This window comes from Schistocerca piceifrons, chromosome 2, assembly GCF_021461385.2.
Source record: "Schistocerca piceifrons isolate TAMUIC-IGC-003096 chromosome 2, iqSchPice1.1, whole genome shotgun sequence".
Taxonomy (NCBI): Eukaryota; Metazoa; Arthropoda; class Insecta; order Orthoptera; family Acrididae; genus Schistocerca; species Schistocerca piceifrons.
In genome coordinates, this window is record NC_060139.1 from 571980959 (window position 1) to 572125137 (window position 144179).

The window sequence follows — 144179 nt, forward strand, 5'->3', positions numbered from 1 at the left end:
AGAGGGAGAATATTTCGTGGTTTCGGGAATATGATTCGTTGTCGGAATTACGATGGCGGGGAGCTTAGCCTTGCTGGGAGGCCAGCCGTGGAGAGAGACGATACTTCCATTGCGAGCGTCCTTGTGTGATGGTCACTCAATATCATCTCTGTTGGTACGGACGGACTTGCTATCTTTCCTCTCAGGAGAGTTTATAGTTAGAACAGTTAGGCACTGTACTCTTGCGAACCTATACGATTATGGACTTCACGTCCAATTTGGAAGTCATCGTTGAGTATGCTGCGTTCAGTAATTGAGAGTACTTCCTCTGCCTGCACTTACGTTGAGACGTTATCTGACCTCCGTCCTTGTGGCTGGGAGTTCGCCTTTCTCGTCTGTACAACATAGAAAGGAGTAGACAGTATTAGAGTATATTAGTCAGAGGACCGCCTTCTGCCGTCCTAGTGTGTGAAAGAGTTTATTTGTCACTGGAGTTCTTCCATCGTCGCAAACGAGTACGAGAACCATCACTTCGATGCACTGGACACAGTACATACAGTGATATAGCAAATTGCTTCGGGTTATTAGGGCTATAAAAGCTAAACAGCTGTGATCACATTAGTTTATTTCCACTGAGGTTCCACACCACCGTAGACCATCTTTGAAAGTAGTGTCTTCTATTGTTTGGTACGTAGATGATGTCAATCATTTCGCGTTATTGATATTAGACAGCGCAGTCATAATAAGGGACAGAGTTGGGCAATTGATTAGTAATTTAGTTAGTAAATGTAAACGTTGTAATGTATAGGTTTTTTTAATCTACAATAAATATGTAAGCAGGAACAACGTTTATCATTTAGTAAGATTAGTTGCCTTCATCATTCATTTATGTTTAGATTGTAATTTATAGAATTAAGAGATCCTAAGATCTGCTTCAGGGTGTAGTCAGACAGGGCAAAATCTTCATTTTAGCGTTAATTTTCTCCGTTGCGCACATTCATTTTACACCCGCCGGGAGTAGAATCTTGGAAAGGGGCTGTTCACGCTGCTGTATACCCTACCAAGCCTGGTATCAACACTAAACATTAACAACACTAATACGATTCTGTGGCCGCTCATAACGTTCGTATACTTTACGATGTGTATAATGTTTTATTGTGATACGTGTACATAAGGCTCTGCTATTAGTGGAAACAGGGCGTGGAATACGAAAGTCATTGCTTAGCTGTAGAATGTAGATAGTTACAACCTGACTGCTATAGCACGATTCTTTGTGACTACGTACGACAACGGTCGAAATGTAAAGAATGGTAATATATTAAAATCTCACTGCAGTTAACCTTAAGTCTGAATGCCAGAATTTAGTTTAAATGAATTTAGATTGCAGAATTAGAGTGTCGCCAACTCCAAAACCGAGCAAAAGTTAACTTAGTAACTGACTGGAATGAGTTAGAAATTACGTAAATATCGCGTGAAAAAGATAAATCAGCAACTTTACAAAACGCACATGCACTAGTTTACATGTAAAAGAGATGTATACGATGAATACAAAATACATTAATTTGGAGAGCAATGATATTAGTTACGATAACGATGGCCAATAACAATGATCGACTAGCAACACTTCAGGGAGCTCTACTGTATTATGTAAGTCACGAAATTGCCGGCGGATTGAAAAAAAATTATTATTATTATTCAGTTATTACTCTGCAAGTGAATGATTTTTGGATAGATGCAGTAAAAACTTAGTCATTGCAACAACTATTTTTAATACTAATTTACGAAGACTTATACACATAATATCATTTATAAAATACAACATAAAATTATGCTTATCCATTACGGATATTTTAGAACCGTGACTATATATTGAATGTAAATAAGTTACACAAAACTCCAACCAGTCACTTTTTTTAATAATTATGTTTTATTCCATGAACCGGTTTTCGAACCTTTTCAGGTTCATCTTCAGATGGTTTCAGGAAGTTACATCATTATTGCTAGCAAAATGCTGGGTGCTGGCTTGCGACAGTATACTGTATACTTATTCAAAAAAGTGACTGCTTGCAATTTTGTATAACTTATTTACAAACAACATAAAATTCTAAAACTACTCAGACTACATGAAAGCCACCATGTTTTTGTCATAAAATACGAATTTCACTTTGTATACTGTATACTTATTCAAAAAAGTGACTGGTTGCAATTTTGTATAACTTAAATTACAAACAACATAAAATTCTAAAACTACTCAGACTACATGAAAGCCACCATGTTTTTGTTATAGAATACGAATTTCACTTTAAATCACTTTGAATTTGAAATGATTGTCTGCAGTAGTAGTGCAATACTACATGAGCAACTACAGCTACTACTGCTTTAATTACAATAGTCACTCGATTGAAAATGAACTGTAAATTTAATTAGATTTGTCTTCTTTTGACTATTTTTTTCATTTGCGATTTTCTCGGGATTTATGATGAAAGGATAGCACACTGCTAATGGGTAACGGCTTGGGTCCATGAAGTTTCAAAATGGTTCAAATGGCTCTGAGCACTATGGGACTTAACAGCTGAGGTCATCAGTCCCCTAGAACTTAGAACTACTTAAACCTAACTAACATAAGGACATTACACACATGAAGGTTCTCTCCACAAGTCTTCTCCTTTGACTGAACACAGTGACATGCCAATTACACAGGTACAGAATACTGGCTAGATCTTACTCTGCGATGTGTTGCTTGTGGTGGAAGTTGTCTGTATTATGGGATACATTATAGGCAACAGGTTCTTCTGGATTCGCTAGCAGCTTGAGTAAATTTGGGCCACACAGTATTTTTCATTGCTTCCAAAATCTTCTTGCAACCATATATTGTGGCAACATACTTGGTCGCTCGATTATGATCTATCTGACCACACCACACTACAACGTTTTCGACGCAATCCGTTCTGGCATTTGCGAGGCAACACACACATCTGTTCTACGCTACAGATGCTTCGTAACTCTACCTCTGCCTTCGCCTCTACGACTGCGCGCAATCGTGCAGACGATGTAAAAATGATTCAAATCGCTCTGAGCACTATGGGACTTAACTTCTGAGGTCATCAGTCCCGTAGAACTTATAACTACTTAAACCTAACTAAACTAAGGACATCACACACACCCATGCCCGAGGCATGATTCGAACCTGCGACCGTAGCGGTCGCGCACTTCCAGACTGTAGTGCCTAGAACCGCTCGGCCACACAAGCCGGCCAGACGATGTATTGTAGCACGTTTCATTCTCTGCGATTATACACTTATTTAAAAAGGCAGCTAAAAAGTACCTGTTATGCAATACATTTTATACATTGAAGGATTATTTAGCTAAAACAGAGTAGGGGTTTGATAAAAAGTTATACAAATAAGTAATAATAATAATGATCATAAAATATTCAACATTCCACATAACACCTTCACTTTATGTTTTTTTTTCGTTTCTAGAAATACTTACCCCTAAGCTATGCATGGCACATTACTAACACATCTTCCTCTTTCTGAGCTCAACATCTCACTCATTATGGAGGGATGCTGACTCAGTTTTTCAGGATAGCAAATGGGAAGTTGTGGTACAGAAAATGGCCCAGAGATCACCAGTGTGTGTGTGTGTGTGTGTGTGTGTGTGTGTGTGTGTGTGTAGTGGATAAAGTGTATGAAACAATGTGTGTATAGTGTGTGCAGATATGAGTGAGAAATGTGGCATTACGTTATTTAAAAAATTATTTGTAAAAAAAAGTACTGTATACCAGGAGTAAATCTAATGATTGTCTCTAACTAGAAGTCTATAAATATGTGTGTATACGTATTAGCTTATTTTAAATTGATCTAAATTTCCAGAATGACATTTTCACTCTGCAGCGGAGTGTGCGCTGATATGAAACTTTCTGGAAGATTAAAACTGTGTCCTGGATCGAGACTCGAACCAGGGTCCTTTGCCTTTCGCGGGCAAGTGCTATACCAACTGAGCTACCCAAGCACGACTCACGCCCCGTCCTCACAGCTTTACTTCTGCCAGTTCCTCGTCTCCTACCTTCCTTCCAAACTTTACAGAAGCTCTCCTGCGAACCTGCAGAACTAGCACTCCTGAAAGAAAGGATATTGCGGAGACATGGCTTAGCCACAGCCTGGGGGATGTTTCCAGAATGAGATTTTCACTCTGCAGCGGAGTGTGCGCTGATATGAAACTTCTTGGCAGATTAAAACTGTGTGCCGGACCGGGACTCGAACTCTGGACCTTTGCCTTTCGTGGGCAAGTGTTCTACTCTAATCTAAATTTGTAAATACTTTGACATGTCCTATATCCTTGTAAAAAGCGATCTACGGATGAATAAAGCTACTACTATCACAACTACTACTACTACTTATACAAGAAAACTTCCCTGACATGCCCAGCGTGTTTACCACGATGAGTTGACATTAATACTTCAACATATTCTATCAACATACATTACTTTTTCATAAACTCTAATAACACACAGAATTCATTAATCCATATATTTACAAAAACGATTATAAACTCGAGAAATCAAATGGCGAAAAAATACATGAGGCACTGGGTTGTAGTGTTATAGTTCTACCTGTCGCAGAGAATTGCAACTTTAATCACTTCCATACCGGACGATGGTGTGTGCATGTACGAAGTTACATTGAAATGTGACCGTGTCTTCTGGGTGCTTCTCTCCTTTTATAAGGGAGCGTAAATTGGATTGAGAGGAGGAGGAGTAGGAGGATGAAGGGATAGTACTGGGTTGAGAGAGGAAATCTGTTGTGACCGTAGAAAATTTTAATTTTTATTCTTGCTTTTGTGACCATAATAAGAGTCCAGGCTCCATAGGCAAACAGCCAGCCGACATTAATAAATAGTCCACCAGGACGTAGGGACAAGATAAGCGGCGGAGGCTGCCAAGTATGGCTTGTTGATCAAATAACTTAGTGTTTGACTTCCTGCCAGAGGAAGCAGCATGAATCAAAGTTGCGCAATGGAAGACGCAAACACCAGGGCGATAATACAGCAAGAGAGAGTGTCAGTCACGTGCGAAAATGACTCATGAGGAACGAAATTAAGTTTTGTGCAGCTAGAAACGAACCTGTCGTGTGGAACCAAAGGTATTCTTGTGCAAGCTGACCAATTAGAAACGGGATTGTCATGTGGAACCATAGACATTCTTGTGCAATCCAATCACTTAGAAACGAAAGGGTCGTGTGAAACAAATTAACTCGTGTGCACCCAAGTACATGAGAAACGAAATAAAAGGCCAGGCAGCGGAATAGCCAGAAGCAGAGATTCAGATGCAGATTCAGAGCCAGTGCCGGCAGTTTGGAGATTCCGCAGAGAGACGCCGGTGGGGCCGAGTAGGCTCATCGCAGCCGATACAGCTGATAAAAAGACTTCAACTACGGGAAGACGGTGATAGAATCTGGTGGACACTCAGGAACTGCAGGTCAAGTAGGATTTTTAGAGTTTCATTGGAATAGTGCTGAACAGAGGCTGTCAGACTTTGTCTCAATTACTTAGAGACACTTCAGTGCTAACCAAGAACAAGTGATTGCTTTGTGGTTGTTTCTTATATGTACCGGCAGTTAGCTTTGAAGTAGCAAGTCCGAATAAATAGACTGAATCTTACTAAGGGGTTTGTGGTCCAACACCTCACTTAAGTATATGCGAGAATAAACTTGACAGAAACTAACCAATCTTTTCTGCCTATTGCAATTATGTAACCTATTTTCAGGAAACTTATTTGCTTCAAACCAAGGAGATTCTCTCCCTCTCATCTCCGATATAAAGGTTGGCAGCAACTTATAACTAACCCATTGTCGTTAACGTCCCGATTGCGCTACGCAGTTCGCACTTACTTCATTCCGGTATAGTGAGGCTGTGCCGGGACGCGACCAATGTTCTGTTGCCTGAGTGCTCCTCCCAGATTGGAATGTGTTGACCTGTGCCCGGCGTGGTTCGGTGTGAGTGACCTGGAGGGGAGCTGACACTGCTACAGCAGTAGGGCGGTGCGGCGCCCCCAGCCCCGCTGCCCAGCTGGCGGCCGCAGCAGGTAGGTGGGGGCAGCGGGCGCGGCTCGGCTCGGCTGGCAGTGGGCCACACGCGCCCACAGAACGGCACCTGCGGGGCGCCGCGCGGGGAAAGGAATTCGTGGCCCTGCCCGGCCTGCGCTCCGTTAGCGAATAGCCGAGCGTCCGCGTCCGGCGATCCACGGCTAGCCACCGGTCCGCAGGCCGGGTAAACGTCCTCGCGGCACCACGCCTGCTTCCTCGGCCGCATAAAGGCCGAGTCACACTGCATGTCAATCGAACTGAGCGGCACCGTCGAATGGTGGCGTGTTTGAACTAGACAGAACCACAACGTGACGTCACGTCGCCCCGCCCAGTACCGAACGGTGAGAGTCAAGATGTGGGAGACCCCCGTCTTACACACTTTCGGAAAATAGTATTAGCATTACGGAACTAAAAGTAGAGTTTATCAGAAGTGAAAGCAGGATTCGTAATAGACATGTTTGACAAACGTTATACGAGGGATAGTCGTGAAGTTTGTGGCAGCTCTTGTAGTTAATGGTCTGAACAGACTGGATATAACTAACAAGCATCGCAACCTCTCGTTCACGAGCGCTCAAGTTCTATAACCACGTAGTTCATACAGTTTTGATTCGGGTGAACTGTCAATCAAAAGAAGGCCTAACACAAAAATCCTCTGCCGAGCGGTTCTAGGCGCTTCAGTCTGCAACCGCGCGACCGCTACGGTCGCTGGTTCCAATCCTGCCTCGGGCATGGATGTGTGTGATGTCCTCAGGTTAGTTAGGTTTAAGTAGTTCTAAGTTCTAGGGGACTGATCACCTCCGATGTTAAGTCCCATAGTGCTCAGAGTCATTTGAACCATTTGAACGAAAATCCTCTATTACTCGCAACATGTGAGTATTTATAGTCGCTTTGGGGCCATAAATTTGCAGCCTACTGCATAAAGACTCGTAATTCCTGCAATAGCAAAAGTTTTCCCCCACCACGCGGTTAAGGAGAATCCTCATCTCACTCGATTTTCTGCAAGCGTGCCATCATTTTGACGTCACGCGCAATGTAAACAATCCAGATGGCAGACGCCATATTGATTTCGACATATTCAGATGTTTTGCATTGCATATTTATCGCAAACAAGTTACCATTATCATTAATTGCCAGTTAACAAAGCATCAGTTATATAAGCCTACAAGAGACACTGCCAACTGCCTTGCCGCAGTGGTAACACCGGTTCCCATCAGATCACAGAAGTTAGGTGCTGTCGGGCTGGGCTAGAACTTGGATGGGTGACCATCCCGTCTGCCGAACACTGTTGGAAAGCGGGGTGCACTCAGCCCTTGTGATGCAAACTGAGGAACTACCTGATTGAGAAGTAGCGGCTACGGTTTCGGAAACTGACATACGGCCTGGAGAGCGGAGTGCTGACCACATGCCCCTCCATATCCGCAACTGCTGACGCCTGTGGGCTGAGGATGACACGGCGGCCGGTCGGTCCCGTTTGGTCTTTATGACCTGAACGTAATACAAGTATATTCTGCAATATTCCATGCTATTTTCATTTCCGACTGATTAGAGAATAAAAGATCAAATAAATATTTGGCGTTTTGCGATTGTGTGTTTAGGCTGGAACCTAAAAGGACAGGTTAAATTGCTGCGAATGAAACGACTTCCTTGTCACAAAGTCGCCAGCGATTCCTGCAGTTGTCGCTATTGCGTGTGACGTAAAAATGACGTCACGTTTGCGGAAAATCTTGTGAGGTGAGCGTTACCTGTATAGTCATCGAGGTAAAAGAAGAAGGGGATGACACTATACACTTACGCCGCACGTTGTTTTGAAGCAAGAGTTGGAGGGGCCTGCTGCCATTTTAAGTAGCCGAAAACATTATCAGACTATTGTTTCCAATAGTTCTTTATTTCTGTCGCGTGCATGTAATCGCTGTTTCAAATACTAAAAATTACAGTGCTTGGAGGACTAACATGAATAACATGAAGGAAGACAATTTCGAACGTCTTTCTGCTCTTGAATGCGTATTTGCTCTACTAATATGACACATTTGACCTCGTTAATGTAACTTGCTTTGTTCGTGCATTACGAATAACCAAGAAGAGAAGGCTGTGACGTGAAAGGGATGCTTTCCTAATGCATTTTATTCGACTTTTACTGTATTTGTATCGATAGCAAATAAAGCTGGAAATCCGAAACTAATGCTTGTTTGCTTACAAGTACTGCTTGTTGTAAGTAATACTTTCAGCTTTCAACTCGTATGCACAACATTTTTAATGTTCATGTTTGCAAAAACTTACCTACGTGTTCTTTGTTAGCTCATAAACGTGTGCTAGAAGGAAAGAAGTAAGGGATACTATTGTATCTTGTTGCATGTCGACAAAGTGAACGATTATTGAAATGTCAAATAAACAGAACTGCTTAGGGATATACCTCCATGCAGAATAGAGTTCCTGTTTTATTAGATTGTCCGTGCATTAGTTTCACTGTAGTACACATCTTCTCACTTTCAAATCTTGTCTATGATGCGTCATTCAGTTTATGGCCATTAATAGCAATTTACAAAGAAAATAAAGGATATAATTTTTTGAACATCTTCCAGCTTAATAGCCATTAATAGCAATTTACAAAGAAAATAAAGGATATAATTTTTTGAACATCTTCCAGCTTAGTGGAATGCTATAAATGTGATCAAGGGAATGCTCTCAAACGCATCAGACCCCTTAAATGGACATTTTGCTTTAATGTGTATGTAAGTAATTTTTTTTTTGTAATGATTTGATAATCTGTGTAAGATGTAGGCCTACCTTTCCAACAGTAGCTAATTTGATTCTTTTCCCAGAAAATTTATCGCCAGTAACTCTGTTAGTTTTTCAGGAGTAACCAAACATAGCACAATTGGAATGTACATCCAGTTCGATCATCCGTTTCAGTTTACTTTTGAATTTCATTTTGAAGCTCTCAAAGTATACAACTCTGTATACCACGTTTTGTGCTATACCAACAGTTAGTTATTTACTTAGGTTACTTAGTTAGTTTCATGTTCCATGTAGCATTTGCAGCATAAATCGTAACAATGTGGGACGAGACATTATATACTGACATCGATTTTTTTTGTAAATATGCCTCCACGCTGATCATTATTAGTTTCTACGTTTTTTAATTAAAGACAGAGAGATGTTAGTCAATAATTCCTACCCGTCACCATTTACACATTGCAGTGAGATCTTCTGCGGAATAGGTCGAATTGCCAAAGAAAAAGTATTCAGTTTAATTTCAAATTTTACTTTGCTGTCTGTCAAGCATTTTATGTCAATGGGTTAGTGATCTAAACTTTTGGTTGCAGCGTTATGAGCCCCTGTTTGTGCTACAAACAACCTTAATGTGGGGTATTGAATGTCTTTTTTTCTTCTGGTTCTGTAATTATGTCCAACATTGTTCCTGCTGAAGTGAAGTGGATTATTTACAACAAACGTCGTGAGGGAATAACTATACTGTGAAATGGATAGACGGCTATTTGCATGCCGAGCAGCAGATACGCACGAGGAAAAGTTTTCAGCTGAAGCCTTCTTCAGAAAGGAATCAAAGCACACAGACACATTCATACCATCATACACACAACACTTACCGTCACACGGGGGGAGGAAACGCGAACAACGAGTTATAATTATCTATGAGAGGAACTTAGGGCATGAGACGCTGTCCCAACAACCAGCGCGGTTACGTAGCCGTGTTTTGTGCAGAGACGAGACCGTTGGTACAGTGTGCCTCGGACGTCGGAACATTTGCGTTTTGGGAGGCAAAGGAAAACACAGGAAAGGAGAGAAAGAACGGACACTGAGTAAAGTAAGGCAAATCCAAATTCAAATGAAAGAAGTAAAACCACTACGATAAAAGAAAACAGTGCAACCGTAATTGATGCATACGAAAGAAAATATGCTTGATAGCTCCACTTATGAATGAAATGTGATTCGTTTAAACTTTAGACTACGATCAGGTTGATTAGTGCATTAGTAAACAACGCAAGCTGACGTATTTGGGGAAACAAATACGTCTTCATACAATCAAAGCACCCAACACAGTCGAAACTGGGCTCGGCACGCCAGAGTTACTTCACACGGAAGTATCTCCGCGGTGAACCATGGAGGTATGAATGCGATGAACCTAGCGTTTTGGGCTGCTTAAGATAGCGGGCGTCGGCTTCAAATCTGTGACATCTCTTCTTTTTTTTTACCTCCATGCTTATGGTTTACGTAACAAAAGCATAGAATTTACTTCCAGCAATTAATTTCAACGACGACAGTAAATCTTTAGCTTTGTTTATATTTGTATAAGCATACAGAATAATATCTACCAGTAATGCTAGACAATGGGATAATAAACCGAAACCTAGGCCCAAAAATAAGCAATTTGTGAAACAACTGTGAAAAAAGTTATGAACTGTTGCATTACCTCTGGCAAAGCACCTACATACGTACAAACATCTACTTTGCAATTCACAATTAAGTCCCTATCAGATGGTTTACAGGGCCACTTTCAGACTACTTCCCGACTATTCTACTCTCGAATAGCAGTGGGAAAAATCAACACCTAAACTGTATTAACTAAACAAAACACTCTCTTAGTCTTTATTACTACCGTGCGATCTATGTTTCTGGTTATAGGCCCATTTTTCTAGTATGTAGTCGATCCCAAAGACGAAAACTAAGCAAAGATAAGCATGGCAATTTTTAGAACTATCGATTCTTGACTTAAACTATAAGCAAAGCAGCAGATCCATTCTGTACAACAGTTAATCATATCTCACCAACCATTACCAAATACTGTACCATAATTTCTTCATTAAATGAATATATTAATCTTAAAACTAATTATGTAATTTTTATGTAAGTAAAACCTTCTTTTGTAAAATCTCAAAACACTGACAGATGACTGTGAGGCATACAGGCCAAGTTAAAAAAAAAAGTACTGATTCTTCTTACTGCTTACATGGAGGATCTGACGTACTTTATTTTGTAACTTTCATCACCATGCAGATATCTTGTCTAAATCATTCTGTAATTTGTAATGTTCTTCTGATATCTTTATTAGAATTAAACGACAGCATCCTCTGAAAACAATGTCTCCAAAATTGTTATATGGATTAGAAACAGCGGAAGATCTGTAACAGTTAGTTGGGAAACGCCAGATATCACTTATGTTTCAGTGGATGACTTCCTGTCAGTTACTACTAACTGATGACACCACAAAAAACAGGCTAAGTCCATTTAATTGCGAAATGAGTTTACGGCACATTCTGATAGTCAGTAGCTGAAATGATTTTGGAATAATGTGTCGTCTCACTGAGATACAAAGCGTTTCACTTTTGGAGACAACGGAAAGAACCTTCTAAGTTGATTTTCTCACAGAAAGAGTGAGGTAAGTCCAGTGCTTGCTTCCACTGCTTACATTACACCTGTTAGATCAGCTAGGTTGCGACTACAAACGTGATCGGTTTAGTTCGTTACACTGTGTTCTTTCCTTATGGTGTTTAGTTTGAAGTGTGATAATATTGTAGTCCTCTTAGGATCTTTAAAATGTGTGGATAATTACAAGATGAAAATGAGAAGCCATCTGTTAATCAGCCAGTTAAAAAGGGGAAAAGTTATGGCAGAATGAGTAATGTTTGTGGGGACCTTGGTGCAATGGCTCATGTGTTAGATCGCTTTTTGTAAAATGAAACCTTTTGCAGTGTAAATCAAGATTTTTTTTTGTAAGTAACTAATTGTCGGGGTTTATATTCAGTTCTTCTGCCAGTATCTTATGAAAAATATGCAGCTTTCAAGGAGTTTGTGGTTAAGACGCAAGAAATTTCTATTCCAATCTAACACATAACGAACCAAAATCTTAGCCCAACAAAAAGAAACTACCGAAGTTAAACAACACAAAGAAGGGAGGAAAGTCTACCGGAAAATCATTGAGTTAGCACGTTCTTTCCGTGGCAAAAACGCACTTTCTCTAAGTGTTTTGCGTTCCTTATCACATAATCTTAACTGTTAATTTTTGCTAATTTACTGCAAGCATTAAATTTGGCGTCATTTTTACAAAGGGCACACTCGACTGGAGTATTTTTTTGTAATCTTGGAAGCTTAAATTTCCGATCGTGAAAATTGGACAAAATGTGACTTACCTCGTTTCTTGTGTGGGCTCTTCAATTGTGTTCTTCATAACAGGAAATCATGAATACAGTGACATAACTCAGGCGACACTTCACACGCAGGCAATTTGATTAGAAGGCGCTTGTGAGACTAAATTGTCACTGCTCGTATCACTTATTGTAGTATTGTAGTAAAGAGAGAGAGAGAGAGAGAAAGATGAACGGTACACACCAGTTAATGAAAAAGTTTTAGTCATTTTTGGGTTACTTTCATTTTATGCCACATGTGGGCCACTAGTCCGCTACATTTTGATGCGTGTATTACGATTTCTATAGAATTTATAATGAAAGATTTTTGATTTCCAAAGTGCATGTCATGAGACATGGTTATCACAAGTGATGGCGGAATTGAAGGCTAAACAGTAATAATAATAATAATACTTATTGTTATAATAATGGTAATAAAGGCATTTCTGGTACAGGTGGAATTCAGACATGGCCAGCTAACAATTTTGTTAAGCTACAGGACGACTCTCTCCGCTAAATGGCTATCAACTGGTTCATACTGTAGACGTTAACAATGGCCCACAACATATTCAGCTATCCACATTCTCGACGAATAACAGTGGCATCTCGGGTTACGGAAAGAAGGAGAAGCTAGCGAGTGTTAAGCAAAATTTCCAAATTAGTTCACCATCCTTTGGACTTTATTCCAGGTAATAGACTTTGAAGTGGACTTAATAATTTATTTTTATATAAAACCATTATCGTGTAATTTATTACTCGGCCAGATAACCGTTCATAAGCAGATGTGTGTACTGAATATTTTTTTGGTGATCACTGCTGTTATCCACGAATCAACGTCAACAGCATCCCATTACGTTTCAAAGGCGCGAAATATGTCATGTGCGTCTGTTGCGTCACGGTATGCTGAAGAGCATCGTGGGCTTGGATCATTGCGTCAGCTGCGTCTCACTGCGTCGCTTCCTCCAGTATCAACAGCGTGAGCCGTCAGTACAGTCACTCGCATCGCTAACATCATTACCTAGAACTTCATTTCTAAACAAGCTACGTAGTAACGGTCATTATTGCCTGCCGCTCACCTATTTCGAATTCCCCTTTAAAATGTACGTGTTTGCCTGAAGGCCTTGCAAACACTCTAGTCCAGGCCCAATGAACTTGCCAGTGTTTAACGTAACATAGTCGTCGCCAGTAGGAGGGCTATGCTTGACTATACTTCTAGGGATGCACACGAACTGTTACCCCTGGAGCGTATTTCTAGTTGTCGCGACTTCCGGAAGACATGGTGCGTTTCCCTACAGTTCAGTGCCGCCAGCAATCTGAAACGCTCTAACTGTAGCATACGCCAGAAATGAAACTGGGCCAAGCGTTAACCTACATTGGCCAAACAACAGGTGAAGCTCAAAGCGGGAAGCTCAGTGTCCAGAGAAAGTGCAGTGGGGTGCACGTCCGTCTTCCGATCGAGCCGAGGAAACGAGATTTGGGTTCAGCGCACTGCCGGCAACAGCCTTATCGGACACGGAGAAAAACTTAATGCACTGACTACCGATAAAACACACAAACCTGTCGAGAATCTCAAACTCAGATTTTTTTCCTGGAAAGGGAATTCGGCCGATGGTACACGATGTCACAGCCGATGACCTATGTTCCTAAGGCACATTGAACACAAGACTAAAGTTAGTCACACGATCTTTATGATTCTGAGAAAGCAGTGCTAGATGAAATAAGAGATGATTTTTAATTCTATCCCGATAAAATTAAAACTCTTACTGAAATTGTTTCTGATTTATGGTGCATGGCTGCTCAGCTATAATTTTGATCCGATAGATATATAGTTATCCTGTCTCCATTGCACTTATTTCTCTGCTTCCGTTACATGCTGTTGCGTATCAGATTATGCAAACGTCATAATGTAATGCTGCTGGCTGTTGCTTTCTTCCCTACTAGAATAGACTTCAACACACTGTGTGTCCTCATCCAATCATCTCCTGGGGTTTGAAAGCCTAAAAACTGTAGTTTCTTGTAAACAAAACCTAACGACAATCTTAAGTTTTTGTGTTGAAGAAACCAACAGCTGAAGATTATCATGTGGGACACTACATACATAAATAATCGATTGAAATATGAAAGTTAATGAAACATGTAACTTTTCAATCTATAGCGATATTTGTTTGTTTTCTATTCACGAATATACGAGTAACACATTTAGAGATTCCTTGCTCAACAAAACACAATTTCTTCTCGTTCAGCATTTCCCACATATCTATCGTTGTTGTATTATCTTCAACGGGTTTCTCTTCATTTTACCGCAAAAGATAAGTAATGCTGGACAAACAGCACATAAAGAAGGAGCTATGGACATCTGTTTCACCGTAATTTTAACAAAACAATTTGTTGGCACACATTGCTGTCTGCCTTGACTCAGAAACAAGAGTGCAACATAAGCAACCAAAAGTACTGTTGAGGAATATGTTTTGTAAAATAAGTCAAACTGATGTCCATAGTCCCTGCGTGATGTATTCTTGCCGGCCGCTGTCGTCGAGCGATTCTAGGTGCTTCAGTCCGGAATCACGCGGCTGCTGCTGTCGCACGTTCGAATAGTGCCTCGGGCATGGATGTGTGTGATGTCCTTAGGTTAGTTAGGTTTAAGTAGTTCTAAGTCTAGGAACTGATGACCTCAGATGTTAAATCCCATAGTGCTTAGAGCCATTTGAACCATTTTGATGTATTCTTGTGCAGTATTATTATTTTTGGCAGTAAAATAAAGAGAACTCCTGGCGAATGTGTGTTGTCGCTGTTGTGGTCTTCAGTCCAAAGACCGGTTTGATGTGGCTCTCCATGCTACTCTATCCTGTGCAAGCCTCTTCATCTCCGAGTAACTACTGCAACCTACATCCTTCTGAATCTGCTTGTTGTATTCATCTCTTGGTCTCCCTGTAGAATTTTTGCCCTCCAAGCTTCCCTCCAATACTAAATTGGTGGTCTCTTGATGCCTCAAACGTGTCCTAGCAACCGAGCCCTTCTTCTAGTCAAGTTGTACCACGAATTCTTCTTCTCCACAGTTCTATTCAGTATTTCTTCATTAGTTACATGATCTACCCATCTAATTTTCAGCATTCTTCTGTAGCACCATATTTCAAAAGCTTCTACCCTCTTCTTGTCTAAACTGTTTATCGTCCATGTTCCACTTCTATACATGGCTACACTCCATACAAATACTTTCAGAAGAGACTTCCTGATACTTAAATCCACACTCGATATTAACAAATTTCTCTTCTTCAAAAACGCTTTCCTTGCTATCGCCAGTCTAAATTTCATATCATACCAGCATCAGTTAGTTTGCTGTATGAATAGTAAAACTCATCTACTTCTTTAAGTGTCTCATTTCCTAATTTAATTCTATCAGCTTCACCTGATTTAATACGACTACATTCCATGATCCTCGTTTTGCCTTTGTTGATGTTCATCTTATGTCCTCCTTTCAAGACTCTGTCTATTCTGTTCAACTGCTCTTCCAAATTCTTTGCTGTCTCTGACAGAATTACAGTGTCACCGGGAAACTTCAAGGTTTTTATTTCTTCTCCATGGATTTTAATTCCTACTCCAAGTTTTTCTTTTGTTTCCTTTACTGCTTGCTCAACATACAGGTTGAATAACATCTGGGATAGGCTACAACACTGTCTCACTCCCTTCTCAACCACTGCTTCCCTTTAGTGCCTCTCGGCTCTTACAACTGCCATCTGGTTACTGTACAAACTGTAAATAGCCTTTCGCTTCCTGTATTTTCCCCTGTCACCTTCACAGTTTGAAAGAGAGTATTCTTATCAACATTGTCAAACGCTTTCTCTAAGTCTACAGATGCTATAAACGTAGATTTGTCTTTCCTTAACCTCCGTTCTAAGATAAGTCGTAGGGTTAGCATTGCCTCGCGTGTTCCTACTTTTCTACTGAATGCAACCTGATCCACCCCGAGGTCGGCTTCTAGCAGTTTTTCCATTCGTCTGTATTGAATTGGTGTTAGAATTTTGCAACCATGACTTATTAAACTGATAGTTCGGTAATTCTCACATCTGTCAGCACGTGCTTTCTTTGGAGCTGGAATTATTATATTCTTTTTAAAGTTTGATGGTATTTCGCCTGTCTCATATATCTTGCTCACTAGATGGAAGAGTTTCGTCATGGCTGGCTCTCCCAAGGCTATCAGAAGTTCTAACGGAATGTTGTCTACTCCCGGGGCCTTTTTTCGACTTAGGTCTTTCAGTGCTCTGTCAAACTCTTCACGCAGTATCATATCTCCCATCTCGTCTTCATCTATATCCTCTTCCATTTCCATAATATTGTCCCTAAGTACATGCCCCTGTATAAACCCTCTACATACTCCTTCCACCTTTCTGCTTTCCCTTCTTTGCTTAGGATTGGTTTTCCGTCTGACTCTTCATATTCATACAGGAGGTTCTCTTTTCTCGAAAGGTTCTCTTAATTTTGCTGTAGGCACCACCTATCTTACTCCAAGTGATATTTGCTTCTATATCCTAACGCTTGTCGTCTAGCCATTCCTAGTTAGCCATTTTGCACCTCCTGTCGATCTAATTTTTGAGACATTTGTATTCCTTCCCGCCTGCTTTGTTTACTGCATTTATTTCCTACTTTCATCAATTAAATTCAATATCTCTGGTGCTACTCAAGGATTTCTACTAGCCCTCGTCTTTTTACCAACTTGATCCTCTGCTGCCTTCACTATTTCAACTCTCAAAGCTACCCATTCCTCTTCAGCTGTATTCCTTTTCCCTGCTCCCTAAAGCTCTCTCTGAAACGCTCTACGACCACTGGTTTTTCAGTTTATCCCGGTACCATCTCCTTAAATTCCTATATTTTTTCAGTTTTAATCGGCAGTTCATAACCAATAAATTGTAGTCAGAGCCCTCATCTGCCCCTGGAAAAATCTTACAACTTAAAACCTGGTTCCTTAATCTCGGTCTTATCATTATATAATTAATTTGGAACCTTCTGATGTCTCCGCTCTCTTGCACGTATATAAACGTCTTTCATGTTTCTAAACCAAGTGTTAGCTATGATTTAGTTAGGCTCGGCGCAAAATTCTACCAGGCGAATTCCTGTTGCAATCCTTACCCCCATTCCATATTCACCTACTACTTTTGCTTCTCTTCCTTTTCCTGCTATCGAATACCAGTCCCCCGTGAATATTAAATGTTCATCTCCCTTAACTCTCTGAATAATTTCTTGTATCTCATCATGCATTTCTTCAACCTCTTCATCATCTGCGAAGCTAGTTGGCATATAAACTAGTTCTATTGTTGTAGGCGTGGACTTCGTGTCTACCTTGGCTGCAATAACGCGTTCACTATGCTGTTCGTAGTAGCTTATCCGCGTTCCTATTTTTTAATTCATTATTAAACCTACTCTTGCATTAACCCTATTTGATTTTGTATTTATAACCCTGTATCTACCTGAGCAGAAGTCCTGTTTCTCCTGCCACTGAACTTCACTAACTCCCTCTATATCTAACTTTAACCTATCCATTTCCCTTTTTAAATTTTCTAACCTGCCCGCCCGATTAAGAGATCTGACATTCCACGCTCCGATCCGTAGAATGCCTGTTTTCTTTCTCCTGATAACGACGTCCTCCTGAGTAGTCCCCGCCCGGAGATCCGAATGGGGGACTATTTTACCTCCGGAATATTTTACCCAAGAGGACACCCTCATCATTTAACCATACATTAAAGCTGCATGACCTCTGGAAAAATTACGGCTGTAGTTTCCCCTTGCTTTCAACCGTTCGCCGTACCAGCACAGCAATGCCGTTTTGGTTGATCTTACAAGACTAGTTCAGTCAGTAATCCAGAGTTTTGCCTCTGCAACTACTGAAGAGGCTGCTGCCCCTCTTGAGGAACCACACGTTTGTCTGGCCTCTCGACAGATACCCCTCCGTCGTGATTGCACCTATAGTACGGTTATGTGTGACGCTGTTGCACGCAGGCCTCCCCAACAAAGGCTAGGTCCATGGTTCATCGGGGAATGTGTAACAGCAATGAAATATGTATGGAAAAGAGAGAACGAGAGGCATTTGAATTTTTCTCAGTGCGGAATCCATGAGGCTATTTTATTTCTTGAGAAAATGATGACTTAATACTGTGCTTTCTGAGAAAGATACGTAGACGTGAATATCTCTTCCACACTTCAGGGTCATCGGTGCCTTACATGAACACTAAGTAACATTCCAGTCGGCGCTCGAGCTACACGTACCTGTCTCATATTACAATAGACTGACTGTTAAAAGTTGTTCACAGCAGCCGGCCGCGGTGGCCGAGCGGTTCTAGGCGCTACAGTCTGGAACCGCGCGACCGCTACAGTCGCAGGTTCGAATCCTGCCTCGGGCATGGATGTGTGTGATGTCCTTAGGTTAGTTAGGTTTAAGTAGTTCTAAGTTCTAGGGGACTGATGACCTAAGAAGTTAAGTCCCATAGTGCTCAGAGCCATTTGAACCATTTCGTTCACAGCAGATTCTGAAACCGGAGTGTTACTTCAAGAATTCTAAAACTACCAACATGAATTTATTTGGGGAGCGGGTAGGGGATATTTCATTACCATCGATATATTCGATATAATTGTGTACGTTAAAGGCTGCAGGCTGGTCGTCCCATAGTATTAGTATCGCTCTCTAAAATAAATCAAAAGTAAAACCAGAAGTTTCCACAGTTATTTCTAGTGTACACAGAAATAATAAGATCTTGAAATGAAGCAGTTGTTTGACAGATATTATTGTAAACGCAGTTTTTTTTTAACTTTTTAAATATAAAGGTTCTCTTCGAAGGCACCGACTAATGTAGACACAAGTTTTGTTGTTGTATTAGTTAGTCTCTGATACCTGCAGCTGAGGTATTGTCGCGTCAAGGTCAGATTTTTCTGACCAGCCCCTATATGAGAAAGGCTCCTGTTCTGTGGCTCTTGCGCGTGCTAACTCCCAAAGCAAGACTCAGTGTGTCTTGCGAGCTGCCACACGAGTGTGTCCGTAGAGCGCCGGGCCGTGCTGGATGAGCCGTAGAAACTTGGCGCGGCGCCCGCTGCACATTTCTCTGCTCTTGACTGCCAGCGCCAAGAATGCGAGCGTTTCGCCGGCGCGTGCCAGCTCCTTTCTTCCGATTTCATTTCCTTGCTACAGAAGGAGTGGGATATGCTAAACACGCCGTGAAAGGAAAACGAAACAAATTTCAAACGTCCAACGACGTCGTAATTACAGCACAGACGCTATGATACAGTTTAAACCCATTCATTTGTCACTGGAATCGCAAGTTAATCTAAGACAGAGAAATTAGTCGAGAAGGGCATAAATTATCTACATAAAATATGAAATACAAGAAAAACCAATAGGAGAAATATAGAAGGTGTCCTGTGTAATGTAGGGTTCCATTTCTCGTGGTGAATTCTTGGTTTAAAAGGAAATTAGCAAGTAAACAAATATTCCAGTTGGATCAGGAGGTTTTATTGAAGGAGAGTTAGCAGCCCTGCTCCGGGCGAGACGTGCTAGTTTTTGTACTCTCGAAAGACAAGGTGTTTATATTGTAGTAACAGTTAGTTTCGAACAGCTTGCTCAGTATATACGTGTATTAGTGTGTTTTTTAAGCTTGCTATTAAATGTTTTATTTTCCTTCGTATGTTATTTCTAAGAACGGGAAAAATCGTAAACTGGAACTGTAGTCATATTTCTGTTTACGTTTTGGCGCGGTAACCTCAGAGAATCTCCTTTAATTCTTCTTTTGTTCTTTCCAACACTTTAAGTAGAGTATACCTGTACACTCTACTTACATAAAGGTATACCTTCATTATTTAGTACATATTACCAGAAAGCAGCGTAGATTTTCGCTCGTTTGATTCAGAAACTTTGCACTAATAATTTGTTTAAAAGCAGTTGTGTATAGATCTAATTTTTGTAAATTTGTTTTCTGGTTTATCCGTAATTTAATTGTCTTACTCTTATTTTTATCACGAGTGAAAAATGCCTTACTTGTTGCAGAATTGTTGGTTCTGTCAATTGTTGTGACAGGTCCTGTAGTTTTTTTTTTTTTTTTCCAATGGCGTGAGTTCTGGGGTGCGGAAATCATGCAAGTATGTGAGGCTGTTCAGTGGTTTTGTAGGCTTTTGTAGCAGAGACAGGAAGATAGTGGAACTGCAGTGGACAATTGCTGAATTAGGTAAGGCTAGGAAAGTTCTGGACAGGTTAAGGAGGGAGAAGGGTAACCGGTAGGGCCGGCATATGGTTTGGGTATAGTGGATAGTTGTACCCATTCAAAAAATTCAAAGTTGGTATAATACCCACTCTGTATTTGAGGGAATATATATACAGTGTGTTTCAGCACAGTATTTGCAGGCTGTAAGGAAAGATAAGAGTACAGCTACACGATGGAAAAATCACATGGCAATGCACAGTCGGAAAATCTTTCCTGGTGTGATAGTGGCGACACAAAATACAAGATAGGTAGGACGTGAACATAGGGAGAATACATCTTTATTATGTTTAGTCAGGAGGGACCAGGAAATACGAACGATCGGCCTCAGGAAAGTGTTCGAAATCCCGACTCGTGATGCCGGCCTAGCATCAATGGCTGATGGAAGATCTGATGTTCTAGACAATAGCACGCGTGTCCCGGACTCCCCTAGCAGCTGCCACGATGCGTGCAACGGGTACCTCAGCACTGTTAACCGGTGGATTCGTACACCATTGTCTTGAAAAATCCGCAAAGGAAGAAGTCAAGACGAGTGATGTAGGCGATCTCCTTTGCCAATGCAACGGACCACCCTGGTCGATCAGACGTTGAATTTATGTTGCATTCGGTGGCGACGCAGATCAAGGCTATATTATGAGGGTATACACCATGGTGAAACCATACGGCACAACGCATCGCAGCGGATACGTGATCGCCGTCCAGTAGCTGCGGCAATACTTGCTGAAGAAAGATGAGACAGGTTGCACTGTTACATAACGAGTACAGTCCGTCACGACGGTCCCCGACAATGACGGCCCACACATTACCCGAAAAGCTTCTCTGGGCTGCACGAGCTTTTATTACATGTACTTTCTCCTCCGACCAGACATAGGTGTTACGTGGGTTGACACTCCTTCCCGCATGACGGCCATCTCCGCGGTGAACACAGTGGTGGCTAGGAAAGGGAGTCTGTAGCACGCTTCTATAAATACCTCCGCGAAAAGGCCACTCGTGGAGTAAAATCGTCTTCTTCCAGTAACTGCACGCGCTGGATGTGATCCGGGTGCACGGAGTTGTCATCCAGGATCCGCCAGGCGCTGCTGGGGGAAATCCCGACACGACAGGAGGTAGCTCGCGTACTGGCACGGGGATTGGTGTGTAGCATCTCAAACACAGTCTCCTGGTTCGCTCACGTTATTGTGTCTCCTCTCTCAAGGATCCCCTTTCGGGCGAACGTACAAAGACATCTACATCTACATTTATACTCCGCAAGCCACCCAACGGTCTGTGGCAGAGGGCACTTTACGTGTCACTGTCATTACCTCCCTTTCCTGTTCCAGTCGCGTATGGTTCGCGGGAAGAACGACTGCCGGAAAGCCTCCGTGCGCGCTCGAATCTCTCTCATTTTACATTCGTTATCTCCTCGGGAGGTATAAGTAGCGAGAAGCAATATATTCGATACCTCATCCAGAAACGCACCCTCTCGAAACCTGGCGAGCAAGCTACACCGCGATGCAGAGCGCCTCTCTTGCAGAGTCTGCCACTTGAGTTTGTTAAACATCTCCGTAACGCTATCACGGTTACCAAATAACCCTGTGACGAAACGCGCCGCTCTTCTTTGGATCTTCTCTATCTCCTCCGTCAACCCGATCTGGTACGGATCCCACACGGATAAGCAATACTCGAGTATAGGTCGAACGAGTGTTTTGTAAGCCACCTCCTTTGTTGATGGACTACATTTTCTAAGGACTCTCCCAATGAATCTCAACCTGGTACCCGCCTTACCAACAATTAATTTTATATGATCATTCCACTTCAAATCGTTCCGCACGCATACTCCCAGATATTTTACAGAAGTAACTGCTACCAGTGTTTGTTCCGCTATCATACAATCATACAATAAAGGATCCTTCTTTCTATGTATTCGCAATACATTACAGTTGTCTATGTTATGGGTCAGTTGCCACTCCCTGCACCAAGTGCCTATCCGCTGCAGATCTTCCTGCATTTCGCTACAATTTTCTAATGCTGCAACTTCTCTGTATACTACAGCATCATCCGCGAAAAGCCGCATGGAACTTCCGACACCATCTACTAGCTCATTTATATATATATTGTGAAAAGCAATGGTCCCATAACACTCCCCTGTGGCACGCCAGAGGTTACTTTAACGTCTGTAGACGTCTCTCCATTGATAACAACATGCTGTGTTCTGTTTGCTAAAAACTCTTCAATCCAGCCACACAGCTGGTCTGATATTCCGTAGGCTCTTACTTTGTTTATCAGGCGATAGTGCGGAACTGTATCGAACGCTTTCCGGAAGTCAAGGAAAATAGCATCTACCTGGAAGCCTCTATCTAATATTTTCTGGGTCTCACGAACAAATAAAGCGAGTTGGGTCTCACACGATCGCTGTTTCCGGAATCCATGTTGATTCCTACAGAGTAGATTCTGGGTTTCCAAAAACGACATGATACTCGAGCAAAAAACATGTTCTAAAATTCTACAACAGATCGACGTCAGAGATATAGGTCTATAGTTTTGCGCATCTGCTCGACGACCCTTCTTGAAAACTGGGACTACATGTGCCCTTTTCCAAACATTTGGAACCTTCCGTTCCTCTAGAGACTTGCGGTACACGGCTGTTAGAAGGAGGGCAAGTTCTTTCGCATACTCTGTGTAGAGTCGAATTGGTATCCCGTCAGGTCCAGTGGACTTTCCTCTGTTGAGTGATTCCAGTTGCTTGTGACAGGGAGTTTACCTCGTGGGGTAACGTTCAGCGTGCAACTGATCTGCACCTCGCCCACCGTAGTCAGTGGCCCCATGTGCCAGATGACATATCGTGAGCTGTGTGCCGGACCGAGACTCAAACTCGGGACCTTCTACCTTTCGCGGGCAAGTGCTCTACCATCTGTCCGGCACACAATTTTAATCTGCCAGTAAGTTTCATATCAGCGCACACTCCGCTGCAGAGTGAAAATCTCATTCTGCTTCCATCCTGCCGGCAGACGAAATGAAGCCCCGCCCAGTGAGCTTGGCCGCAACAACCGCGCACACGCTGCGCCGTGTACATAGCGCCACCTACAGCGTACGCCAGCCAAATCCGTCCGAGCATTGTAGCTGCACTAAGTGTAATAAACATGTTTTCTCACTCCTTTCTTGTGTTTTGTGTCGCCAGTAACGGACCAGGAAAGCGTTTCCGACCACATATTACCACGTGGTTTTCCATCATTTACGTCTCTCTTGAACAACTGTAACTGTTGTTCTGAAGTACCCTGTATACACTTGAAAGAACGTTCACGGAACAGCTGTGGTAGCAGCAGTTACAGTGACGTGCTTACGTATTAGCGAGAGATCTCTCCTCATTTTGGGAGAGCTACTCTCCCAAGTAGTAACCCGTCTGCTCCAGTACACCGGACAGCAGTCGTGTTCCATTAGTGTTGAATGTGAAAAATAAGTTTGACCTGTTGCTTTATTTAGAAACTGATGAGCCTCAGGCGGATGTAGGTGTAGTCAGCCTAATGGAACTTGTCAATGGCTCATTTTTCGCTTTGTGTTGGATTATTGAATAGATTCCATAAATTTAATAAACGATACAGATAATTTCAAAACTGAAATCTCGCGTTTCATATAGCGTTCAATAATGAAACTAACATAAATAATATAAATTTCATTATTTTTCAAAAAATTTAATTTTTTTCACATGTTGGCTTTATTTCAGAATGTGGTTATACAACTACAATTATACTCCAAATCATTGACATTAGAATTATTGTTAATTTTGGACTTTCAAAATAACTCCAGAAAAGATTATCGCTGAGTAACTCGTATGTTACATAAAACACCTTATTTGATGTATGTGTTATATATGTTTATCTCGGCTATTAGCTGGAAGCTATTGTGGCCAGCTGGTGGGAAGTAACTGTGCTGTATGTGTACTGTCATATTCAGAGTCTCAGACATATTTAAATTTTGAAATCGGGCTGTATCAGGTGAGGATTAGATACGCTATGCGAAAGATGAAGTGCCTGAAATATGTCGTTTCGTGTAGATATTTTGAACTAAACCCCGAATATCCTCCCGCAGCAGAATATACTACTAGCTGTGAGCCAGCAAAACTGTCAATATACGTAGAATAAAAAGAAGCTAAGTAATGAAAATTACTAAATTAATTCTTATCGCAGTCTGTGTTTTATGAATGATTGAACATTTGCTCGTACTTCTTCTCAGTGACAGAAAGTACACTACAAACATATGCAAACAAAATAATTTCTGAGGTTTGTTATAAAATTATATTATGACAGAGAAGTAGACACAAGTAAAGAGGTTTCGACAGGACACAAAAAAACTTTCAGTAGAAAATTTAAAAGTGAGAACTTAGGATAATCAGTAAAGTGAAAGTAAGTTAGGTAATTCTCATGCTAGAGGTCTAGCCCAATTTTTTCAGGATAGACTATAATCAGAGTACCAGGTCACCAATTAAACCTACTGCTGGTCTGGAGCAGGTGACAAAGCATTTAGCATCATTTTGCAAATATTTCTCCAAGGAAGGCACCACGGCTATAGTGGATAGGCCGGGCAATAGTATTGCATAAGATGGTGGGTACAGTATAGAGTGTGTACGGCAAGTTGAAAAAGAGAGAGTTAGAGAGAAATGATTTATACGTGTGTATCATAAACCCCTTCCCTCAAAAACATTTCTCCCCTTCATACCTCCTCTGTGTTACCACAGATGACGAGTCACTCATCTCATTTGTATAAAGATTCCAGTACACCCGAGGTGCCTATTTGCTTCCACCGCCCTGAGTGGAACGCATAAGTTCTAATAAATGTCCACCAACCTGCAGTGTTCTACAGTTGTTGTCCCCTGCGCAGAAAACAGCACATAGGTCGTGAATCGGTTATCTTGACGCTGTAAGAAACTTTTAGCGAGGAATGTTATTTAATAAATAATTAAATTTCTAATCAGTTTTGTTATACGGGATGCCACTCGCTTTTTATTAGCAGAACACGAGAAACTGCACAATTACATTCCACTTTACACTCACAACTAATTTTTGTTCTTCATCAAATTAATGAATTGCGTATTTGTGCAATTACAATCACACTGTTCTCAACTACACGCCCATATAACCATACTTGCTAATAAAGTCTTAATCTGAGACCGACCGCGGCGGACAACATACCTGTCCTCCAAGGCCTCCGAATCAACTCTTTTTTCACTAACCATGGATTACTAATGAAATCTTAACTGGCACTGACCGCGGCAGATATTCTACCCTCCGACACTGCCGAACCAGCTCCGATCTTACAGCCGAACCCCTTCGCCCGTCACCCAAGTAAGGCGCGATCCGAAGATCACCGAAGTGCTTCGTCTGCCTTTTCATTTAGCAGTTGTTTATTATTCTTCTCGTTATTAATACTTGTGAAATAATGGAATGATAGCACGCTTTTGAGAGATGCTATAAACTGAAATGCAAATAAATAAGCAGTTTAGTTTGTTTAATAGAAATAACAGAAGATTATCCTTTTGTCTCGCAACTTCCGAATGAAGCGTTGCAGTTTGTAACGCCGGAAATGCATGTCCTCCTATTTCCATCTATTGTACTATAAATTTTTTCCTTATTTTGTTACCTGAAGATATGACATTTCTGTGTCTTTATATATTGTAATTGTTTTACTATTTGTATATATATTTATGTATTTATGTTGGTTTGTTTCGTAAATACTATTTGTATTTTTACGCTGGGTCTTGCCTAGGGAAAACTATGCTATCGAACGAATACATCAATAGGTCGTGTGGAGAACCAAAGTGTTTAGGATCTTTGGTAGTGTGAACTCGGCCGCATGGAGCGCGGGCAGAACGGAGTCTGGCTGGAGTAGTGCAGTGGAGCAGGTGTGTTGTGTGACGCTCCCGCGAGTTGCCGCGCTTTCGGGGTTTGGCAGCATGTAATTGCGCTCGGATTGCTATGATAGTTTCTGACACGGTGTCGCGGACGGGAAGCATTAGCTGGCGCGCATCAAGAGCCCGTTTCGCCTGGAGACCGTGTCGTGAAGAAGGCGTGCCAACATCCAGCTTCTGCAACAGCGACGGCCAACAATGAGTGACTGTCGCCACCTCCTCGATCGACGACTTCTCTTATTTCTAAATTGCGTAGATTCAAGTAGCTTTTGAAATGATTGTTGAGGTAGCCCAAGACTAACCGTATTTTACTGAATTTCGATGTGCTTCAGAAACAAAGCTCACTATTAATTTCAGTCATTAAATTAACTTTCAATTTTCCGGTTTTATTAATTCTTTTGCAAACTTAAGTCAGCGTGTAGCGAAATTTATTACTTCTGACAAACATTGAGTTTTCACACAACACGAGTCAACTTTCAGTTGCCACGCTTTTAGTGCTAATTGTATGTGCAATAACCTTTCTTTTTCAGTTACTATAGTAATTGTCCATAGGACTGGCGACTTTAATTTTCCCAAAATCTCAAATATCTAATTACCGCTAGTTAATTGTTACCGTAACGGCCGCACATTTACTTTCTTTATTAACTTTACCCCTTTTCAAAGTTAATTTGCACCAGTTTCATTTGCATTTTTCCTTTCATTTATGTGTAACCCTTTCCTCCCACTTTACCGATAGATTAACTTCGGTGACGATTGCTTTTCCCAAATTTCCATTAGGTACAAGCGGTTTAATTTTTCACTGTCATTAAGGTCGATATCTGAGGGGGAGGTTACAAGTTCCTTCTGCTAAATGTCAATACTGAACTTGGTACAAAAGCTACTAAATCAGAGTTCAAGAGGGTGGTCACTAAGCCAAAAATTGTTTATTTTAGGACACTCCTAAATGACATGAACTTAAGTGACATATGTAAATACATCACTTTTATTAATTACAGTTCTTACCTTTTTTGAATACTGTTTTCCCCAGAACTAACCCATATTAGTCTACAACAATCCATGGATCGCTCAGAAAATAAAAGATCTTGTAAAAAAAAAGGGAACTGTATCTGTCAGTCACAAACAGCTCTGGTGTTGGTGCTTTAGTTCATTACGAGACATACTGCAAAAATTAAGGTTAATAGCACAGACATCAAAGCAAATGCATTACGAGAAATAGATAATTGCATCAGATGAAAAATAAAGACAATATGAGACACAGTGAAGGAGAAGACTGGTAGAACCTGCTATGAAGAGGATCAGATGGCATTAAAAATACTTGATGTGTTTTGACAAATGAGTGCATTGCTGCAAAACTTTTTCACAAGTATTTCATACCTGTTACTCAAAAAAATTGGAATTGTCAGGTGCAGTAGATGCTGCCGTGGAATATCTCAGACGAGTCATTACAAACAAGTTTGCAACACTCTGCTCCGAGCCAAGTGAAGGGAGAGGGATTTGGGGCGCCACTGGACTATCGTTGAATGGAGGCAGTGTCTGCGATCCCTGTCGAGTGAGTTCTGTCGGCATGCAGATCGCCTCCTCTGACTCGGATGTGATGTGGAAAACTGATCGCAACGGAAACGATTGGGAAATTAATGATCCTAACAAATGAGTCGTGTGTGTGGTTTTTCTCAAAATTAATAATAATAAATTAAGCTATTGGGGTTCATCTAACTAGAGGTTGTGAAGTCGAACATTTATTCTCATAAATTTAAAAGGAAAACCAAAACGTGATATGTAAAGCAAGTAGTAACTTCTCCAACCCAACAAATATGAGAGACAATTGAACATCAGAATCTGCACAATGCAAAGAGTTAACATAAAAACAGCAATGAGTGGCATAATCCGCAGGAAACTGAATGGGAATGCATCTTGCACTAAGCTCGCGTTACACGGAAAAAACTAAACACACGATTCCGAATTGGACCTGATGACTGCATCGATCATCGTGGGGTGAAGGGCAGCACATCCAGGAGCCCCGTATAACACATTCACGAGCGACGCATTGAGCACAACGTAATTCGTGACAGGATCCCTCCACCTTTGGAACAAAACGCGCCTGACACTGACTCGACGCTTTCTACCCTCAATCACACTAGCGGTGTGAACTCGCCACTGTGCTGCGGTCCAAGAAAGCTGACTGCCCCCTAAGTAGCTGCAGACGCATACATTGAAGTCATACAATGAAGAACCAAAGAAACTGGTACACCTGACTAATATCGTTTAGGGCCCCCAGGAGCACGCAGATATGTCACAACACGACATGGTATGGAGTCGACTAATGTCTAAAGTAGTGCTGGAGGGAACTGACGCCATGAATCCTGCAAGCTGTCCAAAAATCCGTAAGAGTACGAGAGGGTGGAGATAAACAGATAACAGCATGTTGCAAGGCATCCCAGATATGCTCAGTAATGTTCATGTCTAGGGAGTCTGGTGGTCAGCGGAAGTGTTTAAACTCAGAAGAGTGTTCCTGGAGCCATTCTGTAGCAATTTTGGACGTCAGGGCTGTCGCATTGCCCTGCTGGAATTTCCCAAGTACGTGTGAATGCACAGTAGACATGAATGGATGCAGGTGATCAGACACGTCGTGTGACCTGTCACAGTCGTATCTAGGCGTATCAGGAGTACCATACCACTCCAACTGCACACACCTCCATCAGCTTGAACAGTCCCCAGCTGACATGCAAGGTCCATGGATTCATGAGATTGTCTCCATACCCGCACACGTCCATCCACTCGATACAATTTGAAACGAGACTCGTCGGACCAAGCAACATGTTTCCATTCATTAAGAGTCCATTGTCGGAACTGACGGGCCCAGGAAAGGCGTAAAAGTAAGAGTGTCGTGCAGTCATCAAGAATACACCAGTGGCCTTCATCTCCGAAAGCCCATATCGACGATGTTTCGTTGAATGATTTGCACGCTGACACTTACTGATGGCTCAGCATTGAAATGTGAAGCAATCTGGGGAAGGGTTGCACTTCTGTGACGTTGACTGATTCTCTTCAGCCGTTGTTGCTCCCTTTCTTGCAGAATCTTTTTCCGACCGCAGCGGTTTCGGAGATTTGATGTTTTACCGGATTCCTAATGTTCACGGTACACTCGTGAAATGGTCGTACGGGAAAATCTCCACTTCACCGCTACCTCGGAGATGCTGTGTCCCCACGCTCGTGCGCCGACTATAGCACCACTTTCAAACTCACTTAAATCTTGATAACCTGCCATTGCAGTACCAGTAACCGATCTAACAACTGCGCCATACCCTTGTCTTATATAGGCGTTACCGACCTCGGCTTCGTGTTCTACCTGTTTACATATCGCTGTATTTGAATACGCATGCCAATACCAGTTTCTTTGGCGCTTCAGTGTACCTGAAGACGAAGTGCCTCAGTAGAAGTACCCGCAGGAAAGTCAGCCGAAGAATCAGCAGCGAAGTCCGGCGAAGAAGTCTCACAGAAGAGTGTGGGAAGAAAACTGCTCCTCAGAACTCTATGTAGAAAAGCCGCCAAAACTTGTGCATTGGCCAATCCACCGGTTGGTAAAACGATTGTGCAATGGGACGCTGTATAACTAAGTTAGCCTCTTCCCTATGAAACGTATGTTTATCCGCTAGCCAATCTCTAAATGTTGCAAGTTAGACAAAATATTAACTATTTCGTACTAGCTTCCCACTCTCGAAACAAGTTCCGGCTCAGGCAATTGTGAGCAAACCCACGCTTCGTTTTCTTGGAAAAAGACGTCCTAGCTTCCACTCTATCTGCTTTTTTAAGAACGACCATTCATAGTATTTCCCGTTCTGTACGGTTCAACAACATACCGCAAGTTTCACACTCCGATGGTCCTGGTCATGTTATCTACAGCGTCGTCTGCGCAGAATGTGTTCTTTTGTGACTATCCTCCGCCCTGTGGCAAGCAAGCGCTACAGGGGGCATTTTGGTTGAATAGGACAGAGCGTAAAGAAAACCACAGGTCCCCTGCAGTTCCACCTGTTCCTTTGTTTCACATCGCCGCGGCTATTTTGTGTGGACCGTCTGCCGGACGCCTGCCCAGTTTGCGTGAAACAAATCTCCCTGCCTCGCCAAAGTGGCGCCCTGCACAGAAAGCTTTACGTAATGGTGGCCGACTGCTGTCCCTGGCCCCAGCGAGTGAGGGAGGGAGCTGCCGCCTATCGATACGAAGTCTTTAGCATTCGAGAAAGTCGGTCGCCAGAGAAGGGATGGCAGTTTTTGAAACAACCATTTTTCGGTTATATCGTTTTTTTTACGCAGGTTAACCCTGATCTTTAAAATCTCTCATAAACCGATTTGTGACATGCCGATTTGCGGTTTTTCACTCGTATTATTTGGTTGGTTCAAATGGCTCTGAGCACAATGGGACTTAACTTCTAAGGTCATCAGTCCCCTATAACGTAGAACTACTTAAACCTAACTAACCTAAGGACATCACACACATCCATGCCCGAGGCAGGATTCGAACCTGCGACCGTTGCGGTCGCGCGGTTCCAGAACCGCTCGGCCACCCGGGCTGGCTCGTATTATTTCCTGTAATAAAAGTAGAAATTGAACAAAGATTGAAACACAGTAACTCACTTCGTATCAAGATACATAGAACCAAATTGCTAAAATTGAATATAGAAATAACAGAAAACTTAGTTTATCCACGGTTCGCTACTTTTCTCGAAAAGTGATAAGTAGTTGCGTGACACAAAAAATTACCATATTCTCCAACTGATTTTAATTTTTTCAAACGCTGCTAAAAATCATGTTACAATCCAGAATCATACAACTATTTAGGTATTAAGAATAATCAGTGCTAAAGGGAGTACACTGACGTTTTTGAACTATTTTTCGTATTCATTTGTCCGCTTGCAAAGGGTATATGCGGACAAAGGCATATTACGAAGACATAGGCAGCAAATCAGCTACTTTCTATTCTTATATCATGAATGATTTTTTCAATTTAATTTATTCCTGTTACCATAGTTTCCTTCCTCTTTTATTGGTTCAAATGGTTCAAATGGCTCTGAGCACTATGGGACTTAACATCTGAGGTCATCAGTCCCCTAGAACTTAGAACTACTTAAACCTAACTAACCTATGAACATCACACACATCCATGCCCAAGGCAGGATTCGAACCTGCAACTGTAGCAGTCGCGCGGTTCCGGACTGAAGCGCCTAGAGCCGATCGGTCACTGAGGTCGGCCCTCTTTTATTATTTCATAGAAAGGGCACACAAATATCTAATCTTTTAAAGGAAATGAAGCATTGTACTTTACCGCTATGTCACACATGGCAACAGGCACATTTTGTCTCAGCAACGTTGTACCAATTCTTATTTCATGTGTGTTTTGCTGGTTTCTGTCACTGGTGCTGTAAGCTGTGTATTTGTGAGTGGTTGTGGAATCGAACTTTTATTGTTATAAGATTCAAAAGACAAACGAAAACATGATTTTTAAACGAAATAGTAACTTCACCAACCCAACAAATACTGTATAAGACAATTGAGGCTGGATAATTCCAGAGGAAGTTAGTTTATGTGGATGTTAGGGGTTGTGCAGCTCCGTGAATGAGTGTTAGCAAATCTGCTAACCGACTCTGACGTGACAGTGTTCGAGCTGTTGAAATAGCGCTGATCGATTTTCCCATTTTCCATAGTAACGCAATGTTTCTTATCAATGCAAATTTTATGAATAAAAATTAACCTTTTTATAAAAAAAAGGTTTATTTAAAAATGGAAGTTTTACAACTGCTTCGTTACAGGATCATTTAGTAATCCAGAAATCGTTACGGAGATGATAGATAAACTCCAGTGGAAGACTCTGCAGGAGAGACGCTCAGTAGCTCGGTACGGGCTTTTGTTGAAGTTTCGAGAACATACCTTCACCGAGGAGTCAAGCAGTATATTGCTCCCTCCTATGTATATCTCGCGAAGAGACCATGAGGATAAAATCAGAGAGGTTAGAGCCCACACAGAGGCATACCGACAATCTTTCTTTCCACGAACAATACGAGACTGGAATAGAAGAGAGAACCGATAGAGGTACTCAAGGTACCTTCCGCCACACACCGTCAGGCAGCTTGCAGAATATGGATGTAGATGTAGATGCTGCTATGGCTAATTGATATTTCGTTTTTTATTCGCTTTTACTAAAAAATAACCGAGGCTGAACAAATACCGAAAAATACCGGTTATTCAGAACTAAAATACCGATATCGGTTTTAACCGGTCGGTTTTTTCCATTCCTACCCCACAGGAACTACATCTTGCGGTCAGTGGGCCAGCTGATACTGCGAAAGCCCGCTGACACTCTGTTAATTCAAATGTGTGCTATTCGAAGAAACCACCTCAGCATTTGCATTCAGCGATTTTGGGGAAACACGGAGAACGGAAGTGTAGATGGACGGACGTCGATTTGAACTGCTTTCTACTCGAACGCGAGTCTGAAATATATTAATGTTCAACTGGGCAGGTAAATGATATCTGCCTTCTGTCGAAATTCATCTCGCTAGCTAGAATAGCTTACGCTGTACCTCTACGTATGTAATGTTATTATTCACTAGATTATAAGAATGACACTCATCGCGCTTTTCTTTTACATACATATACGTAGCAAAATTAACATAATTTTTATACGCGATGCGCAATCACATCCAACCACTCAACCATTTTCACAGCGTCCAGTACGTAGCAAAAAGCTTACCGTTCTGTGATTAGTTCAGCTGAGATGGCTTTAAGCGATTGTTAGTGACTTCAAGAGTCAGTAACACCACTTAACACCCCTGGTTTACTTCTAAACACAAGGTACCAGTACTATCACTTTAAAACCTATACACGACGTATACGTAACAGCTTCAATTATGTAACGTATATTCAAAACTACTGCTTTAATGGTAATTCTATTACTTGTAAAGACTCTCAAAAACCCCTTTTAATTGCTGTGGCAAAGCTATTCTCAACAGAAAACACTGTAATTAATGCAAAGTCGTACCTTCACGCCACGATAATATGACGTAATTCAGTTTAAATAATCCTGCAAAATGTTAAGGGCTCGTCTGTTTATTCTCGTATACTATTACTGATTGCAGAATATATTGATACCCTTGTTAAAATAACTCGAATTTAATTGCTTTAATACCTTTTGTATGTAATTATTTCTTTAGTCTCGTTAATTAGCGTAAAAATTTCTTCTGTTGACTCAAAGGTATGATAAACTTTCTCAACCTGATGCAACTATTACGTAAATCGCGTATCAGATCTAGAATTCTTATTACTAAAATATTAACGATAACTTCATTTAACTTTACTCTTTGATCTCCACTTTGGAGTCTCTTGCTAGTAAATATGACCCCTTTTAATAACTTCAAGTTTTATCTGTTTAATTAACGCGAGTTCTTTTGAAGTAACACAATGAATAATTAATACGTTTGGTTAAAATACTGTTTTACATCACGCGTACTCGCAGACAGTTTCTCATACGTAAATCGCTTTCAGATAACTAGAAACTGCACGTGGGATTTGGTCGTACTGCTACATATTTCATCAATAACAAATTTTCCAAATGACACGACAAATATCCACACTATTTAAAATTTGTTGCTTCTCACAGCACATGTTAACACACTCACACTACGAAATTAGAAGATAATTTTTTAAGTTTTACTTCCTTAGCCATCTTTTTTTCTATTTATTGATAAAAGCTCAATTATCATTTACGCACTTCGTATGCACGTGTGATCGAGTGACAAGAACTATGTCCCCTCGAACGGAATAATAAAAAAAAAAAAACATTCTACGTGAAGTAGCAAAATAAGACATATTTCCCAATCCATGAACCTTTAGCGACTGCCAAACAAAATATAAGTTACATCGTGGCCTCCGCTCGGAAACCACAATAATCCTGCAACCAACAACCACCACATAATCATGAACTGTGTCACCTCAGAGTCGGCCAGCAGATGCTCTAACACCCTTTCACGGAACTGTAGGACCCCTAAAGTCCAAGTAAACTAACTTCCATTGGAATTATCCAGCCTCAAAAATACACCAACTAATAACTCAAATAGGCTACCTCCTTAATCCATGTAACTGCATTCGCAGCCTAATTAATCAAATCCTAACATGCGGGAACTCACTGTTAGGAACAGTACTAAACTTCCTAAACCGTACAAATTTCGGAACGAGTTAACCGCGACCCCTCTCAGCAGCAGTTAGACTTACCGACCCAAGCAAACTGTTACCAATATTATCTCCAGTCGGATGATCTGCTGCATCCTATGGCAAAACGGGGACTCAAGTGACTGCCTGACAGTGTCAGGGTCTCCAGGAGCCATATCACAGACAAAATGCAACGATCTTTTCGACTTCACAATAATGTTCAGATTGTAGAAAATAGCTCTCGTGGCGTCGTGTAACGGCCAGATATCTGCGACGGTGGACTATCTCTGGACTCGGCCGTCGCTGTTGGCCAATCTCTGGTTTGCTGCACAGTTAGTGGGTTTTACAGCCGTTCGGCGTCCTGGATATCTACAGCATATACACAAAAATGTTTAGGCAACACCACTATTATATTAAAACACTTAGTATTTATTCTCTATGTTGTTGTTGTTGTTGTGGTCTTCAGTCCTGAGACTGGTTTGATGCAGCTCTCCATGCTACTCTATCCTGTGCAAGCTTCTTCATCTCCCAGTACTTACTGCAACCTACATCCTTCTGAATCTGCTTAGTGTATTCATCTCTTGGTCTCCCTCTACGATTTTTACCCTCAACGCTGCCCTCCAATACTAAATTGGTGATCCCTTGATGCCGCAGAATATGCCCTACCAACCGATCCCTTCTTCTAGTTAAGTTGTGCCACAAATTTCTCTTCTCACCAATTCTGTTCAATACCTTCTCATTAGTTATGTGATCTACCCATCTAATCTTCAGCATTCTTCTGTAGCACCACATTTCGAAAGCTTCTATTCTCTTCTTGTCCAAACTATTTATCGTCCATGTTTCACTTCCATACATGGCTACACTCCATACAAATACTTTCAGAAAATACTTCCTGACACTTAAATATGTACTCGATGTTAACAAATTTCTCTTCTTCAGAAATGCTTTCCTTGCCGTTGCCAGTCTACATTTTATATCCTCTCTACTTCGACCATCATCCGTTATTTTGCTCCCCAAATAGCAAAACTACTTTACTACTTTAAGTGTCTCATTTTCTAATTTAATTCCCTCAGCATCACCCGACTTAATTTGACTACATTCCATTATCCTCGTTTTGCTTTTGTTGATGTTCATCTTGTATCCTCCTTTCAAGACACTGTCCATTCCGTTCAACTGCTCTTCCAAGTCCTTTGTTGACTCTGACAGAAATACAACGTCATCAAAGATTTTAGTTCTTCTCCATGGATTTTGATACCTACTCCGAATTTTTCCTTTGCTTCCTTTACCACTTGTTCAATATACAGATTGAATAACATCGGGGAGAGGCTACAACCCTGTCTCACCCCCTTCCGAACCACTGCTTCCCTTTCGTGCCCCTCGACTCTTACAACTGCCATCTGGTTTCTGTACAAATTGTAAGCAGCCTTTCGCTCCCTCTCTTTTACCCCTTCCACCTTCAGAATTTGAAAGAGAGTATTCTAGTCAACATTGTCAAAAGCTTTCTTTAAGTCTACAAATGCTAGAAACGTAGGTTTGCCTTTCCTTAATCTTTCTTCTAAGATAAGTCGTAGGGTCAGTATTGCCTCACGTGTTCCAACGTTTCTACGGAATCCAAACTGATCTTCCCCGAGGTCGGATTCTACCAGTTTTTCCATTCGTCTGTAAAGAATTCGCGTTAGTATTTTGCAGCTGTGACTTATTAAACTGATAGTTCGGTAATTTTCACATCTGTCAACACCTGCTTTCTTTGGGATTGGAATTATTATATTCTTCTTGAAGTCTGAGGGTATTTCGCCTGTCTCATGCATTTTGCTCACCAGATGGAAGAGTTTTGTCAGGACTGGCTCTCCCAAGGACGTCATTAATTCTATGGAATGCTGTCTACTCCCGGGGCCTTGTTTCGACTCGGGTCTTTCAGTGGTCTGTCAAACTCTTCACGCAGTATCGTATCTCCCATTTCATCTTCATCTACATCCTCTTCCATTTCCATAATATTGTCTTCAAGTACACCGTCATTGTATAGACCATCTATATACTCCTTCCACCTTACTGCTTTCCCTTCTTTGCTTAGAACTGGGTTTCCATCTGAGCTCTTGATATTCATACAAGTGGCTCTCTTTTCTCCAAAGGTCTCTTTAATTTTCCTGTAGGCAGTATCTATCTTGCCCCTAGTGAGATAAGCCTCTACATCCTTACATTTGTCCTCTAGCCATCCCTGCTTAGCCATTTTGCACTTCCTGTCGATCTTATTTTTGAGACGTTTGTGTTCCTTTTTGCCTGCTTCATTTACTGCATTTTTATATTTTCTCCTTTCAACAATTAAATTCAATATTTCTTTGTTACTCAAGGATTTCTACTAGCCCTCCTCTTTTTACCTACTTGATCCTCTACTGCCTTCACTACTTCATCCCTCAGAGCTAACCATTCTTCTTCTATGGTTTTTGTTTCCCCCATTCCTGTCAGTTGTTTCCTTATGCTCTCCCTGAAACTCTGTACAACTTCTGGTTTAGTCAGTTTATCCAGGTCCCATCTCCTTAAATTCCCACCTTTTTGCAGTTTCTTCAGTTTTAATCTACAGTTCTTAACCAACAGATTGTGGTCAGAGTCCACATCTGCCGCTGGGAATGTCTTACAATTTAAAACCTGGTTCCTAAATCCCTGTTTTACCATTATATAATCTATCTGATATCTTCTAGTATCTCCAGGATTCTTCCATATATACAACCTTCTTTTATGATTCTTGAACCAAGTGTTAGCTAGGATTAAGTTATGCTCTGTGCAAAATTCTACCAGGCGGCTTCCTCTTTCATTTCTTGCCACCAATCCATATTCACCTACTATGTTTCCTTCTCTCCCTTTTCCTACTCTCGAATTCCAGTCACCCATGACTAATAAAGCCGGCCGGAGTGGCCGAGCGGTTAAAGGCGCTATAGTCTGGAACCGCACGACCGCTACGGTCGCAGGTTCGAATCCTGCCTCGGCTATGGATGTGTAGGATGTCCTTAGGTTAGTTAGGTTCAAGTAGTTCTAAGTTCTAGGGGACTTATGACCACAGCAGTTGAGTCCCATAGTGCTCAGAGCCATTTGAACCATGACTAATAAATTTTCGTCTCCCTTCACTACCTGAATAATTTCTTTTATCTCATCATACATTTCATCAATTTCTTCATTATCTGCAGAGCTAGTTGGCATATAAACGTGTACTACTGTAGCAGGTATGAGCTTCGTGTCTATCTTGGCCACAATAATGCGTTTACTATGCTGTTTGTAGTAGCTTACCCGCACTCCTATTTTTTTATTCATTATTAAGCCTACTCCTGCATTACCCCTATTTGATTTTGTATTTATAGCCCTGTATTCACCTGACCAAAAGTCGTGTTTCTCCTGCTACCGAACTTCACTAATTCCCACTGTATCTAAGTTTAACCTATCCATTTCCCTTTTTGAATTTTCTAACCTACCTGCCCGATTAAGGGATCTGACATTCCACACTCCGATCCGTAGAACGCCATTTTCCTTTCTCCTGATAACGACGTCCTCTTGAGTAGTCCCCGCCCGGAGATCCGAATGGGGGACTGTTTTACCTCTGGAATATTTTACCCAAGAGGACGCCATCCTCATTTATTCATACAGTAACGCTGCATACCCTCGGGAAAAATTACGGCTGTAGTTTCCCCTTGCTTTGAGCCGTTCGCAGTACCATCACAGCAAGGCCATTTTGATTAGTGTTACAAGGCCAGATCAGTCAATCATCCAGACTGTTGCCCCTGCAACTACTGAAAAGGCTGCTGCCCCTCGTCAGGAACCACACGTTTGTCTGGCCTCTCAACAGATCTTTATTGCATTAAAATATTCGAGGACTGAGAAATAAAATTAATGAATTAATTATCTGCGTAGATGAATGAGAGTCTTCAAACCCAGCTGACATAATCTGCCTCCCTGAACATCATGTGACCACTGGTATAGAACTTTGTAGTGATACAGGGTTTAGGTTAGCATCTCACTTTTGTAGATCAGAAATGGAGAAAGGAGGAGTTGCCACATTCATCAGGAACTGTCATAAATTTAAGAACATAAACATTCATAAATTTTGCCTAGAACAGCATATGGAAGCAAGTGCACAGAAGTAGAATTTCACAAAAAATCCTTCATAATATTAAATGTTTATCGAGCACCTGCAGGTAACTTTACTCTGTTTGTAAACCACCTTGAAGCTGTACTGGCCCATTTAACAACCAAAAACAAAGAAATAGTGGTTGTTGGTGATTTCAATGTAGATTTCCTTAAAGACTCTCCCAATAAGAACTTATTTGAGTTAGTAACACTATCATTAAACTTAATTTCCACTGTAAAGTTTCTCCACTAAGGTAGCCAAGTGCTCACAAACAGCCATTGATAATACCTTTATAGAAAAGTCCAATGAACAAAATTATGTTAAAAAACCAATAGTCAATGGCCTCTCAGACCATGACATGCAGTTCCTTCTGTTAAATGTTAATACTGAATAGGATATAAAATCTGTTAAATCTGAGCTCAAGAGAGTAATCAATAAGCCAAAAATTGATTATTTTAGGACACTCCTCAGAGACATTCACTGGACTGATGTTTACAGTGCTCATGGCATGAATGAAAAATATAACACTTTTGCTAATAAAGTGCTTACCTTATTCGAACACTGTTTTTCCCCAAAACTTACCAAGGTTAGAGCAAAGTCTACAAAGAAGCCATGGATCACTCAGGGAATAGGGGTATCTTGTAAAACAAAAAGAAAACTGTATCTGTCAATCCGAAACAGTTCCGATGTTGATGCTATAGCACATTACAAGAAATACTGCAAAATATTAAAGACTGTAATACGGACATCAAAGCAAATATACTACAAGGAAAATATAGTCATATCAAATAACAAAATAAAGACTATATGGGATATAGTGAAAGCCATAAAAAGCTTAACAACCAATGAAATTCAGTTTAAGGTAAGCCTAAAAGATTTATTGGTGGCCAACTCCTACTCCATATATAAGTGCAATATAACTTCTCCACAATTTCAGTGCAGTAATGTGTAAATTGCAAATGTGTGTGTGTGTGTGTGTGTGTGTGTGTGTGTGTGTGTGTGTGTGTGTGTGTGTAAGTACAATGTAACTTCTGCACCAGTTCAGTGCAGTAATGTGTTCACTGTTAATAAGTATTAAGTAGTTGTGTTACACATTTATTACCTTATAAATAAATAAATAAACTTTTTTATTTTATATTCAGTGCACTAGTATTTGTAAAATGATTCTTTCATATAGCGTTCATTAAAAAATGACGACCATGCCAATTTGGACCTCTGGAATGGTACATTAGCTTATTTGTTTGAGTTGTAAATATTTGTCATGTATTGTTGTTTTTCTGACATGTTCTACATCCTGGAGGACCTCCTCACTACGGATCAATTGGAATGAAAGTAAATCTAATCTAATCTAACCGATAGGAAAGGTGAATGTCTTATTTTATGGTAGGCACTTCCAGGTGTCAGATCAAAGCCATCTTGCCGACAGAGACGCCATCGGCGATAGGATGAGGCTGCAGACGCAGAGGCGGCCGGAGTATGATGTTCGCACGATACAGCCACCCTGCGCGATAAGATTGGAGAGCGCAGACGCAACTTTCTCCACTCGCTCCCTCCCCCGCGCCCGAATAAGTGGCGGTGGCGAGAGCGGCGGCCACTGGGGGAGGGAGCGCATCTCCTGCTGCTCATTGTTCCACTCGCCATCTTTTATTCAGCAGCGTTACATTCGGTCCGTTCCAGACATTAGCTTCGTCTCGCTGGAAAGCATGTCGCCACGCGAAAGTGCCGCGAGCTAGCTCGCTGGCTGACTGCTGGCAACCAGTTCCGCCACTTCTTTCCGCAGCTTTCAGTTTGGTGCATCTTCTTCGAGGATAATCGATGTGCGACGCGTGACACTGATTAGACTTGGGAAACTGTTTCCAGGACGGGAGCGGGACGCGGAAGCTACAGCGCCGCTGGTGTTTTGCAGCTACAGCAGTAGTGCAATGGCACGCAGATGAGTTCTACTATCCTTTCGTCCTATCCACGTCGCAATGACCAGTAATTTTTTGTCTTACACAATGACATTATGTCGAATCTCAGTAACTTAGGAACAACATCCCTCAGAAATTCGACTTGCATGATACGTCGCCTGCTTTTGTATTCTAGATGTGGAAGTTCCTCCACTATGCTGGCAGATAGCATTGAAACGAATTCTACTCCTACACCTGCGAGTGCAGTGATGAACAACAGAATTTCCTCCGGCTGTTTGATCAGAGACAGCAGCTGTGGTCCACATGTTTCAGGAGAGGTGCGGTGCACGAAAGATCGCTATGTAGCGCAAGTACGACACATTGCTCGACAAATGCGTCCTAGTGTCATCCAACTACCACTGACCCGCAAGTTTAGGTTAAATAGTTGCAACTCCGGCTCTGCTCCATAGAACTCACATTGCTATACAAAAAGCTCCACAGGTCCCAACACTGCGACGTTAAAACGCTGGACATGTCTCCACTTAGCCGTTTCTTGTTGTGCAACAAAATGAACTTGAGCGATATAGAAGTTTAGAGTTAACAGTTAAAAGGTACGAGAGTCAAGCTGTCACGTGAAACAAAACGTCCAGAGGTCGTTGTCTAGAGGTAACAAGAATACTTTTTTTCGTTTAATACAAACAACGTTTCTTTTGACTTACCCAGAGAAAAATATTTTTGTTAATATTCTCCTATTATGTATGTATATACATGGTGACAATTATTGAACTATACGAAAAAAAAACGTAAATTAGTTACAAACTACGGCGTGCACACACGGTATTCAACATGTAAACGTCACTACAGATATTCGGATTTAGGTTATGAGATGATCAATATCCCTTCCATCATTGGCGATGATGTGGCGCAGACGAATAACGAAATTCTGCATGACCTGCTGAAGTGTCGGGACATCTATGCAGTCGATGAAATCCTGAATAGCTGTTTTCAGCTCAACAGTGGTTTTGGGGTTACTACTGTACACCTTGTCTTTAATATAACCCAACAAAAGGGAGTCGCATGTGCTCAGATCCGGAGAATATGGCGGCCAATCGAGGCCCACGGCAGTGGCCTCTGGGTAGCCCAGAGCAAAAATGCGGTCCCCGAAGTGAAGGACATCAAACACACTCCTGCTTCGACAGGGTCGAGCTCCGTCTTGCATTAACTACATCTTGTCGAAATCAGGGTCACTTTGGATAACGGGGACGAAATCATCTTCCAAACCTTCACGCAGCGTTCGGCAGTCACCGTGTCATCAAGGAATATCGCAACGATTATTCCGTGACTCGACATTGCACATCACACAGTCACCCGTTGAGGATGAAGAGACTTCTCGATCTCGAAATGTGGATTCTCAGTGCCCCAAATGCGCCAATTTTGCTAATTGACAAACCCATCTAAATGAAAGTGGGCTAAACCATACCATGGGTATACTAATTCCCATCATGTGCAGTGGCCAACTGCACAGTTTGAACGTCCTAACCCAAACCGTTGAGAAGTTATGACGATTTTATTTCATATAGTTCAATAATTGTCACCCTGTATATATTTCAATAATATGAGGGAATCGTTTATCTAAATGGTATGAAAGGATCAGTTTACAGGATACGTATACATGAATGGTATTAATATTAATCAATACATTATTATTTAGTCCTACTCATGCCACTACACTTAAAAACTAGTATTTGTATGTTTTATAGACTAACGGTTTTTTAAATTAGAAATTCGTCGACGGAATAAAAGGAGTTGTTCAGGATAAGTAATTTTAGGTTAGATTTAAAACTTGCTTTGCTACCTGTCAGACATTTTGTACATTGGACAAATGATAAACGTTACGACTCGGCGATCATTTGCCTAAATGTAGCAGAAGTAACTGTGCCACAAAAATTACCTCATATTTAAGCTGATGTTTGCTCATTGCTTGAATACTAGTCACGGCTAGTATATATTGTATCACGTACAACTGTTAAAGCTTAGTACGCATTCGCTAAGAGTCTGACAGACGCCATGCCTTCTTTCCAGGTTCTAGCAGTCCAAATGGTTTCCATATTTTTGTGAGTTTATTGTCAGCTGTTGCTGGCCGGCTGAGACTGAATCTTGGAAAATATGACAATAACTTGCACCCTTCACCTGTAATTAATAATGGCAAGGTACTCCGCTTAAAGTTTATTCCGTTAAATATCATATTATTGGCGGTAGTTGAACGATACCTGTATTTCAATAACCTCTTGCTAATTAACATGGTCGATACAACCCAAAAGTACTAGGCACGGACAAAGATACGGAAACACACAACAAATCATCATGTCTAATAGAGTGTAAGAAAACCGTTGTCATTCAAACAACTCACAAGTCGTCTCAAAATCTGTACCATTCCTCCTGTAGAATAATGACTATGATGGGGGTGGGTAGCGATCCCTCAGACCTTCTCTCCGAAGTAACCACCAACGCTCAAAAGTATTGAGATCTGGTTAGTGTGGTGACCAAGAGAGATTATGCAATTTATCCTCGTCTCCACAAAACCAGTTCTGGACTATCCGAACAGTGTGAAAAGGGGCCCTGCCGTCTTGGAAAACAGCATCACCATTGGGAAACAAACATTATACCATGGGATGGGCTTGATCAGCCAAAATGGCCACATCAGCCTTGGCGTACGCAGCCTTGCAGGGCAAACATGCAGCCCATGGAATACCACGATATGAGTGCCCAGAACATCATCGAACCCACGTCGTGTTTCTCTCTTGGGACGTAAACTCGGCGAGAAGTTGGAAACAGTGAGCAACGTGACTGATCGGACCAAATGACTTTCTTCCCTTGCTCCATAGTCTAGGTTTTGTGGTTTCGGCGCCACATTTTCCTGTTACAGCCGTTTGCATCACTGATGAGTGGCTTTGGGATTCCATCCCACCCTACAGTTCCCTGATTATGCAGCTTCCTTCTTGTTGTTTTGGTGCTGACATTCATTTATGCGACATTCATTTACGCGGTTTCTTGTGCAGCTGTCGTCCTATTTTTCAACGACCGTCCGTCACGATGACTCAACACACACTTTCGTCTGCGTTATTTCATTGCGAATGATGTTTTTGCGCTTTCCTTGTATGTGGTACAAATCTTCGATTCTGTGCCTCTTGAAACACCAAACTTCGGCTCTCTTGATTAGGGAAGCACACACCATATGATCTCAGATATTTTACCCACGTTCGAATTCACTTAACTTCGACGTAATACTCTCACAATTAAAAGAGCATTCATCTGGTCACGACTGACACGTGCAACGCATTGAGAAAATTTCACAGGTGCCGTTCGTAATCAAATACAAAAGCGCAACCTGCAGATCTCGCTAGCATCTCAATTTATGTTCGAGTATCCATTTTTCGTGATGTTTGCGTATTTTTGCCCAACCCCTGTGAGCCGTGCTGCGGCTCGCGTTTGCGCCGTTGACAGTTTGGCGTCGTGTATTCGGATTGTGACCTCTCATTTTCTTAGTCGGTTCACTGGCGCCACTACGTTTCCTCGCTTTGTCCGTTCCGGCCGCGCAGGCCGAGAGGTTCTAGGCGCTTCAGTCCGGAACCGCGTTGCTGGTACGGCCGCAGGTTCGAATGCTGCCTCGGGCATGGATGTGTGTGATGTGCTTAGGTTAGTTAGGTTTAAGTAGTTCTAGGGCTAGGGGACTGATGGCCTCAGATGTTAAGACCCATAGTGCTCAGAGCCATTTGAACCATTTTTTTGTCTGTCCGTGAGTGGCAGCAGCGGCGTTTGTCGATAGCGAGTACTGCGGTACTATCTTTGGAGCGACCTCTAGTATTTCCGGGTCTTCGTGTGTCGCAGTTCAGTGGGGGGACGGAGCAGCAGTGAGATCCGACAGCGCCAGTAGTCGCCGAGGGAGCTGGCGATACATGGACTGCCCGATGCAAGGATGTGGTCGCGAGAGTGCACGACCACGTCAAGCCCGGATTCAGCGAGTTTAAGTTGAATGGATCGTTATATTCGAGTAGTGCAACTTTCACTTGTGTGTGTGTGTGTCCGTCCGTCGACGTGACCTCATGCCATCAAGCTGTCGCATCTTAGGTGGATTCTGCGAGTGTACTGGTCGGAGTTTGAACTGTCCCTAGTTTGAGTTGCCATCCTGTTAAGTGAGCATAATTCTTGGCTGCCAGTCTCACCGCTTACGCGGATCACTCCCTTCTTTATTTGGTCTGATTGTGACAATTGTTTAAAAATATTTTGTTTAAATTATTCCTGTTGCTAGTGGCCTTCAGCTGACAAATAATTTGGAATTCTTTCGTAATAAGGCCTTCAGCCGTCAGTGTAGCTCGTGTTACAGTCAAGTTTTTTAAAATGATTGTTTTTAAAAAATTATTTCCTTACATAAAGTGTACATGTTTACTGTGCAACCAACGGTAACTGATTAGGTCCCGTCCACACCATTTCCTGCCTTCTGTAAGTCCCACGTTTCACCCTGTAATACTGATTAACTACAAACCTTCATGGGACTGCAGTCGGTACACAGAATACCGGCTGGAAACTTTACCTCTCACATTGTGGAACCAATGGTTCACTGGTGATTCGTAGTAAGCGACTTAGCGACTTTCACTCAGATACATCTACCCAGCCGTTTTAACTGCCTCATATTTTCATGTCACGGAGGCGCTGTTCCTAATATTTGTGCAACGTACATTATTTCCTTTCTTCGTCTATCTGAAGCAGTTACTTAAATCAGATTAAGGACGGGGCACAGGACAGTGCCCTGCAAGGAGTCGATACGTCGTAAGAAAAAAATGAAATGATCGTGTGGTACTGATGGCCCGGAGGCCCCATCCAGGGGAGGTCGGCCGCAGAATTGCAAGCTTTATTTCAGGTGTGCCGCAATAGGCGACTTGCTCGTCGGTGATGATGAGGACAACACAACATCCTGTCCACGAACGGAGAAAATCTCCAACCTGGCCAGAAATTTAGCCCGGGGCCGCTGCATGGTAGGCAAACATGTTAGACTCAGCTAATCAGGCGGACACGTCGTAATAGTAATATGCCGCAGTATTTGTCAGCAAGTATGTCCAATGTCTAATTCTGACGTTGTTGATCATGCGGTGACTATGAAGGCAGTTACTGTACCGTGTATGATCTTTGTACATTTTGTAATTGCGCTTTTTTCCAGTATGTAGATACCACTTAAAATTGTCTAAGGGCGGAACTAGTCATGGAAAACTGATAAATTACGACACAGTGTAGCTAAGCTTTTCACTATGTTTAGCAATAATGAAACACAGCATTAAATAAACATCCATATTTTTCTGAGACGTTTCTCTCTAGAAATTCTTGGACTTTGAAACCACTAGGCAGTTAACCGGAGTCTAATTAACCCAATCCTATGGGTCAAAGCAATACTGCAGGCTGTTATTGCCAATATTTAATGAGCATGATATTGGACGACGTAGTTCCGGGTACGCCAGTGAACTGTGTTCTTTCTGTCCGTGAGGTAATTACGTCGCGTAACAAACTCATGCGTCACAGCGGGTGGTTGCGACCAGTTCTGCTCCTCTTCAACACCGTGGACAAAAGGAAAATGTCAGCAGACGTTATCTTTCATCGTGGTAGCAAGTTGTAACTGAACACTTACTGCAGTTTGTATGTATGAAGGGCTCTAACATGATGTGTATGATGCTATGATTCACGACGTCCAGTCACATTAATGTGACGAACACCTACGTACGATGTCAGCGTACAGTAACCACTTACAGACGGCACGTGGCAGCACTAGCAGTGGAGGGTATAGAAAGCCTGTCAGAGGGACGCGGAAAACAGCGTTATTGTAAAGTGAAGACAGAGTGATTTATCCGGTGTCCAAGAGGGCATGATCTTGGCTTTCGGGCCAAGGGTGAAAGCATTACCGAAACGGCTCAGTCTGAAAACTGTTCGCGTGCCGCCGTGGTTAACGTATTCCGCGGATGGCAAGTGGCGCTATCCAAAACCGGCATCAAGGCATCTGTGGTGTACCACGGGCCATAGAAGACAGGGGTGAACGGTACCGGCGAAGATGTGTACGGGCGGATAGACGTGCAACTATCGAGCAACTGACCGCCCAGATGAACCAAGGGGCTACCAACAGTGTCTCCTCGAGAACCGTTCAGCGATTGTTGCTGCGTGTGTGCCTCTGCAACAGGCGCCTGATTCTTACAACCATGGTGACTGCTGTTCATCGGCGATGAAGGTTGCAATTTGCAGGCGAATATCGCTATTGGACGTCCACTGAGTGGCGATAGGTAGCGTTTTCGGATGAATCGTGTTTTATTCTCCAATGGGCCGATTTTCGTTGGCGTGTTCGGCCAAGCGTTTGAAAGCAAACGGTTCGTGCCGGACGAGGGAGCGTTGTGGTCTGGAGAATGTTTTTATGGAATTCCCCTGGGTGATCTCGTCATTCTGGAAGGCAGAACGATTGAAAGCAAGTACGCTGTTTCTTTTTGCTCGGCACGATGGCATCGACCAGCACGACAATGCAACGTGTCACACAGCTCGCAATGTACATTCGTGCATCGAAGAGCACCAATATGAGTTTATCATACTCCGTGGCCACCAGCTACCCGGATTTAGATCCAGTTGAGTATCTGTGGGACCACCTCAATCGGGTTTTGGGCGCCACGGATCCTCAACCGATAACTGTCCACGGCGCTGGAATCGACATGGTTCCACATCGCTGTTGATATCTTCCAGAACCTCATTGGTCTCTTCCAGCACGTCTCGCAGGGCTCCAAGCTGCAAAAGATGGTTACTCAGTCTTTTGACAGAGTGTCACGTTAGTGTGACTGGACAGTGTATACCAGTGACCTAAGTTAAGACATGACGACTTGTTTTTGTTGCATCAGCTTAGCTGTCAACTAAGTGAAATCGCAAAAAGATAGTGAGGTATCGTGCTCAATATTGGTTTTGATGATAATGAACCTAAGAACGCTAGATATATCTTGATTTGTTTCTCAGTATAATGATAGGCTTTAGAATCGTCTGAACGAACGTGCACTGCTGACCTCCATAACCAGTTTCCAGCATTTTCTGCTGTTTCTGTTGTTGTGAGACATAAGGCTGTGTTACGTGCAGCGTCAGTAAATATTCTCTGTTCTACTAATTTAAGTGCAGTATGATGCGTTTAAGTTATTTGGAATATAATTTTAATTTTTCAGTCACGTAATTCATTGGTGAGTAAAATTCGATATCTTTTTAAAACTGGTTATACAACGTGTGGACGGTTAAGCCATACTTCGTCGATCACGCTCCATTTTTGAAGCCCAGAACGGAAGGAGATCTTCCCCAATGGATGAGGTAATACTTCCAAGTCAACTGTGTTTCTGTAATATCGTAACAATCTTACCGGTCTATAAAATGGACATTTGTGTTAGTGTTCAGTCATATACATTAGTCCTCAAGTCAACGTTCCCTTTTCTCAACAGATACTTATCATACAGGGATGAATGAGGGATCGTTATAAAGGTTTTTTAAGCGGCTTCCGACATTGCACACCAATTTTCCGCTGAAACTTACTATTTGTGGAAAACTGCAACATGAAAGAAAATTTTAACTATCATAGCCGAATGAGTATCATGGATGCCCATTTTCACACCTATATTTTACGAAACTGACATATTAATTACGAATAACAGACTCCCTTTTCATATTATCCCATAACAAGTACCATTTTATTTATTTTAAAGTACCTATTAGCATGTTAATATGTATAAGCAATGTCACAGATAATGACCGTGACCACTGTGGCAGTCAGTTATCTCTTCCCGTCTTACAAGTTGACTTTTCTGAACGAATATACTTTCCGAAACGACGAACATATTTACCACTGTTGCCTTGAATTGTGATTTACCTATTACCCTTTTACTACCGAGGCCTAACGCGGTTACATAAAGCACGAAGTGCAGTTATAATCTCAAATATTGCAGTTAGAAGTTATTGTGGCCTTAGTGATACGCCAGGTAAGAAGCGAACACTACGTTCTAACGTATACGTTTCCCATTTATTTACGTCTTTGTATTTTATATTCATATTTCTCATTCACTTCAGCAACAGCTAAATGTAAATATTACGCGAGAAAGTTGGAAACAACTAGTGATGCATATAAATATATATCCAAGGAAGTATCATAGATCCAAGATTATTATCGCACGTCGTTCGATTCACTTTTAAGGATATTTTCTCTTCATTCCCACAACAACCCTTATCCCAAGGACTACACTTATTCCAAATACTGTCATTATTTAAGTCTGTAAAAGTGCGTAAGTTTTCGCTTAAGTCCCCTGGTAGTTGGTATTTCAAAATCTATTAAACTTTTAACTTGTTTTTGATCATACTTTTAAGCTGATTTCACTTACCGGTTATTGGTGTGCAGCAGAGTGATAATGATAACAGGTAGACAAATACATTACTGACAAGATTTTCTCGATTGAAAGAGCTTAAATTTTGAATAGAATATTTGCTTCTAGGAACATGACCAAAGTAGTACCCTGGAACACTTTTTCACATTCTGAAAAACCTTACCTTTGCAACTTTCGTAAGTTCAGGAAAAGACTGCAGCACACAAAAAGTGAATACTGTCATTTAAAAATGGAGTGAGAAATAATGTTCAATTCTATTACAGTGACGACTAGAGGTGAAAGTCTGAAAATTGTTCCTAGGTAGAACTCCCTCCTCTACCGTTTCAACAGACTTTTGGTTCTTGTCCTTCGGTTACCTGAACAGTTTTCGCTGCTGGTCCCTCGTTGCCCCAGCAGTCCAAACGCTGCACCCCAGATTTCCCGATCCGCGGACAACTGCGCTACACCAGCTGACACAGTGAGCACCTCATGCTGCGGCACCTGCACGGGCGTCAGCAGATGCTCACAAAGCCCTAGCGGAGACCAGCCTGACGCACGCCAGAAGCTGCGCCGTGTGTGTTCAGTGCCGAGTGGGCAACGCTGAAATCGGTCAGCGAGTTGCGCCCGAGGCACAGTTGCGAGAACACATTTACGTTAAGTTTCATAGCAGGAAAGTAATGCCTCCGAATTTCTTATGTAAGGTATCCTATTTCTTTTCTTCCTTAACATGATACAGTTACTACCACATTAAGGATGGTGCGTAGGACAGTGGACTGCGAGGAGTTGATACGTTGTAAGAGTAATACACCATACTGTTTGTACGCAAGTATGTTCAATGTCTCAAATTCTGACGTCGTAGATCATGCAGCGACTATGAAAGCAGTTACTGTACGAAATATGGTTGAACCGTGAATTTACTTTCAAAACTTTTTCTTAAAAATTTACTTTATTTACTAGCGATTAATCAAGAACATTAACACATTTAGTCACGCTATCTGAGCGTGGAAGCAGTTGCCAGGGAGTAACTGATGAAATCAAAATGAAATTGCTTTTAACAAATGTGAATTCTGTTCCTAAAGGCTTTCTTTTTTTTATTTTTAGAAACAGATTTAAAATTATAAGCAGAAAGCACCCTCTTAATATCAAGTTACAATTTATTCAGAGGCAGAAAGAAACAAATTTTTGAGTGTATGAGCTTTCAGGCTGAGAAACTTGCCGCTCTCTTTTGACACGGCCGTAGTCACGACCGCTCACAACAACCCCTGAAAGACTACTCAGGTGCAAATCTGCAACACACCAGATTACCTTAAAGTAAAAGTTTTAACAATTCACACAAGCACACAAACTATGCACCCCGTAGTAGGGATGGAAATGGTACAAAACACTAAAATTAAAAGATTAACTTGTCACCGAAGGTGCAACTTGGTTTTAACTTCTAAGAAAAGTCTTACGGTGGAAGGGTGCCAAATTTATATATTAAAATGACCATTTAAATAAAAGCCCATGAAATGCAATCTTACATAAAAATATACAAGGTTGGCCAAACATGCTCTACAGAACACATATACCGCCTCTCAAGATAATAGGCAAGATAAAAACATATTTCAGGAATTAGGCCGTTACACTTCAAGCAATAAATTCGTTAACACACCGAATCCGACAAACATGACAGAGGCAGCTATTAACGTACGGCAGACTGATAGGGAGATTACCGAACAACTCGAACCGCAGGTTGCTCTAACCCGCCCCTACTCCACAAGGGAAAAACGGACCACCCAACTCATAAACAACCACCTTCCCACGGGTGGGCAAACGGAGAAGAATGTTGGGACGACCCCAAAACAAAGTGGCTGGTGACCTCACCAAGAAAACAAGTAGAATTTAAGAAGTAAATGAAACAACATATCACCAATCACTTAACTTCTAATAAACTGCGATTTCTGGCGAAGAACTGGCGGAGCACCCCCAAAACGCTCTCCCGAACCGTCCGCTGCCAGCCGCTTCATCGGACGCAGGAAGGCGCGCCGATCTCCTGTCTCACGACGTCGGAGCTCGCACCGGCCAGACCGATGTCGTGGGTTGACTCCTGTTGCTCTCGTGTCGGCCGCGAAGCCACTACCCCTCGCTATACGGCGCGGCCCACAGGACTCACGTGGTGACCTCACATGCGCCGACGCTCAAGACGGACAAGTCATCTTGTGTCCCAGTGCGCGACCGACCAACCGATCAATCCAACTGTTGCCGGCACGGTAGCTCAGCGTGTTCGGTCGGAGAGCCGGTTGGCCTCTGTAATCAAAAATTGAGTGGAAGGATCAACCACTGAACTTGAACGGGATGTCTTGCGACGTCCGCAGCGACCAAACACATCGATCAATAACGAACGAAATAAAAAAAAAAGCGGGCAAGTCGTCATCTTGTGTCTCAGTGCGCGACCGGCCAACCGATCGATCCAACCGCCAATGACCGTTGCCTGAGCAACTCGAGCAGACTGGCGGCCTAACGCACAGACTCAGATACAGGAACTAAGCCCCCGACCGGGCGACCACTCGTTGAGTTCTCTCACTGCGCCACAAATTCGGACGAGAGACAGACTAGCAAGCTGGGGACGAGAGACTGACCCCAGACTGACTCCAGGCGCACTCAGGCTGACCAACTGGCGAGATCATAGCGCCCCTTAAATGCACGTGAACAGGCAACCTTTCCCCTTTCCCACCAGAGGAAGACACCAAAGCTGCGATTGCCACAGCGGCGCCACCGCCAGAAACGGAGGACGACTGCTTCACACAACGCGCTGCGGCGCGCTCTTCAAAACAGCAATTTTTACCACGGCTCAATGGTGTTTGTACTTTCTGTAACCCATGAGGAAACTCTTCAGTTTCGATTTGAAAGCGCTTGGATTACTCCTGCAGAGGAGCTGTTGGAGGTGCCATTCTTCCGAAACATGAGATGTACAGAGCAAATTTCTTAACTTCGTGTTCACGGGATCTTTACATTTTCATCTCTCATTGATGGCGTGTATGGCATCCTTAGTCTGAGAGCTCAAAGAAGAAAGTTGTAGCAGCCAAGAATACGACGCGCTAGAGCGTTCGTCTAAACCAACAACGGGGAAGTCTTTATTGCATTTCTCCTTAATGTGCTAGCATATTCTCTCGCTGATAAAATTTTCAATCACTGCATTGACTGTGGTATCGAAAATGGCGAAAGAGTGCACCGTAGTGCAGACGACCCGGCTGATTGTTACAGGCAGTGAGCGGCAGCAACGTCTCCTGCGTACAGTAGCCGCTGCCACCAGTGAAGGTGTTTCACTTCCATAATTAACTTTCTCGTTGCTGCGGTCCGTTGCTTCCGGTCCGAAATGATTATCCGTAGAGTTCATTAGGACACGCTCTAAAGAGGCTTATTGCAATGTGTAATAACCACCGACCGCAGCAGATATCAGCATTCTATTCTAGCACTCACTGTAATCTTAAACACTTTAATGCGTCGTCTCTTTCCCTCTCACTTCCATTTTCCCATCTTCTCGTAACAGCTCGCGATAGTCAAATCGCCTCTTAAAAAGAGAATTACGATTTTTCCCTCGTCTCATTGTTTGGATATTGTATACATTTCTGGTTCCCTCTTCACCTTCCTGCCTTGAGGTTTTAGAGAAACAAAAATGCTTTAAAGGCATTAACAACAGATATTGTTATCTACACAGTGTAAATAGCTTACAGGCATACATTTTTCAAACTAAAATATGTTAATTTGCACACTACTCACGTAAAGCTAGATGTATGTCTGTAAAACTCACAGGATCCTAAAGAATTTACTCGCATCTTCGTACGCCATACACTGATCAGCCAGAATATTATGACCACCAACCTACTATCGATATTTATATCGATATTAGGCCGACCAGGCGATAGCCGCGTCACCTGGATAGTAATGACTGCTAGTCACACGCACGTTACATGTAGTGTCAGTGAGCGCGCTGTCAATGTTTACAATGGGTAAGGCGCGCGATCTATTTGAGTCTGACCGAGGGCAAATTGTGACGACCTGGAGGCTCGGCACGAACTTTTCGGAAACTGCACGACTTGTCGGGTGTTCGAGGATTTCTATGGTGAGTGTCTTCAACATGTGGCGAAACCAGGGTGAAATCACGTCCAGAAGCCGTGGGGTTGGGCGGCCACCCCTCATTACAGATGACGGACGTCGTAGGCTGGGCAGACTGGTGAAACAGGACAGGCGGCGAACTGTGGCGTAACTAACGTCAGACTTTAATGCTGGGCAGAGTACAAGTGTGTCTGGACACACAGTGCACCGAACACTCCTAACGATAGTCCTCCACAGCCGACGACCCATGCATGTTCCAATGTAAACACCGCGACATCGGTAACTACGACTGAAATGGTCACGTGATAATCGGCACTGGACGTTGGCTCAGTGGCAGAGCGGTGGAGGGTCTAATGAATACCGATACCTTCTTCCCTTCTTCACCATGTCGATGGGAGGTCGCGGATCCGTCGTCTTCCAGGGGACAGCCACTTCACACGTGTACTTCGAGACGGAGACAACCCGGAGGCGGCTCCAATGTGCTCTGGGGAACAACCACGTGGCCATTCGTGAGTCTAGTGGAGCTCGTAAAACGCACCATGATGGCCAAGGACTATCGTACACTGGTTACGACGATCATGTTTCCGGATGGCAGTGGTATTTCTCAACAAGATAATGCGCCGTGTCACAAGGCCAAGAGTGTGATGGAGTGGTTCGAGAAACACAGTCGCAAGTTCCAATTGATATTTTGCTGCCCCCCCCCCCCCCAATCTCCAGATCTGAACCCTATCAAACACATCTGTAATGTGACTGAACGTGGCGTCAGGGCTCATCGTCCTGGAATTTATGGGGATTAGGTGATGTATCTGCAGATGTGGTGCCAACTACCTCCACCAACCTAGCCTCGCTTCCGTGCCACCACGCATCGCCGCTGTTATCCGTACCAATCATGGATATATCGATTATTAGGTATGTAGTCACAATGTTCTGGCTTATAGTATATCAGTGGAATAAAAAGACATGCAGCTGCTATTTCAGGCCGGCCGCGGTGGCCGTGCGGTTCTGGCGCTGCAGTCCGGAACCGCGAGGCTGCTACGGTCGCAGGTTCGAATCCTGCCTCGGGCATGGGTGTGTGTGATGTCCTTAGGTTGGTTAGGTTTAAGTAGTTCTAAGTTCTAGGGTACTTATGACCTAAAATGTTGAGTCCCATAGTGCTCAGAGCCATTTGAACCATTTTTGCTATTTCAGCATCGTTGTCGAGTCATTGTAGGTACTCCTAGTGACCATCTTCAGCGAGTAAACAATGTCGCTGTCGCCGAATAGATGAGAAAACTACAGCCAACATTGTGACCGAGGATCGCAACAACGTTTCGAATGTGATTTGTTGCATCTTCAGTTATGAACTCTACCCTTCAAGGACCAGAAAAGTAATGAAGCCCCTTTACGATCGCACTTGCATGGTGATCATCACAACAAGCACTACCCTTGTCTCTGAGAAAGCATTAATTTGCTATTTTGGATTCACAGGATGAGAGTCAGCGACTTTGTCTAGACGTCTGAATGCGCTCATTCATGGTCCCATCTAGGAGAGACAGAAACCTTTGGAGTGCAGTGTTATAGAGCAAAGGGAAAGAAGTGACACGGTAAGCCGTGGAATAAAAAAACCTCTACGACAGCCTAGACAGGTCGTAGGGACTTGAAGGACCCTTATAAACGTAAGCCGAGATGTAAGGTGTCTGAACCAAATTTGAAACGACTTAAGGAGCCTCAAGAGTGTCAATACCAACTACACGTACGCCAGCGTTACCAAAAAATTACTAGCACCCTATATTTGACTAGATATCCTAACACCTCCATCGGGAGAACTATCAAAGCAAATCAAAATCATCAACTTTGGATTCCACCGCTTGTGATACAATTACTCCACAGGGTATGTCCGTATGAAATTCATAAGCTCCGAATCCGACATCCATGTCCCTCTTCCCTCCCCAACTCCTTATCGAATTTCTTAATTCATGCTACCAGTTGTGTAGCTACTCCATAGCACCGAAACATCCACTGCTTCTTACAGGAAAGAGAGAGAGTGCCAAACTGAAGAATCTATGGACTACTTTCTCTCACCGAACGTACGTATACTCTAAATTCACATTTTCCTCCTCTTCCCTCCAGATTCCAAATTGAAGCAATAAAATACCTATTCCCTCGGAATCCGGTCACAAATTCTGTTTCCTCATATCCCAAATTATCTTTCACCACAATTATTCAGTTCTTATTAAGTCTTTCTTCTATTTTCTTGTCCTGTCGAAAATACGAGTACTTTCTATAAGTTTCGTCCACTTGTCTTCTTCGTGCTCTTATGAAATCGCCCTGGAAGAACCACGGGAAAAATAGAACAGAAAAATCAGTGCCCAGTCTGCCAATCTGGTCATATTTGGGGAGCGCTATCCATCTGTGACAATCTTGGCAGCTTTTTCTGAATCATAATTTTTGCTGAATCATCTTTTATAATTAAGAAGGCTGAAACTACAATGTTTTACATCATCACAAGCACGAGTCGAAGTAAATAATGCAGCTCTCCGAGAATTCTGTCGCCATCATTGCTTGGTGCACAACGATCACCTAAAAAAGTGTGTAATAACCTACCTAATTATTTCCATTTCAAAGTACCGCACTTACGCAGACAGCGCCTACGGCTTCACAAACCGGACTGAGAGAAGAATCGTAAAAATCTATTTTTACTATTCTTCATACTAGACCACATTTATGGTATAAAAGAAACATATGTGAACTACCAGATAAGAAAGCGGCAGGTGTTGATGATATACCTTCTGAACTAATTAAGAAATCAGGAGACAAAATGAAAGCTACATTACTGCAACTCATACAGAAAATATACAAAACAGGTGAAGTTCCTGAAGACTATCAGAAATGCATCATATTCCCCATACCTAAGAAAGCATCTACTATGGACTGTGAAAACCATCGAACACTCAGTCTTCTTTCACACGCATCAAAAATTCTAATAAGAATAATTTTGAAAAGAGTTGAAAACCAATTGAATAGCACTCTAAGTGAAGACCAATTCGGTTTTAGAAGCGGTGTAGGGACGAGGGAAGCAATCTTATCTTTAAGACTAATAATTGAGAAACAAATTTCCAAAAACAAACAAGTATTTATAGCCTTCGTAGACCTCGAAAAGGCATTTGACAATGTTGTATGGCCAGAAATGTTTAGAATTCTGAAGAAGGCTGGTCTGAAATACAATGATAGAAGGATAATCTTTAAAATATACCAAAATGAAACAGCCTTAGTTAAGAAGGAAAACAAAGAAGAAACAGCAAGAATAAGGAAAGGAGTGAGACAGGGATGCCCACTATCTCCAGTAATTTTCAACGCATATATCCAAGAAGCAATAGACAAAATAAGAGAGAATATTGAAGTAGGAATAAAACTTAACGGAATGAAAATAGATATGTTGCGATATGCAGATGATATCGCCATAATTACAGAAAGGAAAGAAGATTTAGAAGCCGCACTCAATGAAATGGAAAACACCTTAAAAGAACAGTATGGAATGAAAATAAATAAGAAAAAGACTAAAGTGATGGTGAGTGGCGCCCTGAACTACAATGAACCCATACGAATAACAATAAAGGGAGAGAAACTAGGGCAGGTTACAGAATTTAACTACTTAGGTAGCAAAATAACAGCAGATGGAAGGAGCAAAAGTGACATTAAAAACAGAATACAACTTGCCAAAATAGCATTCAATGGAAAAAGAAACTTACTGACGAGTAGAAATGTTAGTTTAGACGTAAGAAAGAGAGTCATGAAAACCTATGTGTGGAGTACAGCCCTTTACGGATGTGAAACTTGGACTAGTGGAAAAGAAGAAAAGAGAAGATTAGAGGCATTCGAAATGTGGTGCTACCGGAGAATGGAAAAAATCAGCTGGCGAGACAAGGCTACAAACGAAGATGTCCTCAGAAGAGTGAAAGAAAACAGATCTCTTTGGCGAAATATACAGAAAAGAAGAATAACCTTCATAGGTCACATTTTACGGCATAACAATTTCATTAAGAGAATATTAGAAGGAATCATTGAAGGAAGAACTCGCCGAGGACGACCTAGATTAAGCTACATTCAACAAGTAATAAATGACATCGGGTGCCAGACCTATGCAGATATGAAGAAGAAAGTTGACAAAAGAACGGAATGGCGTGCTGCTGCCAACCAACCTGTGGGTTGATAACCGAAGAAGAAGATGTGAATCATTTGGTAAGTGTACCTCCTACAGGAAATTCTCCCCTCTGTCTACTCGAGCATTCAGATTGGTGAGATGTCTCACTGTTCTCTCGCAATTTACATATTTAACTTACACTTCGCATTTTTCTGTGTAAATATAATTATATTACGTTTATTAAATGCGTTAGGTTACTTCAGTGCTTTCAACTTGACATGCTGTTGGTTGTCAATATGTTTCTTACTGTTATTTGATTGCAAACTACCGTAGTTATAATACTTCGTGCTTTTAAGCTTGATGAACTGCCTATATTTCGTTATTGGTCTTAGTTGCTGTGGTACATCGAGATTAAGTAAACTACTGCAAGAAATTCTAAGGGTAGGCAAAGAAAAAAAGTGGTTGCTATGAGACTGCGTTTAGTGCATGTTAGGTGAGACACTGCTGCAAACGAACTGTAGCTTACAAATTGAATTATTCTTTAATCTTGGGAGGAGACGTGAATCTATCTCCAATGCCGAGAAAATGAATTGTATGTAATGCACTCAGTTCCACCCGTATGCGTGGACGATAAAGCCAGTATGAAATATTCATAACATCCATCGTATTTCATAAATGGTTCTAGATATCGAAATGAGGTGTTGGCAAATGATAACATGCTAATAAGAGAATATTTTAGCATGTGATTAATTACAAAACCTCCGTATCTACCGCAATGTGCATGTAACTACAGAATGTTTCAATGGAAAAATGTTATTTTTCATGTGCCATCAAAGTTGGTGAAGCGACAATTGTTGTGACTTTTGCAGTAACGTAAGTGGACTAATTATACGTTTATTTGTGTACGGAGAATGGGCTTTTTTTCATAAAGTATTGACCTGGGCTGCCCTCTTTACTAGTTTAATAATACACTATTTCAGGATTTTGTCACAATTTCAACGGTATTAAAAATTTAGTGCTATGAATCTTTGTAGCCCCTACTGCGTTTTGGCAAGAGAAGCAAATGTTAACAGGACAACAAAAAAAGTTAAATATTAGGAGGACCAGAAAGTGATGTCATTTCTGCGAATGTTGATATTCGTTTGTCATTTATCAGCTCATTATGAACTTCAAAGACGCTCCAAAGGCATTTTAAGGTTAGAGTGACCTGTTTACTCGTAGATAATTAAATAAGAAATTCTTTTGCAAATAATGGTGAAATAGCCAGCCAAAATACCAGAAGAAGTACAAATCCGGCATCGTATTCTTTTTTAGTTTCTGCACGGGTAGTAAAGCAACAGTTGCTAAAAAAATAATTTACGACATTTATCCAAGTGCATTATACGTCCCTGAATGCCAAAAGTGGTTTTCTAAGTTCGAGTTCGGTAATTTTGATCTTCCTGGCTCGTATCGATCAGTAAGATGGTTCAAATGGCTCTGAGCACTATGGAGGATCGATGCCGTGAACACCAGAGGCACACTCGCCTGATGTATCCGAGCAAGTCGGCGGTCGCTGAACATTGTTTGTCGGAAAATCACGCCATGGAGTATGACCGCACGAGGATTCTGGTACAGACGTCGAGATACTGGGACAGCGTTGTTAGAGAGGCCATCGAAATTCGCACCAATGACGACCTCATAAACCGTGACTGTGGCTATAATCTTAGCAAGGCTTGGGAACCAGCGATCGGGTTAATAAAGAGTAAATCGAGCAAACGTATAGTTGTGACGACCACGGCGGACAGAGCCATCACTCCGACGTCATCTCAGACGCCGTCGCAATCTGTTCCACCGCGCGACCGTGGCTCGGGGCGCGGACGGCGGAGGGAGCGCGCCGCGGGCGGAGGGTATTTAAATCGGCCGCCGCCGCGACCGAACCCAGTTCCCTCTGAGCAGCCATAGCGTACGGATCTCCGTGCCGGCACGTTCACAGGAGCTCAGTCCGTCAGTTCACCTGATGATGGCGACATGTATGATCGCCGAAATATTGTGCCCGTTGGACACTATAGACCGGCAGCACACCCGTGGATATTTTGACTACAGACATTCACTCTGCATAGTGATGGTATAAATGAAATTATGGTATGGTATTACTGATCCGGACATCCCATCTGGGGTTATTCGACCGCTTAGTGCAAGTCTTTTTATTTGAAATCACATCGGCCACTTGTGTGTCAATAATGATGAAATGACGATGAGAACAACACAACACCCGGTCCCCGACGACAAAACATACACTATAACTTACAAATTCAGTAAATTACAGTGGTGCAGAACAAATATCGGTGGATCTATTAAGTTTTATTACTGTCATAGTCTTTCTGGACATTTTCCTTTGCAATTTTTTACTCAAATTGAGTTCATTTATTTTGTATGTTATGTTTATTGCAGTAATTTGAATTGCCTACGGAAGTATCTTTGGCACATCAGTACGGTGGCATGAAAAGAGTCCTGCGGGTGTAGCGAATAGGAAAAAAATGAAAGGAGCCAAAAGCACCTTTAACACATGCACTGAAGCGCCAGAGAAACTGTTATGTAAACAGGCAGAATACGGACCTGTGATCTGCAACGCCTATATAAGACAACATGTGTCTGACGCTATTGTTAGGTCGGTTAGTGCTGCTACAATGGCAGGTTATCAAGATTTAAGTGAGTTTGAACTTGGTGTTACAGTCGGTGCACGAGCAATGTGTCACACCATCTCCGAGTTAGGGATGAAGGGGGATTTTCCCGGGCGTCCATTTCACGAGTGTGCTGTAAATATCAGAAATCCGATAAAACATCAAATCTCCGACATCACTGCGGCCGAAAAAAAGATCCTGCGAGAACGGGATCAACGACGACTGAAGAGAATCGTTCAGTGTGACAGAAGTGCAACCCTTCCGCAAATTGCTGCGGATTTCAGTGCTCGACCATCAACAAGTGTCAGCGTGCGAACCATTCAACGAAACATCATGGTATTGGGCTTTCGGAGCCGAAGGACCACTCGTGTATCCTTGATGACTGCACGACACGAAGCTTTACGCCTCGCCTCGGCACGTCGCCTGCGCGCACGTCGGAAAGACACGAATTTCACACTAATCCCTTGCCTACATGTCGGTGCTTATGTACTCGCACTGGAGTAGCGCTACGTTGCATATACGGTGCATCAACGCCCTCAGAAGGAAACTTTTTGACAGCCCTTATACTGTAAAAGTCTCATTTCCTAATCGAAATCTCTTATCATCTCCTGACTTAATTCGGCTACGTCCCATTACCCTTGTTTCACTTTTGTTCAAAATGGCTCTGAGCACTATGGGACTTAACTTCTGAGGTCATCAGTCCCCTATATCTTAGAACTACTTAAACATAACTAACCTAAGGACATTACACACATCCATGCCCGAGGCAGGATTCGAACCTGGGACCGTAGCGGTCGCGCGGCTCCAGACTGTAGCACGTAGAACCGCTCCGCCACCAAGGCCGGCGTTTGACTTTTGTTGATGACGCTCATCTTATAACTCTTTTCAACACACTATCCATTCCATTCAACTGCTCTTCCCAGTCTTCTGTCGTCATTGGCAGAATTACATTGTCATCGGCCGTAAACAAACTAGGAAATCCTCGATCTTCTAGAGAACAGAAGTCCCACGTGTAAAACAGCTTCAAACTTCGGATTACTTTAAAAATGAGTTAATTTCTTAAATATTTGACGTTAAGCATGTATGCGAGAAAACGTTAGAAAAGGCTTGCAATTTTGTTGGAAGCTTGTTGGAAGTTGGTAAGTGCTCGCATTGTGAAACACTGCATGAGCATGGTCTGGGTAATTTTCTCCCCATTTTAAGCAAATGTTAAGTTTTTCAAGCATCTCGATATTTATGACGTCATACCATCTGATCTATGTTCGTACAGTAATATGATATTGCGTGTACATTCAGTGACTTATGAAGATACTGTCTGAAAAATGTGTTGCACAAAGATTACGTAGTAAAGAAGTAATACGAGTAGATGAAAACGTCATGCCTGATGTTGAAGTTTTACAGCGTGCCGTTTTAGGCAAATGATGCATCTAAATGTTTGTGACGTCACATCTCCTGAAGTAAGTATGACGGAAAGATGAATATTGCAGGTAAATTGAATGGTATATGTGGAATACTGTCTGCAGTCTTTGTTGCGAATGTTGTTAAGAAGTAATAAATTAAAACGTCATAACCCTTATGCTTAAGGTTTACTGCACAACAGCGAAAATGTAGTAAGGGAAAAAGTTTTCATTTCATCATTTTGTGTGTGTGTGGGGGGGGGGGGGGAGGAGGAATCAGCGAGGAAAAGTTTCGTAAAGGTTTGCAGTTATGTATAAAGTTTGTTGGAAGCCACTAAGTGCTCTTATTCCGAAATACTGAATGAATGAAGTCCGGGTATTTGCGCGCCGTCAGTTATGCTGCCTCTAAACAAATACACAGTTTCTGACTGTATTACTTGTCTTGATGTATTTAACATTAAGATTATACCTCTTAATGACCCGCCAGGTTAGCCGAGAGTGCTAAGGCGCTGGCTCCTGGACTCGGGTAGGCGCGCCGGCCCCGGATCGAATCCGCCCGGCGGATTAACGACGAGGGCCGGTGAGCCGGCCAGCCTGGATGTGGTTTTTAGGCGGTTTTACACATCCTACTAGGTGAATACCGGGCTGGTCCCCACGTCCCGCCTCTGATAAACGGTTCGCAGACATCTCAACACATTCACACTATTCCCTGGATTACACTAGCCACAGACAGTTGGGGTACACTAATTCTGTCCCGGGGGGTACGGGGTGACAGCAGGAAGGGCATCTGGCCACCCATTAAATTAACCTTGCCACATCCGATTAACCATGCCGACCCAGCATCATTGTGGGAAAAAGGCACAAGCAAAAGAAAGAATTATACCTCTTAATGAGTACAGTACAATAGAATTTTAAATTTGGTCAATAATCAGGCGAAATATTGAACATCATTTCTGTTGGCCCTGGAAGACGTAAGTAATGCAGAGCTCCGAGTTAGTCACTTACTAGTATATAATGTGTCCAGTAATGAACGTCTCAGTTATAAATTTTAGTAGTGTCGGCTGTAAGAGTTGTAGAGCACTGGTTCAACGTCTCAATCAAAGAGTAACTCAAGCAGTTTTAGATAATCGCATATGTGAGTACTGCTTTGTTGTTTTGCCACTTCAACGCCACGTATGCCACATGCACAAAATGACGATTCCTGATCGGAAAGCGTTTTGTCTTCAGCAGTTTGCTAGGAGTTTATCTACAATTTCAGTTCAACGTAAGTTTCGTTTGAAGTTTGATTGTGATCCCAGTGTGGCAAAAACATCCGCCATTGGTACAATCAATTCGAAACAACAGGTCGGGTCTGAAAATGGGAAAGCACGCGACGACGAAATGAGTCTGAAAAGTATGTTGACCGTGTCAGAGCATCTTACTTTCTAGGCCCTAAGAAATAGCAATAGACAACAGTGCGGCCGGTTTTAAGAACACGTTTACACAAGTGTCCAAACGGGATAGAGTTGATACATGCCTTAAAGGCACATGCCTGTGATTTACGTTATAACTTTGAAAGTTAAGTGTTGCAGCGGGAAGATGACTTTCTTAACAGTGTGGTATTCATTGATGATGTTGTAACACCCGACCCATTGCTTGTCCGATTTTTGCGTGTGTTCGCCCCTGACAAACAACTTACAGAGAAATTGAGAGTGTAACTGTACGTAAAAATGGATAACGCTAGATTTAAATGTGGCCCTGTCACCCCTAATTAATCTGCAGTGGTAAAGTTGACGATAAATCACACCTATTTTTACTTCCAAACATGAACGATCACTAACACTTAGGGTGTTCAATGACATCAAGCACATACACAAAAATAAAATAAAGCAAAAGGGTGAATTCAGGATCAACTACTGAAAGTAAAGGCTCTGCTGAATCACAATAATTTCATTACAACCTTCAGATCAATACTGAATAAAACACAATGAACAATTTACAAATTATCCTCCTAACTGGCATTGGCAGTAACTGTGTTAAAATCGGTCCAAAACGCGATCTCTTATAACATATATACGAAGAACCACTACACTCCAAAGTACTGTAAAACCTCTGTGGAAACAGCAATTGCAATTGATCCAACTATTTAACGTTACTCCTAACACAGGCCGAAGCGGTAGCGATCTCACCGTAATATTCGTGTTGTAGCGGCGGTCTCCGACGGCGACGGCGCGGCCGCGCGATCGGCGTGTGGCGTCTCGAAAAGTACAATCCTACAGTATTCGAACACCACACTGCTGTCTGTAAACTTCTCTAATTGCGACAATGTTTCCGTCAGCAATGAGCTGGCGCAGCTAACGTCCTCTCAGAACGAAAGACCAAGAGGAAAGACGACTTGACTAACGTCCTCTCAGTACGAGAGCCCAGAACGGAAGACTCCGACCGAGAGTCCAGCAAGATTGCTCTTCACCTTTGTTTTCTCACCTCAGCTTTTACCGAGCGAATCACATCACTAGAAGTTCTCAAAATACCCAGTTTGCCAGTGCCGACCAATGTACGGCCTGGGAATAGAACTCTTTCCCAAAATTCTTTTATTTCTACAAAATTTCACAAGCAAACTCCGCCCTCGCCGGCTGGGAAGAACCACAGCTGTGGGCAATAACACGTTTACTGGAAGTTTTCTCCCAAGAGACCACTCGAGATTCACCGTCGTAGCGAACACAGATTCTTGCATTGAAAGTTTGTTATTCAGAACTCCTGGCCTGCCCCACTTGAGTTACTCGAAGGCGTAAAATGAGTGGGACATAGGCGAGAGCACGCACAGGAAACCCCATCCAGCTACCCACTGCTCTGTTTTGGTAAACACTTGAACACCTGCAGCCGCAGTTCCCTCAGAGGTTGGCGGCCGCTGTGGCCTCTCTAAACGGATTACAGAAATCCCTAGTTCACCATTCATACCGTCAGCCCGTGGCCTTCGGCGGTTAGGCGGGGACGTAGCCGAGCTCTGTCTCGCGTACTGCCTTTCCGCAAAATCGCGGAATTCTCGCGTGCCGATGCGTTTCCACATAGATTTCCTACACCATAATTTAGAGTATTACTCCGACAAAACCTAAAGTGTCACGTTAAATGGACTCATGTAAGGTGCAAGGCCGTTGCCACCTTACAATGTATTTTTTCTTCTGAGTAGGAAATTAAACACGAGGAACGTTCAATAAGTAACGCAACACTTTTTATCCAGAATTCTAGTGCACCATATTATTCCCCACTCCTTTCGCTACAAAACCCTATTTTTCAACATAATATCCGCTCAATGTGACGGCCTTACACCACATGACAGAGAGGGCCTGCCTGTATGCCAATATGGCACCAGTCTACCTGTCGACGTCAGCGCCAAGATTTTGCTGCATCAATAGCCTCTCCATCATACACGTACTGCTTACCGCGGACAGCTGTTCCGCACAAATGGTTATTCGTTGGTCTTTACAGTCTTCCGTTAGGTGGAGAGAAACCCAGTGTGTAAACGCGTGGACGGCTGTGTCAGCGCTACCACCAGAGGCGTCCAGCTGTGCAGTGAGGTGTATGATCCTCGATCACCTAAAACGAGAGTGACCGGAGTCACGCGGAAGATCGACAGGTTTGCGGGACCTTGTTGCGACAATAATCCCGACGCCTCGACCATCAGCTCACCGTGCTTTTGTTCAATTCCAGGTCTCATAGACATTTTGCAAGCGCCTTGAATATCTGCGCTGCTCTGTTTTTCCGCCACAGGTTACTTAATGACGGCTTTCTGCTTGGAGCGCAGATCCGTTTACAGATGCCATTTTGAAGGTTACGTATAGCGGCCCCACGTACCAGAACTCCATGAAACTGTGGGTCTGAAGCGGGAATATTTCATAATGTCCCACAAGAAATAGCGCATTTTTTCCAACCAAAATTGGCCATGAAAACAAATGTATTGCATTACTTGTCGACTGCCCTCCTACCCACAATGTTCGTAGCTGGAGGTCAGAGTATCCTCATGAACTTGTATAGTGTCAAAGAGTTTCCCCAAAATTAAACGTTTTCTTCGCCGTGTTCCGACATCAAATTTACGGACCTTTTTTTTCGCTGCTACCGTAACAGGCGTGGCTTATTTGGACACGTTGCGACAGTAGCTCAGTCCCCAGTCAGAAGGTGAACCTGAAAACCTGATTTTTCAACAAGATGGAGCTCATCTCCGTTGGCATCTCTTTGTACGAGAGTGGCTGAACGTCGGAGACTCTGACCGCTCCATTGGTTGCAATGGCCAATATGTCAGAGACTTTTCTCGCTGGTCTCCATGTTCGCCTGACCATAAGCCACGCGATTTTTTCCTTTGAAGCTTTATAAAACATCGTGTCAACGTTCCGCCAGTGCCTAATGTTTTGGCGGAGCTAAGGCGCAGTTAATGAGGAAGAAGTTGCTTTTATTACTCCGCATTTGTCAGCCAAAGTGTGGAAAGAATTCCATTGTATGCTGGATGCGTGTCGTACAATTAAAGTTGCACACACTGAACATTTGTAAGAAAAACTAGGATAGTTTATCTTAAATTTTATATATAATTTCTTGTAAAGAGTCTAAATTAAACTGTTCCAATATACCACTGAAGTGAGACACTCTTTTATGAACACCCACTAGTGTTATACAGAGCTGGCCATACATTTCTATTCAAAGGGAACTTGTTGTTGTTGTTGTAGTCTTCAGTCCTGAGACTGGTTTGATGCAACTCTCCATGCTACTCTATCCTGTGCAAGGTTCTTCATCTCCCAGTACCTACTGCGTCCTACATCCTTCTGAATCTGCTTAGTGTATTCATCTCTTTGTCTACGATTTTTACCATCCACGCTGCCCTCCAGTACTAAATTGGTGATCCCTTGATGCCTCATAACATGTCCTACCAACCGATGCCTTCTTCTAGTCAAGTTGTGCCACAAACTCCTCTTCTCCCCAATTCTATTCAATACCTTCTCATTAGTTATGTGATCTACACATCTAATCTTCAGCATTCTTCTGTAGCACCACATTTCAAGGGAACTTAAAAAAAAAAAAGAAAAAGAGTTGCTGTTCCTAGGTGAAATTAAACTCAATGGAGATTGTGCTCAGATATAAATTTATGTATCTGAAATGAAAGGAAACGATTTTACTAGTTTTTAGGGTTCCGTACGTCAATCGGTAAAAACGGAACCCTTATAGGATGACTTATTAGTCCTTCCGTCTGTCTGTCTGTATGTCCGACTGTTAAAAACCCTCTTCCCCAGGCACGGGTAGACGTATCAAGTTGACATTTATGTTGAATACTAATGCCTACAGTCCCTCGGCAGTGCGAAAAATCCAAGTTTCTAAGTGAATGCCGTCAAAAGATACGGCGATTTATCTTAGATATTTTAATACTCGCGAAGTCACTCATCAAAACCTATAGAATACTTCCCGTTGACTTAGATGGTTCAAATGGCTCTGAGCACTATGGGAATTAACTTCTGAGGTCATCAGTTCCCTAGAACTTAGAACTACTTAAACCTAACTAACCTAAGGACATCACACACATCCATGCCCTAGGCAGGATTCGAACCTGCGATCGTAGCGGTCGTGCGGTTCCAGACTGTAGCGCCTAGAACCGCTCGGCCACCTCGGCCGGCCGTTGACTTAGGCGCATGACATTATACAAGAAGCAGATTTCACAGCGCAAGTGAAGGGAAAACATCCGAAAACCGTTAATGTGTCACCGTATCACACGAGAAATATTTCTTTTGTCACTTGACTTGAAATTAAAATATTTTCGAAAGTCTCGGAATCCCTGGGACTGACGTCTTGCCAGTATCAGTGTTCACAGCAGGTAAAAATGGTCGTATCCTCGATTCCTGGAATGTGTGAAATATCTACGTACATAATTTTATGCAGAACCCTCAGTGCACGAGTCCTACTCGTACCTTGCTTTTTTTTTTTAGGTAACCTATTATCGATCCACCCTCTTATTACGTGGTACTTCCGCGTGACCTGCATCTGCGACATAATTCGCCTGCGGCGCGCGTAACCGGAAAGCAGCGACTTTAAAGGCGGCTGCCGGCTGCCTGCCGTGGCTACCGCTCGCCAGCGGCGGCGTGGGCGGCACCCCAGTCGCAGAGCGCGCTACCGCAGCCGCAGCCGCGGCCCACAGCGCGACACCTGGCTAGCGGCTAGCGGGTAGCGGTGCCCGCGGCGCAAGTGGCACACGCCGCCACTTCCATTCCTGACGCCCGTAGCGGCACTCTCCGTCCCCCAGCTGTGAGCTCCCACTGACAAGCGGGTGTACGTTATCTCTGTCTGCAGTACTTCCGTCCCGTGGTTTCATGGCACACATTTTCACTCGTCGGCACTGGGTCCACATAAATTCCCGATGTAGCTGATATCATTAGTTCCTTCCATTTCCTTTTCTTTCTCCCCCCCCCCTCCACCTTCAATTACATAATAGGGTAACTCACTGGACGACCCTTGTATTTAACTTGGTGATCTATACTTCCTTACTGGGATGGTTTCTTCAGGAAGTGTACGATTCCCGCCCTCATTCTCCTAACAGACGAGATCTGCTGCATCTCTCTTGACCTCAATATTATTGATATTGAAGTCAGGAGAGATGGAGCAAATCTCGTCTTTTAGGAGAATGAGGGCGGGAATCCTACACTTCCTGAAGAAACCATCCCAGCAAGGAAGTATAGATCACCAAGGGTCGTCCAATAAGTGGATTACCTTTTTATGTAATAGAAGGTGGCTTGGGGGAGAAAGGAAAGAAATGGAAGAAACTAATGATATCAGCTGCATCGGGACTTTATGCGAACTCAGTGCCGACGAGTGAAAATGTGTGCCATGAAACCAGGAACTCCTGCTTACTAGCAGCTGCGTTAACCACTCCGCCACCGGGACACAGTATATATTGCAAACGCGCAGACTATCTCGGTATGCTCCCCGGCTGACTCACACTTCCACCTAGTGCCACCTATCCACAGTCGCCGTGCATGTCTTCCATGTTCGCTAATCTTAGATTTCCGCTAGAGGTCGAACGTAAATGTGAATCCGCACTGAAAGTTGTGGATTAATTGTCCATCGAGGCGAATCAGTTATATGAATGCGTGGCGTCTGTTCTTTCAGACATGTTCGAATGAACGGACCGGCACATTCATATAACTAACTTTCCATATTTTATTTGTCTACAAAATGAAATGTGCCCGTGACATGTGAGACTGGCGACTTCGACTTGAATATGACGGGAACGCCCACAGCTGCTTACGATGAATACCACAATATCCTCCCAGTATGCTGCCCGTTAGTACGGAATTACCATTGTAAAGTGTGTCGGCAAGTCAGGTGCGCGCTGTCATTCGTTTTACGCAGCAAAGCGGCTATCCGCTGTCGATATCCAATGGGGTTGACCTCTGTCTATGGGGGAGGTTGTATGGGCATTCAAATGCGGATGAGACTTGGGTCCTTCATTCGACCACTGATGCAAGACGTCACGACGCCGGATGTTTTGGGTGAGACAAAGGCAGCCAAGAGTTGCATTCACACCACAAGATGGTAACTCAGACTAGTGACAGTCTAACGAGTGACCAATGATATAAGTTTCCTTTAATTTACGTCTATGGTCACAAACTTTTTGTTAACAGATTACCGGTTTCGGTCTATAATGACCATCATCAGATCTGTTTTATAAAAACAAAGTCCTAATGTACTGCAGCCATAGTGGCATCGTCAAATGTTAAATGCAAAATCAGCACCAGCATCGTCAAATATGTGTAAATAACATCATATGCACGAGTCATGTTGTCAGTAGCACTACTGTTCAAAACAAATCTGATGATGGTCATTATAGACCGAAACCGGTAATCTGTTAACAAAAAGTTTGTGACCATAGACGTAAATTAAAGGAAACTTATTATACATACGGGTCACTGTTTTATTCGCCACAATGTCGCAGTTTGTGTGACAATCTTGGTGAGGCTACCTGACGTCCAATAAACCAAATGCAATGATGTAAAAATGGTGAGAAATAAACCTCGAGAAAGTGATCGACAAAAAGGCAAAGGTCACAATTTCCGCAAGAAAACCATCTTTTGGGATTGTCAGGGGATGTGACTATCTGTCTCGCAACACCACAATGAATGCAGAGAGTTACTGTTATGTCTTGAGGGTTCTGTCAGTTGCCACCAAAACAAAACGTCCCGGACTTTTGTCTCGCAAAGTTCGCTCCTTCATAATCCCCGAACTCATGCAACACGAATGACCTAGGCGGAGCTCAGAAGATACAACTGGGAAGTGCTCCCGCATCCTCCACATCCGTCAGGTTTTGCTCCAAATGATTTTGACGTGTTCTTCCAACTCAAAGGTCCTCTTGGAGATAAGTACTTCAACACCGATGATGGAGTCACATCAACAGTGAGCAGCTAGTTACGAGCACAGGATCCGACCTGGTACAACACTGGTTTCGAAAAAACTTTTGTCACGTTACCAAAAATCATTGGAAAAACTTGGGAACTATGTCTAAAAGTAACAGAAGCATTGTAGAATGTCAATAGAATTATTTCATCACTATAAATATATGTAATTTTTTTTATAAAATAGGGACTCTTACTTATTGACAGCCCCTTGAATTTCTGGAGTAGGAATATATAATACTTCTTCCAGATTACGATGGTAGAGAGCTTTTACAGACTATTTCGATAAATATTGTTAATACAGGGCTACTATAAAAGGTTCATTCGTTTTCAAAGTTCTGTATTTTCCCAATCATTACATTTAGAGACATGGTTGATCTCTGAACAGAATCGCAAACTCACCAAGTTTGCACTTAGCAGATGTCCCTTCTCTGGTCCCACAGCACACGTCCAAGTGATAATCAAGTTCGTTCCATACCTTCTGTAGCAACATCCTTTCAATATTTGTCACAGCAACACTGATACTTTCTATGAGCTATTCGAGTGTTCTTGGCAGTGCAGATACTTAAACACGGTCCTTAATGCACCACCAAAGAAAAGTCACAAGGCCATGGGAACAGAACGTCCAGTCTAGCGATGCGAAATTTCGTCGTTTAGATAGCGACGAAATTCGATGCTCCACTGAGATAATGTCCCGTCTTGTTGCAAGACGAAATTCTTGGAATCAGCAGTCAGTTGTAGAAACAATCATGACTGCAACATGTCAAGTCAAGAGCAGTCTTCTCACAGAAGAAAAACGGCCCACACAGCTTTGTCTGTGACACTGCACAAACATTAACCTTCGCCGAGTCTCATTCACGTGCCACAATTTAATGAGGACTTTCACTGCCACCCACTCGCTTTGTGGTGATTAACTTCTTGAGATATAGGGATGGTTGCTTCATCGCTGGATAACAGCTGGGAGGCGAAATGCTCATCCTCAGGTTCTCCCTGCATTGTTACGCGAAATTAAGCGCGCTGGCCGTATTCTTCCCGTTTTAATTGTTGCACGAGCTGCAGACGGCACAATTTGAAATGTAACCGCCGTCATAAAAACCTCCACACAATTTGCTGCGGTATTTCAAGTTCGTGGCTTGTCCGGATAGTCGACTTTTTTTTGAGTTGTTGTCGAAACAGTCCCTCACCTCCTCCACGGTTGCGTCTGGCACGTTTGCTCAACCGGTATTTTTTCTGTTTGCAGAGGCAATGAGTACCCCTAAATTTTCGATATCGACCCACAGTCCTCTGTTTACATGGCGTTTCTTTTCACAATTCCTTTTGAATGTGCCTTGCACTCCTGTAACAGATAAATATCTCGCATATTACAACACATAAAAACTCTTTCCATCCTTTTTTTGCCATTTTGTCAAGGCACTGCATTCGTAACGCCTACTGATGGCCACAATGCAAACTTGCTGAGATTTTGGTTCCACTCATGCATCAATCTTATTTGTATATGTAATATTTCGGAAAATATTGAACTTTGAAAACGAATTAATTATTTATAGCAGCCCTCTATTTGCAGCCATTTTTGCTCTGCTGTTAATTCAACTACGTTAGTCACGTAGATTGTAAAATATGTTGTTGACGCCCACGAACATAGGGAGAAATGATCATCGTGATAAAAGAAGAGAAATTAGAGATCGTACGGAAAGATTGAAGTGTTCGTTTTTCCCGTGCACTGTTCGAGAGTGGGACGGTAGAGAAATAGTCTGAGGTCCGATGAACTCCCTTAAGAGTGAATTGCATAGCCGTCTTGTGCACGTGGACGTATTTCTGGATAAGAAAAATACCGTCTTTTGCAACTAAATGTTTTTTTTTGTTTCCCTCCAAAATACGGTTCGCCTATTCAAATTACAGGGTGGTTGTAATTACACTTTCGCTACTTGAGATGGTCCCCACAAAAGACGAGTTTTCATAGAATAATGAAATTTTGTGTAAACATTTGTAATGGACATGCAGAAGAGGAATAACGAATAAACTATTGTAAGAAACACATTTTAATTTTCACATAAGAGGGTAACATTTGCTAATTATTACCATGTTTACGTTCCAGGCTACAAATGTTGCTCAATGTGACGGCCATCTGCACCCACGACAGCCTAGACTCGCACTAGAGAATGCTCTATTGCTGCTCGAAACATCTCAGGTGGGATTTTTCTAGCTCCCTTACTACGTTCATCTTCAACCTCCAACCTGGGTTACTGCCCCGTGTCTCGTATCTCAGCCATGCCAACAGTAACTTCTTCAACAATTTGTGGTGCAATTGGCCTCTCTGGGAACGATTCCCCTGTATACCCCGATAAAAATAACAAAATGGTTCAAATGGCTCTGAGCACTATGGGACTAAACAGCTGAGGTCATCAGTCCCCTAGAACTTAGAACTACTTAAACCGAACTAACCTAAGGACATCACACACATCAATGCCCGAGGCAGGATTCGAACCTGCGACCGTAGCGGTCGCGCGGTTCCAGACTGTAGCGTCTAGAACCGCTCGGCCACTCCGGCCGGTGGCTGTGAATTACTTTGTTATTTGAGCCAGGTATAGTCACCATCAGCGGTCTATAGTATAAAAGAATTATTTAAAGACACAAATTTTGTTATGAGCTCTGTAGTGTTTCCTGGAACCACATTCTCTGACTATTTATAAATATATGGTTGTGATTTAGTGCTTACTTTCAAACAAAAAATTAGCAACATCGAAGACAAATAGCCGATTACAAATATAAGTTAAAAATTATGACGAAAGAAAAGGATAAATATAACTGTTCAGGAATATATGCACTCAAATTTAAGAGCCTTACCTCTAAATATATTGCGAAGACTGCAAGAAATTTTCGGATCAGGTAAAAAGAACATACAAGGACGTTAAAGAATAAATGTTCCCATCTCCGCATACATCTACTAAAAGAAAATCACCAGCCCACTTGTATAATAACGGGTTCTGCAGTCTTATAATGTAATTAAAAAAATAAAGAGAATGATCACTCTTCAGAAAGAGTATCGTATACACAAGGTTATAAATAAAAATGAAAAATGCTAAACAGCAAAAAACGGAATAAGAGAAGTACGGTATCGCCACTAACTCATAGCTCCCCTCAAAAAAGAAAAAATTATATTAATTTAATAAAAAATATTTATTTTGAGAAACAGTCAAAAACTATTGAAAATTAAGTAAAAAAATAAGCACATCTACACACACACACACACACACACACACATTCATACAGAGAGAGAGAGAAAGAGAGAGAGAGAGCGTCACCCACGTATCTTCCTTCAATATCCAGCCCAACACCTCCTCGACACACACCCTCAACAGTTCATCTTCATCCCTCAGTTAACTGTGCAGCAAGAGAGCAAGACCACATGTAGCGTGCAACAGGATAAGTTATGTGCAGTTAAATCCATAAATGTGATCTATTACCAGTTGGAAACCTGTACTGTGTGTCTCTAGCGCTACAGAAGAACCAGTCTGGATAAATGGAAAGAACACAAGTTTGAAAGTCAATCACAAATCACAGCCATACATTTGTAAATACTTAGGCAATTTGAATGAGTTGCCAGGAAATATCGCAGATTTAACAAGATAAGTATAACGAAATCGTATACTATTGCAGCAGTCTCATCTGGGTGATTACCACAGGCTGTCTGCAATAGAAGACAAAATCTCGGTAGTCTTACTACGTTACGAAGCGGTCACGCGCTCAGGAAATTTTTATTGGAGTGGACTCCTGCCGTGAAGGCCTACAGTCTTACGAACCAGTTACACAGTTTTATGCACCTGCTTCAGAGTATTTTATCAGATCAGAACCTATCAGTAGATATTAATATGGAGTGTGTCCACACTTCGCCCATATGTCTGCTCTATTTCTGCTGTAAATAGTTTAAATGAGGTGTCTAAATATCTGTGGAGGAATGGCAGCCCATTCTTCATCAGGACCCGAAGCCAGAGACGGCACTGGTGCTCGCCGCTGGACTATGGAGGGAAGTCGACGTCCTAAGTCATCCCAAACGTGTTGCACTGGTTTCAGGTCGGGACTCTGGGGAGTCCAGTCCAATTCCGCAATGTTATTATCCACAAACCATGGCCTCACAGATGCTGTTTTGTGAAAATGTGCGTTGTCATGCTGATACAACCATCGTCTCTGAGCTGTTGCTCTTCTGCACGCAGTACACAATGCTGTAAAATGTATTCATGTTGTAAGGTGGTGACATCATTTTGATTTTTGTGGGTTGTTGACGTGCATCTCAGAGAGAGAGAGCAAGTTACGTTACCGTTAACAATCTTTGGTCTTGTCGTGGCATAGTCTTTGCCCCTGCACAGTCTGATTCATTCTTAGTCGAAGTGTGGTGGGTGATCGACGTATCTAGTAGTGCTTTGTGGACTTGTGATTGTATCAGTTAGACGAAGAAAGATTGATTGTGAAGGACAACAAGGATAAATAAGATGTATATATTAGAAAGCGGAGACAATATAAATTTTGATAACGTTATTATTTTTTGAAAAAAAGGTTATTTAGGTAAGACTGCAGCATTGCGTTCCTAATTTGTAGAAATGGTTATGGGAAACTAGTTAACTTCGTACACTTGCTCAGATTTGAAAGAAAGACCACCCCACTTCCCTGAGTCATGCAGTAACATATTAATAGATTAAGCTGTTTGATTTTTATAGAAATTCTTTGTTAGCATTGTACTCTCTTTAAATCATTGTTCGCATTGTTAAGCATAATATTGTTCAGACCTATGTTATGTGTGAAGATCATGCGAAGTTCTTTTTGAATATATACTTCATTCTAAAATCGTTGTCTTGAAATATCATTTCATACGAATAGTTACTCTCCCCAGCCTACTGTTTTTCATTACACATTATCAGGTGTGGTATGCAACAGTTGGAAATTATATTTAGAAATCTGCAACAATGTTGTTAAGACACGAGATAAGTGGAAATTTTGATTAGGGCCAGATAATTGTTTTACTTCAATTGCGCATTTAATATAAAGACAAGTTGTATTCAGATCAATTACAATTCAATTCAAATTATGTTAGCATAGTTGAAGTTGGACAAAAGTTCGTTGGTACATAGTTTAGGTAATACCTACACCTTTATAGAGTGGGAGGTAAAGTTGGACTAAAATTCATACAGAAACAAATATTGACCGTTTCATTAAGCACAATGTTGTGAGCACGCATTAACCGCAAAGAACACACCCATACCTTAACACCATCTTATCCATACTTCACTGCTGGCATTACGCGTGCAGGCAGGTAACGTTCTTCAAGCAATCCCCAAACTCAAACCTTTCCATCGGACTGCCACTGGGTGTACCGCGGTTCGTCATTCCAATTCACTCGTTTCCAGCCATCCACCGTCCAGTGGCTTCGTCCTTTACGCCATCTGAAATGTCACTTAGTATTGACTGCAGAAATGTCTGACTTATGAGAGACGGCTCCACCAATGTACTACATTCTTTTTTAACTCCCTACTCACTGTCATTGTGCTAAATGGAATGGTGGTAACATTTTGGAACGCACGAGTGATTTCTTCAGCTGATTTTATACGACTTTTTGCAACCAACCTCCTCAGTGCTCGACGGCCTCTTGATTTAGCTGTGGTGGCTTTTTTCGCGTCCCCATTTCACAATCATATCACCGACAGTCGGCTTGTGCAGATTTAGAAGGACTGCAGTATCCCTGAGGGCTTCTTTACTAAACTGACATCCAATGACGTAGTGCACGTTCCTAGTCACTGAGCTCTCCTGGCGAGGTGGCGCAGTGGTTAGCACACTGGACTCGCATTCGGGAGGATGACGGTTCAATCCCGTCTCCGGCCATCCTGATTTAGGTTTTCCGTGATTTCCCTAAATCGCTTCAGGCAAATGCCGGGATGGTTCCCTTGACAGGGCACGGCCGATTTCTTTCCCCATCCTTCCCTCACCCGAGCTTGCGCTCCGTCTCTAATGACCTCGTTGTCGACGGGACGTTAAACACTAATCTCCTCCTCCTCCTCCTGAGCTCTCCTGAGCCACCCTTTCTGCGGTTACTGCTTCTGCGCTGACAACACACTACTCCCCGACTCCTTATATAGCGATAGGTTCACCTCTCGAACTCTGCATTACTTAGTGTTGTCTGGACACTTTTGATCAGATAGTGTATGCACAACGTCAGAGCACTGAGAGTTGTGCACTTCTGAAGACTCCAGGTATGCTCAGGACGGTATGACCGTCAATCAGAATTCTTGCGACATGGATCTCTTATAATTTAATTATGGTTTCGTATCTGAGCACCTTGAAATGCCTCAAGAGTAACAAAAACAGACCTATCAGTCTAGACAACCTTTGTGGGAATTCCACTCACAGCACTCCGTGCCCGTAAATGAGCCCTTACAGCAATACTGGAATGAAATGGTACTTCACTGTACTCGGGATAAAATTTATTCGTCTAACATAAAAAATAACATCTTCAAACTTTTCTTACACTACATCTTTGAGGAATATGCAATACACCTATCAACTGAGGTAGGGAGAAAGAATGTTTCATATAAATGATCTGTCATACATAATGCTCCTCACGTTTGTTGCGAATGGTTCTTGGTGGTAAAATGCTCCACTATGCCATGTATGATGTTCACACAAACACGTTTTATGAGTAACTGAATCATAGGCGTCTTTCTACACTCGTGCTCATAAATTAAGGATAATGCTAATACATGGTGAAACAACGCTCTGGTGTGCGGTTTGCGGGTTTAAATCACCTCGGGGTATGACCATGTGGTGCAGTTGACCTGCGGTCGTCGCACGGTGGCGCTGGCAGCACTCCACATACGCAGAGGTGTGTTGGTGCATGTCAGAGTACTGTGCAGCGAGTAAGTGTGCAGACGTTTTCAGACGTGCTACTGGTGACTGTGTGTTGAAAATGGCTCAAAGAATACATATTGATGACGTTGAGAGGGGTAGAATACTAGGGCGACTGGAGGTTGGTCAAACACAGCAGGTCGTAGCAAGGGGCCCTCCGTGTGCCACAAAGTGTGATCTCAAGATTATGGCAACGATTCCAGTAGACAGGAAACGTGTCCAGGCGCTACAGTACGGGACGTCGACAGTGTATAACACCACAAGAAGACCGATATCTCGCCATCAGTGCCCGCAGACAACCACGGAGTACTGCAGGTAGCCTTGCTCGGGACCTTACCGCAGCCAGTGGAACAGTTGTCTCCACACACACAGTCTACAGACGACAGAACAGACATGGTTTATTCGCTCGGAGACCTGCAAGGTGCGTTCGACTGACCCCTGGTCACAGGAGAGCCCGTAAAGCCTGGTGTCAATAACACAGTACATGGTCGTTGGAACACTGGTGCCAGGTTCTGTTCATGGACGAGTCCAGGTATAGTCTGAACAGTGATTCTCCCCGGGTTTTCATCTGGCGTGAATCACGAACCAGATACCAACCCCTTAATGTCCTTGTAAGGGACCTGTATGGAGGTCGTGGTTTGATGGTGTGGCGTGGGATTATGATTGGTGCACGTACACCCCTGAATCTCTTCGATAGAGGAACTGTAACAGGTCAGGTGTATCGGGACATCATTTTGCACAATATGTCCGCCCTTTCAGGGGTGCAGTGGGTCCCACCTTCCTCCTCATGGATGATACCGCCGTCGTGGAGGAGTAACTTGAAACAGAAGATGTCAGGCGAATGGAGTGACCTGCCTATTCTCCAGACCTTAATCCCATTGAGCACGTCTGGGATGCTCTCTGTCGACGTATCGCTGCAGGTCTTCAAACCCCTAGGACACTTAAGGAGCTCCGACAGGCACTGGTGCAAGAATCGGAGGCTATACCCCAGCAGCTGCTCAAGCACCTGATCCAGAATATGCCAACCCGTTGTGTGGCCTGTGTAAGTGTGCATGGTGATCATATCCCGTACTGACGTCGGGGTACATGCGCAAGAAACAGGTTACAAAACCTTCATTTTTTATCTGAAAATATGTTTTTTTTAATGGCCAGAGGTGTGCTTTGAATCATTGTCGTGCTGAAATATCCAATTATGTGACACATTCTTTCTCCCATGTGGAACATAAATCTTTTCTAAAATGTCACTGTACAGGAATTTTGCCTCCCATTTGGACTAGAGGACGAACCGACCACAAAAACATCCCCACACCATGGCGCTGACACCATCGTGCTTAATGATCGGTACCTGGTACTTTTTGTTGTTCCTTTGGTTTTTTGGTCGAAGTATACACTGCACACCATTATAAGGAAATATCTTAAATTTACTTTCATCACTCGATAAAGCCTTAGGGCAATCTTTGCAAACTCTATCCTGGCCTACCCATTTTTTGAATTTGTAACTAGTTTACGTTATGATCGTCCATCATGTAAATCACCTGCTACTAGGCGACATATTACCGTAGAGACATGTAGGTTCAGTCCATGATGCGCTCTAGATCATCCGTAATTTGTCGAGTCAGTTTTCTTGGATTAGCAGCCGGCTGCTTACAAATCATTGTGTCCTTCCTCCTTGTTTTTCGAGGACGAATTGCCCTTAGCTTGTTGGTTACTGTTCCTTCCTGTTTTTGCCGTCGGCTCCACACACTTATAAGATATGTTGTGATATGCTATAGTCTCTAGCAACGCTAGACTGCGACTTTCCATTCTTCAAGGCATGCAAAACAGCTTGTCTCACATCAGCCGAGTATTCTTTGCGTTTTGACTTGCTTCTAGTTGTCTCTGCAAATTAACAAACACTGCCTGACTGTTAAGTAATTAACAGTAGTTAATGAATACTGTACTATAAATGCAATTACAAAATACTTTTAATCTAAAGGGGTATATACGTACACTGCTATTGAATGACCTTCCTTGTTTACCAGGTATGAAACCACAGCGGCGTGAAGCTCTTGATGGAGTGAAACAGTTGTCCGCGTTGCTACGTTGCGATTGCTTGCAGTCAATATTGACAACGTAATAATTCAACTAGAAAATTCTTTTGAGCGCTACTGTGTGTCAAAACATCATAACACATGGAAATCATTAGCGCAGTGGACAAAATACTGGTCACTCCCTTAAGAGATCATAATCGTCGCTTTGAGCGCCGTAGTTGATGTGGAAGTGCTACGAGGGGCGTTCAGTAAGTAATACAACACATTTTTCTTTCTGAAACCAGTTTGGTTTTAATCACGATTCCGATACACCATATATTTCCCCATTCATCTATCAACAAAACCCTATTTTTCAACATAATCTCCCTTCAATGCGACAACCTTACGCCCACCTTACTGAGAGAGCCTATTTGCTCGCATGGTACCATTCTGCTGGTCGACATCGGAGCGAACGTTTTGCTGCATTAATTAACTTCTCCATCACCCACTTACTGCTTCCCGTGGAGTCGGAAGGTGCGAGATCCGGGCTGTAGGGAGTATGAGGTAGAACAGTCCAATGAAGTTCTGTGAGCTCCTCTCTGGTGCATAGATTTGTGAGAGGCGTTGCGTTCTCATTAAGAAGGAGAAGTCTGCTTGCATTTTTACGGCAACGAAGACACTGAAGTCGTTTCTTTAACTTCCTGAGGGCATCACAATATATTTCCGAATCCGAATTGATCGTTGCGCTATGAGGGAGGACATCAAACAGAATAACCCCTTCAGAGTCCCTGAAGACCATCGCCATGACGTTAGCGGATGAGGGTATCTTTCCTTAGGAGGAGAGGTGGTGTGCCGCCACTTCATGGACTTACCTTTCGTTTCATCGCCTGTGACGCGCAAGCAATTCCGCACAGATGGCGCTTCGTCGCTCTGTATAGTTTTCTGTTAGGCACCTAAGAACCCAGAGGGCACACGCCTCTGAGTACCCAATTGGTGGATGAGTATGTCAGCACTACTAAAGGACGTCCAATTGAGTAGCGAGGTGTCTGATTGTGGTCTGTCGATAACTTCGAAAAAGAGTGTCCCCACTTCCAAGACCGCAGGAGTCACAGCTGTGTGCGTCCGACCGGCACACGGGAGATCGGACAGGTTTGTGCGATCTTGTTGCGATGATGACAACGCCTCGCCCACCTGCTCATCACTCGTCTGTTCACAGCTACGTCTCCGTGCACACTCTATCAATATCTGCTATATTCTGGATTTCGGCCAAAAGAAACTCAATAACAGCTTGGAACTCACCTCCATTACAGACGCCATCATACAGAGGGGTCCAAAAAATGTATCCAATGTTTAAAAGTCCATAACTTGCAAACTAATTGACGGAGTTTTCTCATTTTTGGTGAAAGTGTAGCTTAAAGTCCAACTTAAAGATATCACTGTAGGTGTTCGAAATGGTCACCATAAACACCCACACACAAACGATTCCGCCGAACTGCAGCACGAACTACTGACTGCAACGTGTACAGTTGGATATTTGCACATGAATGTACAATGGATTCTCGAAGTTCATCCAATGTGCGTGGCTTTTGTCGATAAACGACGTCCGTTAGTGTTCCCCTCAGTTAAAAGTCCAGAGGAGTTAGGTCTGGGGAACGTGGTGGATACTCCACAGCACATCTACGGCCTATCCATCTTCCTGGTAGATTTTCGTCGAGATACGCCCTAACACGATTTTGATAGTGGGCTGGGGCACCATCTTGTTGAAAGTAAACTCTTCCGTCTTCATACAAGTCTCGGATGGCAGGTAAAATGGATGTCTGAAGCTTCTGAAGGTACACCTCATCGGTAACTGTGCCGTCAAACAAGAATGGCCCGATCAAGCCCCGGTAGGACAACTCACTCCAAACATTTACTCCTGGCAAATTCACGGCTTTGTCTACATGGACGTTCGGATTTTCGGCGGCCCAGTAGGTGCAATTGTGGCGATTTACTGTACCATTGAGTCTGAGCTGTGCCTCATCAGACCACACAATCATCTCTGAAAACTCTTCATCGTTGCGCACCATGTTAGTAAGCCACTCGCAAGTACTCCATTCTACGATCTGGGTAGTTCTCGTTCACTGTGTGTGGCAATCGTGGGATGTAGCACTTCCACTTTGCTGTTTTCAAAACTCGCCGAACACCTGAGCGACTCACTCCAGTTTCACGGGCACACTGCCTCACAGACTTCTGTGGTGAGGGAGTGAATTGTTGTAACACACGACGGGAGTTAGCTGTACTTGTTACTGTTACAGGTCGTCCAGATCGTTGTTTGTGTACATCTTTAACACAGCCTTTGGCTTCAAATTTGTCTCGAATGCGACGAATCGTTAAACGTGTCGGTGGCTCTGATTGATACTCATTTCGCCATTGCCGTTTAACCTCAATAATGTTTTCGTACTTAAAATACGACTTCAAAACTGACTTCCTTTCATCGAATGTAAGCCTTGCACCAGCCATGTTTACTCGAGTAATTAGGTGCAACTAAGAACAAAACACTGACTATCTGACGACTGTCATCTGACAAAGCAAAACAACGCAATACAACGCTTGTGTGGCGATTGCCGGAACTACAAACTGTTACACTACCAAAGATGAGACAGCTCCGTCAATTAGTTTGCAGTTATGGATTTTAAACAGTGGATACATTTTTTTTTACCCCTCTGTATATCGGAACATATAAGTTATGCGGACTGAAGCGGGAATATTTCACGAGGTCTCGTAACAAATCCTGCATTTTTTCTACTGAAACTAGCTGAGAAAATAGTTGTGCTGTATTAATTTTTTAACGCCCATCGTACACTTCTGGAATCTGGTAGCTCTGCGGGCTCTCTTTTTCAGTGAGTGGTTGCAGGTGGCTACGGCTAACCCGGAGAAACTTGTGGACTCTTCTTCTTCGGTAACTGAGGCCGTTATCAAGCCCATAGGAGTTGTGACTCCTGTGGTGGCTACTTTCTAGTTCGGCGTGACTACATCTCCAACTACGATGTCGTGCTGGGCAGAAAGGACTCCGACTTTTTAATGTGAAAACTCTTAAAACTTTTTTAATAAAGCAAACGTTAATAACATTACACATACTTCTTCTCCATTTCTACATCTATATTTCTTAACATAGTTACCCTGGCGACGAACACATTTCTCCCAACAAGAGATCTGTCTGTTTATAAAACCTCATTTCTACTTGCACAGCTTTATCACTATCAAAGTGAAGTCCTCGAAGGAGTTCTTTAAGTTTTGGAAACAGATGAAAATCGGATATCGCCAAATCGGGGGTCTGTATGAAGGATGATCAATGACATTGAACGCAGGGCGTCGAACTGTTACGTATGTCGCAGCGCTCGTGTGTGGTCTCGCATTGTCATGCTGAAGTAGAGGGTTACCACGTGTGGAAGAATTCTATTTATCCGAAACTTGATTACAGCACGCTGCCTCTCATCCACCGACATACGTAGTTAAATCACACACCGCCATGTTACACGCTACAGTTCGGAGCCCTCTAGCAACAGAGGGCCGCAGATACCTAGACATCAAGAATAAATATGTAGAACGTTAATAACGTTTGTTTTATTTAAAAAGTTTTATGAGTTTTCACACAAAAAATACGGACACATTACGTTACAGCATGCCCTCATACATCCATACTCCTCAAAGCACTGTGAAGTGCGTGGCAGAGGATACTCCCCATTGTAACAGTTATTACGGTTTCTTTCCTCTCCATTCACGTATGGAGGACGGGATGAATGAATAATTAAATGCCTCTTCGAGCGCCATATTTAATCTAATCTTGTCCTCGCGATCCCTATGTGAGTGATACGTAACTAGTTGTAGTATATTCCTAGAGTCTTTATTCAAAGCGGTTGCTTCAAACTTTATAAGTAGGCTTTACACATAACTTCAAGAGTAGGCCAGTTGACTTCTTCCAACATCTCTGCGACTCTCTCCCGTGCGCCAAACAAACTTCTCACCATTCGTGACCTTCTCTGTGTACGTTCAGTATCCCCTGTTGTTCCTATTCGGTACGGCTACCATACACTTGAACAGTATTCTAGGATGCGTTTCAGGAATGATTTGTAATCAATCTTCTTTGTAGATTGATTGCATTTCCCTAGTTTTCTACCACTGAAGCGAAGTCTGCTATCTGCTTTACACACGACCGAGCCCATGTGATGATTCCATTCCATATCCCTACAAAGTGTTACGCCCAGGTATTTGTATGAACTGGCCGATTCCAGCTTTGACTCGCTGATGCTACAGTGATAGGATATCACATTTTTTCATGTTGTGGAGCGCACAGTTTTACATTTCCGATCGTTCAAAGCAAGTTGCCAATCTTTGCACAACTTTGAAATCTTATCAAGATATGACTGAGCATTTATGCAGCTTCTTTCAGTTAGTACTTCATTACAGACTACAAAAAGTCTGAAGTTACTATTATTACTGTCCGCAAGGTCATTAATGTGCAACTTGAACAACAAGGGACCCAACACTCTTCCCTGAAGCACACTTGTACATCTGAAGATTACTTTCCTTCTATGAGAACATGCTGTGCCCTCCCTACCAAAAAGACCTCAAACTAGTCGTACTTGTAAATTTCTCTTGATACCCCATGCGATCGTACTTTTGATAATACGCGTAGATGTAGTACTTGTTTATTTCTTGTGTCAGAAGGATTCTAAATAAATACAATTAAACATATACATAATCACAAAACAATCAGTATTATATATACATAGGTTATAAAAAAATTTATTAACAGGACACAGGAATTGGCCAAATCTACGTTCAGTTAACATTTCTCTGAAACTGAGCTAAGCCTAGGACACGGTCACTGGCAAGCGGTAAATCTTACTTTGTGTACGGAGATGGACAGAGAGGGCACTGGAACGCATGGCTGACTGTTTTTTGTCAGCCACACTCGCATTTGTTGTACTCTAATGTGAAGCCTCATGACTCAGTCCTGACAACAGAAATTCTTATTTAGTTAAGGGACTCCAACACCCTATTTCTCGTTGTAGGTAGCCGTAAGACATTCACGCGGTGCCGTAGACTCTTGGTGCTTAGATTTTTTCTTTGTAAATCTTGTCTTATCTGGTGACTCTTCCGAAACTTTCGATATCTGAAGGAAACTCTTTTGCTTCATTTCATTCTAGGTTGAGACTGTTGACGGCCAAACAGTGGGTGAGCTTCAACGTACCATCAGTCGTTTTGATCAGCAGTGAATTATCGACGAATACTTGGAGGTGCGACATCAGCAAGACATCAATAAGGGGCGTTCAACAAGTAATGAAAAAACTTTTCTTCGTCCGATTTCGGTTGAAAAAATGCGGAATTTCTTGGGGGACATCGTGGAATATTCCCGCTTCCGCCCCTACATTTTCATGAGATTCCGATAGGTGGCGGTGCTATGCGTAGCGTTCAAAGCGGCATCAGTAACGAAGTATTTTCCAAGCACAGAGCTGTCACTGAGTTTCTCTTGGTGGTCAACCAGAGCGTCGCAAATATTATTAACCGCTCATAGAATGTCTACGGAGACCTAGCAGTGAACAAAAGCACGGTGAGTCGTTGGGAGAGGCGTCTGTCATCATTGCAACAAGATTGCGCAAATCTGTCCCGGTCTCTCGCGTGCCGTCCGGCCGAGCGCAGCTGTGACTCCCTCGGTGAAAGGACGTGGAGACACTCTCATTCGAGGTGATCAACGGATCACAGTCAAACCGCTCGCGGCACAACTGAGCGTCTCTGTTGCTACTGCTGACACGCTCGGCCACCAGTTGAGGTTCAAATGGTTCAAATGGCTCTAAGCACTATGGGACAACATCTGAGGTCATCAGTCCCCTAGACTTAGAACTACTTAAACCTAACTAACCCAAGGACACCACATACATCCATGCACGAGGCAGGATTCGAACCTGCGACCGTAGCAGCACCGCGGTTCCGGACAGAAGCTCCTAGAACCGTTCGGCCACAGCGGCCGGCCCAGTTGAGGTATTCAAAGGTGTTTGTGCCGGCTAGGTTCCTCGCCGCCTAACACAACACATTAAGAGCAACGAAGGACCATGTGTGAGGAACTGACTGCGCGGTACGAGGCAGATCGTGACAATTTTTTGTCGAACATCGCCACAGGCGATGGAAGATGGTTTCATCAAAAATGGTTCAAATGGCTCTGAGCACTATGGGACTTAACATCTATGGTCATCAGTCCCCTAGAACTTAGAACTACTTAAACCTAACTAACCTAAGGACATCACACAACACCCAGTCATCACGAGGCAGAGAAAATCCCTGACCCCGCCGGGAATCGAACCCGGGAACCCGGATGGTTTCATCACTTCGGACCGGAATCAAAATGGCAATCCTTGGAGTGACATCACACTTCCTCTCGGCCGAAGAAAAATTCAAAGCCGCACCCCCAGTAGGTCAAGTCGTGGCAGTGGTCTTCTGGGACTATCAGGGGGCTATCCTGTTTGATATCCTTCCTCATGCTGCAACGATGAACTCGGAAGTTTATTGTGCTATCATCATGAAACTGAAGAAACGACTTCAGCGTGTTCGTTCAAATGGTTCAAATGGCTGTAAGCACTATGGGACTTAACATCTGAGGTCATCAGTCCCCTAGACTTAGAATTACTTAAACCTAACTAACCTAAGGACATCACACACATCCATGCACGAGGCAGGATTCGAACCTGCGACCGTAGCAGCAGCGCGGTTCCTAACTGAAGCGCCTGGAACCGCTCGGCCACAGCGTGTTTGTCACCGTACAAATGCAAACGAACTTCTCCTTGTCCATGCCTCTCACAAGTCTGTGCACCAGAGAGGAGCTCTCACAACTTCATTGGACTATTCTTCCTCGTACTCCCAACAGCCCGGATCTCGCACCTTCCGACTTCCATCTGTTTGGTCCAATGAAGGGTGCACTCCACAGGGAAGCCGTAAGTGGACGATGGGGAGGTTATTGATGCAGCAAGACGTTGGCTGCGACGTAGACCAGTAGAATGGTACCCTGTGGGGAAGCAGGCTCTCCTAGTAATGTGATTTTACGCTGTCGCACTGAAGATAGATTATGTTGGAAAATAGGGTTTTTTCGCCAGATGAGTATGGAATTATATGGCGTATTGGAATACTGAATAACACTAACTTGATGTGAGAAAAAAATGGTTTGCATTACTTTTTAACGCCCCTCGTATCTTCTCGGCGTGTGGTACTGAGTATAATGCTTTCCGAAAATCGAGAAATACTGCACCTTCCTGACTGCCTTGATCCACGGCTTTCACAGTGTTGTGTGAGAAGAGTGCGATTTTTGTTTCAGGTGATCAGTGCTTTTCGGAGTCCACGCTGGGTGGAATGGAGGAAGTTGTTCGGGGTACCTTGTCGTTAAGCAGGAAAATATCCCTAACCTATGTTAAGCAAGGTGTGCCAGTAGTGGCGAGGATTGAGAACCATGTACCGCCGCCGCCGCTGTCAGTGCTGGGCTCCTCCTTGATATTCGTGCCGGCGGCCCAGGGCAGCGGCAGTTGCCTACTTGGCGTTCGACGCGGCGTGGAGCCGCTTCCGGCGCTCTGAGCACGACTTCCGGCAGCTGGCGGACAATGGGCGCCTTCTGAGGCGGCGGCACCGCTACTGCAGGCCGGCACGGGGCGCACTGCGCCACGCCTGCCGCTGACCGCCACACCTGCACAGCGCCACTGCGCGGCCCTACCGGTTCTGCAGCTAGGCAGTCTCTCTCTGGCCACAATCCTCTCCCATCTCCTGCGTCATTGTAATTGTGCTCCAGTGAAATGATATGACTTACGTAAATGTCACCAACATTCCTTGTAGTTCAAGTAAAGATTCTTAGCACGCCAATACGTATGCCGTACTTCGTCTTCAAATCGCCCCTTCTTCGAGGTAGATTTTTTTTCAACTTGTCATGAGCAGTGCTCCTTGTCAGTGTGCACGATGGCAACTAGCAACCCTGGCGAGAACTTACAATGCTGAGGAACTGCAATCCCAAAGAATTTTTTTCGAGGTTCAGAAAATTACAGCAAAATTTTGATGTGGGTATTGCACAGGCCAAAGATTCCATGCATTGTGCGTAATTGAACGCTGAAACATCATATGCTATTCCGTGATTAGTCATCGAACGACAAATGCAGCAGCTGTTTTTCAGTACCGTATGTGCGGCTTGTGAATGGCTAATATGCATTGGAGCCGAAGTCCGCTCCCGGTAACTGAGTGGTCAGCGCGACAGAATGTCAGTCCTAAGGGCCCGGGTTCGATTTCCGTCTGTGTCGGAGATTTTCTCCGCTCAGGGACTGGGTGTTGTGTTGTCCTAATCATCATCATTTCATCCCCATGGACGCGCAAGTCGCCGAAGTGGCGTCAAGTCGAAAGACTTGCACCTGGCGAACGGTCTACCCGACGGGAGGCCATAGTCACATGACATTCGTTGGAGCCGAGTTATCACTTCTCGCTTCAACGAAGCAACTTAAAAAGAATAGGTTATCTGAATTTCATACACAAAATTGACGTTTACCAAAAAGGCTCTTCTAACGCTCGACGGCACCCGCAATTCGAAGTGCGTCATCATCCTAGTCATTGTCCGCAGCTGGTGCTCTAGTGGTTAGCGTTGCTGCCTCTGGATCACGGGGTCCCGGGTTCGATTCCGGCCGGGTTGGGGATTTTCTCTGCCCGAGGACTGGGTGTTTGTGTTGACCACATCATTTCATCATCATCATCATTCGTGACAGTGGCTAAATTGGACTGTGCAAAAAAATTGTACTGTGTAAAAATTGGGACTTTGTACTGGCGCTGATGATCGCGCAGTTGAGCGCCCCACAAACCAAACGTCATCATCATCATCCTCCTTGTCACTGCGAGTCTCGAACATCGTTTCTGAGCACCGAAATTGGTAATTTGTGGTAAGGTCTCATGGGACCAAAATACTCATGTCATCGCTCCCTAAGCCTACTCACTACTCAACCTAACTTAAATTAACTTACGCTATGGACAACACACACACCCACGCCCGAGGGGGGACTCGAACCTCCGATGGGGAGCCGCACGGAACGTGACATGGCGCCCTAGACCGCGCTTTGCTACACCGCGCGGCTTCTAAGTACGTTTAGGAAACTTCTCGGCGTCTCTCTTCGACCTGTTACACTGGTGGAATCTGTCCGCCCCCGGTAGCTGAGTTGTCAGCGTGACAGAATGTCAAGGGCCCGGGTTCGATTTCCGGCTGTGTCGGAGATTTTCTCCGCTCAGGAACTGGGTGTTGTGTTGTCCTAATCACCATCATTTCATCCCCATCCACGCTCAAGTCACCGAAATGGCGTCAAATCGAAAGACTTGCACCCGGCGAACGGTCTACCAGACGGGAGGCCCTAGTCACACGATATTTACATTTTCTGGTGGGATCTGATCGTTTGAAAATGCCTTCAAGCTCGTCAACTCCGCAGCACAGTTCACAGTGATCCCTAACGTCTTGTTGGGACTAAGTTTGCTCAATGAGGTATGTAGTGGCCTTCCGCCGGTAACTCTGTTCTCATATTGTTTTTTGGATATCTTTGGTCTACGAAAGAGACTACCTACACTACGCTTGTCCGTCCTATTTTAAAATACTTCTGCGCGGTGTGGGATCCTTACCAACAGGACTGACGGAGTACGTCGAAAAAGATCAAAGGAGGGCAGCACGTTTTGTATTATCGCAAAATAGGAGAGAGAGTGACACTGAAATGATACAGGATTTTGGGTGGACATCATTAAAACAAAGGCGTTTTTAGTTGCGGCAGAATTTTCTCACGAAATTTCTATCACCAGCTTTCTCCTTCGAATGCGAAAATACTTTGTTGATGCTGACCTACATAGGGAGAAACGATCGCCATAATAAAATAAGGGTAATCAGAGCTCGCGTGGAAAGATATAGGTGTTCCTTTTTTCAGCGCGCTAAACGAATTTGGAGTAAGAGAGAATTGTGAAGGTGGTTCGTTGAACCCTCTGCCAGGCACTTAAATGTGACTTGCAGAGTATCCATTTATGTAGGCGTATTGTGTGTAGACACCTTGATTTTTACAAGTCGAATTAAAATGTTGTCTGCACAATTATGTGTGTGTGTTGTTGGGTGTGTATTGCAGATACCTAACCACACTGCACAAAACAATAGCTACACTAAGCAGACAACATGCTAATACTATGCAACACCGCCCTGAACCCCCAAAAATCGAAGCTCAGTCGGAAAGTTGGCTCAGGAATGAGAGTTTTTGTTACGACACGCCCCTGCGTACTGACATCACAAGGTGTCAGGTCGAGAGGATAACACAGCTATACACTACCTGGGCAAAAGTATCCGGACACCTTCAGGTGGTGGACCAAAATATGGGAATGTCAAAAACACAACACATTACTGTGGTGTCCGAAGAGCGATATGCCAAGCAATGTTGGTACCTGGCAGCGGAACTACAAGTGAATACAGTCGCTGCCAGAAGCAACGACGAATGAGACATGCTGGCGTAGACATGCCCAGAACAGTTTCCGTAGGCTACCGCATCAGATCGCTTACTTCCGTCTGAGTGCAGTGGCGCTCCAGCCAGTAGGCAATCGTCGCCGAAGACGACAGCCCCGTCTCTCTCCCGTGCAGCAGAGCGATAATTGAATAAGACAGAACTCGGCATGAGAGTTTATAGTCCATTGTACTCTGTGAGAAGAGACTAGTGTCGTGTCTGTATCAAGTAATACATTAATGTTCCGTGACTGTTAAACGCTCGTGACATCCCTGTGGACATGGATTGTAACAAAGTTAAGTATTTCATCTAGTTCAAGTTGTAATAAAGAGATCTAATATTTTATGTGTTGTAGTATCTTCTCGGCCCCTAAAGGAGTAGAGCTAAGAACCCACCACAGTACCGATGGGTCTTAATTCGTACGGCACAACAATTACCATGTTCTAATGTTAGTCCAGCAGCAGCTCTGGCTAAAATACTTCTCATTACGAGAGACTCGTCGTAGTATGAGATTAATGTAGTTTTTGCTGTGGAATACTTAGCTTTGAACCGTCTAATATCCTCCGGCAGATTTGCCTGCTATTCAGACGTGGTGAAAATCTGGATGTTAAAATAATATTTTCCAACACACATGACTTCTTTCAGAGGCACATGTACTTCCCGTAAGCATTTACCAAAATGTTGACACTTAAATTGTCTTCTACCAACATGACTGACAAAACAGCAACTGTTGCAGGCCTTGCGTCACTGCAATGGTCAAACAGTGACTGACCCCAAGTGCTTTGCACCGCTTATTATATACACTGTCTACGATCTTTGGTCTATAGTCAAAAACAATTACATTTACTGATTTATAATGAAAAGTTAATGATTCACAAGAAACTGTTAGTACGGTTTTGAAGTCAAAAATTATGATTCATACTGAATAACATTTCTAAATATTGTTCTTTCGACTTTTTTGTGGAAATTTGGTTTTGAAGTTACCATAGCAATTCCTATCGCAAAATCATTAATTACATCTTGATTTCATGTTGCATTTTATTTCTAAAATATAACATTAATTTAGGTACGGTACAAAATGTCAAAACGGAATTTCAGGTTAAAATTCTCGATGATTATTAAGTAGCACCAAAATGACTGAAAATCAATCAGAATTTTCCAGAATCGTTAGTGAAAAAATAAATTATAACTGATCTAATTGGTTTTTCGCTATTGATATGATACATGAAGTCACGTTAAATACGTCAGATGACTGATAAATGTTCCAAAAATCTGTTTTCAGGTAATTGTAATTTAAGAATTTTGCTACTTAATTACTGGCTTAATTGCAACATTGATATTTCTTCTACCATTTCTGTGGTAATCTAATAATTCAATCATGAGAATGAAACTATAAATATTGCTGAAAATTACAACAATATGTTAATTCGCATCATGTTTTCTAACTAATTATAGCTTTCTGTTAGTTACAGTTAAATTAATTGAAATAATGATGGTCCGGTATATAAGTGAGCCATACAATTTAATTTGCTGATAGAAATTAAGAAAAACCATACTTTCTAACTTTTGCCCATTACATATTCTGGATTAGGTAACATACATTCGGTAGCGGCTCCGGTCACAGGAAACCATCGTAACGACCTGGAGAGCGGTGTGCTGACCACACGCCCCACCTATCCGCATCCTCAGCTGAGGATGACACGGCGGTCTGATGGTCCCGATGGGCCACTTGTGACCAGAAGACGCGGTGCTTTTTTTTTTAACATACAATCTGCCAAATTTTTTGCCAAAGGGCATCGTCGAATATATCAGGCCAACATCGCCTTCGTTAAACTCAGACGGTGCCCTTTGGCTACACTGACTAAAGGATTCTTCTAAGAAATACCAAATTAAGATAACCTGAAGATGCCTAAATAAGGTGAAACGCGTCGTTGAAAAATAAAAAACTAAAATTGCAACCAAGACTGTTTTTAACCAATACTGTTAAGCACTGGTTTGCTGTATGCCACATATGGATTGGAAGAACACACTTTCTTCTGCGTTGTGACTTAGCGGATGGTGTTTTTCCGCTTTCTCTGTATGTTTTGAAACACCAAACAGGTCGGCTACCTTGGTGCACAAGCATCCACCATACGAGCGCCAACGTCTTGCCCACTTTCGAATTCAGTTACCTCCGACACATTGCACTCACAACTTCATAGAACAGCGTTCTGCCAACGACTGACACATACAACCAACGTACTGAAAATAATGCACAGGTGCCGTCAGTGGTCAAATACAATATCGCAAAATGCAGGGTTCTCTAGCGTCTGCATTTATGTTCAAGGATGCATTTCTCCCGGTGTTTCCATATTTTTGTCCAACCCCTGTATTAATGGCCAATAATTATTAAGGGTTCATAAGATGGGATGCATTCACTCTTCCCTTTTATGGTGGCCTGAGCTCTGCTGGGACACTTTATATGCGGTGTCTGAATGCCTGTGGGGGAATGGCAGCCCACTCTTCCTCAACATCCGAAACAACAGAAGGAAGTGATGCTGAACGCCGGGGTCTGAAGCGAAGTCAGCGATGTAACTTGTCCCAAAGGTTTTCCATTGTGCTTTCCACTGTGGGTAGGCTAGTCCTTTTCAGGAATGTTATTGTTCACAAACAATTGCCTCAGAAACGATGCTTTATGACAGGGTAGATTATCATTCTGATACAAAGAAGCATTGTCTCCGAGCTGTTCCTCATCTGTACTCAGAATACAATGGTGTAAAATGTGTTGGTATCCTTCCAAATTATCGGTTTCCTAAGCGCAGTAAGGGGACAACACTCTAACCAAGAAAAGCTCTCCAACATCCTAACACCAGCTCATTCGTACTTCGCTGTTGGCGCTACACATGATGGTACGAAAAGTTCTTCAGGCATTAGCCAAAACCAATCCCTTTCATCAGACTGCCAAAGGTCATAGCATGATCACTCACTAGTGATTCCTTCCCATGAATTCATTGGATTTTTCCAGCCACCCTCCGCAATGTTAGACGGTCACTGTCAGTCAGTACATAAGGTCCACGTGGTCTTCGTGACACTCGAACAATCCTTTCATCCTTACTCTGGGAAACTACGATCACAACCATAGGTGGAAGCGTAAGAGGCCAAAGACACTACTAGCTAGGGCGTAAATAACCACCTATGGCAGGCTAACATACACCAACAAGCGACAAACGTCGTCAAGCCCCTGCATATCAGCAACATTGATTGGAAATTACCAGCTGCTATTACAGCCGACCAAGAGGCCACAGAAGGGAAACCGACGAGATCGCCCACTGACACACAAACAAATCCCCAACATCACCCTACACTGTGCATTCGATATATGACCTATCAGACACAAAAACGATACTAAACCTAACTGTTACAGGTTGCTGACGCTGATCGAGAATTCAACACCGGCACCCAGCGGCAGCCGCCGAGCAACAGCACCGCACAACATCGAAGGTATCGACATACCCACCACTAACAAAGCCTACCCTTGCATGACCTATCGCAGGCAGCAAGACATCCGCTACTGCTCTTACCACCCGACATAACTATCACAGAGGCTTTTTTTTCCCCTTGGCTCTTGCCTTTTTTTCCTCTGCCCTTCAAACCGCTACCCTTCTTTCGACTTCGACCCAATCTATCTCCAGATGAGCGCGTAATAATGGTTAACCTTAACCAGACGTACGCTAACATCGTAGTACCCACATCCTGTGACACCTCACTTTAGTGAAAACTAACCCTTATGCAGAGATGGCAGTAAACCTTTTGAGCTGACCGTCATGCCGGTGTAACGGCCTTGCCGCAGTGGATACACCGGTTCCCATGAGATCACCGACGTTAAGCGCTGTCGGGCGTGGTCGGCGCTTGCATGGATGACCATCCAGACCGCCATGCGCTGTTGCCATTTTTCGGGGTGCACTCAACCTCGTGATGCCAATTGAGGAGCTACTCGACCGATTAGTAGCTGCTTCGGTCAAGAATACCATCATAACGACCGGGAGAGTGGTGTGCTGACCCCACGCCCCTCCAATCCGCATCCTCCACTGAGGGTGACACGGCGGTCGGATGGTCCCGGTAGGCCACTCGTGGCCTGAAGACGAGTGCATCATGCCGGTGTGGGTGTGGAGGGGCTCCTTTTCTTTTTTATTCGTTTAGCTGTGGTTGTTCCTTTGCGTTTCCACTTCAGCAACAGTCGACTTAAGCTTAATTATAAGGGCTGTATTATAACGGCTGTATTGTCCTTGATGGATTTGTTACTCGAGTGACATTCAATAGCTAATGCATGATCGAAGTCAGTGTGTTGTGCTGACGGACTCATTCTGTTGTTACTGCTTCTTTAGTGAGAGCACAACACTCTCAGCCTCCATATATAATGGCGGGTCTGCTTCTCGGCCAATTCTGCATCACGCAATGGTGTCCGGATGCTTTTGATCACGTAGTGTAGTACCGACCCAGGGCGCAATTTTAGGTACCTCAAATTAATGGAAATGTGACCGTACTGTGACATTACTTCGGGCAACGGCCGGTGCCATTTCACGAAACCTCTTCCACAAGGCTGGGCCCGGCCTTCCGGGTCGGTGATCTCAGTGAGACGCGTGCTCGCCACGTGTGACGCTCGGCCCTCCACCGGAACGGGCGCTCCGGACGCTGCTAGGCCCCGGTGGCCACTACTTCATTCTGGACGAGTTGGACCGGTCCGACTCTTCCAGGCTGCGCCTTAGCTTGTAGCCTCTCACAGGTCCTGAGCTACCGTTGCTGCTCAGACGCACACCTCTCAGGGGTCTTGGTAAAACAGGACCGCACAATTTGATCTCATGAAAACATGTGAGTCGTTCAGTGTTTATGGGTGTGTTTTAAAACCCCTTACTCCACAAAAGGTTTCGATAACTTATTCGTCTTGTAAATGTCTGAAGTACAAGTTTTCAAACTGGTTGACGGGGCCAAGTTGAAAAGTTCCCGTACACGCTGATACACATAGTTGAGATCAATGAAGTTTTTTTGTTGAGTGACGACATCTGTTTATAACTTTTTTTTAGAAACGTTGTGAGTCTGTGTATCTGCTTTCTGCTCGTATCTCGCGTATTTCACACTTATACATGATGAACCAGAACTCCACTGACAAACTTTCAGATCTTGTTCAGTGACATCTTCTGAGTGCTCGTTACAGAGTTCTTGCATTTCTCTTGATTTCTTGCCTCTCTAAGCTTTGCATCTGTACTGCGGTGAAAAACGTGCACAACAAAGCAGATGCCACGGGTATTCACTGTGTGTCTTGTTTCCATTCGCTCACAGTACCTGCTGTTGACAACACCAATGCCGTCTTTAATCCGATGCCCTCAGTTTGGAATTCAGTACTGCTCGGTTCTGTCTAGGGTTTTGTTTTTCCGGCAATATTAGCTGTGCGCTTACACTGATTCACAGCAGTACTATGAACAGGTTTACCGATCAAGAGTTGGCAGATATGCACCTCGTGATGGGTTCACTGAATGTAGTAGAAGAGAGGCACGTAGCACTACTCTGTGTTTTTCGTGTTGTACGTTTTGGTAATCACATATTAGGAGCTTTTTGGCTGTTGTGAAAGTATTTTCACAAAAACAAGGATGAGTGTGGTAGCAGACCGAATAAAGCATAATTACACTACTCCTCTGCAAGGAGCATCAGAAAACCACGTATCCCTCATACACGTACTCAGCAGGTACCTGGAACAAGCTCTAAAAGTTTTTGCGTGGAGTTCTGATTCACCCTGCATATACACCTCAGCAAGACGTGGCATAGACTCGAATAATGTCTGAAATAGTGCTGGAGGGAATTGACAACATGAATCCTGCAGGGCTGTTCATAAATCCGTAAGAGTACGACGGGGCGGCGATCTCTTGTGAACAGCACGTTGCAATGCATCCCAGATATGCTCAGTAATGTTCATGCCTGGGAAATTTGGTGGCCAACGGAAGTGTTTAAAGTCAGAAGAGTGTTCCTGGAGCCACTCTGTAGCAATTCTGGACATGTGGAGTATTGCATTGTCCTGCTGGAATTGCTCAAGGCCGTCGGAATGGTTCGAATCCTGCCTCGGGCATGGATGTGTGTGATGTCCTTAAGTTAGTTAGGTTTAAGTGGTTCTACGTCTACGGCACTGATGACTCAGATGTTAAGTCCCATAGTGCTTAGAGCCATTTGAACCATTTGAACCGTTGGAATGCACAATGGACACGAATGGACGTAGACAGAATGCTTACGTACGTGTCACCTGTCAGAGTCGTATTTAGACATATCAGGGGTCCCATATCACTCCAACTGCACACGCTCCACACCATTACAGAGCCCCCACCAGCTTGAACAGTCCCCTGCTGACATGCAGAGTCCATAGATTCATGAGGTTGTATTTGAAACGGGGCTCGTCCGACCAGGCAACATGTTTCCAGTCATCAACAGTCCAATGTCAGTGTGAGGAGCCCAGGCGAGGCGTAAAGCGTTGTATTGTGCAGTCATCAGCGGTACACGAATGGGCCTTCAGCTCCGAAAGCCCATTTCGATGATGATTCGTTGAATGATTTGCATGCTGACATTTGTTTATGGCCTAGCATTGAAATCTGCAGGAATCTGCGGAAGGGTTGCACTTCTTTCGCGTTGAACGATTCTCTTCAGTCGCCGATGGTCCTGTCCTTGCAGGATCTTTTTCAGGCTGCAGCATTGTCGGAGATTTGATGTTTCGCCGGATTCCTGATATTCACGGTACACTCGTGAAACGTTCGTTCTGGAAAATCCCCACTTCATCGCTACCCCGAAGATGCCGACTGCAACACCACGTTCAAACTCATTTAAATCTTGATAACCTGCCATTGTAGCAGCAGTAACCGATCCGACAACTGCGCCAGACACTTGTTTTATATAGATGTTGCCGACCGCAACGCCGTATTCTGCGTGTTTACCTATCTCTGTATTTGAATACGCATGCCTATAGCAGTTTCTTTGGCGCTTCAGTGTATTTCAAAAACGTTTAGTATATTTTATACATATTTGTATTTTTCATCCGTATCTCTAGAGAATTTCGTCCAACTATTTCATCTGAATTCTGAGGAAATTTGTAATTCTGTCAGTAACTAATTGCCGTTTCGAGAGAAGCGACTGCCGCTAGCAACTGCCTGATCCTCCGCTGCCTCACACCATCCGATAATAGAGAGGACGTTAAATGTATCTGTGGCATTGAGCCGAGTTGCAAGAACTTTTGCTCCGAAAAAAAAGTGATTGATGCACTGAACAACGCAAATTAGAGACACGTTGTTATTAGTGACGTAAAGTGATGTTTCGCCACGATAATGTTCAGTGTGGTGATATTGCTTCCCATTGCAAACTACTTGTATACATCATGCGTGATGACACTCATGTGATCGAAAGACGAAGCGTTTGGGTCTACAGTCTGTGGAATATTTCAACGTATTACGGAAAGAACGAAAACTGCGATTTTGTCATTCATTCCAAAACTGATTTGTAAAAGTGTATTATTTGCTCCATTTTATCTAATAATTTTCGAATCGATGTTCATGATTCAAGTCATTCGGATATTTCTGCAATGAGTAAAGTCATGAACTCTAACAGAATTAGAAGAAACCCGCTTGGAACGTAATTAATAATAGATTTACCATATTTTCGTGGTAGCGAGCACACTCGCGTGGTCAATGTAACGATCTGTGGTACCATTAAAAATGGTATCATTGAAAAGGTAGCGGATGTTTTTACTGCTAGGTTTTTCTGCTGGGTGTCTTTGTCTCACATGCCAATATCATACCACCGACTGCGTCTTGAGCATTATGTCTAATATGAGTCCCAGCATTCACCCGAGGTCCGCAGCTCGTGGTCGTGCGGTAGCGTTCTCGCTTCCCACGCCCGGGTTCCCGGGTTCGATTCCCGGCGGGGTCAGGGATTTTCTCTGCCTCGTGATGACTGGGTGTTGTGTGCTGTCCTTAGGTTAGTTAGGTTTAAGTAGTTCTAAGTTCTAGGGGACTGATGACCATCGATGTTAAGTCCCATAGTGGTCAGAGCCATTTGAACCATTCACCCGACTTCCATTACTCATGTATCGTTCATGCTTCACACTCTTCTCGAATTACATTTTATAGTAGAACTTTCCGCCTGTCCTCTATAGAACAAATGACGCTCATCTCACGGGAACTAGTTGTAACGACTTTTGGATTCACATTTTTATTATTGCAAATTTTTATGACATTGTTCGGCTCAGTGAATGAAGGCTTTCACGATCGGATGACATAGTTGCTTCTAAATCTTTCGGGATGTGAGGTCGTGGTCGAAGAAACTCTTCTGTTCCTGACGTTTTCTCCAGGACTGCGGTGGACATCCTCAGAGCCGGCAAGACTCAACGGAGGAGTGCCTCTGAGGATGTCCAGCGTAGTCCTGGACGAAACGTCAGGAACAGAAGAGTTTCTTGGACCACTACCTCACATCCCGAAAGATTTACCAGCAGGTATAGTGCGGTGTGACTTCTTAAATTCCTCCCTGGTTGTGTATTCAGGGTTTTTTTATTTCAAGACGAAACACTCGAGTTTCAGTACTCGGTATTGCGAGATATGATTGTTACGGGCTAGCACTGAGAATGAGGTGAGGTCATCTGCTCGAAGGTATTGCTTGAAGGATAAATAACAGCGTCGGTTGTGAAAGCCGAGGTTAACGACCGGGTGAGTGAAGGAAAGAAGAAGGTTAAGGGCTAAGGTCATCGGCCTCTAGATCACTAGAGATGAAGTACTAGAACCGTTTTACAAGGATGAGGAAAAACATCGGCCCGGACTTGTTTAAGGAACTACATTAGTATTCGCCTCAAGTCCTTCAGAAAATGGCAGAAAATTAGTCTGTGTGTCTATATGAAGATCTGAAAGCTGCATCTATGTCCTAATAATAAATCTGTAAAAGTGTCGTTTCTGTTTGTTTGAACAAGATAATCTCTTTCATGGGGTTTCCACATGTAACTTGAGTATAGGGTGGAGCACCATATAGACTTTATTTCATCACTATCGGATCACGAAAAAAAAGATATCGTAAATGAAAGTTTTATCCATACTAATATTATAAATGCGAAAGTAGCCCTGTTACATTTTCTATTTTGGCCCGCTGAACCGATGAAATTTGTTATGGAAATACACTCCTGGAAATGGAAAAAAGAACACATTGACACCGGTGTGTCAGACCCACCATACTTGCTCCGGACACTGCGAGAGGGCTGTACAAGCAATGATCACACGCACGGCACAGCGGACACACCAGGAACCGCGGTGTTGGCCGTCGAATGGCGCTAGCTGCGCAGCATTTGTGCACCGCCGCCGTCAGTGTCAGCCAGTTTGCCGTGGCATACGGAGCTCCATCGCAGTCTTTAACACTGGTAGCATGCCGCGACAGCGTGGACGTGAACCGTATGTGCAGTTGACGGACTTTGAGCGAGGGCGTATAGTGGGCATGCGGGAGGCCGGGTGGACGTACCGCCGAATTGCTCAACACGTGGGGCGTGAGGTCTCCACAGTATATCGATGTTGTCGCCATTGGTCGGCGGAAGGTGCACGTGCCCGTCGACCTGGGACCGGACCGCAGCGACGCACGGATGCACGCCAAGACCGTAGGATCCTGCGCAGTGCCGTAGGGGACCGCACCGCCACTTCCCAGCAAATTAGGGACACTGTTGCTCCTGGGGTATCGGCGAGGACCATTCGCAACCGTCTCCATGAAGCTGGGCTACGGTCCCGCTCACCGTTAGGCCGTCTTCCGCTCACGCCCCAACATCGTGCAGCCAGCCTCCAGTGGTGTCGCGACAGGCGTGAATGGAGGGACGAATGGAGACGTGTCGTCTTCAGCGATGAGAGTCGCTTCTGCCTTGGTGCCAATGATGGTCGTATGCGTGTTTGGCGCCGTGCAGGTGAGCGCCACAATCAGGACTGCTTACGACCGAGGCACACAGGGCCAACACCCGGCATCATGGTGTGGGGAGCGATCTCCTACACTGGCCGTACACCACTGGTGATCGTCGAGGGGACACTGAATAGTGCACGGTACATCCAAACCGTCATCGAACCCATCGTTCTACCATTCCTAGACCGGCAAGGGAACTTGCTGTTCCAACAGGACAATGCACGTCCGCATGTATCCCGTGCCACCCAACGTGCTCTAGAAGGTGTAAGTCAACTACCCTGGCCAGCAAGATCTCCGGATCTGTCCCCCATTGAGCATGTTTGGGACTGGATGAAGCGTCGTCTCACGCGGTCTGCACGTCCAGCACGAACGCTGGTCCAACTGAGGCGCCAGGTGGGAATGGCATGGCAAGCCGTTCCACAGGACTACATCCAGCATCTCTACGATCGTCTCCATGGGAGAATAGCAGCCTGCATTGCTGCGAAAGGTGGATATACACTGTACTAGTGCCGACATTGTGCATGCTCTGTTGCCTGTGTCTATGTGCCTGTGGTTCTGTCAGTGTGATCATGTGATGTATCTGACCCCAGGAATGTGTCAATAAAGTTTCCCCTTCCTGGGACGATGAATTCACGGTGTTCTTATTTCAATTTCCAGGAGTGTAGCTTGAACCATGAGGGAGAACACAGGCTGCTTTAGAAAGTGTTTAGTACATCATATTGATTTGAAGAACACTGCATGCATTGGGAGAAAATATTTACTCTTTGAAAAAGCTCTTTACTCTTTGACTTCTGATCTTTTTCATATTTGTGAACTTTGTTGGTTGATAAACGCTAAGTTATATGTCTCAAATTAATAAATACGATACTTATACAATCTCCAATGCGTTTAATCCACACTTTCGCACAATTTGTTGCATAGTGTATAGCTACGAGGGCTGAATGAAGGGTAATGTCACCACCTTCGTTAATTGGGTTTGGATGGTAATATTTTAATGAATCAAACGCAGAAATAATCCTTAGAATGTGATCATTAATTACCAATATTCACTTTCCACATAATCACCAGCCAATTGGATACATTTCTGCCAACGATGTACAAGTTTTCTGAAGCCGTCACGGAAGAAGTCGGCACTCTGTTTCCGCAACCGCAGTCTCACAGTTATGTCAACGTCTTCATCACAAACATAATGATGACCCGGCAGATTGTCTTTCATTAGCGGGAACAGATGGAAGTCAGACGGTGCTAAATCTGGACTGTATGGAGGATGCCGTACGGTGGTGATATTCAGTCTGTGAAGTTCTGCTGCGGTGGCACGTGAAGTGTGTGGTTTGGCATTGTCATGCTGCAGGAAAACATTTCCTTTTCCTTTCGGACCCTTGTTAGCCGTCGTTTCAGAGTTTTATAGTTGTTCCACGATAAGGAAATCAACATGGATAACACCATCTGCGTCCCAGAACACTGTGACCATAATTTTTCCAGCTGAGGGCTGCGTCTTGAATTTCTCTTTCTGGGGCGAACCTTGTGTCGATATTCCATAGGCTGACGTTTCGTCTCCGGGTCGTAATGGTGTAACGACGTTTCGTCTCCTGTCACAACTGAATGGAGAAAGGCGTCACCTTCATTCTCGTAACGCGAGAGGAGTTCCGGGCAAATTTCAAGCCTGTGCGCTTTCATTTCAGGAGTCAACATCCGGGGTACCCATCGTGCACAGATCTTCCGATAGCCACGAAAAGCAATAATGTGATCCACACGTTCTTGTGAAATTCCGATTGTGCTTGCAATTTCTCTCTGAGTGATATGACGATCGTCCTGAATCAATCTGTCAACATTTTGCTTGTGAAACTCGGTGGTTGCTGTCACAGGACGTCCTACTCTTTGTTCGTCACGCAGGTCAGATGTTCCCGCCTCAACATCTTTAAACCTACTCGCCCAACGACGCACAGTACTCACATCAACACAATCACCATAAACTGCTTTCATTCTCTTAAGAAACTCCTTTGGGGTGACACCTTATGCTGTCAAGAATTCAATGACTGCACGTTGCTTAAATCGCATTGACCGACCGTCTGCGCAGGGTTCCATACTTCACACTGTAACAACTCAACCGTTCAATGCTAAGGCTTCCCGCAAACTGGAGCTGTAGGGAAGAGGCTACGGAACAAGCCAGTACCTGCCGCATGCCAATGCTGCCAACTGTTGAAGAGTTGCGAAGGTGGAGGCATTACCCCTCGTACTTCAACAGCATGATGCATAAATGTGCATATTTGCCTATGTCCCTTTGTATGCACTGCTCGGCAGTGACGTTGTGCATGCCGATGTACCGTGAGTTGAGACAGCTTGGGAGGTTGGGCAGACACTTGGGGGCAGCTGATATTTCACGTAAAGTAGCTTACTCACCCACCATCACTAATCATAACAAAACTACTGATATGTGAGCGCAGCTGCGGATGACAATTAGTCGTGAATAAGAGCTCAGTGTTGTAGCAGTGCCACAACGCTTATTAAATACAACATTCGGATTAAATTCACTTGTTATTTGACTTCTGTCATGTGTCGTATGCACTGCATTGCCAGACAGACCGTCAGCTTCGTCTCGCTTTTGGCACTGACAGTAGGGAGCAGGCTAAGAGGATTGGGAGGAAATATGTTTGCTGAGAACCATTACATGGGCTGCTGGAGTGCCCGCTAAGAGACTGTGCGTATGCCCGTCAGTAGTCAAAAACTGCAAGTCAACTGGCACTTTGCTTGTTGTATGTTGATAACAGCCTATAGATCGTATGTGACGCTGGAAGTTTTAACAAGTAAATTGAATCAGACTAGGTGATGCACTGGCTACGTACCCCTCCAGTATTCTCTAGTCATGCTTTACAGATAAGACGAAGAAAGATTTGTGTTTAATATTCTGTTAACAACAAAGTCACAGAATAGGACAAGGCTGAGGAAATTGTCAGTGTCCTTACTAAGGACAGTAGCTTTAGCCAACTTAGAGAAACCGTGAAAAATCTACTTCTGTAATCTGGACAGTGATACGACTCCTATTCCTCAAGAATGCGAGTCCAAGTGTGGAAGCACCGTTGTGTTAGTCTTCATCTGATATTCATTAACTAATCACTCATGGCACATTTACTTGACCTACTGCACCCGTACAGATGGATGAAATAACTAAATAAAATAAGGTCGACGAATCAGTGTTACTCAACGTTTGCTCTGAAATGCAATCTGTCGCATTAATCCAAATAGAAATTCTCTGGCTCAAACTGCGTTGGTTCCATCCTACTTCCAGAGTTGGACAGTAATAGAGTGAATGTGGCTCAATTCCCGATCTGCAGAATGGTTGGGGATAGCAACATATAATTATTATTTGGCTACTTGCGCTAAAGAGTTTATAAACACAGGAGTCCTGGAAAATACTTAATAAATTCTTAATGATTTTCTATGCGCAGTCTATGATGAGAAGAGCATCCAAAAGGCCGTTCAGTGTAGGAGAAACCTTATGAACAATTTCGCCAGTGTTTTATTTTACGCGGGGAGTTTACCAGCTGTGAGATTACACCTGAGCAATCGACATACCCTTGTGGATTTCAGACTGATCTCTGTCGGTTGATTCTGTGGATGAACAGATGCCCCCTGCAAGATGACGTCAATTTAATTACAGATATTGTGCAATGGGTAGCTTGATGAAGTTAAATAATTAAACAAGTGTAGTAGTAACACACATGAAATATGGGTGCTATAACTGACAAAGATGATAAAGATGGGGTATTCATCAAACTACTGTACAAAGCAATGGTCGCTATACAGTCCTATTCATTACAAGTCTCTCTAGACTTCAAATTAAACATAAAGTGCAAAAATGACAGAAAGCTGTTCGTGAAACATTAACACTGTTTATAGTTGCATCAAGCTGTTGCCGAGCGGTTCTAGGCGCTTCAGTCCGGAGCCACGCTGCTGCTACGATCGCCGGTTTGAATCCTGCCTCGGGCATGGATGCGTGTGATGTCCTTAGGTTAGTTAGGCTTAAGTAAGTTCTAGGTCCAGGGGACTGATGACCTCAGATGTTAAGTCCCATAGTGCTTAAAGCCATTTGAACCATCAAGCTGTTAGCAAAATGGCAACGGTCGGAGAAAGTACCTGTAATGAACAAGTTACAATCAGCAGGCATTTGGGAAAAAAAGGCTAAGTTCACACAAGCCACACATTGTTTCCCAACTGTTAATCAACAAGAAAGGAAAGAAGAACAGCAATAATCATGCATCCATCTACTGTCTTGATGAGCGCGTATTGAGCCTGTGACAGCAGATAAGCGTTCTCGAAGTCCTAACGTTAATCTGAATTCTTTGCATGCCTCCAACAGCTCGGTTTTCGAGCCCTGCTGTTGCTCATCATACTTGGGGTTCCAAGTGGCCATGAACGGATTCTTTTATGGCTGCAAAATTCTTAAGTCATGTGGCCTGCAACGAAGGCTGCTCTCTCTCAGAGCCTGGAGTCCACGTCTCCCGCTCGGTAGAAGTGTCCCCCGTCGAGTCTCGGATGGAAATGTGTTCCACAGAGCGCTCCCACCAAGAAGTGAATTTTTTCTCTTTCTTTTTGTGCATGAGCCTTGTGCATGATTTTGATTGCCAGTGACAGTGTGTCTGCCAAGTGCCAACCAGTCGTTCTACTTAGCGGGCAGCCTGCTTTCCACACTCAAATTTAATATCATAGGGGCTTTTAATGCTGGGCTCAGAAACAGGTGGCATCTGACGTCCTCTATCTGTCTGTTTTCACGTTCCAGCCACTAAGACCTCCTCTCCCTATGCACAGGCGAGCTCTGTTCTCCAACTTCAGAATCTATTTATGCTAACTGGTGTTAGTTGACCTTACAGTCGCTTAGCAAAAATGAACAACTTCAATTACCTTGGCGACAACCTGACGGCTGCTGGTGTCACATTCCCCAAGAACAAAAGGTGCCAGATGGCCTGTTCTCACCCCACATATTTGATCTTACCTCTAAACTGCCCCTTTCCCTGTCTTTCCCAGAATGTGCGACTCCTGAAGGGCTCAGTTCTTTACAATTGTGCACGCCCCATTGTTGTTAACTTGTGGGGAAGAGTTGCGACACGCCCCTGGAACTAGTGAATACGCACTACGTTGCTCTGCAGTGACGCGTCATGCGAATGTTACTTTCGTCCTTGAGTTTTGCACCCCAGTTTATACGTACCGGATGTTCCTCCGAAGAGTCATCAGGCGTATTTTCTCTGATGTTTTAGCAGATATTTCCAGTTTAGCTTTTGCGGTGTGTAACTGGAGTCAGCCAAAATAAATAATGCTCATCCCGTCTTTCGCTCGACGGGAGCCTTTTGCAATTATAAACGGTGATCGCCAAGGTGATGGAGCGTCGCAGTTCGTGTTCAGTCATAAGGGAATAGGAAAAAGAATTAAAAAACTCAAAATAACTGGAAGCCTACTTGACTTGGGTGATCAGACAAAGGCATTAAGAGCTCTTGCTTATCTTTCAGTTTCTTTAACGAAATTAGCGGACAGTGAAATCACAGCAATAAAGCAGACAGAAGGGCTCAAAGATGACCTACGAATCAAAAGGGTAGGACACTTCAGGTATTTCCGTGAGATCATGGAACCAACAGGGCTAGAAGCAAAAACACAGAGCTCGATTATAGAAATCCAAGACAGCGTCCGGGAGCACGCATAACATCTGCAACAAAATGTACATGTCTACAGATACAAAGGTTAGGCATTACAATACGGTGATTAAACCTGAAGCCCTATAGGCGAGCGGAACTTTTATTTTCAATATAAAAGAAGATTCGAAAAACATTCTGTAGGATGAACGAAGGATTATGAGAAAGATTCTTAGTCCAGAAAAAAACGAGGATGAATACAGACTGTAAAGCTGGAGAGAAATTATCAGACTTGGCAGTAAACATAAGAAAACGGAGATAAGAATGAGGGTTACACGCAAGATTGTGATATACATAGGTTCGTTAGTTAATTCCTTGTTCCATTCATCAGGTTCATTATAAACGTTGTGATGTAGAACGTGTCAATGGTACATACAATAAACAATTAAAATAAAATAAACGTAGTATTTATACGGTTATAGTTACATTTACGGTTTGTTAGCTACATCACAGTTTTTTCATGACTGCTAGTTTCTGCTTAAGAATTCCTGTGTGGTATAGAGAGAGTTATCAAGGAGAGACATCTTTAATCTACATTTGAAAACACTTGTGTTATTCGTAAGACATTTTATTTCCATAGGTAAATTGTCAAAGAGTTTTATAGCCGCACATTTCACCCCTTTCTATGTCACAGATTCATTATAGGATGAAGCAGATGAGTTTCCCTTGTAGTGTAGTACTTGTGAATACCTCTGGCACTCTCAAATTTAGATGGATTATTCATAACAAATTTTGTAACTGAATAAATGCGCTGTGAGGAATTGGTTGATATTCCCACCTACTTAAAGAGATACTTGCAACATGTGCGTCTGTGAACCCCACACATAATTCTAATTATTTTCTTTTGTATAATGATTACTTTTTGCGTAAGTGTCGAATTACTCAGCATATTATTCCATAAGACATCAATGAATGAAAATATGCAAAATACGTTAACTTATTGACTTCCATATCCCCCCACCTAAGTTGGCAGTTAATCTTATGGCAAAAGCTGGTGAACCTAATTGTTTATAAGATCTATTACAAGGCTTTTCCAGTTTCAGTTTTCATCAAAAAATGGTTCAAATGGCTCTGAGCACTATGGGACTTAACTACTGTGGTCATCAGTCCCCTAGAACTTAGAACTACTTAAACCTAACTAACCTAAGGACATCACACACATCCATGCCCGAGACAGGATTCGAACCTGCGACCGTAGCAGTCACGCGGTTCCGGACTGCGCGCCTAGAACCGCTAGACCACTGCGGCCGGCAGTTTTCATCAGTACGCGCACCTGAGAACTTACAATTTCTACCTTGTTTACTATTTCTTGTTGGTATTCTGGGTTAACAGGAGACGAGATAATTTGGACAGTACAAAAATGAATGAAAAGGCTTTTTTCAAAGTTTAATTTTAGGCCAGAAAAATTAAAGAATATACCAGGGATCCAGCCAGATAAAAACATAATCGATAAAACTCACATAAAAGCAGTGGAAGCAGTAGACAGGAATCTATTCAGTCAGAAGGTGAACCGTTGAACAGTGCAGCCAGAAAATGGGGTTCCAAAAAATAAATAAAAAGTAAAAAACAGGAACCAGGTAGAGTGAAAAACAGGCGACGGACAGAGAATGACAGTCACGTGGAAGAGCAGGAAAAAGAATCTAAAAGTGCTGAGTGAGCCAACTTAGTCTACATTAATATGTACCTAAAATGGTGACGAATCAAAATATTCGTGTCAGTCCACAGCATGTCATCCACTGCACCACCTTACTCGCAGCATTAGCCAAAGGTCGAGGCAGCCCAATATGCTATAGGAAAGTAGCGCGATGATTTGTTTCTCTCTTTTTTTTTCCTTTTCAACCTCTGCGAGTGGAGAGAGAAAGAGAAAGAGAGACAGGGAGAGAGATACAACGATAGAGAGAACTTGGTTGAAGTCGTTTGCCGTACCATGATTTTGATTTACGAATGTGGAGTGTGCAAAATATTGACGCCAGTTATATGGACGGTGGGGCGTACCTCGTGTTGAATTATGAGAGGCAGACTACAGTGGAGGCTGGTCGACGCCTAACTGGACAGCTCCGCCCACATCTGCGGCCGGTCCTGCCGCAACCGCGTCTCGGCCGCCACCCGCGGGCGGGTGGCCGCCCACACGCCTCTGGAACGGTCGCAGCCGGTCTGTGGTGACCTCCCCGAACGCAGTCGGTCCCCAGGCGATCGCCGACATGCACGACGTTCAGAACGGGTTACGCAGAGTCTTGCTTAGACCCAAGTCCCGGTCGACTGCGTTCCTCTCACCAGTGGCATACCCATGTTTCAGCTGTGTCCGGCTCCTCCAGACGATGTCCCCATTTGTTCTTCGCCTGTTACGTTATATCTCCTTGTCAGCATAATATAGGACAAGTGGTCTTTATATTTGAAACGCCGCCTTTGAAAAATTAAGAAAGACTGTGCTGGTAAACTACGTTATTTGATTTTCAAACAGCTGAGCGGAACTGAACGTAGTCAGACATTTCTCTCATTACTTATTCTGATCACCATGAAACTGACACACAATATTTTTAGCGCAACGCAATCTGTCTTTCAATAATCCCTACAAAAGAATGGCCCTGACTAACAATAACCTATACCTTTCATGAGTCACTTACCTCACAAAAATCTTCGTTACTCGAACTACTGCAATACAGCGAGCGCCAATACTGCCAGCTAAATAAAAGATTCTAACTTCTGAAGGCACTAACTACTGATAGGCATAGTTAGCAAATGAAAGATTTTGATGGAGAACAAACAATGTATTTACCTTAATAGCGTTCAAAAGTTATATTATATATATATATATATATATATATATATATATATATATATATATATATATATATATGATTTTCTGACATCCAATTACACAAATTTCTTTTTTCTGATGGACACTCGTCTAGATCGTCGGCTCAAAACTCTGGCATCTCTCTCCCCACATCCACCACCGCTGGCGGCTCATCTCCAACTGCCCAATGCTACACGTTCTCCACATCCAACTGCCCAACACTACACAATCGAACATTACAACAATGAGTCCAGCCAGCCACAGACTGCACACAGCGCAGTCAGCGATTTTCATACAGAGCGCTACGTGGCATTACCAACATAAAAACCTAAACAGCCTACTTACGTATTTAACTTAAATATCTCATCGGTTAAGACAGAAGAAAGACGCGACATGAAGGAATTATCCGAATGGATGGAAATAGATATACGTCATGTACGTCTACAGACAAACAAATGATTACAATTTTAGGGCACTGGGCAGTCAATAATAGATTGGTCCACCTCTAGCCCTTACACAAGCAGTTATTCGGCTTGCTATTGATTGATGCCCTTGAGTTGTTGGATGCCCTCCTGAGTGATAACGTGCCGAATTCTGTTCAATTGGCGCGTTAGATTGTTAAAGTCCCGAGCTGGCTGGAAAGTCCTGCCCATAATGCTCCAAACGTTCTCAATTTGGTAGAGAACCGGCGATCTTGCTGGCCAAGGTAGGGTCTGACAACCACGAACTCAAGTAGTGTGTGGCAGGGCATTGTATTGTTGAAATGTAAGCCCATGATGATGGTATCCCCAGGGAGGGTAACAAAACGGAGCGTAGAATATCGTAGAGGTACTGCCATGCTGTAAGGGTGCCGCGGAAGACAACCAAAGCTCGTCCTCAATGGTCATCGTGGTTCTGTTCAAAGCAGGACTCATCACTAAAGACAGTTTTACTCTAGTCAATGAGTTCTCGGCCGAATGTACCCAACTCCACTGCAAATAGGTTTGTTGATGTGCAGAGGTCAATGGTAGTGAGCGCAAGGGACGCCGTGAGCTTACCTCCTATTTCAGTGAGCCGCCTATTAATGGTCCTTGTGATTACAGAAGTCGGATTGATGATAATGATAAATCGAGGCTCTGAGTGCCCCTCGACGACTGCTCGGTCCTCACATTCTCTCGTCTATCTAAGACGACCGCTTCCTTCTTGACGCTGTGTTCGGCCATGGTTCGCCCATTCCAGCCAACATCATCGAATAGTAGCATCGCTCCTATTAAAATGTCGAGCGATTCATCGACTACTCCAACGAGCTTCTTTGGGCTCAACTTCGGCCCTGTTTACTTGGTAGTTTTGAGTTTTCCGTATATACCTGTATCATTATCAATCTGTGACCAACTGGCATAAATTCTTCGTGTTGTTTTTCTGTATTAGCCACCAACTCAAAAGAATTGATTGGCCGCTTTGGAACGCCGATGACAGTGTGGTACTGGTACCAGCGCGTCATGTTACCTTCCGGCGCTGAACTAATTCATAGCAGTGAAGTAATGTGTGCGCACCATTCGGTTGTATTGGATCAGAACAATGACGGGGATCGACGTGGAGACGTGACAGAATGGCAGCAAGTAGCTGTCGTGTCTGGAAGAGCTGGGACCAGAGACGAGCGTCACGCCTTTTCAGTGACGTCCGAATAACTGCTGTCAGGGAATGTGAGTCCATATCAGCAGAGCGAAGGCAGCTGCATAAAATGAACATTTGGAGGCGAGTACCTCGCGGAAGGCTATGCCCACAGCGACACATGAAAATACTGTCAACGAGGTTAAATTTCTTGTCAACGGATTGATGTCTTTCTCTGCTGCCCATCTGTCATTTCTCCATTAGCCAAGATAAATATTAATATTCTACCTCTCAGGTAATGTTAATTTTGTATTGATCAAGCTGATTTAGATATTCTGTTAACGTTAATCAATTAATGCACCACTAACTAGACAAACTTTTAAAATCTCCATTTAGCAAATTTAGTTATTTTTATGTTTTAATCCAGAATTTATGTTTTTAATCCAATATGTTAATATTTCTGGTTCACTAATATGAAAATCAAAAAGTCAGCCTACGTAATAATTAGCGCTAGTGATTATAATATATTCATAGTTTGTTGAATAATGACTATTTTCTCATTCCTACAGAGGCTTGTATAAGGTTTGAAGTACAGCAGTATTAAATCTATAAATACGGTACAGTTGACTTCACAAGTACTATCAGAATACACACGAAAAGTGCAGGTTAAAAGTAGATGTACACTCCTGGAAATTGAAATAAGAACACCGTGAATTCATTGTCCCAGGAAGGGGAAACTTTATTGACACAATCCTGGGGTCAGATACATCACATGATCACACTGACAGAACCACAGGCACATAGACACAGGCAACAGAGCATGCACAATGTCGGCACTAGTACAGTGTATATCCGCCTTTCGCAGCAATGCAGGCTGCTATTCTCCCATGGAGACGATCGTAGAGATGCCGGATGTAGTCCTGTGGAACGGCTTGCCATGCCATTTCCACCTGGCGCCTCAGTTGGACCAGCGTTCGTGCTGGACGTGCAGACCGCGTGAGACGACGCATGGAAAAAAGAACACATTGACACCGGTGTGTCAGACCCACCATACTTGCTCCGGACACTGCGAGAGGGCTGTACAAGCAATGATCACACGCACGGCACAGCGGACACACCAGGAACCGCGGTGTTGGCCGTCGAATGGCGCTAGCTGCGCAGCATTTGTGCACCGCCGCCGTCAGTGTCAGCCAGTTTGCCGTGGCATACGGAGCTCCATCGCAGTCTTTAACACTGGTAGCATGCCGCGACAGCGTGGACGTGAACCGTATGTGCAGTTGACGGACTTTGAGCGAGGGCGTATAGTGGGCATGCGGGAGGCCGGGTGGACGTACCGCCGAATTGCTCAACACGTGGGGCGTGAGGTCTCCACAGTATATCGATGTTGTCGCCATTGGTCGGCGGAAGGTGCACGTGCCCGTCGACCTGGGACCGGACCGCAGCGACGCACGGATGCACGCCAAGACCGTAGGATCCTGCGCAGTGCCGTAGGGGACCGCACCGCCACTTCCCAGCAAATTAGGGACACTGTTGCTCCTGGGGTATCGGCGAGGACCATTCGCAACCGTCTCCATGAAGCTGGGCTACGGTCCCGCTCACCGTTAGGCCGTCTTCCGCTCACGCCCCAACATCGTGCAGCCAGCCTCCAGTGGTGTCGCGACAGGCGTGAATGGAGGGACGAATGGAGACGTGTCGTCTTCAGCGATGAGAGTCGCTTCTGCCTTGGTGCCAATGATGGTCGTATGCGTGTTTGGCGCCGTGCAGGTGAGCGCCACAATCAGGACTGCATACGACCGAGGCACACAGGGCCAACACCCGGCATCATGGTGTGGGGAGCGATCTCCTACACTGGCCGTACACCACTGGTGATCGTCGAGGGGACACTGAATAGTGCATGGTACATCCAAACCGTCATCGAACCCATCGTTCTACCATTCCTAGACCGGCAAGGGAACTTGCTGTTCCAACAGGACAATGCACGTCCGCATGTATCCCGTGCCACCCAACGCGCTCTAGAAGGTGTAAGTCAACTACCCTGGCCAGCAAGATCTCCGGATCTGTCCCCCATTGAGCATGTTTGGGTTCAAAATGGTTCAAATGGCTCTGAGCACTATGGGACTCAACTGCTGAGGTTATTAGTCCCCTAAAACTTAGAACTAGTTAAACCTAACTAACCTAAGGACATCACAAACATCCATGCCTGAGGCAGGATTCGAACCTGCGACCGTAGCGGTCTTGTGGTTCCAGACTGCAGCGCCTTTAACCGCACGGCCACTTCGGCCGGCGAGCATGTTTGGGACTGGATGAAGCGTCGTCTCACGCGGTCTGCACGTCCAGCACGAACGCTGGTCCAACTGAGGCGCCAGGTGGAAATGGCATGGCAAGCCGTTCCACAGGACTACATCCAGCATCTCCACGACCGTCTCCATGGGGGAATAGCAGCCTGCATTGCTGCGAAAGGTGGATATACACTGTACTAGTGCCGACATTGTGCATGCTCTGTTGCCTGTGTCTATGTGCCTGTGGTTCTGTCAGTGTGATCATGTGATGTATCTGACCCCAGGAATGTGTCAATAAAGTTTCCCCTTCCTGGGACAATGAATTCACGGTGTTCTTATTTCAATTTCCAGGAGTGTATATCGTTCATAAAATGAATAGAAAATCTAATGCTTCATATACAAGTATCCTTCAACTGACTTTCTATGACCAACATATAGAATAGGCAAGGAAAAACACCTTATTCTCGTACTAACACCTGTTATATCTGATGAATGAAAAAACAGTAAGAATCAACCTGAAAGCCTGGATGACTTAACAGAAATTGGTTGTTGATTCTCACGTGTTCTAACGAAACTATGAACTTGAAAAGGGAAAAACTATCGCCCACGTTGAATGCGACTGCACAACTTTTCACTTAATAGCACCGAAAACTTGCTTCACAAAAAAATGGCACTTAAAACTTTGGACATTTCCGGTCTTCATTTAACTCTCGTATGATACTGCAGCGTCTGTGTTATTCCAAATTACGATTCAGTGTTCCTTCGAATAAATACGCCGACACCGGGCAAGCGAGTTTCAAGTAAAATGTCTTCCCTGTACGGGAATGTACATGATGGATGTAGGTCTACAGGCTGTAGACGCATGGTTGACGACTTATGGAAGTTTGACCGCAGCTGTGGGAGCGTGCTCGAATAGCTGAATGCTTGCCGACATGGTAGTACAGCGTGTTCGGTCGGAGGGTTAGTTGCCCTCTGCAATAAAAAAAACTGAGTGAATAGATCAACGATGAACCTGAATGGATGTCATGTAATGTCCGTCCGGAACAAATGCAAAGGGCCGAAACGAACAAAATGAGATTTAAAAAAATGGTAAGGCGACCGCTCGCTATATGCGGGATATCCGGGCTCGAGTTCTGATTCAGCACAGATGTTCCTTGTCATCATTCCATTATACAACTGATGGTTGTCCATATTCGCAGCCGCGGTTACATTTAATGTAATCAACATATACCGTATGACGACGACGTTCCCGTTTTATCTGTTTCTTAAAACACGTAAGTAAGTTTTTTTTATTATACAGGGTATAGCCGGTAGCGGGTATAAGTTCAGATTTTTGTATTGGTGCCTGACGAAGGTGTACTGAAAAATACAGGGCGTTTCAAAAAGAAAGAGCAGATTTCAAACATTTATTTCTCAAAAACTACAAATGATAGAAACACAATTCAAACGTTTCTTGTCAGAGAAAGGTTCAAAGTTTTTCAATGGTCCGCGCAGAAGTTCCATGCAAATCCGCAGTGGCGCTGGCGTTTGTTTGTAGGAAAATGGCGACGACACCACAGGAACGATCATTTTGTGTGCTGCAATTTGCAAAGTTAGAGTCCATTGTTGGTGTGCAACGTGCATTCCGCCGTCAATTCAACAAACAGCCGCCTCGTCATAAGCAAATTTATGAGTGGCATCACAGATTCGTAGAAGATGGTTGCATCTGCAAGCGAAAAAGCACGGGTCGTCCACGCACATCGGATGAAAATGTCGAGCGTGTCCGTGCAGCTTACGAAAGGAGCCCTAGAAAATCCACGACACGGGCAAGTCACGAACTAAACATGTCTAAAACAACGGTATGGCGCGTTCTGAGTAAGCGTCTGCACATGAAGCCGTACAAACTGCAGTTATTGCAAGCATTGCGTCCTGACGACCACAACAAAAGGTTCGAATTTTCAACTGCAATTCTACAGGACATGGAAGAGGACAATTTTGCCGAACGATTAATTTTTTCAGATGAATCAACGTTTCACATTTCTGGTAAAGTTAATCGGCATAACGTACGAATTTGGGCGAGTGAAACTCCGAGGGACGTTATTCAACATGAAAGAGACTCACCAAAGGTTAACGTCTTTTGTGCAATTTCGGTAAACAAAGTTTATGGACCTTTCTTTTTCATGGAGAAAACTATCACAGGAACCATTTACCTGGACATGTTAGAAAACTGGCTATTTCCTCAACTTCAGGAAGATTCAAATCACTTCATCTTCATGCAAGATGGCGCCCCACCACACTTCTCTGAACCTGTACGACGGTACCTAAATAACACCATTCCAGGACGGTGGATTGGAAGAGCAGGAGCACAAGATCAATGTCATCGTCTGTGGCCTCCCAGGTCACCAGACCTTACTCCCTGCGATTTTTATTTGTGGGGGTACATAAAGGACTGTGTTTATGTCCCACCTATGCCCGCTACTCTTCAAGAGGTACGACATCGAATTGTTGCGGCCGTGAATTCGGTAACTAAAGACCAGTTGCGTCGTGTGTGGCAAGAAATGAGATACCGGTTTGATATTTGTCGTGTAACAAATGGTGCTCATATTGAGGTACAGTTTTGATATTTGTTGTGTAACATTTGGTACTCATATTGAGTGAAGGACCGTTGGAATTGTGTTTCTATCATTTGTAGTTTTTGAGAAATAAATGTTTGAAATCTGCTCTTTCTTTTTGAAACGCCCTGTATTACCTTAGTATTTATATCTACATCTACATCTACATCCATACTCCGCAAGGCACCTGACGGTGTGTGGCGGAGGGTACCTTGAGTACCTCTATCAGTTCTCCCTTCTATTCCAGTCTCGTATTGTTCGTGGAAAGAAGGATTGTCGGTATGCCTCTGTGTGGGCTCTAATATCTCTGATTTTATCCTCATGGTCTCTTCGCGAGATATACGAAGGACGGAGCAATATACTGCTTGACTCTTCGGTGAAGGTATGTTCTCGAAACTTCAACAAAAGCCCGTACCGAGCTACTGAGCGTCTCTCCTGCAGAGTCTTCCACTGGAGTTTATCTATCAACTCCGTAACGCTTTCGCGATTACTAAATGATCCTGTAACGAAGCGCGCTGATCTCCGTTGGATCTTCTCCATCTCTTCTATCAACCCTATCTGGTACGGATCCCACACTGCTGAGCAGTATTCAAGCAGTGGGCGAACAAGCGTACTGTAACCTACTTCCTTTATTTTCGGATTGCATTTCCTTAGGATTCTTCCAATGAATCTCAGTCTGGCATCTGCTTTACCGACGATCAACTTTATATGATCATTCCATTTTAAATCATTCCTAATGCGTACTCCCAGATAATTTATGGAATTAACTGCTTCCTGTTGCTGACCTGGATCTTTCTTTCTATGTATTCGCAGCACATTACACTTGTCTACATTGAGATTCAATTGCCATTCCCTACACCATGCGTCAATTCGCTGCAGATCCTCCTGCATTTCAGTACAATTTTCCATTGTTACAACCTCTCGATATACCACAGCATCATCCGCAAAAAGCCTCAGTGAACTTCCGATGTTATCCACAATGTCATTTAAGTACATTGTGAATAGCAACGGTCCTACGACACTGCCCTGCGGCACACCTGAAATCACTCTTACTTCGCAAGACTTATCTCCATTGAGAATGACATTCTGCGTTCTGTTATCTAGGAACTCTTCAATCCAATCACACAATTGGTCTGATAGTCCATATGCTCTTACTTTGTTCATTAAAAGACTGTGGGGAACTGTATCGACGCCTTGCGGAAGTCAAGAAACACGGCATCTACCTGTGAACCCGTGTCTATGGCCCTCTGAGTCTCGTGGACGAATAGCGCGAGATGGGTTGCACACGACAGTCTTTTTCGAAAACCATGTTGATTCCTACAGAGTAAAATGGTTCAAATGGCTCTGTGCACTACGCGACTTAACTTCTGAGGTCATCAGTAGCCTAGAACTTAGAACTAATTAAACCTAACTAACCTAAGGACACCACACACATCCATGCCCGAGGCAGGATGCGAACTTGCGACCGTAGCGGTCGCTCGGTTCCAGACTGTAGCGCCTTTAACCGCACGGCCACTCAGGCCGGCCCCTACAGAGTAGATTTCTAGTCTCCAGAAAAGTCATTATACTCGAACATAATACGTGTTCCAAAATTCTACAACTGATCGACGTTAGAGATATAGGTCTATAGGTCTGCACATCTGTTCGACGTCCCTTCGTGAAAACGGCGATGACCTGTGCCCTTTTCCAATCCTTTGGAGCGCTACGCTCTTCTAGAGACCTACGGTACACCGCTGCAAGAAGGGGGGGGGGGGGGGGGGGCAGTTCCTTCGCGTACTCTGTGTAAAATCGAACTGGTATCCCATCAGGTCCAGCGGCCTTTCCTCTTTTGAGCGATTTTAATTGTTTCTCTATCCCTCTGTCGTCTATTTCGATATCTACCATTTTGTCATCTGTGCGACAATCTAGAGAAGGAACTACAGTGCAGTCTTCCTCTGTGAAACAGCTTTGGAAAAAAACATTTAGTATTTCGGCCTTTAGTCTGTCATCCTCTGTTTCAGTACCATTTTGGTCACAGAGTGTGTGGACATTTTGTTTTGATCCACCTATCGCTTTGACATAAGACCAAAATTTCTTAGGATTTTCTGCCAAGTCAGTACATAGAACTTTACTTTCGAATTCATTGAACGCCTCTCGCATAGCCCTCCTCACACTACATTTCGCTTCACGTAATTTTTGTTTGTCTGCAAGGCTTTGGCTATGTTGATGTTTGCTGTGAAGTTCCCTTTGCTTCCGCAGCAGTTTTCTAACTCGGTTGTTGTACCACGGTGGCTCTTTTCCATCTCTTACGATCTTGCTTGTCACACACTCATGTAACGCATATTGTACGATGGTTTTGAACTTTGTCAAAAAAATGGTTCAAATGGCTCTGAACACTATGGGACTTAACATCTATGGTCATCAGTCCCCTAGAACTTAGAACTACTTAAACCTAACTAATCTAAGGACATCACACAACACCCAGTCATCACGAGGCAGAGAAAATCCCTGACCCCGCCGGGAATCGAACCCGGGAACCCAGGTTTGAACTTTGTCCACAGATCCTCAACACTAGCTATACTTGAGACAAAACTTTTGTGTTGAGCCGTCAGGTACTCTGAAATCTGCTTTTTGTCACTTTTGCTAAACAGAAAAATCTTCCTACCTTTCTAATATTTCTATTTACGGCTGAAATCATCGATGCAGTAACCGCTTTATGATCGCTGATTTCCTCTCCTGCGTTAACTGTTTCAAATAGTTAGGGTCTGTTTGTCACCAGAAGGTCTAATATGTTATCGCCACGAGTCGGTTCTCTGTTTAACGGCTCAAGGTAGTTTTCAGATAAAGCACTTAAAAAAATTTCACCCGGATTCTTTGTCCCTGCCACCCGTTATGAACGTTTGAGTCTCCCAGTCTCTATCCGGCAAATTAAAATCCCCACCCAGAACTATAACATGGTGGGGAAATCTACTCGAAATATTCTCCAAATTATCCTTCAGGTGCTCAGCCACAACAGCTGCTGAGCCAGGGGGCCTATAGAGACATCCAGTTACCGTGTCTGAGCCTGCTTTAACCAAATTATTTCACATTTCGGATCTCCGTCAATTTCCTTCGATACTATTGCACTTCTTATCGCTATAAACACGCCTCCCCCTTCACTGTCCAGCCTGTCTCTGCGGTATACATTCCAATCTGAGTTTAGGATTTCATTACTGTTTACGTCTGGTTTCAGCCAACTTTCTGTCCCTAGTACTGTGTGAGCATTGTGACTGTTTATTAATGAGAGCAGTTCTGGGACCTTTCTATAGACGCTCCTGCAGTGTACTATTAGCACATTAATATTGTTATTCCCTGTTGCATTTTGCCTACTCCTACCTTGCCGCGTCTCAGGAGGCGTCTTGTCGGGCCTAGGGAGGGAATTCTCTGACCTAAAAAACCCACATGTGCACTCCACACGTACTCCGCTACCCTTGTAGCTGCTTCCTGCGTGTAGTGCACGCCTGACTTATTCAGGGGGACCCTACATTTCTCCACCCGATAGCGGAGGTCGAGAAATTTGCACCCCAGATCTCCGCAGAATCGTCTGAGCCTCTGGTTTAAGCCTTCCACTCGGCTCCAAACCAGAGGACCGCGATCGGTTCTGGGAACGATACTACAAATAGTTAGGTCAGATTCCACCCCGCGAGCGAGGCTTTCCGCATTCACCAACTCCGCCAACCACCTGTACGAACTGAGGATGACCTCTGAACCCAGACGGCAGGAGCCATTGGTGCCGACATGAGCAACAATTTTCAGTCGGGTGCACCCAGTGCTCTCTATCGCTGCCGGCAGGGCCTCCTCCACATCTCGGATGAGACCCCCCGACAAGCAGACAGAGTGAACACTGGCCTTCTTCCCCGACCTTTCCGCTATTTCCCTAAGGGGCTCCATCACCCGCCTAAGGTTGGAGCTCCCAATAACTAATAAACCCCTCCCCCCGTGTGCTTGCTCGGACCTTGCTGAAGGAGCAGACACATGTCCACTCACAGGCAGAGCGGGCGATGCCACACGGCCAGTGTGATCATTGCTTGTACAGCCCTCTCGCAGTGTCCGGAGCAAGTATGGTGGGTCTGACACACCGGTGTCAATGTGTTCTTTTTTCCATTTCCAGGAGTGTATATTCAGTATCCATATAATTTGGAAAATTTACGAACTTATTTTTCAGTCTCTGACGTTTATTCAAATCTTTACATGTGTTCACTGAAGAACTATGATCTCGAACCAACTACGTTTCATTCACACTGTACTCGTATTTCAAGCACACAGACAATAAACTGCCTCCAGCAGTGATGACACTTTTTTAAATGAATTTTGCAGCTGTCCAGATAAGTTTGTGTTGCAGTGGAACTACAAGGCGCAGCGCTGCAGCAACGAAAACTTCGATGATTTGCTGACACAATACCTCACATCTTTGCTAGTTATTGGATATTGCATGATACGGAGTGCAAATACACATCAAAAAATGGTTCAAATGGCTCCAAGCACTATGGGACTTAACAACTCAGGTCATCAGTCCCCTAGACTTAGAACTACTTAAACCTAACTAACCTAAGGACATCACACACGTCCATGCCCGAGGCAGGATTCGAACCTGCGACCGTAGCAGACGTGAATCCAATGGCACCCCATACCACCACGCCGGCTGATACGCCACTATGGCGACGACGAACACACGCTTCCAATGAGCGTTCACCGCGATGTCGCCAAACACGGATGTGATCATCATGATGCTGTAAACAGAACCTCGGTTCATCCGAAAAAATGACGTTTTGCCATTCGTGCACCCAGGTTAGTCGTTGAGTACACCATCGCAGGAGCTCCTGTCTGTGATGCACCGTCAAGGGTAACCGCAGCCATGGTCTCCGAGCTGATAGTCCATGCTGCTGCAAACGTCGTCGAACTGTTCGTGCAGATGGTTGTTGTCTTGCAAACGACCCCATCTGTTGGCTCAGGGATCGAGACGTGGCTGCACGATCCGTTACAGCCATACGGATAAGATGCCTGTCATCTCGACTGCTAGTGATACGAGGCCGTTGGGATCCAGCACGGCGTTCCGTATTACCCTCCTGAACCCACTGATTCCATATTCTGCTAACAGTCATTGGATCTCGACCAACGCGAGCAGCAATAACGCGAAACGATAAACCGCAATCGCGATATGCTACAATCCGACCTTTATCAAAGTCGGAAACGTGATGGTACGCATTTCTCCTCCTTACACGAGGCATCACAACAACGTTTCACCAGACAACGCCGGTCAACGGCTGTTTGTGCATGAGAAATCGGTTGCAAACTTTCCTCATGTCAGCACGTTGTAGGTGTCGCAACCGGCGCCAATCTTGTGAGAATGCTCTGAAAAGCTAATCATTTGCGTATCACAGCATCTTCTTCCTGTCGGTTAAATTTCGCGTCTGTACCACGTTATCAATGTGGTTTAGCAATTTTAATGGACAGTTGCGTACTTACAGATTTCGTGGATGTTGATCTACATATTGTTACTTTGTTACCGCAGTTCTTCTACCGATAATTGACATATGAAATTTCCTTTCATATATATCTAGGGTTTTACGCCCACCCCCCCCCCCCCCCCCCCCATGAACCTTGGACCTCGCCGTTGCGTGCCTCAGCAATACAGATGGCCGTACCGTAGGTGCAACCACAACGGAGAGGTATCTGTTGAGAGGCCAGACAAACGTTTGGTTCCTGAAGAGGGGCAGCAGCCTCTTCAGCAGTTTCAGGGGCAACAGTCTGGATGGTTCACTGATCTGCACTTGTAACATCATCCAAAACGGCCTTGTTGTGCTGGTACTGCGAACGGCTGAAAGCAAGGGGAATCTACAGCCGTAATTTTTCCCGAGGACCTACAGCTTTACTGTATGGTTAAATGATGATGGTGTCCTTTTGGGTAAAATATTCCAGAGGTAAAATAGTCCCTCATTCGGATCTCCGGGCTGGGACAACTCAGGAGGACGTTGTTCTACGGATCGAAGAGTGGAATGTCAGATCCCTTAATCGGGTAGGTAAGGTAGAAAATTTAAAGAGGGAAGTGGATAGGTTAAAAACAGATATAGTGCGAATTAGTGAAGTTCGCTGGCAGAAGGAACAAGACTTCTGGCCCGTTCAATACAGGGCTGTAAATACAAAATCAAATAAGGGTAATGCAGGGGTAGGTTTAATAATGAATAAAAAGTAGGAATGCAGACAAACTACTACGAACACCATAGTGAACGCATTATTGTTGCCAAGATAGACACGAAACCCACAGTAGTACAAGTTTATTGCCAACTAGATCCGCAGATGATGAAGATATTGAAGAAATGTATGATGCTACAAAAAAATTATTCAGATGGTTAAGAAAGACGAAAATTTAATAGTCATGAGAGACTGGAATTCGATAGTAGGAAAAGGAAGACAAGGAAACGTAGTAGGTGAATATGGACTAGGGGTAAGGAATGAAAGAGGAAACAGTCTGTAGAATTTTGCACAGAGCGTAACTTAACTTCGTTTAAGAATCATGAAAGAATTTTGTACACGTGGAAGAGGCCTGGAGACACTGGAAGCTTTCAGGTAGATTATATAATGGTAAGACAGAGATTTAGGAACCACGTTTTAAATTGCTAGACAATTCTGGGGGCAGATGTGGACTCTGACCGCAATTTATTGGTTAAGAACTGTAGAACTAAAACTGAAGAAACTGCAAAAAGATTGACAAGAACAGGATAACGAGATACAGTAGAAGAAGAATGGGTAGCTTTGAGAGATGGAATAGTGAAATCAGCAGAGAATATCAAGTAGGTAAAAAGAGAGGGCTAGTAGAAATCCTTGGGTAACAGAAGAGATACTGAATTTAATTGATAAAAGGAGGAACAGGATAACGAGATACAGTAGAAGAAGAATGGGTAGCTTTGAGAGATGGAATAGTGAAATCAGCAGAGAATATCAAGTAGGTAAAAAGAGAGGGCTAGTAGAAATCCTTGGGTAACAGAAGAGATACTGAATTTAATTGATAAAAGGAGGAACTATAAGAATACAGTAAATGAAGCAGGAGAAACGGAATACAAACGTCTCAAAAATGAGATCGCCAGGAAGTGCAAAATGGCTAAGCAGGTATGGGTAGAGGACACATGAAAGAATATAGAAGCCTGTATGACTAGGTGTACGATGGATACTGCCTCAAGTAAAATTAAAGAGACCTTTGGGGAAAAGAGAACCAGCTGTATGAATATCAAAGCTCATATGGAACACCAGTCCTAAGCAAAGTAGGGAAAGCACAAAGGTGGAAGGAATATATAGAGGGTCTATACAAGGGCGATATACTTTAGGGCAATACTATGGAAACGGAAGAGGATGTAGATGAAGATGAAATGGGAGATATGATTCTGCGTGAAGATTTGACAGAGCACTGAAAGACCTAAGTCGAAACAAGGCCCCGGGAGTAGACATCATTCCATTAGAACTACTGATAGCCTTGGGAGAGCCAGCCGTGACAAAACTCTTCTATCTGATGAGCAAGATGTATCAGACACGCGAATACTTCAAGAAGAATATAATAATTCCAATTCCAAAAAAGTAAAAATGGTTCAAATGGCTCTGAGCACTATGGGACTTAACTGCTGAGGCCATCAGTCCCCTAGAACTTAGAACTACTTAAACCTAACTAATCTAAGGACATCAGACACAGCCATGCCCGAGGCAGGATTCGAACCTGCGACCGTAGCGGTCACGCGGTTCCAGACTGTACCGCCTAGAACCGCTCGGCCCAAAAAAAAAAGCAGGTGCTGCAGATGTGAACATTACCGAACTATCAGTTTAATTAGTCACAGCTGCAAAGTACTCAGATGTGAACATTACCGAACTATCAGTTTAATTAGTCACAGCTGCAAAGTACTAACACGAATTCTTTACAGGCGAATGGAGAAACTCGTAGAAGCCGAGCTCGGGGAAGATCAGTTTGGATTCCGTAGAAAGGTTCGAACACGCGAGGCAATATTGACCCTACGACTTATCTTAGGATATAGATTAAGGAAAGGCAAACCTACGTTTTTAGCATTCGTAGACTAAGAGAAAGCTTTTGACTACGTTGACTGGAATACTCTCTTTCAAATTCTGAATATAGGAAGGGTAAATTACAGGGAGCGAAAGGCTATTTACAATTTGTAAAGAAGCCAGATGGCAGTCATAAGAGTCGAGGGTCACGAAAGGGAAGCAGTGGTTGAGAAGGAAGTGAGACAGGGTTGTAACCGATCCCCGATGTTATTCAATTTGTATGTTTAGCAAGCAAAAGAAAAATTTGGAGTATGAATTGAAATACAGGGAGAAGAAATAACAACCTTAAGGTTTGCCGATGACATTGTTATTCTGTCAGAGACATCGGAGGACCTGGAAGAGCAATTGAATGGAATGGACAGTGTCTTGAAAGGAGGATATAAGATGAATATCAACAAAAGCAAAACGAAGAAATGGAATGAAGTCGAATTAAATCAGGTGATGTTGCGGGTGTTAGATGAGGAAATGAGACACTTAAAGTGGTAGATGAGTTTGCTTTTTTGGGCAGCAAAATAACCGATGTTGGTCGAAGTAGAGAGAATAGAAAATGTAGACTGGCTATTGCAAGGAAAGCGTTTCTGAAGAAGAGAAATTTGTGAACATCGAGTGTAGATGTAAGTGTCAGGAAGTCTTTTCCGAAAGTATGGAGTGTAGCCATGTATGGAAGTAAAACATGGATGATAACTAGTTTAGACAAGAAGAGAATAGAAGCTTTCGAGATGTGGTGCTACAGAAGAACGCTGAAGATTAGATGGGTAGATCACGTAACTAATGTGGAGGTACTGAATAGAATTGGGGAGATGAGGAATTTGTGGCACGACTTAACTAGATGAAGGGATCGATTGGTAGGACAGGTTTTAAGGTACCAAAGGATCACCAATTTAGTGATGGAGGGAAACGTAGAAGGTAATAATCGTAGAGTGAGACTAAAAGATGAATACACTAAACAGATTCAGAAGGATGTAGGTTGCAGTAGTTATTCGAAGATTAAGAGGCCTGCACGGGATAGAGTAGCATGAAGAGCTGCATCAAACCAGACTCTGGACTGAAGACCACAACAACAATATTAGGATTTTACGGTTATAAGTGCAGATATTTCTATTGCTTGTACTGAAAACATTACATCAGTATTTGCAGACTAATAATTGTAACTATTATAAGTCGTATGTTTTAAATTGGGTAATATGTCTAAACATGTTTGTCAAGAGCAGGCCATTGATTCTTATTTTCCTCTGGGCAGCAGGTCAGGGGTTGAAGTGCAAACACATGGACGCAAAACGGTTAGTGTAGGTCTGAACTGACAGGCACAGACGATTTAAAGGAATTGCAGAGCAATATCCTGAAAGTCGGTTTGCTGCTACTTGAAAATATTTTGAGTTCGAATATAGTAAATTTACTTGAGAAGGAAAAGCTTCTGTCCACAAAACAGCACTATTTGAGAAAGCATTGCTAGTTGCCCTTTTCTCATATGATATCCTGCGAACTATGGTGAGGGGCAACAGATTTCCTAGTTTTCCGTAAAGCATTTGACATGGTGGCACACTACGAGCCGTTAACAAAGGTACAAGCACACTGAATAGGCTCTCAAATATGTGAGTGGCTCAAAGACTTCTTAAGTAACAGAACCCAGTACGTTGTCCTCGACGGCGAGTCTTTACCAGAGACAAGGGTATCGTCAACAGTGTCCCAGGGAAATGTGACCACTATTATTTTCTATATATACAAATGATCTGGCGGATAGGGTAAGCGGCAGTCAGCGGCCCGTTCTTCTGATCTTACACCTCTGGACTTCTTGCTGTGGGGTACGTTAAAGGAGAATGTGCACCGCGATGTGCCTACAACCCCAGAGGATATGAAACAACGTATTGTGGCAGTCTGCGGCGACATTACACCAGATGTACTGCGGCGTGTACGACATTCATTACGCCAGAGATTGCAATTGTGTGCAGCAAATGATGGCCACCACATTGAACATCTATTGGCCTGACATGTTGGGACACACTCTATTCCACTCCGTAATTGAAAACGGAAACCACGTGTGTACGTGTACCTCACCCCTCATGGTAATGTACATGTGCGTCAGTGAAAAAGACCAATAAAAAGGTGTTAGCATGTGGACGTAATGTGCTGCTCCAGTCTCTTCCGTACCCAAGGTCCATCACCGTTCCCTTTGGATCCCTACGTAATTCGGTGCTCTCCGATACACACGATCGAACAGCGGAGGAGTGGTACTCAAGTGTCAACTTTAGGTTACAATATTTCCGGATGTAATTAACATTTTACAATGCAACAAACAGCACTGATTACGTATTTGTTTATATGTTCAGATGTGCTAACAAAACTAACGTGGTTCCATTTAAAAAAACGTAGATTTGTGTTAAAAAAACATACTTCCGTGCATTTTTGTATGGTTTGTATTAAACAATTACACTAGCCCCTCTCCTCACGTTCGGTCTGTGGAATCGGTTCGTCAGTATTTGATGTGGTTTACGAAATATATCCAGCGGTAACGTTAGGTGACTCACCCTGTATATGTAACTGTAAACCCATATAGCGCATCAGACGGCGAAAGGAAGGAAATTAGAGTTTAATATCCCATCGAAAACAAGGTCATTAGAGACGCAGCACAAGTTCGGAATAAGGAAAAATCGATAAGGGAATCGACCGTGCCCTTTCAAAGGAATCATCCCGGCATTTGTCTAAATTGATTTAGGGAACTCACGGAAAAAGTAAATTAGGACGAGGTTTGAACCATCGTCCTCACGCATGCGAGACGAATGTAATAACCACTGTGCTACCTTGCTCGCTCTGGTAGCGGCCACAGTGTAAGTAGACTGTAAAATTTTTTATGTTGGTAACGTCACGTAGCGCTCTATACGAAAATCACTGACTGTGCCGTGTGCAGTCTGAGGCTGGTTTGCATTGTTGGAATATTTGCTATTGTAGTGTTGGGCAGATGGATGTGAACAGCGCGTAGCGTTGCGCAGTTGGAGGTGAGCCGCCAGCAGTGGTGGATGTGGGAAGAAAGATGGCAGAGTTTTGAGAGCGGACGATCTGGACTTTTGAACACTATTAAGGTAAATACATTGTTTGTTCTCTATCAAAATCTTTCATTTGCTAGCTATACCTGTCAGTAGTTAGTGCCTTCAGTAGTTAGAATCTTTTATTTACCTGACAGTATTGGCGCTCGCTGTATTGCAGTAGTTTGAGTAACGAGGATTTTTGTGAGGTAAGTGATTCACGAAAGATAGATTATTATTAGTCAGGGCCATTCTTTTCTAGAGATTATGGAAAGTCAGATTGCGTTGCGCTAAAAATATTTTGTGTCAGTTTAGTGTTGATCAGAATAAGTAAAGAGAGAAATATCTGAGTACGTTCAGTGCTGCTCAGCTGTTTGAAATTCAAATAACGTAAGGGGTTTACCAGCACAGTCATTTCATTAATTTTTCTAAGTGGACGTTTAATATGTAACACAGAAAAATGCGACTCGCACATATTGTGGTGCCCTTCGGTTAAACTAGTCTTTTTCTAAGGGCATGTACGATATGACTTTCCGATGTAATGCTTACTACCGCGACTGCACTGATGCTAAAATTTGTGTAAACAGACGTTATTAGAAACTGTTGCGCCATTGTAGTGAAGATCAGAATAAGTAAAGAGAAAACTGTTTGAGTACGTTGAGTTTTGCTCAGCTGTTTGAAAATCAAATAACGTAAGGGGTTTACCAGCACAGTCATTTATAATTTTTCTAAGGGGACGTTTCAACAGCACGTTTATAGCCATAATGTACTCATCAGTGGCTGCGATAAATATCGTATCCAAATACGATATTACTGTACTGGTTTTCCATTTCGAACTGCTTCAGAAGGTAAATTTATGAAAAGTGTGCATTATCGCTATGGCTCTGAGACACTTACTACAAATGTGAAAACAGTTCAAAGGTCAAGGAGCAACCGAGAAATTTATATCAGGAATAACTAGTACAGATTGAAAAAGAGGTTTGTGTACTGACTGCCATGGGATCCGTCAGAACAGATCTCGGAAGGCCCATACGGTTCCGACCGATCGCCATGTCATCCTCTGCCGAGAGGCGTCACTGGATGCGTATATGGAGGAACACGTGGTCAGGACACCGTTCTCACAGCCGTTATCAGTTTTCGTGACCGCAGCTGCCACTTTTCAACAAGTAGCTCCTCACAAGGGCAGAGTGCACCCTGCTAGCCAACAGTGCTCGGTACAATCGGACGGCCACCCATTCAACGTTAGCCAAGTCCGACAGAGATTAACTCCGGTTATCTGACGGGAACCAGTGTGACAATTGCGGCAAGGCCGTTGACTTACGTAATTATGGAGGTAGGCGGTACATGTTAGTAGGTGAATGGCTGGTAATGGCCTCTGGAAGTTCTTTGTTGAATTCCAGAGACAAGACGATATCGAGAGGACAACCTAATGAAAGATGAGTGAATGATATTAAAAAACATGTTGGAACAACATGGATGTGGATCTGGACGACAGTAATGCTTGGAAAAGTCTAGAGGCGGCCACTGGCCAGTAGTGACTGTCATGTGGCGGATGTCGAAACACAGCGTGTATTGAGCTATAGTGCAGAAGTGACTGCCTCTGCCGGCCGTTGTGGCCGCGTGATTCTAGGCGATTCAGTCTGGAACCGCGCTGCTGCTACGGTCGCAGGTTCGAATGCTGCCTCGGGAATGGATGTGTGTGGTGTCCTTAGGTTAGTTAGGTTTAAGTAGTTCTAAGTCTAGGGAACTGATGACCTCAGACGTTAAGTCCCATAGTGCTTAGAGACATTTGAACCATTTTTTTACTGCTTCTCACGATTGTTTTCAGTTGGCCTTGAACGTTTATAAGTACTGTCTGACACCATCTGACTTTTATTAGTGGGTAGTAAAAACTGACATCAATTAAAGATATATTTTGCTTGCGTATGCTATTTATTTGTTTTGGATACGACGAATAAAACAAAACTTGGTATGGTTAGGAATTTAACAGAAAGAATAGCTCCTCCGCGAGGCCAGAGTCAAGAGTCCCACTATTAGTGGAGGGCAAGATGAATTTCATGAACACGCAAAAATCTATACATCACCTTAAACTACGTGACCTTGTGTCGTGTATGCAGCACACTCCCTTCTGATAATTATTGATAAAACACCATTCAGTCACTGATCGAAGAGATCTTTTCGGTCTCACGCAAGATGGAAACAAAGCGTCACAATCTACGGTATACACACCCACATTTATCGTACAGACACAGCGCGGAGCTGATAACTTTATCGCAGACATTTCGTGATTATGAAGTGCGTAGGGAGGTCGTTATTTGGGGACAATGAACTCGACTACTCTGTTACACTTACAGATTCCTCACTCGTGCGTTAGCCCAAGATACAGTAATGTGAGTAGGTGCGGCCGGGTATTTTGGCACCGACAACCGTGTGGGACGCAGACACTTCAGTTTCGACCTTGAGCCTCGCCTTTCTGCATGCCGTCCACTTCACTTCACAACGCACAGTTCGCAGCTATGATGGTAACTTTGGCCGAATGCACTGTACATTGAAGCCAAGGTTTCTGAAGGTTGTGAAGATACTTCTGATTTATACATACTGACATGGGCGTCCGTAAAGGGGGCCATAAGGGAGCACCTGCCCTCACCGCCTCCCCCTCTAAATCGGGAGTGCAGATTTATTATCCATATATTAAAGGATAACCATCAATTCTCTGTGATACAAGCTTTTTGGGTCATCTATAAAATTTAGTTCTAATGGCATGACACGTCTCGAAATTGGCCAACTCATTTGTCGGAAACGTCAATTTTAGAGCCTCCGCCCACCTCCCTTATCTTGGATAAATTTCTGTGCACGATCATGCAAAAGGGATAAATTCTTTTGACATTTCTTTCGGTAACGGCAACAAGAGACTTGAAACTGCTCGTGGTGCAAAAAGGAAAAGTTTTTTGTGGTGTCCAGAAACGAGAACATCCGCTGCGCCATAACTCCATCTCTCACAACTCAATAATGGTAGAACTGTAACGTTGCCCATATAGTTGTTTGCCATCTTTTCGACAGGTTCTTATAGCCGCTTGACTTGATGAGTTTTCAAAGTTCCATATTTTTTTAAGTATGACAGGTAAAAATATGAATGACTCATGGATAGAACAGTAAAATGAGAGCATTTTCGCCAGCCGCGGTGGTCTAGCAGTTCTAGGCGCTCAGTCCGGAACCGCGGGACTGCTACGGTCGCAGGTTCGAATCCTGCCACGGGGCATGGATGTGTGTGATGTCCTTAGGTTAGTTAGGTTTAATTAGTTCTAAGTTCTAGGGGACTGATGACCACAGATGTTAAGTCCCATAGTGCTCAGAGCCATTTGAACCATTTTTTTGAGAGCATTTTCATTGTGTCCACAAGTTGGAGTTACATGGGCAGTGTCTTGACGAAATGATGACAAGGCAAGAAAAGGGTTTTTCGCCTCCAACTTGATGTTCAGCGACGAAGCAATCTGGAAAAGGTTAATCGCCACAAGATGAGAGTTTGGGGCACCGATAATACTCATGTAACTGCAGTGCATGAACGAGATTCACTGAAGGTTTATGTTTTTGTGCAATGTCATAGACGTCTGTATGGGCCGTTTCTCTTCTGTGACCTGACTGTGACGGGTGCCTCTTATCTGGACATCTTCTGCTGAGGCTGTTTCCACAAGTGACAGCGGAGTCCGAGAATTGCATCTTCGAACAATACGGGTCACCCTCTCATTGGAGAATCGATGTTCGTCGCTACGTACACGACGAACTTCCTCACCGTGGAATTGAACTTAGTGGTGGAGATGAGGGCTCTGTTCCCTTGACCCCTCAGGTCGCCTGGCCTAACGCCTTGCGACTTTTTTCGTTGGGGGTATATTAAGGATCTTATTGACGTACCGCCTGTTGCCAAGAACGTTGGAACACCTCAGGGAATGCGTCAGTGCTGCTGCGATGACCGCTGACAGGATGTTGTTACAAAAGGTATGGAACGAACTCGACTGACACTTGGAAGTGTGTCGTGTGATCGGAGGGACACTCATTTGCAGACAGCAAAATGCAAATTTGGTGAGTTTACTGTTTTATTCAGGCATCAGTAATATTTGTACATGTGACACTTTGGAAAATAAAGAGCTCTGAAAACAAATGAGTCATTTATAGTAACCCTGTATTATTTTCTCAGTTATTGCTATTACTGCAACATTTCGCAGGAATATGCATTACTTTTACCTGCGCGTACAAAGTTTTTCTTTTCTTGTGTTCCCACACTTCCAAGTTAAATACTGATGGATGCTCTGCATACGCTCCGCAAATACACTACTGACCGCTAAAATTCAACACCAGATACTTCAGGAAACAATGAAATTTTACTTACTGGGTGTTCCGTATAGCACGAAGAATATATGACTGAATTTATAGGTAATTTGATAGAATAAAGGGTGAGAACTTTAGAACACAGAACTGCCGCTTCTAGCAGCAACAATATCTCTGAACCTCGCTGAGTATCGAATCGAATTGAACTCGGATGACAGTTACCGAAAAGTCATTCCATTCTGCTTCAACTCTGTCCCAGAGTTCATCAGCTCCACTGGATGGCGAGAGTTGCCGTGTCAGTCTGTCCGCAACCCACGGCCAGATGTTTTCAGTGGGTGAGAGGACTGGAGGCTATACTAGCCGTGCCAGCACTTGAACACCCTCTATATCGAGGCAGGTCACGATAGTACAGACAACATGCGATACCGAGCGAGGTGCACAATGGTTAGCACGCTGGACTCGCATTCGGGAGGATGACGGTTAAAACCAGCGTCCGGGCATCCTGATTTAGGTTTTCTTGATTTCCCTAAATTGCTTCAGGCAAATGCCGATATGGTTCCTTTGAAATGGCATGATCGACTTCCTTCCCCATCCTTCTCTCATCCGGTGGGGCCGATGACCCCGATGTTGGGTCCCCTCGCCCCTAAATCAACCAACCAACCAACGTGCGGTCTTGCGCTGTCGCCGGCCGAAGTGGCCGTGCGGTTAAAGGCGCTGCAGTCTGGAACCGCAAAACCGCTACGGTCGCAGGTTCGAATCCCGCCTCGGGCATGGATGTTTGTGATGTCCTTAGGTTAGTTAGGTTTAACTAGTTCTAAGTTCTAGGGGACTAATGACCTCAGCAGTTGAGTCCCATAGTGCTCAGAGCCATTTGAACCATCTTGCGCTGTCTTGCTGAAAAATAACATAACCTAAATATCGAAGGTTTGATCACACAGACCTCAAATGTAGGGCCCAACCACTAGCATTAACAGATGTACAAAGGTAACTGCTACTGTCGAGATAATTGGCTATGCGCACAAGAGCAGTTTGTATTGCGTACCCAATTGTATCGCGTAAGATCACGCAAGGTGATGGTCCTATATGACGTTGACGAACGCAATCTTGCAACTTCCCTTCTCATCAGAGCCTGCATCCGCGGTTATGTCGTTCGTGAAGCTTTTCGCAGATTAGGGACACATCTGCAAAGGCGACCTAAGCCACTGGAGTGTCCAGCGTTGGACGCACCGTCATTGGCCCGCCTCTCCCTGCTGCGGTGGTGATAGATATGCGGACGTGGACATTGCGAACAAAGTAGATGCACAGACACAACCAGTTCATGAAAGGATTCACCTGGTCCGAGGGGATAGCTACTTTGTTCCGAGTTTGTGACACTTGCACATTTGTACGGAGAGGGAGTGTGTTGACATTTGCACGGAGCCCAGGACACTGTAGGTAGTGTACAGGGTGTTCCAAAAGTCCAAAAGTAGGATACCCTGGCCGGTCCGCCGCTACCTGCGATGTATTCTGGGGGAGGCCAAAGCCCATTTCCTGCACGAAGTTCCCTGTCCCCGCGCCACTCTCGAATTTCCTGAATAAAAATCTACTCACAGTCTTCTTGAGGAGGTGCAGTGAAAGGGATATCTGTGTGCCTATAGCCCCTGCGCTTGTTGATTGAACAGGACTTCAGTGTATTCCCTAAATTTATATTTACATAGTCCATAGGCAAAGTAATTGATTTCCAACGACTTGATGCCAATTGTTTCGCCTCACTTTTCCTGGAAACCTTGCAACTTGTTTTTCTCTGCTTAAGTTCATACCAATGTCGAAGTAAAGATGGTTCCGTTTGATGGTGATAGAAATCAAAAATTATTTTTGGCATTTTTTGGTGTGCCACAGCCCATTACGCAATCCGTATTTCAAACATTTAATGGTGATAGAAATCAAAAATTATTTTTGGCATTTTTTGGTGTGCCACAGCCCATTACGCAATCCGTATTTCAAACATTTCTTAAACGTGAAACTTCCTGGCAGATTAAAACTGTGTGCCGGATCGAGACTCGAATTTGGGACCTTTGCGTTTCGCGGGCAAGTGCTCTACCAACTTTTTTAATGTCATTTTGTTCTACATTGTTCGCTGAATTTGTTCGGGGCGGATGTCCGATTACACCCGTTGACGTTCTTCGTTGATCCGTTCACTCAGTTTTTTTATTACAGAGACCAAACACCCTGAGCTTCCGTGCCGGCAGCCGGCTGTGAGGGCACTGTTGGTCGTGGGCAGGGCGCTCCAGAAGTAGGACGCAGCGGCCTGGCCGCCGCTACCTGCGACGCATTCTGGGGAAGGCCAAAGCCCATTTCCTGCACCAGTTCGTAGTGTGCGTGGCTTTCTCACAGAGTTCAGTACTGCAGCTGACCTCTGGTAAGTAGTGTTCCGTGTCTTAGTGCTGAGATAATGGAATTCGCCGAGACCACCAAAGGATGCCTTTACTGATTTACAACGTGGATCCGTATACAGCGGGCTATACAAATAAACAAGAGTATGACTTATTGGCGTTGTGTAAACTTTAAAAACAATAAATGCAAAGGAAGATTATCGACAAAAAATATACAGTTTTAGGGGAGGGTAGCCGTGTTTCTATTCCAGACGAAGCAGCAAATGAAGTGGGAAAACATTTTGTTAGGGCCAAGAGGCAGGCAAAAGAAACAGACGCTATAGTTTCATCAGTTAACGTTGAAGAAGTAGGACAGCCCTTCAATCGAGACTACGACTCAGTAACATCATTGCAATCACACAGAAGTGCGGAACAATCGTTACATAGCCTTAGGCGAAAATATGAGAGCTATTCGGAAAGTAAGGAACGATAGGTCGCGAAATGGAAACCACAGTGAAAATCAAAACTGTTTTATTTGCAACAGTTAGCTACAACTTCCAGCTACTTATCTCCATAGTCGCCTATCCGAATTAGACGTTTGTCGTAGCGCTGTACGAACTTTCCAATACCCTCGCTATAGAAGGCACCCAGTGCTTTCCGCCAATTCCCTACGCTGGCCTACAGCTCCTTGTCTGTGCCAAAATGTTGTTCATGTGAGCAGAGATGAAACTCAGAGGGATACAATTACGGGCTGTATTGTGGGTAATCAAGCATTTCCAACTGGAAACGATGCTGGAGCATCTTCATTGCCCCTGCAGAATGCGGCTGAGAATTGTCTTGAAGAAGAAGATGCACGACAGTTACGTATTGTTGGCTGCATAGCTTCAGGCGAAATTTCTCACCAGGCCCTCGTACTTGGCGGGAGACACTATTGTTCTAGGTATTTTTAAGTGCTCCCTGTGTGCCCAGAACTAAAAAGAACGACGTAACGCGATCGACGGGCATACTAGAGACACTGCCCAACACACCTGTGCAAAACTTCATCGGATTTTCACTGTGGTTTCCATTTCGCGATCGATCGTTCCTTACATTCCGAATAGCCCTCGTGTATGGGAACCACACAAGATGTCACCTGTTCTGGAGGAATATTCTTCCACGAAAATAATTTCCTGATGAATGATGGCAACAATTTTTACTTGCAGATGATAACAGGGGACCGAATGACAGAATACTGGTGTTTTCCAGCAAAAAGGGAAAATCGTGTTTATCAAACTACGAATCATTCTTTGTGGATGGAATGTTCAAGAGTTTGAGAAAGCAGTTTGGACAGTTGTTTATGCTACTCGCCGAGCTTAATAATTCTGGGGTGGGGGGGGGGGGACAAAAACCATTCCAGTTTTAATCCTCTACTGCCAAATAAAAAGTGAAAAACATATGAACCTTTTTTTAAAGCTGTTAAAACTAACGTTCCTGGACTGAATTCCGCATCTCTGATGATGGACATCGAAATCGCCATCGTCCAAGCAGCTAAAAGTTTGTTTTCTGAAACTGGGGTTCCTAGTTGCTGTTATCATTTTAATCAATGTTTGTCGAAACAAGTTCAATGTTGCGGTCTTGTTCTAGACTACAAAGAAAACGAGGAAATTCGCTGTCATATAACAATGTATCCTGCTCTAGCACATCTTCCTCTGGATATGTTGGATAATGTTTGGCTATATATTCAGGACAGCACGCGTGAAAACCAAAAGTTTCAGCACCTTTATGACTATTTAGTAGGCCAGTGGCTTGATGACAAACAAATGACGAGAGGGGTATTGAAACGCAGTGGAATGTGCCATTGCAATGATAACGTTTCAGAGGAATGGAACTGAGGAATGTGTAAATTAATATCAAAAGTTAATGCCGATGTTTACTCTTTAGTGAAAAATCTTCGAGAAGATGCAAAGTAACATGGACACCAGTTTGACCCACTAATTTTAAACTTTGATGGGAAAAGAAGAAAAAAGTCAGCAATAAAGACTGCCGAAACGTTTGAAAAGTATTTAAAGAAACTTCGAACTGATGGAAAATTAAAATCATGTCTAACTTGAGTGGCCTACAATCAGAAGCTGCAAGACGACTAAAATGTCAGAATCTTTGAATAATTTTAAATATTAAAAAGTAGTTTAATACAATCAGTGGCAATCTTGCGGATATTATAAATACTGTAAGTAAACTTAATGGGGCACGTAAAGAGATTATCTTGTCATTGTGTTCCCTGGGAACGAGTCAAAGTGGGTTAAATGTCTTTTGAAATTTGTAAAATATTCTCTAGTGAAGACTGCTAAGACTACCTCAAAGGCCAAGGCTTTGCTAAGGAATAATCGAAGAATCCGCCTTCAGAGGTTTTTAGAACCAGAATCTTTATGGACGGACACCGAATACAGAATCGTTGCTGGGGTAATGCAGGCAAATGACAAGCAGGTAAATCCGTATTTCTCCCTCCGTTAGAAGATGAGCAAACCAGCATGAAACTGGTAAAGACAAAATAAATTATTTTAAAGGAGTGATTGGTCGCAGTTTTTCAGCCTTAAAACATATGTTAAAACTATTTGCTAGTAACAAATAAGTATAGCAGGCCTGTTGAGGGTGCAGCTAGACAAGCAAGAGCGCTCAGCCAAACTCGTCGCCTGGGTTGCGAGCGCTCGCTGTAAAATGGAACAGTCAGAAGTCGTTACGTAGCGCAACACGGCCGACTGGTAGCGCAGGAGAAGCACAACCAATATTCTGCCTTCAGAGGAATGACCATAATTAGGTTCGACGCAGCCTTACATACGAACATACAGTTTATACGGCACAGTGCTTAAGGGGAGGCTCCACTCAAAAAATTAACTTCTCTTGTACTCAGTTTTTGGTACTCACACCACAATTTTCACATGCCCAATTTTCTAGATGCATTCACAAGACATAGTCCAATGGTTCTGTGCATTGAGTTTATGAGAAATATTAATAATTTGTTTTTAGTGTTAGTTTCAAATTTCAGCATTAAATTTCTTTAATTACCGATTTATAAATGTGATGACAGAATAAACAAATTACATTTTCGATAATAGTAACGCACAGAAGTAAATACATGAAGACTACTTCCTTCAAAAATTTCACTCAGGTTGGTAATATTTACGATAAAGTTGGGACTCAGATTAGAAAAACAAGCTTATATTAAAATGGATTTTAATATTTTATCAGAAAATGAATGTTTCTACAAGGCACATAGTCACATACCAATTAAAATTCGGGGTATCGTTTTTCAAGAATTTCCTGAATAAAAGTCTACTCACAGTCTTCTTGAGGATGTGCAGTGGCAGAGATAGCCAACGGCCTTGCCGCAGTGGTAACGCCGGTTCCCGTCAGATCACCGACGTTAAGCGCTGTTGGGCTTGGCTAGCACTCGGATGGGTCACCGTCCGGTCTACCAAGTGCTGTTGGCTAGCGGGGTGCACTCAGCCCTTGTGAGGCCAATATAGGTGCTACTTGATTGAGAAGTAGCGGCTCCGGTTACGAAAACGGACAACGGTCGGGAGAGCGGTGTGCTGACCACATGCCCCTCTATATCCGCATCCAATGACGCCTATAGGCTGAGGCTGACTCAGCGGTTGGTCAGTACCTTAGGGTCTTCCGAGGCCAGTTCGGACAGAGGTTAGTTTAGTTTTAGTGGTAGAGATATCTGATTGTAAGTCAATGACTGTTTACTTGTAGGTTGTTGATTGTACTGAACAGGACTTCAGTGTATTACCCAAATTTATATTTACACAGTCAACAAGCAAAGTAATTGATTTCCAGCGACTGGTTCCCAATTGTACCCTTCTGTTTTCTTGAAACTCTTGCAACTTGTTTTTCCCAGTTTGATATGCCAAGGTCAGGGTAAAGACGGTTCTGTTCCACGATGACAGAAATCAGAAATTATCTTTGGCATCTTTCGGTATGCCGTGGCCCCTTACGTAGTCAGTATTTCAAATTTCTTGTAATTCGAATAGAACCACACCGTTTTAAGATGTAAGAGGAAACACTTCAAAGTGTGAAATAGCCATTAAATTTCTTTTTGAAGAAACTGAAGTTTTTGAGCGGAATGTCCCCTTAAAATGGTGAGTAGCAGTTCTTAAAGAGATGGAAAGTAGAATGGTGGTCGGGTTAGGAACTTCAAAGTGGTCAGACACATCAACATTTATGTATCAGTGCAGGATGCCTAGTCTATATGTTTATTGTAGGCGATGGTGTCTTGAAACACTTAGAGTTCTATTTACGTGCTGCTGGTAAACCTTTCTGGTTATAAGGTCGTAGTCCACGAAACTCTTCTGTTCCTAACGTTTCGTATAGAACTGCGCTGAACATCTTGAGAGGCGTTGCTCCTACGTTCAGTTTTGCCTCTGAAGACGTCCAACGCACTTCTGGACAAAACATTAGGAACAGAAGAGTTTCGTAGACTACTACCTTATACCTCGAAAGTTTTACCAGCTGCAGTGTCATCCGGTGAGGGAAGCCTTCGTTGTATTAATGTGCTTCAAAACTTTGAACTCAACGAAAAAAGTCAGTTTGCAACAGCATTTCAACAGATTTCATGCAAAAGATTATGGGTACTTGGAAGGTGTACAGCGAGAAGTCTAAGTGCAGAAATCAAAAAAGAAAAAAAAAGAAACTCCGCTTTTAAGCAATATGACTGAAGAAAGTATTCATCATATGGGAGCACAGAAATAAAGGTATCAGTCATTTTCTCAACATTTTCACAATGAAAATAAGAAATACCCCTTCCTGACGGCTGTGGCTCTGGGAACATGAAAATCTGTATCCATCTTACGACCTAAGTTTCCACGTGAAAAAATCTTTCATTCTCCTAATGGCTATCGCTATTTTCCACGTCAAATCCATACCTCCCCTTACGACAGGACATAGTCATTTTCTCTGAATTTGTCGGAACATTGACCACAGTACACGTACTTTATAAGCTCGCTGACCACAGCGAGTTTATCACGCATCCCTTACTAAGTAGAATACTTGGCCAATGACTCAATGTTAGCGATACCAAACATACTGAGCGAAAATCAGCGATGGATGGATATGCCTCTTAGAAAAAGAGATGTAATCGTCTAACAAGCGACCAGATGTTAAAAACATGATCGCAACTGCTCTGTTACTGCCGCCCTGCAGTCTTGGTTCTACAGGGACACACAAGTATCGCTAACAATATCAAATTTAAAAGCTAACAAGCTTTATAAATCGAGGTATGGTATTGCTTCCAAATGAAGTTGTCTTCCACACAAATATCGCGACAATGAATATAACGGTGATCACGAGGTGTGTATTAACAGACTGAAAGTGCGGGTGCACGTCGCCATTGGTATAAGCTCGTAATAAAATCTGCGAATTTAGAAAGTGATTTGGCTAAAAAAACATGGTATTAAGTCGGTATTTGCAACTCCCTCATGCCGCCGCTAGAGATTTCTGATGTTAGCAATCAGTGTTCGTAACGCATTCTATCCCACTGCCACGTCACAGGTTCTACGATATATGCACTGTGTTATAGGTGAGGGAGGATGATGGTTGACTGAGAATGATCACATACAGTAGATGGTGTGCTACGCAACGAAATACTTAAAAAAAATGAGATGCTTGACTGAGGTCATAAGAAATGTACAAAATCCTATGATCAATACACTGGTTTTTCATATCTACAGTGATACTGGTAGAAATGCCGTCTGTCATTTAGAATTAAGTCTTTCCACTCAATCACATACCTGTGTTTAATCCTATGGAGAGGTCTTTTAGCCGCGCGGGATTAGCCGAGCGGTCTCATGCGCTGCAGTCATGGACTGTGCGGCTGGTCCCAGCGGAGGTTCGAGTCCTCACTCTGGCATGGGTGTGTGTGTTTGTCCTTAAGATAATTTAGGTTAAGTAGTGTGTAAGCTTAGGGACTGATGACCTTATCAGTTAAGTCCCATAAGATTTCACACACATTTGAACATTTGAGAGGTCTTTTAATGATTACAGCCAGTGGTTTGTTATATTCGTGGTACTCTCATATCTCTAAATGAGTCACCCTTTTCGAGCCCATCTGCTACAGTAAAATTCCATAGTGGTTTTAGACAGCCCCTATGCATTTTGTAACTACTCCTCAGTCTCTGCCCCGCCCTCTCTGCAGCTTTGTCCATGTGATCGTCCCATTTTAAGTCGAAACTGAGCAGAAGTTGGACAACACTATATTTAAGGTCTTCTGCAACATATGGAGAAACAGGGTGAGCTGCATTAATGCAACAGGATCGTCTCTTTTGGCCACCCAGTGGAAATGAGAGCATGTTGTCATAGCTCCACCAATTGTGTACGATGTGTAAGGCCAATGCCAACACATCGCCAGAAACATATTCAATTGGATGTAGCAACTTCTGAAGCAGCTCACGCTCAAATACCTAAGAAGGCTATGGTGTTTCCCACAGAAGCGTGTATTTACATTGCAAATTGTTAAATATTCTTGCTTCATCTGCAAAGCTCTCTCTCTCTCTCTCTCTCTCTCTCTTTGTGCTGTGGTACATTTAGTTCCACTGACATATTCAAGTTATGTATGTGATAGTATTCTGAACATTGCTTAAACATCAGATATAATAACTCCTGAAGCGGTTCATGTTCAATGACATAGTGTATCTGAGTGCTGGGGATGGGAAGGAGGAAGCTTGCAGGTATTTCCAATGCAGCAGAAAGGACTTAGAGTGTGGCAGCTCATGTGGCTACCGCGTTGTGCTGCCATGAGTCCAGTGGGTAGCCTCTCTTCCAGTGGATGCAGAGATGTTGGGGTGACGGGGTGACTGTCTTGCCCCTTGTGTTTCGGCAGACTGGTGGACTTTTATCGAATGCTCTACATTCACAGCACACACATTTATCAGCATCAGTTGCAAAATGTAGCTTAGCCCCATCTTGCTGGATCTTCATTATCACTGACGAAGCATATTTGTCTTCTTCATATGTTCACCAAATATCATTCCTTTCTGAGCATCATGCAGGACACAGTCCTCAGCTACATAACTGCACCTAATATATCCGTTAAACTCCTCCTTCTCCAACACAGACATCTCATACACTGAACACATAGTACACTCAGTAAACAATTACGCCCATCCTTCCAGTCCAGCAGCCCATTGCAGACTGAATCCTTTTACCACCAATTTCCAGATGGGGGGAGGGGAGAAGGGAAGGGGTGTGGAGGGGGAAGGGGAGGGGGTGGCACTAGGTTGTGAAGGTAGCCCAACTGACCTATTTTCAGGCCAAAATTTGAAATTCCCGCCATGACGGTTCTGCGATGTTGCCACATCTATGGCCGCCATCGTGGATCCACCATCTTGAATAAATCTGGCATCAATACAGAGTGGGAAGATGCTGCTGTTACCCTACTACTCATGAACCATTTTCCCCCTTCTCATCTGACTCACGTTTGTGCTCCTTCTTCACTGACCTCGCCAGAGATGTGACATTCAACCCTAATCTTTCTTAATTTTGGTAAACCACCTCCATACCTGAGTGGTCAGCGTGGCAGACTGCCATACCAGGCGCCTGCGTTCGATTCCCGTCCAAGTCGGAGATTTGCTCTGCTCGGAGACTGGGTGTTGTGTTGTCTTCATCTTCATTTCAAATTCGTCAACACATAAGTTGCCAAAGTGATGTCAACTAGAAAGATTTGCACCGTGCGATCAGTCTACCTGACAGGAGACCCTAGCCACTAGCACATTTCATTTTCTTTTGATTAACACTCTTCTTGGGTAGTTGTCTTAGTGCGTTATATGACCTCAAGCAGAGACATTACTTTATAAAGCCGGTGGGCTCACTGTAATTTCAAGACAAACGACCTCCGTAAATAAAAAAGTACTCCTGTCGTTACCATATGAATTACGAGTGATTTCATTTCATTGAGCTATTGATACACGAAAGGCTGACTTACAACGCTGAGAGTGCCTTTTCTGATGCAAAAACTTAATTATGAACTCGTTGCTACATTCATTACAGAAATAGATCTTTTTCACCGCAATTCACTGTGCTTTGCTTTTACAACCGCATGCAAAATCTATGCTATAAAGCTGTATTCAACAATTTGATCTTGCATGCCAGCCGTTTTGTACTGCTTTCTAGATACATATCATGTATCACACAGTACATTTCTCATGTTATATATAGTCTTATTCATCTAGCTCAGACAACTCTGAACATTTTTTTCTGCAAGCATGATTCCTAACGATCGTCATGTTTCACCTTGAGTTAATTTTCTGCAGAACGAGTAAGTGTGTACTGGGAGTTGAGACACTGAGTGCTGAGTCACGACAAGTTTGTTCATTGTATAATAAGTGTCGACGGAAGTTACATAATGGCAGAAAGATGTGTGTCATTGTCATAGCCTTCCAAAGCGTCTTTTCCGGTTCAAAACTGGCATTACATTGTTTCCCCAGTATATGTGAAAACAATAATTTTTCGCTTGTAATTACATATATTCAGAACAAAATAACATTAGTGATCTGAAAAATGCACGAAAAATAGAGAGGGAATGTTCTGGATGTAGAGACCTTGCAGAGAACACTATTAGGTCTGTAACCAACATGAATAGGTAAGTCAACACCTCCCGATATACAGCAAAGCTACACGCGTCATATAAAGTGACAATAGCTTTTTCGAGAGTCAACGCATTACAACAGACATTAACTCACAGCCTAAGGAATTAATTAGATCAGTTTTTTTTTCGGATTCAGGAGCAGACAAAATTATATATAAAGTGCGTTCAAGCTACTACAACAGACGGACTGTCAGATGTTCACACACGAAATATTTTGAAGAGTTTGCAAACTGCATAGTAAAAGCTCTCGTTCATACGGATAGACGAAGGTATTAAGATATTCTGACAGTTTTATTACACGTATGTACTCTATCCATTTAAGTAACTAAAAATTTGTGTGCAGCACAAGAAACTCAGAGCATTATCGCAACACAATGAAAAACATGGGTGTAAGTCCACTGCTTGAAATGTTTTTCTTCTACCCAAAAATCAAAAGTATAACAAAAGAAATTTGTGTAAAAGCATTATATCTAAGCAAGAGCTTCATTTAAATACATAAATTTAGATTTTATACTGAAACAGTTTCAACGGTGCCCGTTGCTTAGAAATGGAACATCTTCATCTCGTGGTTGCGACGAACTTTCAATAGTGTGATATGTGAGTGTGAATTTCTGATCGCAAAACGAATAACATGATCCGTAAGTAGACCTAAAATGTGTGAGAATTCACTTTCAAATAAAGTAACGATTTTAAAATTTCCAGTTTTCCTTGTGTTACAATGCAGATTACATATAAATGCAGACCAAACAGTACTTCAGCTTCAGAATGGAGGAAATTACTTAAATGTGTTGTGATTTGATCAAAAAAGCTACAGGTGCAGGATTTCTTTCTTTCTGATCTATAATTGTAAACATGCTATTTGTGCAAAATGAATTATTTTATGATTGTAACTATGCAGTAAATCCAACATATTCATTTCATGTTGGAGTTGTTTCGTTCCATTTAATAGAAAATCTGTCATTATTTAACCTAGTTTCTCGTCTATTCTCTAAAAGCCACTGTATGATAGGTCGCGGAGGGACTTCCAATAGCACTATCATTTCTATTCAGTTCCGCACGCAAATAGTGAGGGATTGAACACCGTCGGTAAGCCACTGCATGAGTTCAAATTTGGCCGATTTTGCTGTTACGGCCACTACGGGAGATATGTGTGGGAGAAGTCCCATATTGCCTGACTCTTTTTGGAATACATGCTCTCGAAATTTCAACAAAAAACTCTCAATTGATGCATAAAGCCTTTCTTGCACTGGGCTTGACGTAATACTATCGTTCTTACTAAATCAGTCCTTGACGAAATGCGCCGCTTGTGTTTGGTCGTTCTCCACCGCCTCCATTACCTCTACCTGGCAGAGCACTGCACGCAGACTGACGAACCACACTCAAGGATCGGTGTGTTTTCACTTCTTCCGTGAATGAATTACATTCTCTTATGGTTCTTCCAGCGAATCTCAGATCAGCATTTACTTTAATATGGTCGGTCAGTTTCAGGCTACTATGCAGGGCTACTGCTACATATATACTGCCGGTCACAGTCCGCCTGCTTAGCTGGGTGGTAACGTGCTCGCCTCCCATGCAAGCGGGCCGGGTTGGAGATTTTCTCCGCTCGGGGACTGGGTGTTGTGCTGTCCTCATCATCATTTCATCCACATCACCGATGCGCAAGTCGCCCAATTTGGCGTCGAATGAAATAAGACATGCAATTGGGGGCCGAACTTTCCTGAATAGGGGCCTCCCGGCCAACGATGCCATACGCCCATTTCATTTTTTACTGCCGGTCACAAAAAAGTGGAGCACTCGAAAAGGGAGGAGAAAACGAAATGAAATCTCACGGACTGAGAGGTGTGTGATGTTATTTCTGTGATTACAAAATCGAGTCAGTTTTACAAAGAACATGTCAGTGTGAGCCCGCTTATAATATGACTTTTCACGCCCTTTGAGCTAGATGCATTCACTGATTTAATTGGGAAAGTTGGCGTGGTCTTTAATATCTTGGATACTGGTACTGGGGTGAACTGAAGTCCGAGCTGGTACCACAAACGTTCTGTCGGCGACAGATCTGGGAGGACCTCAGCATCATGCAGACTGTTCATGGAGATGTGGACGGGCATTGACCTGTTGAATACTACCACCATGGTACGGTCACATGAGATGTAACACATGAGGACGCAGGATATCTGTGTCGTACCGTTGTACTGTCAGAACTCCCTCAGTCACTGTCAGCCTTGACTTGAACTTATAATGGATGGTGCCACACACCATGACACCATGACTAACACCGCTACGCCTCTCCAAAATACTGAAAGAATCGGACATCTCCCGAGAGGGCTGCCATACTCGCCGACGATGGTCATCCATGTAATGCAGAACCGTGGCTCATCGCTGAACACTATGCGACATCATTCATCAGCAGTCCGTATTTCCCTGTCAGAAGACCACTCCAATCGCAACCATGTTTGTTGTGGTGCCTTCTCACACGTTCCCAAATGTAAACTAAACTCTGCCCGAACAGGCCATGAAGGCCCAAGGGTACCGACCGGCCGCCGTGTCACCCTCAACTCCGCTCTCCCGGCCGTATGTCAGTTTACGAGACCGGAGCCGCTACTTCTCAATCAAGTAGCTTCTCAGTTTTCCTCACAAGGGCTGAGTGCACCCCGCTTGCCAACAGTACTCGGCACACCGGATGGTCACCCATCCAAATGCTAGCCCAGCCCCATAGCGCTTAACTTCGGTGATCTGACTGGAACCAGTGCCACCACTGCGGTACAGCCGTTGGCTCACTCTTTCCCAAGTAGTTCAAAATCGCATTAGAATGCCTTATAAACCTGGATATTGCACGATACGATCAGCAGGTCATTTGAGGACCCACAGTAAGGCCCCTTTCCAACTACACAGTCGCCAGTAACGCTACCTCATACGAGCACACAGCACCTCCGTATCCTTCACAACCACTGCTCGATATCTAACACCGTCCACGGCCCTTATATGCACTAACAGATCTGGTAACGACACTAGAACACTAGATACGAACAGTGCTGATGCACACCGTTGCTGTTCTACTAGTCACACACTTTTGCAACTCCAATCGTTTACAAACACATCGAGGGTGTGCGCACAATGTGTCCCAGTTCCGTTAGGATTGTGACTATAAAATATAAAAACCGTGTATTATGTTCACAAAATCCCTTTATTTATTCTAAATAGCCTCTCCATGAATCAATACACAGCGAAAATCTTTTTAAAAGTGTTTTGAAACAGACAGTGTAGCTCTCTTTTGAAACTGCATTTAGTACGGCAGAACGGTTTTATTAGATGTCCTCAACTGCTTCGTAACTGTGTCATTTATTGCCAACTTCAATCCGGGAAACAACTAGAAGTTGGCTGAGACCAAACCTGGCGAACAAGGCGGGTGATCGAGGACTGTGATCCATTTACTGGCCAAAAACTTGTAGTCTTCACTTTGTGGGATGAGTCAGTGCCATGAAGGAGAGACCATGAACCTGCCTGTAGGTATTCACGTCGAATTCAATGAATTCTCGCTCACAAACGACGAGGGACTCAAAAAACTTATTGTTGTATAATTGCTCCACCACCGTTTTCCGACAATTGTCGGACTCATACTGTTACTTCCGCGGTCATGAGACCTACTGTAGTGAAGCTAGTACTGTACCCTCCTACACGGTTGTTACTACAATTACGAGGATCATAACTCCGCAGCTGGTCACGAGATAGAATTACAGTTCGGAATTTCACACTACCATCCTAACGGAAATTGAACACACTGTGTATATGTAAGTACTTGCATTGACCTCTGACCATGTCTTCTGGATGCTTCACTTTTTTCGTTAGGTAGAATACATTTCAGCTGTACCGGTTTCCAGCGATTTACTACAGGTAGTCGAGCAGTAACTGGTC

General features: G+C 43.4%; 2 pseudogenes; one reads left to right on the forward strand and one right to left on the reverse strand.

Annotated features, from left to right (window-relative positions):
- Positions 1–134996: 134996 nt before the first annotated feature.
- LOC124778485 lies at positions 134997–135114 on the forward strand (annotated as a pseudogene).
- A 7809-nt stretch (positions 135115–142923) lies between these two features.
- On the reverse strand, positions 142924–143041 carry LOC124778267 (annotated as a pseudogene).
- Positions 143042–144179: the final 1138 nt, after the last annotated feature.